This window comes from Vicugna pacos, chromosome 11 (genome assembly GCF_048564905.1).
Source record: "Vicugna pacos chromosome 11, VicPac4, whole genome shotgun sequence".
Taxonomy (NCBI): Eukaryota; Metazoa; Chordata; class Mammalia; order Artiodactyla; family Camelidae; genus Vicugna; species Vicugna pacos.
The window spans coordinates 76,050,776-76,158,035 of NC_132997.1; the positions used below are offsets into that span (position 1 = coordinate 76,050,776).

The 107,260-nt window shown below is 41.4% G+C and overlaps 2 protein-coding genes, 1 long non-coding RNA gene, 2 other non-coding genes and 1 pseudogene across 5 annotated transcripts; 2 read left to right on the top strand and 4 right to left on the bottom strand.

Annotated features, from left to right (window-relative positions):
• Positions 1 to 15,338: 15,338 nt before the first annotated feature.
• Positions 15,339 to 15,469, top strand: LOC116282540 (small nucleolar RNA SNORA18). The gene has a single exon (XR_004192078.1). It is a non-coding gene; the product is annotated as a small nucleolar RNA SNORA18 (small nucleolar RNA).
• Positions 15,470 to 29,395: 13,926 nt separating this feature from the next.
• LOC140699829 (uncharacterized) lies at positions 29,396 to 31,131 on the bottom strand. Its single transcript, XR_012078074.1, has 3 exons — positions 31,043 to 31,131; positions 30,523 to 30,669; positions 29,396 to 29,597 (listed from the first exon to the last, which is right to left on the bottom strand). It is a non-coding gene; the product is annotated as an uncharacterized lncRNA (long non-coding RNA).
• Positions 31,132 to 42,972: 11,841 nt separating this feature from the next.
• SLC25A28 (solute carrier family 25 member 28) lies at positions 42,973 to 53,620 on the bottom strand. The gene is made up of 4 exons (XM_006210534.3): positions 53,226 to 53,620; positions 46,143 to 46,371; positions 44,984 to 45,040; positions 42,973 to 43,821 (listed from the first exon to the last, which is right to left on the bottom strand). Exons 1-4 carry the CDS (start codon positions 53,514 to 53,516, stop codon positions 43,304 to 43,306), a joined length of 1,095 nt encoding a protein of 364 aa, XP_006210596.2. The 5' UTR covers positions 53,517 to 53,620; the 3' UTR covers positions 42,973 to 43,303.
• Positions 53,621 to 55,133: 1,513 nt separating this feature from the next.
• TRNAT-AGU (transfer RNA threonine (anticodon AGU)) lies at positions 55,134 to 55,205 on the bottom strand. The gene has a single exon. It is a non-coding gene; the product is annotated as a tRNA-Thr (tRNA).
• Positions 55,206 to 69,670: 14,465 nt separating this feature from the next.
• On the top strand, positions 69,671 to 104,338 carry ENTPD7 (ectonucleoside triphosphate diphosphohydrolase 7). The gene is made up of 13 exons (XM_006210533.4): positions 69,671 to 69,805; positions 70,093 to 70,195; positions 71,516 to 71,698; positions 82,456 to 82,661; positions 82,919 to 83,069; positions 86,851 to 86,954; positions 88,361 to 88,417; positions 90,768 to 90,901; positions 94,190 to 94,356; positions 96,573 to 96,897; positions 98,765 to 98,850; positions 99,665 to 99,826; positions 101,524 to 104,338. Exons 2-13 carry the CDS (start codon positions 70,188 to 70,190, stop codon positions 101,747 to 101,749), a joined length of 1,809 nt encoding a protein of 602 aa, XP_006210595.1. The 5' UTR covers positions 69,671 to 69,805; positions 70,093 to 70,187; the 3' UTR covers positions 101,750 to 104,338.
• Positions 95,166 to 96,320, bottom strand: LOC102536610 (receptor-binding cancer antigen expressed on SiSo cells-like; annotated as a pseudogene).
• Positions 104,339 to 107,260: the final 2,922 nt, after the last annotated feature.

Below are 107,260 nucleotides of genomic sequence, written 5' to 3' on the forward strand. Positions count from 1 at the left end.
CTGACGTTTTCTACATCCCTTCCCTGGGTAAACAGAGCCCTGGCTGGTGCAGATCTTGAAATTCTGGATCACATTAGATGTCCTCTGCTAAGCTTTCCTTTAGACAGACTCAAACCGATCACTGATGGCTTGTGTGTGGTCAAATAAGCAGAGAGGGTGTTTGTCATATTGTGTTACTTGTGGAATTCACTTTGTGTGACACACGAGTTCTTGGACATTTGTGTGCAACAGAACTTTTTACTTGTGGAAAGGGAGAAAAACTGAGTACATCTTAAGTTCATCCCTGGAATTTGTTGCTTAAAAGTATTCCAAAGTGAATTAATTTGTGAAGTGAAGGATTCTTTTAAAATATGAATAATAACCCAGCATTTGCATTGTAAGTTTGGGTTTTCGAATAATAAACAAGGGTGGAGAGCAATTCAAAATTATATGCAGGATTCCACATATACTTCTTCTTTCACTGAGAAATGTTCTAATGAAAGTTTCACCTGGACCATCTTGACAGTGAGTTCTCTGGGAGGTCTACAGATTTGTTCTCTATCCAGATGGTGAGTTGCTAGAAGCCCAGTGCCCCAGCAGTTACTGGTGTATTCAGGCTTGACTTGGGTATGTTTTGTAGTCCGTGATCACACGGTGAGCCTCTCATGGATGGGGCTCAAGAGTTAAATGGTTTCTTAGATTAAAAGACCCTCCCAGCCTTGAGATTCTTTAAATTAAATTTGTTACATGACTATAGATTCAGAGATTTCAGCTGTGCTGGTGGGAAGGGCCTTAAAAGTCACCGAAGTCTGGCTCTCTTCTGATGCTGAATCATGTGTGAAGAATTGTGGGCAAGAAACTGTCCCATGTCTCCTGGACACCACCCATGGGACAACCACTCACCTTTCCACTCCATAAGTATGAGAAAGTTCTGCTCAATGTTCATGTGGAATCCGCCTCCTACAGTTTCCGTCAGCTGTTCCTCTTCGTTCCCACAGATGTCTACTCCTGCATGTCAGTTCTTCACATAGTTGAGGCCAGCCGTCGAATCTCATGTAGCCCTTCCCTTCTCCAGGTGAAATAGCCTCGGTTTCTTTGGCTGTCCTCGACCCCCTCGTCATTCTTCAGTGGGTGTCCTCTAGCTCATCCTTTTCTTCTGTGCCTGGGCTGCTCTGGTGTATTCCCCATAGGAAGCCCTCTTTCCTGAGCCTTCCTGGACTATTCTGAGAAGTCTGAGGCCCACGGGGAGTCTCTCCCTCATGGGTCCCATTCTCCTCAATTTATGTTTTATTCCTTAGTCTTCAGAGGGATATATATCCATTCTTTCTCAAAGTAACACTTCCCCTTAAAATCTAGAGCTATTTTCTTTCCTACTTCTAGAAACAGTGCTTCTTATTTTGAGTTCTGAGGTTCCCTCACCCTATGATTTAATATTTTCCACCTTCCTTCCTTTCACCCTCACACATGCAGCATTCTCTCCATATTATCGTCTCTGAACACTGTCGTCCCTTCCTCAAATATCTTTCCTCCCCCTCTAGGGTTAGACTTCTGAATATTTGTCTTGACAACTACTTCCCTTTCCCTCAGCCAGAACAACACTGACCTCCCACAGTGGTGACTACTGCTGCCCAGTTGGAAGTTACCTTTGTGGTCAGCTGGCTCGGGTCTTTCCCTGATGCCCAATGCCCTTCAGCAGCACTCCTGACGTGCTCAAGTCCTGCCACTCCTTCTAATTACCTGAGACTCATTCTTGGAGATCAGATGTCTTCTCCTCCAGCTTGTGCTTTATTACCTGTCTTCAGTGTTTGGCATATGACTTTTTTTCTGGAAAGTCTGGAAAGTTTGACACCCTGTAACTATGCTGATCATTTTCTTTCTTAAAGAGTAGTTACTCCTCTTCTTTCTCCAGCCCCACTTAATGGAACCCTTCAAGTCTCAGTGCCTTTTCTACACTCTTGCTGTCCTAAAGCTTGTCATTGTACACAGCGTCAACTGTCACTTTTATATTAAGGGTCCCTGAACCTGTACCTTTAGTTTGGTCTCCCTCGAATATCACATTTTCAAATGCCTCAGGGATCATTCTACTCGTACCTGTACCATTGTCACTTCAAGTTCATCACCACTCCGCCAGCCTACTCACACCTCAACTTCTGCCACCTTTTCTTGTCCTCTTTCCTCTGGCTGGAACCAATCAGTCAACACATGATTTCCCTGAGAGTCTCTCTTCACTTAGAGCAGAAGGACTGGGAGAACTAACAGTGTCTAGTTAGGCACTGTGCTCTGCATACCCTGACCCGATTTACACTGGAACCATCTTGAAAAGTAAGTGCCATTATCTCAATTTTTAAGGGTTAAGAAATCAAATTTTGAGAACATGAGCATCTTACTCAAGGACCCTCAGCTCTTGAGTAATAGAATCCAGGGTTCAAATCAAGGTCTGTCTGATTCTAAAACCTAAGGCCTTTACTATATTGCCCTTCTAGCTTATCACCTTGCCTTGGGCACATCACTATAAGCTCCATCCTCATACCGGCACCAGATTCATTTTCCCCAAATGCCTCTCAAAGTTACCTACATTTTCTCAACCATACTCTGGCTCCTCACTGTATGTAGGATCAACTATGCTCTCAAGACCACTAGTGAGCCCTCAGTACTGTGGCTAATCAACCAGATTTCTCATTATTTTTTAAGTGATTTATACAATCACCTGCCCATTCCTCTCCTTCTACCCCTCTATCTCCCATGATCATTCCTGGAGGAACATTTCAGCTCTTCCCAGTCACACCCCTGCTAACCTGTAAGTCTAGCGCCTTCCATTAGTGAAGTCTTTTCTAGCTACCATAGCTCACGGTGGTCACATATCACATTCTCTTAATATAGATGAAATGGCCTCACCTGCAAAATTTTGACCAAGCAGTAGTTTTATTTACTGTCTCGGTATTTCCATCCTCTGTTTGAAAATAAGCTCCTTCAGGGTAAGGATCATGCTTTATGTTTCTTTTGTATTGCCTACAGAGATGGATACAAATGAAATAATGTAGGAGAAAATGCTTGGAAAAGTATAAAGTACAGTATAACCAAAGTATATTATTCTTGAAATTACTAATGCTATAAACATTGGCAAAATGTGTTTAGGCACAGGTTCAGCGAACAGCAGAAACTTGAAGGATTTGATAAATAAATCAAACCCAGAGTCCCTCCCCCTCCTCCTCCCATTTAATCCTTTTTTTTTTAACATTTTTTTATTGAGTTATAGTCATTTTAGAATGTTGTGTCAAATTCCAGTGTAGAGCACAATTTTTCAGTTATGCACGAACATACATATATTCAGTCACATTTTTTTTTTCCGTTGTGAGCTACCACAAGATCTTCTATCTGTTTCCCTGTGCTATACAGTATAATCTTGTTTATCTCTTGTACATTTTCAAATCCCAGTCTGTCTCTTCCCACCCCCCACCCCCTTGGCAACTACAAGTTTCTATTCTACGTCTATGAGTCTGTTTCTGTTTTGTGTTTGTGTTCCTTTTTTATTTTAGATTCCACATATGAGTGATCTCATATGGTATTTTTCTTTCTCTTTCTGGCTTACTTCACTTAGAATGACATTCTCCAGGAACATCCATGTTGCTGCAAATGGTGTTATGTTGTCATTTTAATGGCTAGATAGTATTCCATTGTATAAATATACCACACCTTCTTTATCCAGTCATCTGTTGATGGACATTTAGGCTGTTTCCATGTCTTGGCTATTGTAAATAGTGCTGCTATGAACATTGGGGTGCAGGTATCGTTTTGAAGTAGGGTTCCTCCTGGATATATGCCTAGGAGCGGGATGAGTGGGTCATATGGTAAGTCTATTCCTAGTCTTTTGAGGAATCTCCATACTGTTTTCCACAGTAGCAGCACCCATTTAATCCTTAACGATACCTTCCTGCCCTGTCAGACTGAACATGTGGAAGAAGAGGCCCCCACCTTGACCACTAGATGATTCACTTTTTAAGGACAAGGAGCATGATTGAACTGATCTGTTTGCCTTCTCCAGGAAACCCTTTGAGAGACACTGACCAACTATTGGCCCCTTCACTTCAATGTCCACTCCTTCCTCAATGACTGCTCTTGGAGCGTTCCCTTATGTAAGAACTGCCCCCATACCTTGGCTCTATCACTGATCCCATCTGTTCAGCATCTCTATAGTGCTCAGAGGCAGTTCCTTGCCTGCACCCTCTAGTGGTCACAAGGGGATGCATGACTCTTTCTGGAGCTCTCTCTGAGGACCTCCATCAGCACCCTCTGGTGTGGGCCAGGGACCCAGAGTCATGTAGACTCAGGCTTCAGAAGTGCCCCCTCCCAGGGTAAAGAGGGGACTGTTCCTTGAGGAAGGACCTCAATTCTCTGGGTCGTCCACTCCTGGTAGTCCTTTAAGGAAGACCCATCCTTGCCTGACAGTGACCAAAATTAGATATGAGAGGGACTTGGCAGCAGCCCCAAATTCCTCTTCAGCAAGTCAGCAAGAGCATCTGACTCAGATCCTATATAACGGATGTCTGTTCTTGGCTCCCACGGTCCTTTGTTCATTGAAACGTCTATGCCTAGTAATGTGCTAAATTCCCAAGTTTACTTCTCTTACATACCTTTCATATGTTTCAGTCTCTCTAAAAAGTGGTGTCCTCATCTGAAAATAGGGAACACCTGCCTTACCTACCTATGGGGCTGTGATGAGGATCAAGCCAGAGAGCAAATGTAACATGGGTGTGAAATTTAGGGTAGGCCACCCTCCTCTCCCACTGCCATCTTGGAGGTACTGGAGCCCATGTGCAGATTAAGCCTTGAGAGCTGCCCACAATCTTGCAGCCTCCTTCAGATAAATAAGCAACCCTGCTCTAATTGAACTCTGGGTCATGTAGGATCACTGATGCCTTTGGGCCAATTAGGAAAAGGCATCACTTCCTCCAAGTAGACATGGCTTTTGCTGGGTGCTTGGCTTAATGAGTGGATATGGGCATCTCTGGAGCCAGACACCCTTGTTCAGTGAACAACCCACACAACCAGACGTGGAGGCTTTGGTACCATATGCATCTATGAATCCCTCTCCTTACTCCATGAATGACATGACACTGAATGGATATGCTGACCACATTTCCAGACACTGAAAGAGTAGAGAACTAACAAGGTGGCTACTGAGTTGCTCAGACCTGTACTTCTGGCTAAAATGATCTTATGACTGACATGCCCCATTCCCTGTGCATTCTTTTCTTAGAATAACTTATCCTTTTACCCTAGAGGTCTTGAAATGAGGTCATGGACTTATCCTCAAGAAAATGGGCAGACCCACCTAAATTCCTCTGTAACAACAGCAAGTTCCTGTCAAGATGGAAGGAATGTAGCCCCTGCTCACACTTTGACTGTTATCACTCTTCTGTACCCATTTTTCTATAAAATCCCAGGGCTCACAATCTTTAAGGCACTAGCCTGATGTAACCTCCTCTGCCTGGCAAAGCAATAAAGCTGTTCTTTTCTAATCCTCCCAAAACTCTGCCTCCAACTTTCAATTTGTCTGTCGGGGTACAGAGGTCGTTTTTTTTGGCAATAACACCAAAACAGTCACTGTTTAGGGGGAAAATTCAGCAACAGACAGGTGGCTTTGCCTCCATTTAGGGGAGGAAAAGCCCAGCCCTCTGACTGGGTTTGCTTGATGTCCGAGGGCACTGGAATAAACATTGCTCTTGTCACTGCCCCTACGGCCCAAAGAAGAATTCCTCCGTTATATGACCAAAGTTCCTACAGTGGATTTAATCCTTAAGTCACTCAAAGTACAGATGAAGGCTTGGGTTGTGGACAGTGATGAGTTAGAGACTTAGACTTTGAAGGCAAGTGAGAACAAATAACCCAAAGATGAAAGACGACAGCCCTGGGGAGGGAGGAGCAGGGCCTATGAAGGGCATTCAGACTCAGTTTTCTTCTGTCTCCCATGCTGCCCTCTGCTGTCTCCACTTCTCTTTCTTCTCCTCTCCCCGTCTTTCCTCCCTCTATTCTCTTCTGCCTCTTTCTCTTTACTCCTCTGCTTGGCATCCATCTTCCTCTCTTCTCCCTTCCTTCTTTCCTATCTCACTTCTCCTTTTCTCTACTAACTGGCTTACAATTTGGAATTAAAGAATATTTGATAGGATGATGTATTCTATTATTTGTATTTAAAAATGAGGCAATCTTCTCAAGAAAATAGCAATTCTATTAAATTGCCTTTTTAATTTGTATATAAACCATAGTACTTCTTCCTGTGCATCAGTCATCTTTGATAGAGAAAAGTTTCCCCCAACACACACACATACGCACAACACACACTGTTTGTACAATGCAAGGGAGGGGAGGGAAGCCACCAAGGAGGCACTCGTCAGATTAGCATCAAGGGGAAGTCCTCAGGATGCCGGCAGCAAGGAAGGTTTAGGATCGTAGAATGTTAAAGGTGGACACTCTACTCCAAGCTCCTTGCTTTGTTTTCAGGCCCCCCACCCCACATCCCTGGAGTTTTCTGGAGAAGTCAAATAGATCATTTCAGTGCCCCTAGACAGAAAATGGAGGTCCAGAGAAGTTACATGATTTCTTCAATGTCACAAAACCAGTTCATGGCAAAACCTTGAGTAGATCCTATTTGTCAAGCACAACAAATGTATAACACTGAGTCTGTTGTATGAAGACATCATAGGAGCTATAAGAATTGGAATAGCTGAATAAGACCCAGTTACCACTTAAGTAGAATTATGACCTCCAGGGAGAATACAGATCATTTAAACAACACTCATCTACCAGGTGGACAAAATTGGATTCAACCCCAAAGTCTATAGATTACATGTCAAATTCACATTCACACACAATAGGTCACTCTAATGGAGGGGTCAGGGATATGGGCCATGTACACAGGAGATGATCTGTTTTCCCTCCAGCCCTCAGTATGCACCCAGTGCCTCCCTGGCTGCCTTGTTAGACGGCAGTTCACCGCAAGCAGCTGCTCCTGTTACTGTCCTTCCCCCTGTGTCCTCTAAGTACCTTCTGCAATCTGCCATGTGATTCCTCTTCCTAGCGGGCTGTGATCTGCAATTAGCAGGCAGTCTTGCTGACTGGCTTTGAGTTTATTAAGTCCTGAATTCCCAAGAACACTTTCCTTCCTTCCTTCCTCCCTCCTTTGCTTTCCTCCATCCCTTCCTTCCTCCCTCCTTTGCTTTCCTCCATCCCTTCCCTCCTTCCCTTTTTTTCTTTACTTTCATCTTTCTCACCAATCACTTTCTGTTCAGCTGAAAAAATATTTGTGGAATATTTTAAACTAAACAGTTTTCTGGGTACTAGGAATACAGACACAATAAACCAGGGTCCCTGCCCTTCATTTGATTATGGTGTCATGGGAGGGGGGGATGACACATTCATGAAGAACACTTTCCCCCCTCTGAGATGGGAAGGGATAAGGGTGCCATGGGCCCAGTGGGGGCAGGGTGAGTGGCTGGTCAGGATAGGCTTCTGGGAGGGGGGAACACGTGAACTAAGTTTTGAGGCATGAAAGGAGTTGGCCAGGCTAAGTGAAGAAGAGTAAAACTAGTTCTGTCAAAGGAAAGGTGACAAGTTGGTGGGAAAGGGGGTTGAGAGAGAAGTTGTGCTCACCTGTGTCATTACGAAGTTTTCCCAAACTGAGACCATCTCTCTGTGTTGAGGGAGAAACAGGTAGAAATGCATAGATTCTCTTTTGACTCTAGGAACAGTTTCCTTTGGTGGTAAAAGTTATGTTGGAATAATGGAATAAAACTTCAAAACATGTGCAGAGGAGAGGGGTATATGGGAACTCTCTGTACAATCTGCTCAGTTTTTCTGTAAATCTAAAAATGTTCCAAAAAATAAAGTTAATTAATTTAAAATTTTATGTTGGATTATCTAATTTTTTGGAACATGGGGTCAGCCAATGTTATCTTTGTTGCCACTGAGAACATAGAACTCCATGGAGGTCAGGATGACGAGCATCGCTTCTTCCCCACCCCTGTTTCTCCCTAGTGCTTCCCCATCTCAGTAAAGGGCCCCACCATCACCCTGTTCAGGCCAGGCTGATTTGATTATCTTCATCCCTCCCTCTCCCTCACCCTACATCTGGACCATCACCTAGTTCCATAGACTGTACCTGAAGCTCTCTCCGGAATCCATCCAGTCTGCTCCACCGCCTTTTCCTCCTCCTGGAATGAGCCACCATCACCTTTTCCCAGCCTGGCTTCCTCAATGGGCTCTTAAGTGGATATCCCACTTCTCTTAGTCTGCTTAAGCTGTCACCACAAAGTACCGCAGACTAGTGGCTTAAACCACAGAAATTAATTTTCTTACATTTCTGGAGGCTGAAAGTCTGAGATCCTGGGGTCAGTAGGGTATTTCTTCTGAGGCCTCTCTTCTTGGCTCGTGGGTAGCTGTCTTCTCCCTGTGTCTTCACATGGTCTTCCTAACGGGTATGTGCACCTGTGTCTTCATATCTTCTTACAGGGATGCCAGTCATACCAGATTAGGGCCCACCCTAATGGTTAAAGAATTAATCGTTGAAGAAAAAATTTTTTAATTAAATAAAAAATTAAAAATTAAAACGTCAGTGTATGAATTGAGTATATAACAACACTTCCCCTCTGTGGCCCTCTGAGCCATGCTTCACGCACTCACCAAAGCAATCTTCTGAAAATGGAAGTCAGATCAAGTTACTTACTTTCTTAAAAGTCTTCGGTGGCTTCCCAGTGTACTTAGAATGAAATCCAGACTCTTCCCCGTTGCTCACAAGGCACGGTCTGACCCCTAGAGCCTCCCCAAGCTCTCCGTGCCTCTTGCCCTGCTGATCACGGTGCAGCCACACGGCCTTCCTTGTCTCTAAAATACATGAAGCTCTTCTATCCTCTGCCCCCTCTTCATTGGCCACCCCAACTCATCCTTCGGTTCTCAGACTCCTTCCCTGAAGGCCTGGTCTCAAGTAGGCACCCACTGTGATTCTCAATCCTAGCCCCCAGTTCCTTTACTTTGTAGCTTTTATCACAATTTGATATCTTTTTTTGTTTGTTTATTTGTCTTGTTTGTCTTTCTGAGGACAAAGACCATTTCAGTTTTGTCCACACCTGAGTCCTTGCCCCTAGCAGAGTGCCTGGTACAGGAAACGTGCTCAGCAAATATTTATTGACTGAGTGACAGAATGAACTGAGAACTTGGACTTTATTCTGAGGGCACAGGAAGCTGCTGAAGGATTTCTAGCAGGGAAATATTAACATGGTCAGATGTGCATTTTAGAGAGATCACTCTGGCTACAGTGGGGAGAGGATGAGTTAAGGGGCCAATCACGGAATCAGGGAAACTCATGGGAAGACTATTGCGATAATCCAAGTGAGAAATGAGGAAATATTGAACTAGGGTCATGGAAATGAGAAAGAAAAGGAGGTAGCATTTGTAGGACGTGACAGTTTATTGGATGTAAGAGGTGAAGGAGGAGGGATGACTCCCAGGTTCTTGGACCTGGTGAGAAGGTGACTGGGAGTATCTTTCATGGAAACTGAAAGAGAAGAGGAGGAACAGGTTGGTTTTGAGTCTTGGAGGATAAATTAGGAGAATACTTATCTCCCCAGTGGAAGGCTCCCCTTAACACAGGGACTGTGTTGAAGTTCCCATTTAAAAAATACCTTGCATATACTAGGCCCTCAGTGATCCCAGTTGGGGGCAGTGCATGTGGGCCCTTAGTCACATGCATGATGTCACTTATAGAGACCCTCACACCTGTCCACAAGCCCATACACCCTGGGGATGTTGGTTCTCCAAATTCCCATGTCGCTCATCCTCCAGCCCAGCCCTGCTCAGCCTGTTTCATTCCTGATGGCCCCCCACCCTTTGCTTGTTTTCAGCCCTGGCAGAAACAAAGCAAGCCCAAAATACACTGTCCAACTGGCAAGTGATGAGTGATTAGCTGCCTGGCTCTAAAAGGCTGGAATGAGACGGCCTTTCAGTGCTAAGTGAAGTAACCCTAGCCCTCGGCTTGCTGTAATTCTAGATGGAGGTGGACTGGGACTGGGCGTGGACAAGGCAGCACGAATGGACCCTAGAGGTCCAGCGGGAAGCAGGAAGAGAGCGCATCTCTCTGCAGTCATTTGAAAATATGAAATTAATGCTCAAATGGAGGTAAATGAGATGCACTGGATTATGTGAGAGATTGAGTGATTCTTCTTACTAAAGGGAGGCTCTCTGCAGGAGGCGGGATGGCAGACTTGGTGGCCACACTTGATCTCTTTCTTGTTTCTCACCTACGTTGAGATACCACATTTATACAAGGAGATTCTCCTTTCTTTCTTTTTTTTTTTTCACTTTATTTTTGCCAAATATCCTACAGCTCTGTGGCGTTGGGCAAGTAACAACTTCTCTGACCTTCAGACTCTTCATCAGTAAAGTGGGAGTCATAGCCCATACCTCAAAGGGTTGTTGTGAGACCCTAAATGAGCTAAAGGATTTAAAGGAACAACTGGGTTATGAGAGGCATTCCAGTATCTAGGTGGTTAGTTCCTACCAAAAGCAAGTCTCTATTTCTGATGTACCAGGGCACTGGAAGAATGCAGTCAGCACTCAGATGCCTGTGATTTACAGTGTGATACAGTTTTCAAGGTCCCTCTGTGTTGTACCATTTATCAGAATTTCCTTCCTTTTTATGGCCAAATGATATTCCATTGTATGGATATACCACATTTTGTTTATCCATTCACCAGTTGATGGACATCTGGATTGTTTCCACTTTGGGGCTGTTATGAATAATGCTGCTGTGGACATCTGTGAACAAGCTTTTGTGTGAACGTGATTTCAGTTCCCCTGAGTGCACCCCTAGGAGTGGGACTGCTGTCTCACAGCTCTTCAGTGTACATTTTGATGCATTTCATGTGAAGCCCTTTTCACTCATGAAAGTTTCAGCCTGGACTTGGGACTTGAGTGAGCAGACAGGAACCTAAGTCACCAACAACAGGTGGTGGGATCCAAGTCAGCAAGAAAGCCCAGCCAGAGTCCCACCAGCAATTCTTTTTCCCTCTCTCCTGTGCCCCAAGGGGCTCAGTGGTTTCTTCAATTCAAAGATGCCATCTATTTGATAAGCATTCGGAGGGCCAGGGTAGGGGAAGTGGTGGTAGGAAAGCTTCTGTTGACTGATTGTAAGATGCCTCCTAATTTAAAAGTGCTAAATTGTTTGGGGAGGGGAAAGGGATTATGGTATTTTTAGACCTGAGGAGATTACAGTTGTACATTGAAAGGTTACCCTCAGAGTCCAATCCAGCATTTTTATAGGGCAGAAAATGGAGGGATCACTCCACAGCTTAGACAACAGCATAGGCCTACCCTTACTGCTGGGGCCGCAGAGAGAGGTGTTAAAGACACAGAAGTGCCAGAAGGCTGGGCTACTGTCCATCCACTGAGCATCTCTGACATGGCCTCTAGGGCCACCCAGTGGAGGCAAAGGTTACTCTGTGCTACATCAGACACTAAGCAGTTGGGATCTGCTCCTTAATTCTTCATACCATGGTGTCCTGGGAAAGGCTCAGGAGCTCCAGGTGGCAGAGCCCAGAGAACTCTGGACTCTGAGCCCAACCTGTTCTTCCATGCCACGTGGCACTTCACCTCCCTGGGCCTTGGTTTCCTGATCTGTGCAGTCAGGAGGGTGATCCTCTCCCTGCCTGACTCACTCTGTCATTATCAGGACCAAGCAAAATGAGGTAGTAGGGAGGTGAGCACTCTATTTATTTTATTACATTGAGAATAGAAAAGGAGCTGATTAGGGCACACCGCCATACACAACAGCAGGCCACGCAGGCAAGAGGTGCCTGTGTGAGCCGTGAGCACTCTTTACAGTGAGGGACACATGTGAGTGGTGACTTATTACAGGCCTGGATTCTTTGAGGCTCATTCGTCTATTCATGCCACAGATTTGATGGGTACCTGCTTACAGTTTAACCTCAGTCTAACTCACTCTAACTTCAAAGGAAGTTCCTTAGGCCTCCCTCCTAGTACTCATGCCTCCTACTCCCTGCCCAGAACTCACACCTTCCTGAAACTGGTCTTTTCAGGGGTCTCCTCAGGACTGTTTCAACTCATTTATATTTTGGCTGAGATCTCAATGTCAGAGCCACATGCAACATGCACCGCAGCCTGCCCCAGACAGTGAGGAAAACAAATCTGGTTTACTTCTAATGCGTTTTCCAGCAGTGCCCAGCAGACACCTCCTAAGACAGAGCAAATTCTTTCAGGCTTTGGGAAATATTTAAGAATTTGAAGTAACTTCTTCAAAGCATTCACTTCTGTTGTCTTTCTATCACCATGCGCTGGGCTCAAAAATGAGACTCCTATCACCCTTTGATGTTCTAATGGCTTTGTAATTATACAAGTGACAAGAAAAGAAACTTGAAAAGTAAAACGCACACCCAGATGTCCACCAGTGGATGAATGGATGAACAAAATGTGGTACAATGGAGTATTACTGAGTAAGGAAGGAAATTCTGACACACGCTGTTCACCAACGAACCGCGAACACATTGTGCTAAGGAAAATAAACCAGACACAAAAAGACAAATACTGTGTAATCTCACTTGTATTAGATACCCAGAAAAGTCAAATTCACAGGGAAAGAAAACAGAATAAAGGTTACTAAGGGCTGAGGGGAGGGGAGAGTGGGGAGTTTTTGTTTGATGGTTGTACAGTTACAGTTCTAGAGATGGATAGTGGCGATTGCACAACAGTGGTCATGTATTTAATGCCACTGAATAGTACATTCAACATGGTTACAGTGGTAACTTTTATGATGGATATTTGGTTGTTTGGCTTCTTTCCAGTGTTTTATTATTATGAATAAGGCCACTAAAAAAAGTTAAAGGAAGCCTTTAGAATGTTGTGATATAGTAAGGGGAAACATAGGTTGTAAAAGACTGTCATGCTCTTTCCACCATCTTTCTGTGCCACCATAATGGTGCACATGGACATCCTGGCCAATGCTTTCAAGACCATCACATTGCTGAAAAGAGAGGCAAACACCAGGTTCTTACCAGGCAGTGCTTCAAAGCCATGGTCCAGTTTCTAACTGATGATGAAGCATCCATTCATGATCACAGAGCTGGGGAAATTGTAAACCTCACAAGCAGCTTAAACAATGGTGGAATGATTAGACTTAGTATGCAATTCAAAGATCTAGAAAAATGACAGACAACCTGATCCCATCCCATCAGTTTGGCTTCAGTGTACTAACGATCTCAGCTGACATCATGGACTAGGCAGAAGCAAGATGAAATCCCACAGGAGGGGAAATCACATACACCAACCACACACGCACACACACCAGTCCATTCCTTACTCTGTCTCCCAAGCATTAATCTTTAATGACTTGAATTCCTAAAGATTAGCCACTAGGGGGCACAATTTCATCACTTGAAAGCCTGGGTCCCATTTGCCTGATTGCTTACCAGTGCATTTTCCTGTCCAAAAATTATGTGAACATGAACCTAAGTGTTAAGGAAGCTTTTTGCCGGAGGAAAATCCAAGGTCACAGGCTCACAGTTCCACCCTTTTGTGGGTCTCCTCCCCCTTGCCTCCTTGCCTCCTTGCCTCCTTGCTTCCTCTCTGTGGTGACCAGCCCATTTCCCCTGGCCTGTGTTGGTAGGACCTTGCTTTGCTTACTCAGTCAGATGTTGCTAGAAATGAACTTTTTTCCCCTTGTGGACTATGAGGCTAAACATTATTTGTTCTCTCAAAGCACTGCTCAAGGCTGCCATGGGACAATATTTGGTTTGAAGGACTTTCTGCTTTGATTCAGCTCAGGATGGCTACCAATGTCAGGAACAGTCTCCCTGTTGCTTTTCAACCTACCGACTTCTTAGCAGGTGGTTTAAGACCATTCATTTTTCTTAAAAGGGATTTTGTTTATCCATTCATCCATTGATGGGCACTTGGGTTGTTTCCACCTTTTGGCTATTGTGAATAATGCTGCTATAAACATAGATGTACAAATATCTGTTGACGCCCCTTCTTTTAATTCCTTTGTGTATATGCCTAGAAGGGGAATAGCTGGATCAAATTGTAATTCTATATCAATTTTTTGAGAAATGACCATACTGTTTTCCCGCTTCACCATTTTACATTCCTACCACCAATGTATAGAGTTCCAATTTCTCCATATTCTCTCCAACACTTATTTTCTTTTTTAAAAAAATAACCATCCTAATGGGTGTGAAGTGGTGGAATCTGCACTTTTAACATGATCCTCCACATATTCATACCAAAGTTAGAGAATTGCTTTCTTTAGAAACCTCAGCAGCAGGAAGAGAAGGGGCGTTGAACCTTCTAAGTCTCAGAAGCAAAGCGGGGATTTAGCTGCAGGTGTCCTCTTGAGATATCTTGAGATATTTTGACCACCCCTAAAATTCAGGTGGTCTTGGAGAAATACTGGGATTCTGTGACAGTGGCTGTGTTCGTGCTTTCAAAAGTCCTGCGTGAGAATCATCTCCCATGGGAGCTTTAAAGTACAGACCGTGTATGACAAGCCACTGGACCTCTCTGTGCCTCAGATGCTTCATCTCTAAAATGGGACTGATAATCTTACCTACTTTATAGGGCATTTGTAAAACTTGAAGAGGTGATATATGCAAAGTGCCTTTAAAAAGTATTGTATTATTATTATTATTACTATTACTATTATTATTATTGTTATTATTATTATTATTATAACAAGTGACCCAAGATTACTAGAAACCATAACAATTAGAGTCATTTACTGGTCTAGTCCCCTGAGACCTAATGCCTTGATGATAGATCTGGTAATCAATCTACAGATTATTCTAAAATCTAATGGCGGGATCTATTTTTAAATAACTGCTTGTGAATATTCTCACAGTCCAGGAAGCACTTGCATTGGGCACCTAATTTAATGAAGCAAGGTTAGGAGTTAGAGGCAGCTCTGCTTTCGTGAAGGGTTTATCGCTGAGGATCTTATCCTGTGGGAAGCAATGCCGCTCCCTAACGTTGAGGAAGGGGTTGTGATGCATCTCATAGGGTTCTAGCAGTTTTATTTTGTTATTCAGATGCATTTTAAAAATCCCCCTGGAAGAATTTATACCATGTTCTGTTAAAAGGACTAGGATTTGTGGCAGAAAGTGAAGGGGAACTTCAGTTTTCGCCGAATTTACTTCTGGGTTGTTTGTTTACTTTACATGGGGAGGCCCTATATTATTTTTGCACTTATGAAAAAAAGAGTTTTTTAGTTAGTGCTGGAGGTACTCAGTGTGGCTGCCCCCTCCCACTTAAAACAGTACTGGCAGTGCACACACAGATACCCACTCAAAATAATATCCTTAGTGGAGGTCTGTCCCGATGGGGCTTTTTCTGTAGACCTGCATCATTGGAAACACCTCTTAGATGAACTTTGTGGTTTCCTTTAGTCACAGAACTAAGTGTTAGATCTGTGGGAAAGAACTACAAGACAGAGCTGCTAAATAAACTATGAAAAACCTAACAGTCTAACTTTTAAAATCTTGGGTATTGTCATAGTCCAGCTATCTGCAGTATTCTAGGGTGTGATACCTTAGGCGTGACTATGGCTTGAACTTAATGCATGTTTAGAGGGTGTCTAAAATTCAGAACCAGGCAGACCCATGTCCTCTGATGCTAAACGTGGTCCTAAAGTAACTTGCTTGAGGAAATTGGATCCCAAAGATTACTGGTGGGGAATTTTTAAAGTGTGCCCATATTCCACTGGAGATCAAAGAAGCCCAACTGAAAGAATTGTGGACTGACTGACATGACAACTACGGGTTGAGCAAAAATTCATTTTGAAAAGGCTGTCTTGAACATTATGGCTCAAACATTGGAGGAACCAAGGTGATTGGCAGTGCAAGAAAACAGAACATGTGAAATTCCTTAAAACTTTATTGACTTAAATAATTTTACTTGTTACGTAATTTAAAAACCCTTTTATATTTTTTGTAGGAAAAAAGTCCTTAATAATATGGATGATACCTTAGTAATTATCAATTTACAAAGCATATTCACATCCATTATCTCATTTATTGCATGGCATGGCTTTGTGAAGTATGTAGTATTTTACCCAGCTTACAGCCAAGAAGCTAAATGCACAATAAGTAGATGTAATTGTTATCTCAGCTGCATCTTTCTCCCTCCATATCCTCTGAGTGTTGTCTTTGGTTCACTTTGCTGTAGTGTTTCTGGCACTCATTCTAGTCCTATAATAAAGTATATTTATAATCCATTCATTTGAAGATAAGCATCCTTAGCTGAAACTGCCCAGATTGAAAGGACTATTCAGACTTGAGATGGGTGATGCCACCTTGGCCAGATGGGAGCTAGAGCAGCTGTGTTTGTTTGCCTCCTGAGGCTATCAAAACAGAATTCCTAAAAGGAAAATATTTCATACATATGTGTTTTAACAGAACCATCATTTTGTTTGGTCTGCATGGCAGGCAAAACCACATGAGATTTGTATCTTCCTATCACAGAAAGCTGAAATGTCAGGCAGTTTTCAAAGAGTTATAAATGGCTTTTCCAGTTTGGGCAGAGTGAACCTCATCATTTGAGGGTAGGTTATTCCTGCTGGCAAATGTGTGGCTTTTAATGATTAGGCAAATATGGATAATTCTGGTTGTTTGCCCTGCAATTGCAAAGATTTATTTGGCTTTTTATTGTTTAATGGTGGTGATTAGCAGCCATACGCAAATGAAAATGTCTTTGAATTACACAAGTATCTCCTTCTAAATCAAGACTTGACCTCAGGTAGCATTAGTAAACCAAGGGTCTCTCTGGGTTGGCTAGATAATTTACACAGTCTAGTACAAGATGAAAGTGAAGTGACCCTCGTTCAGAAATTATTAAGATTTCAAGATGGTGACATCAGAGCATTAAATCAAATGCAGGGCCCTTTGCAAGTGCACATGTTGTATATCCATGAAGCCAGCCCTGGATGTCTCTTACATTATCTATATTTATTTGTGGGTAGGACATTAACATACCACAGATTTTAAAAGGTATAAAATAAGTTTCTAGGGACAGGAAGTCTTCCTTCCCTATGTGGACCACTGTTAACCAGTTTCTTGTGTATCTTTCCAGAGATTTTCATTTACTTACAAACATACACAAACACAGTATATTATCTACCCTTCTTCAGGACCCACACATACAAATAGTAACATATTTTGCACATTGTTCTGCACTTTGTCTTCTTAGTAATTTATCTTGAAGATCATTCCTTATCACTTTAGGCAGTCTCCTCATTCTTTTCCATGGCTGCATGATATTCCACTGTATAGATGTAACATAGTTGTTTAACCAGTTCCCTTTGATGAATATAGAGGTTGCTTCCAATGACCATCAATGCTACAACAAAAACCCTTGCAGATCATTTTCCTACATGTGTGTTTCTGTGGAATTGTGAAATCAAAGATTATCATTTATTTTAGATTGTGATAGACCTTGCCAATTTCCCTCTAAAGAGATCGTACCAATTTACATTCTCACGAGTACAGATTTTTGGATCTCTGCCAATCCAATAGGTGAGACATTGTGCTTCCTTGTAGTCTTGATTTTCATTTCTCTTATCAGCGAAGCTGAATATCTTTTCAAATGGTTAGAAATCAGTGTCTTTTTTGAACTGTCCTCCTATCCTCATTATTTCTTTATTGTGTTGTGTTGTATTGTTATACTGTTCATCAATCTTTTTCTCATGATTTGGACAAATGCTTTACCCATTAAGGAAAGTTAGTCTTGGTTTGTGATACTTTGAAAATATTTCCTCCAGTTGGTTTTATCTTTTTAATTTTGTTTTGCCATGAAAAGTATTTTTTAAAATGTAGTTTATCTTACCAATTTTTCCCTTATGATTTCTGAATTTTGTATCATACTCAGAAAGGTCTTCTCCATTTCCATCCTTCCTTCTAGTATTTCTTTGATTTCATTCCCTCACATAAACCTTCACTCCATCTGGAATTTATTTTAGTATAAAGTATGAAAACAGGGGCCCAACTTAATTTTTTTTTGCAGATGGCTACCTAATTGTCCCAACATCACTTATTAAATAATTCACCTTTCCCCCCACTTATCTGAAGTCCTATCTTTATCAAATAGTAAGTTCCTATATGTATTTGTGTCTATTTCTAAACATTCTATTTCATTTACAAGAATGGTTAAGCATGATGTGTCAAAAAAGAAGAAGGAGGAGGAGAATAAGAATTATTTTCTAAACCTCTTTCTACTTTGAGGGTGGTCATAGAGAAATTGGCTTATTCTGGGCTACTCAATACAATACAGTAATCCTTGAAAGGCTAGTCCCAATGTATGTTTCTTTCATAAATATTTGAAAGAAAAAAGTTATCATGATAGTTAAAAACCATAATGGATAGAATGGATTTGAGAGTCAGACAGATCTCAGTTTCAGTCCCAGCTCTACACTTATTTAGCTGTGTGACATTAGGTGAGTTACTTGCCTTATCTGATCCTTAATTTCCTTATTTATAAAACAGAAATAAATACAGTACCTCTCTCATTGAGTCAGTTGAGAAGTGAATGAATGTAAAGTGCTTAGAATAGTCCTTACATGTAGTAAATTATTATTATTTACCTCTAGAGTGACCAACTCAACCCCATTTGCCCAGGATTTTCCTGGTTTTATTATGGAAATTCCCAAGTCCTGGCAACCTGCTTGGTCCTGAGAAAACTGGGACGTTTGGTCACCCTTAACCCTATTGTCATGTGCAGTGTGTATTTTTTCCCTCTATCAAAAGCATAGTACCCAGTATGTACATTGACTACCTCAACTTTTACAGCAATATCACAAAATGCGATTTTTTTCATAAACATAAAATCCATACTCTTATCTTATTCCAAATGAGTGCCCCTCCTTGGGGCTGGTAGACATTCTTTGGCCATCAGAGCCTAATCTAGGATTTCCTCTGGTTTCCACCTGAACTAAGATCAAAGAGCCCCCCTCCCACTGCCAAGAAGTGGTAGGTGTTGGGAGAGGAGAAGTGGGGGTGAGAGTCAAAATAAGGCTAGACAAAAACACAAGGCAGAATGACGCCAGGACACTGGAGACTGGGAATACTTTGCTTCTAGAATAAAGAAACACAGAGCAGTCTCCCCAGGACTGATTTGCTAGAATGTAAAAGAGCAGTTGTCTTCCTCACTCACTAATCAGTCTGACTTTAGCCCTGTAAGAAACTAGTGGGATATACATCACTGGGGAGGTAGTGCATCATGTATTTCCCAGATCCTACCACCAAAGCTGCACCTACTCTGGGGAGGTGTGTAGCAGGCTCTGAATCCACAAGGACAAAAGAGCCAGGTCGTGGCTGGTTGGAAGGGAGAGGAGAGAGGATTATCTGTGTTGGAGAAATCATGTCTTGGGCTTAATTATTCTGAATTTAATGTTGCAATGGAGAGAGCCCTGTACTGAAAGTCAGAAAACTAAGATCTCATTCCATCTCATTCTGTCTCTTTCACGAACTAACTCTAACCCTAAGCCAGCCCTTCTCCAAGGGCTGCCCCACACAACTCTAGGGGACATGTGTTATTCATAGAAACATGTGAATATACCCTTTTGGAGCTGGTGGTACTGAAACTGAACAGTACCCTGAGAGGCCATTTGAAGTACAGAAGCCCCGCTGTGTCCCCCATTTCTTGTTTGTAGAAAAAAGGCTCTCCTAGGCCTTCCCTGAGTTCTAAAGAGTAGACTCAAACAGCTACTAATTAGGGAAGTGAGGTAATGAGGAAACAAAGGAAAAGCAGTCAAGCAAGGGAAGTAATGATAGCTAAAACAATAGTTCATCAATAAAACAGAGTCCTAGTTCCTCCTAAAGGGATCTACCTAACAACCCAATGCATATCTTTGAGTTGTTCTGCAGGGACTAAGACTCCCCGCTACGCAGATAGAGGATGGTGACTACATGCTAACCACAAGCACACAGACCCCAGACTGGTTAGAACCAGAAGGCTGATGATTAAGATTTCCAAAACATCACCCTGGTACATCACCACCAACCAATTTGAAGAAAGTCCACAAACTACGACCCTCACCTGCAAATGTTGCCTTTAAAAACCCTTCTCTGAAAGCCATCGGAGAGTTTAGATCTTTGGAGCGTGAACTGCCTGTTCTCCTTGCTTGACACCCTGCAATAAATGCTGTACTTTCTTTCACCATAACCTAGTGTCAAGTAGATAGGCTTTGCTGCCCAGAAGAGCAAGTTAACCCAACTTCCATTCATTAACAATATATATAATTCAGTCCTTCTCCCTGGTTCATGATATTCTTCGTGGTTCAGTTCTAATCACCAGGCTGGGAGAGGTTAGATTCTGTCACACAGTGCTCATTTAGTAAGTGTCGATTGAAAAAATTCTCTATTCTGATGCTAGTACCTCCTGGGTTTCTTGGACTCCCCTTCCCTAGAAAGTAAAATGGTAGTAAGAAGCTAACAAGATAATGAAGCAGCAGAACTGTTTACAATAGCCAAGACATGGAAACGGCCTAAATGTCCATTGACAGATGACTAGATACAATGGAATACTATTCAGCCATAAAAATGACAACATAACACCATTTGCAGCAACATGGATGTCTCTGGAGAATGTCATTCTAAGTGAAGTAAGCCAGAAAGAGAAAGAAAAATAGCATATGAGATCACTCATATGTGGAATCTAAAAAAAAAAGAAGAAGAAGAAGAAGAAGAAAACATAAATACAAAACAGAAACAGTGTCATAGACATAGAATACAAACTTGTGGTTCCCAGAGGAGAAAGAGGGTGGGAAGGGACAGACTGGGAGTTCGAAATTTGTAGATACTGACAGGCATATGTAGAATACATAAACAAGATTATACTGTATAGCACAGGGAAATATATACAAGATCTTGTGGTAGCTCACAGTGAAAAAGAATGTGACAATGAATGTATGTATGTCCATGCATACCTGAAAAATTGTGCTCTACACTGGAAATTGAAACAACATTGTAAACTGACTATAACTCAAAAAAAAATGATGATGCAAACATCTGTTGTTTCAGCTGAAGACTGAAGGATTTCCTGGAACTGAGGAGTTTGTGAACTGTAGCATTTTCAGTTTAAAGCGGGCAGTCTCATCCAGATGGCCAACAGGCACATGAAAAGTTGCTCAAAATCACTAATTATTAGAGAGATGCAAATCAAAACTACAACGAGGTATCACCTCACACGAGTCAGAATGGCTATCATTAAAAAGTCTACAAATAATAAATGCTGGAGAGGGTGTGGAGTAAAAGGAACCCTCCTACACTGTTGGGGGGAATGTAAATTGGTGCAAGCAGTATGGAGGACAGTATGGAGCTTCCTTAAAAAACTAAAAATAGAGTTACCATATGATCCTGCAATTCCACTCCTGGGTGTATACCTGGAGGAAAATATAATTCAAAAAGACACATACACCCAGTGTTCACATCAGCACTATTTACAATAGCCAAGACATAGAAAAAACCTAAATGTCCATTGACAGATGACTGGATAAAGAAGATGTGGTATATTTGTGCAATGGAATATTACTCAGCCGTAGAAAGAATGAAATAATGCCATTTGCAACAACATGGATGGACCTAGAGATTATCATATTAAGTGGATTAAGTTAGACAGAGAAAGAGAAATATCACATGATGTCACTGATACGTGGAATCTAAAAGAAAAAAGATACAAATTTTATTTACAAACCAGAAATAGACTCACAGACATAGAAAACAAACAGTGGTTACCTGGGGAGAAGGGGGAAGGGGAGGAGGGATAGATTAAGAGTTTGGGATTAACAGATACATATTACTATGTATAAAATAGATAAACAGCAAGGATCTCCTGCATAGCACAGGGATATTCAATTTCTTGTAATGAGCTATAATGAAAAGAATCTGAGAAAATATATATGTGTGTGTATGTATATGTATAACTAAATCGCTTTGCTGTACACCTGAAACTAACATTGTAAATTGACTACACTTCAATAAAAAATTAAAATTAAAAAAATAAGTAAAATGGGTAGTCTAAGGCCAACTGGGACAGTTTGATCACCTTAGGATATTGTATGATTGAAGTAAATGTATATTGTTTTTAAAAATCAAAAAAAGTATAGTATTTTAAAAACAAAGAGTATTTTAAAAATTCCCATTGTTTTGATTTATTTTTAGCCACAATGTTTTAAGCATTTAAAATTTTCAAATAATATTAAAGGAGATCATGAGATTTTCATGTTTAGTTAAAGGAGACACAAGTTCACTGTGTCTCAGGAATTCTGTGTTTTAATGGAATTAGTAATAATTGAATTTCAGCATCATGGAATGAACATTGGGTTAGGAATCCAGAGTTCTGGGCCCACATCCTGCCTCTGGGATAACAGCATTTCTCATGCGAACGTTACTGCTTAGAAGCAAAAGGTGCCATACAAAAGCAATTTGTTATAATTATTGGTGGAAGGAAAAGAGAGTACAATCATTGCAGATAACTTCTGAAACCCGGGCCAAGAACCAGAGCCTGGTTGGTGCCAGTGATTTCAGAAATGAATCCAGTGCCGATGCTTGTGTGAAGGAAGGAGACTGATCCTCTGGATTTGCAGAGTCCTGGAAAATACCTTCGGTGATGGAAAACATCTATTTGGATTAGGCAGCCTCCAATAAGTAGGCGGATTATCCAGCTTCCTTGGCTTAGAACTGACTGGACTTGTTCGACGACTTCGTGACTGTCAGGAAGGAAGAAGGAGGGATGTACATGTTAAATCTAGTGCAAATATGAAGCGTGCTGAGTTGGAAGACGGCAAGATGAGCTTCTTTCTGTGTATGTGCAGAGGGTGACCAGGGAGTGGAAGTGGTTGGGGGCTGGACAGTTGTCTAGAGATGAAAAATCTCTAGAAAATTAATTCTGAATGGTCTCATAGTCATGAGAGCTGGAGAGGCTGGTGGTTTGGGTAGAAAGGGTGAAAAAAAAAGGGAAAGAGATTTGGAAGTAATTTTTTCCTTTCATCTTTCCTAGTATAGAGTATAGAAATTATAGAAATAAGTATAGAAATAAGTATAGAAATTCTGTGGAGCAGGTGTCTATTGACCTAGAACCCACCTCCCTGGTAGAATTCAGGAGGTCTATAAACTTGGAGGGGAAAAAATGACATCTATTTTTGTTAATATAAAATGAAATGCAGTATTTCCTTCAATTATAAATGTAGGCAACAGACTGCAGCTGAGTTAGTGAACCTGAACACCAACAGAAATCACGGATGTTTTCAAGTCACATTATTGTGTTGTAGATATGAAATGTCTGTGTTCATCACTGCTTTGAAATTATGATAGAAATTAGAATCACTTCTAGACTTTGTTCCTTAATGTACAAAGAATTACATATATTATTACTATAGTATATATTTTAATTTTGATAATTATATTTCAATGTAGTTGGTTTCTTTTGTAATCGTATATATTTTGTTTTATACATTTGAAACTATTATTCTGAGAAGGGGGCCATGGGTTTCACCAGACTGTTAAGGGGTCTGTTCCTGGATCTCTGCTCTGGGCACTGCTCTTTGGAACAGCCCATCACCTCCTACTGCCCCCATGCTCCCCAGGCCTTTATACAAGCCTTTAAGAGAGTGCCAAAGAAACATGGACAGATGTTTCAGATAAGTGGTAAAGGAGTATTTCAAAATGGTAATAACTACGTAAAAATATTTGTTCTAGTTCTTGTATGTGGACAAGAACTGGAAAAATAATTAACAAGAATGAAACTGTTTAAAGTGTTATTGCATCATCTCTTCAATACTAGTTTTTAAAAAATTATGGTCTATTTTTTACAAAATGAATATGTCTTCATTGTTGAAAAGTTACAAAATGCAGATGAGGAAAAAGGAAAAATATCCAGTCTTCCTTAAACAGTTAAAAAGAGCATGCTGCAATCTATGTAGATTTTTTTTAATGATATAGAGTTATATTTTTTGACATGGGAAGATTTCTATCATATGTTAAGTGAAAAAGCAAGAAGAGTACATAAAGTAGAATCACATTTTTGTTTTCTTTATAAAAGGATGTATATATACATAGGAAAATGCATAGGAGATCACACATCAAACAAGCATTGGTGTTTGTGATTATGTGTTAATATTAGTCGATTCCAATTTCGTTAAAGGAAAGGAAATCCTTCAAGGAAAAGCGCAGTGTTGATGCTGGGATTAGCAGCTTCAGGGTGTCCTGGGCATATCCTGTGGCAGCCTATAGAAGTGGCTCCATGTGTCAGATGGCTGGTGCCTGGGAGGGGCCTGCCAGTCATCCCTACGGAGCCCTCCAGGCCTGTCTGGGCCTCAGCTTTGCAGGTTCGAAGGTGCTGTGTGGGTTTCTACATCCAGAAGACCTTAGTCTCTGGAGAAATGATTAAATTCACAAGAGGCAAATGGATAAACCAGAATTCAAATATTTTGAATTAGAATGATAATGCCTGCCTTGTAGGGTGTGTGAAAGTGAAAGGAGACGATGTACTAAAAGCTCTTAGCAGCAGGCAAAGCATGTGGAAAGCCCTCTGTAAAAGGGAGCCCTTGTTATCATGATACTTTCCAAAAAGATTTACCTGTAGGGGAGGGTGAGCTGGTGAGTAGCCAAGAGTAACCATGGAGAGCTTCCCCCAGGCCAAGAACACTGCTGAGGGCTTTGAGTATATCCTCTCATTTCATCTTCACACACTCTGAAAGACAGGTGCTATTATTCCCATTTTACAGATGAGGGATTGGGGCATTAGGTGGTTAAGAAGATAGACTGTGACAGAGTCAAGATTTGCACCTCACTCTGCTGTCTTAGCCAGCATTGCCTTTGAGGATAGATTGGTGAGGATGAGCTTGGAGCATGGGTGTTACCTGGATGCTCTTAATGGCAGTATCATGCAGCTCTGAGTGCCAGATATCTCCACTCCCACTGTCCAGATGTGGCTTTGGGTGGGTCACTTAACAGCTCTGTGCCTCAATTTCCTCATCTGTAGAATGGGGTAATATAAGTGCCTACCTCCTTGAGTTGTTGTAGGACTAAATGCTTTTAAAATGGTGACTGGTGCTTAGTAAGTATTCAGTTAATGTTGGCCGTTAATGTGATTGTGGTTGTGGTTGTTACCTGCCTGCAGAACTGATATTGAAATCATGGGCCTGGGTACCTTATCCCCGACATGGTACTGAAGATATTGACTGACTCTCTGAGCAGTGGTGCCTTATATAAATTATGCCAGTTCTGAGCACATTCTTTCTTTAGCCAGAGCCCCATAAAATATAAACTGTTTAAGCTTTCTCAGTTGCATGCACAATTAAATTGGTTCTCTCTGAAGTCGCCCCCACTCCCAGGTAATCTTGGTTGGATTTTGAGTGTTCACAAATTCTTTTGGGACTTTTTTTTTAAAGAGCAGTTTTAGGTTCATAACAAAATTGGGAGGAAAGTACAGAGATTCTCTATATATTCCCTGCCCTCCCACAGGCATAGCCTACCCTGCAAACAGCATCTCCCACCAGAATGCTACTTTTGTTCCTACTGATAAACCCACGCTGACATAGCATGATCACCCCAAGTCTGTAGTTTACATTATGGTTCACATTTGGTGGTATACATCCCATGGACTTGGGCAAATGTACAATGAAGGATAACCACCATTATAGTTTCATACAGAGTATTTTCTGTGCCCTAAAATTTCTCTGTGCTCTGACTATTCATACCTCCCCCCTTCCTGGGACATTTCAAAGACCGCAACTCTCATTCCTGAAAGCTGGATCTAGTCCTTTCTCATTCTCAAAGTGTGACTGTCAGCCCATTTTAACTGAGCACGTGTCCTTTCCCCATCCCAGGGTCCCAGTTCATCCATTCCCCAGGAGGCTCTGAGTCCCACTGACAAATAAAGGTGAGAGCTGAGTCTGCATGGGGTTGGCCCCGTAGATGCAGTGTGTTCTTTTAGGCAGTAACCACTCTGAGCTTGGTCAACCCAGCCTCCAGCTGAGGGCTGGGATTCTTGAGACTGAGCAAACACTGTCCCTGAACAGCTAGGACCAGGTTCTTTGGCCTCCAGGAGGGCCTGTCCTTGGACACCAGACTCGGATGGGCATGGCTCTCCTGGCATGTCTGCAGCAGAACTGAGGTGCTGGGCTGAGTGTGGTCTTCTGCAGGCTTGTTGCAGCTTGAAAGGGCCGGGCTCACCCCTTCCCTCAGCTGGACCTCACTGCAGGCCCTGGAGGGCTTGAAGCTGTGCTGTTTTCATTCCTGGCCATTATTGCAAGACAATGGGTTTCTTGTCAACGACAGTAATTCTTCAGTATTGAAAGACATGCCGCTGACAAGAGTGTTTCCACGAAAGCCTTCCCTTCCACCTCTGACCTCCCGTACAAAGGGCACTGTCCACCCCCTCCCACTGCACCCCCAGGGTACACCCAGGCTGTCGTCACTATGCTGGCCATATCCAAGTCCTGCTCCTACTACTATTTCCTTAACTTTTTGCTTTAAATGTGCTCCCTTTTTTCTTAAATTAATTTTGCCAGGAACTTTATATCAGAAATATCTGTGAAATTTTAGATTTAATGAGCTGAGTTTTTCCTAATAAACATTAAAATAAATATGTATTAAATATTAAACAATTTTTCCCACCTAAAACCATCTTCCCCATGTGGCCCCCAATAGTGGTATCCCAACCCTGCCACCGGAAACCCCGGTACGGTCTGTGAACAATTTGGGAGACCCTTCAGGATCACCTGTGTTGTCACTGTTGACTTCTCTCCCTAAGACCCCTCGGTCTGTGCCCTTGTGAGCAGGTGTGGCAGGAAGGAGTGGGTCTGTTCCACTTGGAGGCCCCACCCTGGGAGTGGTGAGTTCCATGGCAAGGTGCCCCTTGTCCACTCAAACTTGGATTTCCTTCCTGTCTGGTAGGGAGAGACCCATTCTTTTCTTGATCAATGATGAAAACAGGGTGAGGATTCTAATTGGCTTGTCTCTCTGGGGAATGATGTGGCCAGTCAAGGCCCTGGGAAAGGCGGCATCAAAGGCAGGTGAAAGTCGGTGGCAGCTACGCAGACAGTATGGACTTGCCTGACTTGTTTGAGTGAAGGCATTTGCCTCTTTTCACAAAGAATTTGAGGCAGAGGATGGATGTGGAAACACAGGGCTATGTCGGTCCTGGATCAGTCAATCACCAGCTATATAACCTTGGGCAAATCCGTGCACCCTCTTGCTCCTCAGTTACTCCTAGAAAATTGGGGTTGATGATATTTAGTTACATTTGTCTTGCCTGCTGTCCAAGCTATGATAAGGATTGAATGAGCAAAGGAAAATATTGCTGCTCTGAAAACTTTTAAGGTGAGGTTCTCATCTCTGGAAGCACTTTATAATAACCTGGGGGAACTTTAAAAAAACAAGAGTAAAAACCAATGCTGTAAGACCCAGACCCAGAGATTTTGATTTAATTGATCTGGGGTAGGTCCTGAGGATCTGTATTTTGAAATGTGCTTTTGGTAATTCTAATGTGCAGCCAAGATTGAGAACCACTTCCCTAGAGTTGTGCCGTTGAAATAGCTGTGACATTTAAACTTAAATTAGTTAGCATTAAGTAAAATTTAAGAAAAAAATAAAAATTTTAACTAAGTGAAATTCCTCAGTCACACTAGCCACATTTCAAGTACTCAATAACCATGAGTGGCTGCTGTATTGGACAGAGCAGACATAGAACATTTCCATCACCACAGAGAATTCTATTGCCCTTTAAAGTGTGGTCTGTGGACCTGCAGCATCAGCATCACCGGAAGCTTGCTGGAAATGCACAATCTCAGGCCCATGCCCAACCTACAGAATCAGAATCTGGATTTTAACAAAATTGAACAAAATCTCTAGGGTTTTCATTAAAGTTTGTGAAGCACTGCTCTGAAGCATACATTCTATTCATCCATTCAACCAGTGTTTATTAAATGTCTGGCTTTTGCCAGGTACATTCAGGTGATGGAGAATGATGAGGGAAAAACATAGCAATGTCTATCATTCTAGCTGGGGGAAACAGACTTTAAGCAAGAAAGCAAATAAGCAAACTCATTTCAGAGTGAGGTAATACAGGGGGATATGCTAGAAAGGCACTTCGCAGGGAGAGTAGCTACTTTAAATCGGAGGGGAAGGTCAGAGAGTGTCTCGCTAAAGAGGAGACACTTCAGTGGAGCTTGAATTCCATGAAGCTGACCAAGGGAAGATGTGGGTGGAAGAATATGTTCTGGACAGAGATAAAGACAATAAATGCCTTGATAGTAGGTTGCCAGATTTAGCAAATAAAAGTACTCAGTGCCCACTTAAATTTAAATTTCAACTAAACTATGAATAATCTTTAGTATAAGTAAGTCCCAAATATCCTAAAGAAGGTATTTGTGGTTTAGCTGAAATTCGAATTTTATTTGCATCCTGTATTTGATGGAGACTCTGCCTGAAAGAGGATCAAGAGGGCAGCAGAGCCGGACAGACTCAAGGAGGTGCAGTGTGACTCAGGTAGTCAAGGAGCAGAGCGCCATGGGGAGGGGTAGGATAGATAACAGAGCCCAAATCTTGGGCTACACAAAGGTAAGTTTTAAAAAACAAAATGGTCATTAAAGGACTGTACTGACCACTGCCATTTTTATTCCCTTCAATGAAGTCATTGGTTTTACCTTCCTGCAACCCTTTGGTTCCTGGGAAGGGCTTCTAGGAAGATGAACAATTGTCCAGGCTGTTATGCGTGGGTGGTGCTTGGGGAGACCTCAGACCACTGGTTGACCTGCCTGAGCATAGCGTGCAGTATATATTGTTTGGTCTGAGCTTTTAAGTGCTCTTTCCCTGTTTGTTTGTTTAATTCCTGTGCTTTTGTATGTGATCTCCTATAAATCTCCCTCTCCTTAAGGACTGTGTTTGACAACTTCATTTCCCCCCAACTGGAGACATTTCCCCTGCTATGAGTCAAAAAGACTCATTACGCTAAACTGAGTATTGGAGACACCCTCAGGCTCACACCCGACTCAGAAGTGCATGATCCCGGCCGTATTAATAGACGATTGCGATGAGAGCAGAGCTGAGCACAGAAGCAGTGACGTCCTCCTAGTCCAACTGTATTCCTGTCTGAAAATAAACTCCTGACCCCTTCAGCAGCAATGTGTGGAACCTCATGGTAGAAGAGACCATGAAAGATATTCTGTTCAAACAGGAACCTAGGCCATGGGAAGATCATGACTTGCTGAAGGACCAAAATTGATGACGAAACTCAAGGCAGAGCTCATAGCTCCTAACTCCCAGTCTGGTGCTCTTTTCCACCAAAGTTGGGCTTGGTGTGGGGTGATGGAGGGTGGGGAGTAGGAGAATTGTAGGGGAGATGAGAAGGGTAGCAAAACATCAGGTGAGTCTCATAAAGTACTTTAATACCTGAAAAGTGCTTCCCTACATTATCTCATTTGAGATAGGTATAATTTCCATTTTGCAAGTGAGGAACCCACAGCTCAGAGAGGTTACGTGACTTATCCAAGGTCACACAGCTGTTAAATGGCAGAAGCAGGAGTCAAATCCAGATCTTCAGGCTCCTTGGTCTGTTTCCATTATAATCTGAAAAAAATAGACAAGGAGAGAGCAGCATGCTGGCCACCAGGTTTATCAAGATGAAACTAGACATGAAGGAGGCATAGAGAACATGCGAGGAGAAAGGACCAAGAAGGCTTATGGGTACAATGAATGATCCTGGGGGTGGGGGGTGCTCTCTGTGTCTCTCCCCTCTGCTCTGTATGCAAATATTGTTCCAGAAGCATTAGCCAAATCCCCTCATCTTTTTATGGTCTGTAGATTTGCTTGGAGGCTCAAACTGGGGCTCTACCTGTGTTGCTCGTTGGTTCCGCTGTTAAAACTGCAGTATTCTGGGCCCTGCTCTTCTGGCCACCTCTCACAGGGCCTCCTCCCTTCTGAGCTGCGCCTCCCTCCCCACAAAGACCACCAGCATTAGGCAGGAAGCAGAGCTGGATTGCCTTGTTTTCATGTGGGAACTTGTCCCATCTTCTCTTGCCTCCCTCCACCACCCCCCAGCCTCCTAATTTTGTTTCCAAAATAACTTGAGGTTTTTTCCCCAACTGAGGATCCCTGATCGACTACCAGTGGGGAATTTCCTACCAAGGCTCCCTTGTCTTTTCTAGCCAACAACCTCATTTTTCCTGAGGCAGCATCACTGACAGTGTTATCATTTTCCCCAGTACTTAATTCAGGCCAGACACATAGTAGGTTCACAGTAAGTCTTTCTGCCCTGAATTGACAGCACAAGGGAGAAAGAGGTGGAATTATTCTGAGGGACCTTCATTGCTAATGTTTCCCTTGTTTAGATATTTTTGGTAGCTAATGAATCTCTCAAGCCTGGCGCCTGGGACATTCCTCAGAAGCTTCCCCATTAGACAAGTCACTGGATGACCCTCTTGTCCTCTGGGGGAATGCTGGGAGTCGGCGCATCTGTTCCAGGGGATCAGGGTTCCCACGTGGTCTGGCCCACCAGCCAGCTGCCACAGTGCTTCTTCTCTTTGCCTTCAGCAAGGGTCTGCACTCCCTGAAACACTGATGAAAACTGAAGTCCTGTGGGATATGTGGATGGAGGGTTTATGGGGATTCTTCATACTGTTTTTGCAAAATTTCTGTTTGTCTGAAAATATTTCAAAATAAAATGTTAGTTACATAGGTAAAAAATAAATGTTTTGCAACCAGGTTGAGTAAGTGAGTTAGAACATGGAGCAGATTGAAGCAGGGAGTGGAGTGGTTAAGCAGGAAGATGAGGGCTGTGGGGCCAAGGAGAGTTGGGTTGGTATCTTGGTTTCTCACTTAAGAGCTGCCACTTAACCTTTTCAGGTTTCAGATTTTATATCTGGAAAATGGGGATTGTTAATGTCTGCCTCCCTGGAATATCAGGGTTAAATGAGAAATTGCATGTACAGCATTTAGGATGATGCCTGAGACTTAGAAAGGGGTCAATACATGGTAGGGAGAAGGCAGAAAGAGCAGAAAGAACAAAGTCCTACCCTTATCCAGTCTCAGAAGTTTCTCAGTCACTGCCATTTATGGTCCTAGACTCACACCAGAGACCCGCCATGTTGTTGAAACCAGCACCTCACTTCAACCTGCAGTTGCCTGGGTGACAAAATAGGCCAGGACTGCCTCCCACGGAATGTTTCCTGACATTCCCTCTGATCACCTTAAAGGGCAGCAGGAAAGTGCTTATAGATCCTTCTTAGCTTGTGACCTCAGGGCCACAATCTTTCATCCACTCATTTATTTAACGAAACTTCAATGGGTAAGGGTAGAGAGAACCATGGGCATTAGACACTGTACTTAGCATAGGGATGTAGCAGTGGGACAAAACTGACCTGGTCCTTGCCTTCCAGCTGCTTTCATTCTAGGAATGCTTACATTCCAACTAGCCTTTCCCCATGGTTTTCTCTGGCTCCCCTCCCTTGGCAACGCCTAGCCATAGTCATTCCTTTGGAATGCAAACCCCCCCTTTACAGCAGCATGCAGACAACTCAGGCTCACACAGTCACAGAAGGAAGGGCACAATGGAAAAATGCTGGCACTTACTGGGCCTGACCATTCTTTTGCTGCAATCCTTGGGTATAATTCAGCCTTAGGAGCTTGAGAGGAACCAAAGGGTAGCCAGTGGTGCAAAGCTAAAAGTGCCTTGTCTGCAAGTATTTAAAGTCCAGTTGGCCTCCCCAACCCCATTCCATGTTCACTGTATTTTTGTTTAACATTTTTTATTGATTTGTAATTATTTTATAATGTGGTGTCAAATTCCAGTGTAGCACTGTATTTGTTTAAACTAGTCTCTGCCCTATACTCTCTCTTCCTCTTCTGTTTGCAATCCCATCAGTCTGAAAAATTTTTTCCAAACAGCTTTCCTTCTGTAATGAAATATGGCCTCTGCTCCCTACCATCCTGCCTCACCCTCACCCTGTCTCTCCAACTGGGGGCGTGATACTCATCCAATCCCACCAAGAGTTCGTGCTTCCTAGCATCTTAGATACCGACCAGTCACAAAATTAGCGCTAGGGAACCTACCCACCCTCTCTATGTGGCAATTTTTCCAGTCACTTATTTTACAGGAAAACTGGAGTGATAGTCCAAAACATAACATAAATTGAAGGAGGAAAAACTTAATCTTTCTTGCCCTCTTTCACATTCACAACTATGTCAGTGGACCTCTCAGTTGCGAAAATTGTTTATCTTGAATGTTCTCAAATATAAATTGCTCTTTTTTTCCTTTAGAACATTATTTCAATATTATTTATTGAGAATCGCTTGCATTTTACAACCTATAGAGAAAGTCTTGCATATTCTTCACAAATAAGGCTTATATATACACCCCTCCACACACAACAAAAGTAACTAAACACATACTGAAGCAGGGGCTCCAGTCAGTTCTATATTGTATGGTCAGATGCGATTTCAGAGACTATAAGACTCAGTCTCTGAAAGGTGAAGTAAGTGTTTGTGTGTGTGTGTGTGTGTGTGTGTTTGGTCAAGCAAGAGAAAAAAAAAACAAGATATTTACCAATTATGTTGTGATTTTTGTATCATAAAAACAAATTTCCATGAAGCCTAAAAATTTTTTTTTAAAAAGAGCCCAGGCTCTGGACTCAGACACAGTCCAGGTCTTACTCTCCTTTCTACTATGTACTTTCTTATAGAATTGGTATAAAAATTAAAAGAGATAATAGATATAAATTGATTACCACAGTGCCTCAATAACTAGTAGCACAGACTGCTAGCCATGTGCCCCCAAATCTATTCTCCTCTTTTAGTAACATAACCCTGATTTTTCTCTGGGCATATAGATACCCTTATAGATAGGTGCAGCCATGTGACTAGGCCAACGAGTTCTGAGCAGAAGCCTCTCGTTGGTCTGGGCTCTAGATGCAACAGCTGGTGCCCCAACTGCTATTTTAGAACATGAGGAGGAGGGCCACACCCTAGGGATGGCATTGCAGTGAGCTAAAGAGCTTGGGTCCTTGATGAGCAGGGAGCTGCCATTCCAGCACTGGACTTCCTGAGGATTTCCTTTCATAAAATATGAATTAATTTTTCTCATATTTAAACCATTATTTTTTAAGGTGAAGCTAATCCCATCTATACTATAATTATTATTGTCATCATTATTTTATTAGCCCTAGCCCACAATCTTGCTCTCACAGATCCCCTCTTTCAGCCATTAGAAACAGCCTAAATGTTATCATTAGCACAAAGAATTTTGCCTTGGTTCTGATCTCTGTTGCTAACCCATTCACACCTTTAACGTGGGGCTGCCTGTCCTGCTGACCCCTGATGGCACGTGTGGTATCACCACTGCTTTCCCTCCGTTGATTCCGTCTCTTTCTGCATTCCTGATTCTGAGTCTTTCCTCATTTTCCATGGCTCTTCTTGCAGAATTCTCAACTGACTGGATGGAACTAAGCCACCCTGAAAGCAGAAAAGGATTTGGACTAGGTAGAAAGGACGGGGAAGCATCTCAGGTGAGAAAAAACATAAGCAAGAGGGGAAAGCAAATGAAGCATAAATTGGGGACCAGAAGTGGGGTGGTTGAAGGTTTCTGCATAGGGTGGTAGGAGATCAGATTAAATTGGAAAGGTCAGCGGGACCCATAGGACCCATCCAGGCCCAGTAGAGGAGTTTGGAATTGGTCCCGAAGGAAATAGTCACTACAAGTTGCTGAGAAGGGCAGTGACACAAGGCAAGTGATGTTTCCATAGGAATTAATCTGGCTGCAGTGTGCAAAACAGATCGAAGGCAGGAAGAGCCTGGAGACAGGGAGACCAGTATAAATCTTCCATCCAGTAATCAGATGGTCAAACATTGTCAACAGACTTTGAAAGGGGCCGTATGAAACAGCAAAATTAAAGTATAGTGATTTCAGTTAAGCAGAATAAGAAGCTCTAAACAAAGTCTTTCCCCAGAACTTCTCACACAGAGACAGTAACAAGCTTCCAAATGGCAAAAACTGGTTCAATCCTTTTGGAAAACAGTTAGGCACTATGGATCAAGAGCCTTAAGAATGTTCCCACCCTTTGGCCCACTAATTCTGCTTCTGGGAATGCTAGGGAAGTCATCCAAACTAGAGAAAGGGAAAAAATGCATGGAAATCTTAATTACAACAACTTTGATAATAGCAAATAATTAGAAACTATTGAAATGTTTAGCAGTGAGGCTCTCAATTAAATGTTACTCAGTCGTAAACTCTGAAGGATAAGATCAGGTAGTAGACATGGAAAATGCCCATGATGTAATTAGACAAAAGCAAGATGCAATATATGAGTATATATTGGAGAATATAGCCAATATTTTATAAAAAGTATAAATGGAGTATAACCTTTAAAAATTGTGCATCACTATATTGTATGCCTGAAACTTACACAATAGTGTATATCAACTATACTTCAATAAGAACTTTTTAAATGAGTGTACATCATACAACAAACACCACGAGTATAGAAAGAAAAAAAACAGACTGAAAAGTAGTATTCTAAATCACTGCCAGTTGTTTCATTCAAGTGGAGGGACTATAGATTTTCTTTTCAAAATTTTTCCTCCAACATGCTTTTGTTTTAGCTATACCTTTAATTATAGGAAATGTCAGGAGAAGTCTTCCTTTCTATCCACTCTGAATTGTTTGGGTTTTATAAGAATGTGTTAAATATGTATTACTTGTATTTTTTTAATAAGTGATTTTTCAAAAAAATATGTTAGTAATTGTGGGGAAACCATAAGAAATGCTCACGTCATCACAGGCAGATACTTATATTCACTTTCTCTCTGATGTGGTTTTTAAGAAACAGTGTAGGCTTTAGAGTGTCGGGGGCCTGAGTTTATCCCCTCTTAGGGGGATGACCATGGCTGGGTCGTGTGTGAAGGAGGGAATAATGCTTTCCTTGCAAAATTATTAGGGAAATTGAATGAGAGAATATAGACAAGGCTCTGAGCACAGTGCTCTGCATTTAGGAGACACAGAGTAGTGATGGCTGTTAGTACCGGTAGCTGTACTTTCTCTATAGTTTTCGGCTGCTTGCAGGCAGTAGCTGTGAGTTTACAGGGTGACCATCTGAGGAGGGAGATAGAAACCCTGAGCCATCCCCTCAGCCTCAGCCACCTCCTACCCCTGTGCTGCAGCCACCCTGGCCCTTCCCTACTCTGCACCCACTGGACAGTTTCTACTCCTTTCTCTGCCTTTGCAATGCTTTTCCTCTGCTTGGACCGCACTTTTGCGATGGTGTATAATGAACTGACTGTAGGAGCCAAAGTTTATTTTCAAAAGGAAGTTTTATTCTCCATATACTTAGCCGGCATGTATTTAAGGGTGGTTTTATGTTTTCAACATTTAGGTTGGAACATAAAGCGGGCTTTGTTTGCTTAAATCATTCTGTTATAGCTCCCTTGACCCCAGTTTTTATGCAAGTCCCATTTTACAACCCTGCTCCAAGCTGCACAAGTCCATTTGAAGGGTCATTGGGATTAGGAGAGAGACAGAGGGAAGAAGACAAGAATGGCTTGGAGACCACCTAGGACAAAGCAAATTAATGCCAAAAATGATTTTGGAGGCTGCTAAATGACACCACTAATTTCCCCAACATCCTGCTTAATAAAACTTTCACACTCAGCCAAATTTTCCAAGTTTCTCAAGGACTACTTAAGTGGGAACCCATTCAAAACCTTATTAAAGTCCAGGGAGATGATGTTTATTGGCTCTGCCTGGTCTGCTAAGCCCGCCAGTCTGTGGACGCCTCACGCCGCCTTGCTGGTGTTCCCAGCACCCGGGGCACTGATGCTCTGGGAGGGAGAAAGAGCCTCCTTCCTTCCCCGACCTGGATTCTGTTCTTGAACCCAGGATGTGGTTATTTGGAACTTGAAACGCATGTGTGTGACTCTTGGACCACAGATTCTGATTCTCCAGGAAGAGGGACGCCAAGGGGAGTGGTCATAAGAGAGAACAAAGCTGGGCTGGGACTGTGTTCTTTTTCCCTCGGGGCTGCCTCTGGCCCCCCTGTACCCTGGTGCTTGCTCATAGGTCATCCAGTTTCATTTTTTCAGTCCAAGTAATGCTGTGACGTGAACTGACTTAGAACAAAAGCAGGGGCCCTAACTCAGGTGCTGCTGTAGTCCCAGCACCAGTCATTGGATGGTCAGTGATGGTTTGATGAATAAAGGAAGGTGTGTGTGGACAAATGGTTAAGACTATTTTTCATTCACTCCCATGTCTTAGCCTCCTTGGCAGATGAAAAATTATGGCTACTCTTTGCTATGTGTCAAACCATCTCTCTTCATTGCTGATTTTAAAAAGAATTAGGATTTTAAAAGAAAAAAACCCTAGAATGTTACGTAAACACACACATGAAATCTGAATTCTGTAACCACGTGGAGCAGAGCTGCCCAGTGAACTGGAACCTCTCTGCTAAACTGCATGTGGTGAGAGAAAAGTCTGTGTTCTCAAAATAAAGAGAAAAGAAGGAAGGGAGGGAGGGAAAAGAGAAGGGGAAAGAAGCAGAGAGAGACTGAGAAAGAAATTTGAGGTCTAGTCCTATGGCCCCGACTGGAATACTCACGGCTTTATAACCATGAGCCTCAGTTTTCACACCTGGAAAATGAGAGGTTGGACTGGATCAGTTCTCAGACTTGGTGAGGACATCAGAATCACTTGTGGGTGGAGGTGGGCGCTGTTAAACATGCAGATCCTGAGCCCCACCCCCAAAGGCTTTGACTGGGGCCCTGGGAACCTGCATGTTTAATACACCCAGCTGCGGTTATTTCAAGAGCTCCTTTTGAGAAAATAAGACCCAATAGCCTCTGAGAGGTTGTGGCTCTCCCCGCTCAAGGTGGACTCTGGAACTGGGAGGTGTACCAGTATTCCTCACCCCTTCGGGCAACAGCCAACCACTTTGGGGCATGCTTTAGCTCTGGTTAGATGGGAATGACTCAGGAGTAAGTGCTGGTGGCAAAGGGAATGGTACATTAGCATCTTAGAAGCCAGTGGACTCTCTCAAGGTGGCTTTTGCCTTGGTTGTTGGGACTTGTTGAATGGGATCAGGATTAATGCAGATGTACTGTCTCCCTGACAGGAGCACCTTACATTTCATGATCTGATTACATTTTGTCTCCCCCTGGATGTGGTATCTGTAGGCAGGGCTGCCTTTCACCTCTCAGGGGCCCCATCGGGCATTGGTGAGTCACATAGTCATTGGAATCCTGGTTCGATCATGTACTTGCTGTGTGAGTTCAGGCACGTTTCTCACCTTTCTGAGCCTCAGTTTCCTCGCCTGTGAAATGGGGGCATTTGTATAGCTAACCCACAGGGCTGTTGTGAGAATGAACAGGGCCCAGCATATAGTGGGTGCTAAATTATAAATTGCTCATTGTCAATGCCTGGCATGTGCCAAGTGCTCAATACATTTTGTGGAATGAAAGCTCTGGAGTAAGAAAACGTCACATAAATAATTTCATATTAAGAGCTGTGCGTTGCCCCCAGGAGGGACACAGCCATCATCTTGGAACACCTGTGAGACAGGCAAGCGAGCTAAGTCCTGAATCTAACTCCTTGCTCCTGAACCTGTTTTAATGTCTTGCTCTCAGATGGAAAACATGTCAAGCTATTAACTTGATAAGAATAGGTATAGCACCTGATCTTGGCCTGAAGCTTGGCGCATTTGCTTCCCGTCCTAGGCACTGGCTGTCTTCTAGCTCCTGCAAATGGGGCTCCCCCATCCCTCTAGAGCCATGTATGGGCCCTGTGCTCTCCTCACCCCCACCCCTGGCGCTTTGTTGTAACCATCTCTGCGATTTGTGGAAAGCAGCCTTAGAATCAGGTGAGCCAAGGTAGAAGATAAAACAGAGATCTCAGGATTTAGCCAGATGCAAAACATACCTTAAGTTCACATGCCCCAAAGGTGAGACCAGCAAGAACTGCCTTGGTTCACAATTACCCATGTAATTGTACAGATTGGAAAAGTTGAAACAAGCAGCTCACGGTCCTGGAAGAGAGAGGATTTGAGGAGAAGAGAGTAGAACACCTCAAGTGGAGGACCTTGGTGCTTGCATGGCCGCAATTGGCCGGTGGCTGGAGGCAGGTTGGTAGAGGGAGCGGGTTCCGAGGGGCTGGCAGGAGCATCTGCTGGACAAGGCCTAGGAAAGTGCCGCCCCAGGGATCTCCTTGCTTTCTGTAATTCCAAGCAACCGTCAGCATTTTATTTGCTTTCCTTAGACCTGACTCTGGCATGAAGAAATAATGGTGACCTTGAGACCCTGCCCTCACTCTGTCTGCCTTTATCTTGTGCAGACTGATGTAATGCAGATCGAATGTGTCATCCACCTTCTGGCAACCCAGGCCCTCTCTGAGCCGGGTGTGGGGGAAACAGAGAGTGTTTACTGTCTTCTAAACTATGGGAGGTGATGGGGAGGGCTGGTCCTCTTGTCCTCACCTCTACTTTTGCTCCTTGAGCATCTTGTCCAGGCAGCCCAGATTCAGCTGAGTGACCCTGAACAAGTTAAACTACTAATAAATCAATGCCAGGAAATTGGTGTGTTTAGCTGAAGTGAGCAGCAGACCTAGGCCAAAGTGGTGTTTTACTCCCAAGGGCTCTGTTAACAGTGCCTCCATGAAATCGGAGTGAAAGTTAGGTGTCAGGATCCAATGAGCTGGCTGATGGTCCTTGGCTATGTGGCTGTGAGCAAATGTCTTAACCTTTCTTAGCATTCCTTTTCTCATCTATAAAATGGGGATAATAATTCCTGCCACACCTAATGCACAATATTCTTATGAGACTTACATCTGGGCAAATCTACAACACATGGTATCAAATGGTAGAAAGTACATGGCTTCTCCCATATTTCCCTCAGTGGTTGTGAGGTTTCCCAGAGTGGTTAATGCAATAATGAGCACATAACAGACACTCAATAAATCATTATAAATAATTCTCGTTGTTATTTGAAAGAATGCTGTATGTGCCACTGTGATCTTAGACAACAGAGCCATGTAAATTCTTATTTTCATCTTTTATTGATCTGCTGGCAGGTAGGGTTAACAGGCAGTCACACACGGCCATCTGTCCCAGGCCAGTATCTCCCATTCAGTAATACCCCTGCTGTCCTCCTTGCATTGGGTGACTCCCCAATTCAGACCAACACAGTCTCTTCCTCAAACATCATTTTCATCAAATTGTCCCTCTTGAAGCACAATATCTTTTATGGGCATGTGACTTCAGCATCGCCTGTCTGGTCTTTGAAGCAACCTCCTTCTCTGCCCTAAGTATCAGCTATCTCTTCTCCATACCTCTGCTTATTCCTTGAGCCATCACTGCTGGATGGAACACCTTTGTCTCTTCTTTTTTTCAGACTCAACCCTTCCTCAAAGTCCATATCAGCTCCTTCCTTGAAGGAAACTCCCTCTGACTTCCCCACCCTACAGATCACTCAGCTTGTATGGGCTCAGGTTGTATGGCTCAGCTCTAATTTTGCTTTTGCCTAAACATGACTTTCTAAACATTCTTTGAGCCATGTAGCAAGGGTCAGCTTCTCTGTTTCTTTTGGATTCCTAGCCAGCACTTAGTGGGATGTGCCGTACAGAGGAGGCACTCCGGGGAGGCTGTCCTTGACCATGAGGCCCTCACATCATCATTTACCTCCGTAGGCTCCTCTTTAGCAGCAGAAGCTCCCTGAGGAGTGGTGCTGTCCTTCAGTGAAGCATTCTGTGTCAGGTGCCAGGGTCAGTCCCTACCTCCCACCACACCCAGGGAAAGCTTTCAGCTGGTGCCTGCAAGGAGCAAACCCTGCATGATTCACAGCTTCCCTCACATATAATAACTCTTGTTCTTCAATTTGGCAGAGACCATGCAGCCAAAAAAAAAAAAAACCCATTCAAGGGGTACATCAGAGCCTTGGGTCAGTGTCTCTGCAGGAAACTGAGATTTTCCTCCTAGTTTCTCTCTCTGTGTATACCTGTAGACAAATGCCCCGGCTGTCTCCCCTGCACACCCATCTCCAACTGTGGTTTGGTTCTAGGAGGTTTGGTTCTCCCTGGGAGGTCCGGAATCTAAGACATCTGACCTGATGTTATGTTGTCACTGGTGGGCAGGTGCCCTTAGGAAGAAACAGCAATGCTGAGCTTGCTTCAACATGCAGATCTGCTCCCAAGTCTCTCTTCTCTCCTTTGGGTCTGTTCACTCGGCATTTGCATATGTGCTTGGCACTGGGGACATACAATAGGTAAGATCCTGTCTGCCCTAGAGTCTCACAATCTAGTGGAACTTCCTTCCCCACTGCGAGGAGGCCTGTTAAAGGGCCCTTGGATTTCTGCTCTTCTCTCTTGCTCCCCTAAATGTTTGGGGTTAAAGATCACCTTGGGAATATTTTGAATTCTGTGGATTCTGTCCCCAGAAAAAATGCACACGTGTCCAATAATTTGCATAAAGCCCCAGGGGCTTTACAGACCCCATGAAGCCCATCCACAGACCCCACAGACCCTAGGTAAGGAACACTTCTGCTCTTAAAAAAAATCAACAAGGATGAGGAGAGGAGAAACAACCTAAAAGCAGAAAACAAAACAGAATACAAATAGAAAAGAATGAACCTAACTCTCTTTCAAATAAATAATATTACCACACTGAAAGGAGAGTAAACAAACAAACAAACAAAAACTAACAAATATTGAATTATTTTCTCTGGCCAAATTGTGACTGTGCAGGAACTGACCTCTTAATGGTGGCAGGGTACTGGATCCTCACGGTGCCACATACCCTACCTGGCTTTCCAGAGAGGCCCTGGGCCTGGGGATACTTGCAGAAGCCCACAGTTCTCATGGGTATGGTGAGCGCCATGGAAGTGAGGCTTGGTTCCCCTCCCAGGTATCTAGTCTCTGGCACTCCAGACTGTTGACCCCATCACACTGTTTGGCCTCTGTCTCCTCTAGTGATTGGGCCAAGAGACCTGCAGAATCTAACGCCCTGTCCAGATTCCTAATGAACTGTCCTCCAGTAGCTAGAGCACAGTTGGAGGCTGGAAGGTCACTTTGTATTCTTTTCTCATCATCTGTGAACAGCATTAGAGCCGAGGGGAGTCTTTAGTACCACCATTCTTTCAGAAATTAACCCCATCCTATTCTTGAAAAATGTGCCTCATTGCACAGTGTCTACCATGGTCCGGGTGCTGTGCAGGCAGGAGCTCTGGAAAGCCGCCTGCAGGGCTGGGGTCTGCTGAGGCCTCCCTTTGTTCTCGTGCTCTGTCCACGCTGGGAGGCAGCTCTTCTCCTATATGTTTACAAGCAAACCATCTGCAGTGACCTCTACACTGATTTCATCATGCTCTTTTTACTCTATGGGCGATTCAAACTCCAGTGACCACTGTTTGGCACTATTAACATCTCTCTCTCCCATCACTAAGTCGCAGGGGCAGCAGAGCTTACTTAAGCCTTAGAACAGGAGACCCTGCTGTTTTCTTGACAGTTTGTTTCAAGTGCATTCAGACACGATTCTCCATAGATGCTTGAAGGGCTGTCAGGTGGAAGGAGAACAAGATTTACTCTGTAACTGAATCCTGCTGCTTCTACAACCTAACCTCCCTCCAGTCAGCACTTTTCTCCGTCTCCCTCGCCGCAGTCCTTGCACGGACCTCCTCACCAGTCGGCTGCCTGTCCAGTCTTGCTCCTCTAATCCTTTCTCCGAGAGCCTGTGATCTGTTTCAGTTGTAAATCTCATCACACCACACCTCTGCTGAAAACCCTGTAATGCTTCTGCACTGCCTTCAGGATAAACTCTAAACTCCTTAGCATTGCTTTTAAGACCCAGCCCCCGCTTAGCTCTCCAGCTGTGTGCCTGGCCCAGACAGTGTCAGCCCCACCGAACCCCTTGCATACTGAACCCCAAACACTCCTCATTCTCTTGCCTCCAGATCTTCACTGAGAACATTTCCACTCCCCGCTTCATGTGGTTAGCTCACCTGCCTTCTAGGTGTGACTTCCTCCAAAAACCATCATCCAAGTCCAGGCTGGGCATTCTTCGCCCCTCCAAACGAGTACCTAGGTTTACCCTACACATTTCTTGTCATTATCTTGCAATTGCCTGTTTACATGTACCTTCCTCTCCAGGCAAGCTCCTTGGGGCCTGGGATGGTTTATTTACCATGTCCCCAGCACCAGTACCTGACAGAGGCACTCAGTAGTTAATCCCTGAATGACTGCAAACACAGCCTAAGTGGCTGCCGGGCAGGGAGCTCCCTCAGGAGATGGTGGGTGGAGGGCATGGCCTCCGCTTGTTTCCTGTCTGCAGGAAAGCACAATTAGGTTCACTCCCCGGGACAGAAGATCCGGATTGGAGTCCCACTTCTGCACTTACTGTGAGACTTTGAGCAAGTCACAGCCTCTCTGAGCTTCCCTTACTTTGAAATTGAGGTGATACCTGCACTGCCAACTTAAGATTTTGTGAGGACAAACTGAGATCCCATGTGTTAAAGTACTTTGTAAAAGCCTTAAAATCCAGTGAAAGATATTGTTATTTACCACGTAATATTCAGTACTTGCAGCTTCCCTAATTTTAGCTTTACATCTACATTAGAAAACCAAGTACCACAAGGAAAGTTTTGTTGCGGCAGGCAGAGCTGAGAATTAGAGCAGAGAGAGCTACCTCTTCTGTGCCATGCCACTGCCCTAGAGAAAAGGCAACAGCAGGGATCAGGAGCACCTGTTTAGCTAGGATCTGTCAAAGGCCTATTGTTCCTGCCATCAGAGAGATTCCTTATAGCCTATTACTAAAAAAGAGGGAGTCAAGCCCCAAAGTCTTAAATCCCCACAAAAGCAGCAGAAACAAACACTGCAGACATACAGCAGTAAACCTTCCCCTTAGGCCCCTTGATTTATGCTCAAAGTCAAGGACAGTTGACAGCGTTTCACTTCCCCTTTGGCAAGACAAACCCAATGAAATGATTCAATTTAAAGGCTTTTATTAGGAACCCGGGGGAATGAGCTGCGTGTCCCTCTGTAACAGTCTAGAGCAGGTCATCAGGCCCGAGATGGACAGTGTCAAGAGATGCCGTGGTGCGATTTGCTGCACTTGTTTAGGGCCCGGAAGGGAAGGCGGCGGCGAGGGAGGGCGGCAGGAACTGGTGTTAGCCAGAACACCAGGAGCCTGCGGAGGGCCCTCTGCCTTCCTTCCAACTCCATTCATGGCTGGAGCATGCCAGGAGACAGAGAACGTGGCTGCACTGGGCAGGGCGCAGCAGTGCTGGCTGGACCCCCGGCTTCATGCGGCGCTGCTTCACTTGCCTGCTCTCCACTCTTCTTGCCGTTTAGTGATTAGGTATTTGAAGAACTCATACACAGACCATGCGATGGCTGTGGAGGGGATCTGGTAAATTACTCTAGCCTGCACCCCTCGGAAGTAGGCGGTCACCCCGCCTACTTGATACACCGTCCTGAAGGCACTAGCCATGCCTGTGATATGTCCTGTAACGTTTGAGTTCAAAGCCAGAGATTCCTGGGTATTGAGCAGTGTTTTGCAAACGTCCAGTGGGGTGGTGGCCGCGGCAGCTACAGCTCCGGCACAGGCTCCGGAGAGGACGTGGGAGCTGGGGTTGTACCGTCTCTGGGGGTTAAAGTGCTCCTGCAGGAATTCGTAGGTCATGAAGTGAATGGCTTGGAAGGGAACGTTCATGGTCAGCTGGGTGGTGTAGCTGCGGTAAAAGGCCCCGGCCCCTTCATTTTGCCACACTGCCCGTACACAGTCTGTCACCCGGTGGTACGGCGAGTTGTACATCTGCATCCTCTGCTTGACCACTGTGGTGCCATCAGTGAGAAGGAAGACAATGGTGACAGCAGTCAACGGGTGAGCAGGAGTGTCCAGATTCAGCGTCCCAAGTTAGCGGATCAGCCAATGGAATGAGAGAGAAAAAAGTATGAGTGAGTTGTCTTTTAGCCTGATGAGTACAGGCTTCCCTTTTTTGAGAGGAGGGGACAGGAGAGGGTTGATAAAGGGTTAAAAAACAATGGCCCCACTTCCAGTAGGATTCCTTTAAAACTGGCCAATTAATATACAGGATGTATCTACATTTAGACTCCTGAGGGTCTCCTTGATCTAAGTACCCACCTGTAATTATTACCATCTTGCTCTTTCATAACTCTTAGGAAATGACTCAGTGACAGTGAACATAATAATGAACACACAGCCCTAACAATCCCAATCCTCAGCAGAACACTGAACCCTTACATGAGGCTGTTGTCCTCCATCAGGAAGAGAAGGGCTACCAAAAAGAAAACAGAATTCTTAGCCAAGAGGAGTGTGGCTTTAGCTCTCAAACATCTCCTATGTCCTCAAGTAGATAACATGGTATGAGCTCTGGATCCTTGAGCTTTGGCCCTTCCCATGCCATGGCCTTGCCCAGACCAGTAAAGTAATGGAACTTTAAGGAACGTGGCAACTATGCTATCTTTTCATATTTGGTTGGGTACCTCATTCTCCAACTGAAAAGCCAAGATCCAAGCAGCAGTGCAGGGCCTAAGCTCTACCAATGTCCCCTTTCATTCCTGTCTCAAGCATTCTTCATTCCAACAAGAAAGGCAGTATTTTCAAATGTCAAAATCCATCTTCACCTCTTTGAAGAAAAGTTTAATAATCTGCTAAATTTTTTAGACCAAAGCCACGACAAAGGGGACTTCCAGGAAGGCCCAGGAACAGGCCACACAGAGACATACGTTTTTCAAGGGAAGCCCCAGAGATGAATTAACTCTCAATGAACATGCTTCCTGTCTAAGGGAATCCTCCCAAGCACCGACAACATGGAGGGAGCGCCCTCTAGTGGTGAGACAATATAACATGCCAGGATTTCCCACCCAAACTGACCGGGTGCTCCCTGGCTTACTTCTGCAAACCAGAAATAAAGGAAAAGCCCAGAGATGCAGATGCAGCTGCCCACAGAGGGAAAGGATGAGGAATCACTACCTTCCGCTGGATTCATGGCTGCGTCATGAAGTAATGTTGCCACACACCCGGCCGCTCCTGCAAAGAAGAAAACAACTGCCACATGTAAGGCCAGGAGAGGGCGACTGAGTCACTGAGGCCCAAGCGAGGAGGGAAGTGGCTGTCCCATGGCAGGGGGAGGGAACGTTAAGAGCCAGTTTAAAAGATGAGAGCCTATTGCTCCTAAACTCCTGTTCAGAGAACTGAAGAGATTTGTTCTAACTTAGTAAGGCCATCCGTCTACCTTCCACAAATACGACAGGAAGGCCAGGAAGAGGCCGAGTAAACAGCCCAGGTTTTATCAAGGGAGGTGGCTCTGAGAGTAAGTGCAGCTCGTGCTCCAGATGGGAAGCAGACACCCTGTGGCCAAGGGATGCCAGCACATCAACTGCCTCCAGTGGAGGCAGAGCACGAGGGGCAGGTCAGATCTTCACCAGAATCTCACCTTTTGTCTTGCTGCCCAAAACCTCCAAATCCTAACATCTGTCCTTCCAGACCTTTTCCTCAGGTCCTGAATGACTATATCCCTTACCCTCTCCACGTTCACTTTGGTTTTCAGACAACCTGAATCTCCAGGCTGCTATCCCTTCCCTTAATTCCACACAACCTCCAACCCTCTGGTTTCCTTGTACTGAGGTCCCTTGGCCCCCCACCCCCTTCACTGCTTGAGGCCTTGTTATGTCCTCAATGACAAAAACTGCCTCTGCTCAGTTGGGATCCTGAAAAGGTGAGGTGCAGAGCTGAGGCTCCATTAATGTCTTCCTTAGGCAGCTGGGTCACCTCCAGTCCTGCTGAAGAGCAGGATACCACCCAATTAGCAAGAAATATACAACGGGGGCAGTTCAGTGTGTCCCCACGTTACCAGGGCAGAAGTTGATGCCAAGGAGAAGCTGAGAGGAAAGAGTCAAGCTGGTATGTAAGGGAGGATATTGTAACCTTTTGCTGAGGTGCCCCAAAGAAGGGGTGGGGTTGAAGCAGCCCATTGTCTGAGAACATCAGGTTTGGAAGGCCCTCCCCTATGATCTGGCCTCCCCCGGCCCGAAGCTTCAGCTTCAAACCATGCTGAGACTGGCAAGCATTGACAGCAGCAAAGCCCAAAGAATAGAGAAAGTGGGGGAACCAGCACAGGAAGGCTCAATACCATTGGCAATATGGCTATTGCCCCCAGGGTGGATTACATCACTCAATGTCTTTTTTAACTTTTCATAGCAGGCAAAATAGAGGGCGTGGGCAGGCCCTGCGCCTGTTGCTGTGACGTTCAGCCCCCGCATGGGCCTCCACAGGCCCTCCGTTCTTATGATCCTCCAGAGGGCCTCCAACACATTGCGATAGCGGGCGGCTGGATCAGGCTGCAGGCTCTGCATCCGGGTCTGAAAGCACAGAAAGGAGAAGTGCAACGTCAGTGATGCCCACTTCGCACCCAACCTCAGCATGCAGGCTTTGGGCACCGGGCAGACCATCTGCGTGGAGTCGCGCCGATATGTAGAAGTGATACCTGGCATCCAGTTTTACTTCCTTCCAAAGCTATACCCAATCTTTCCAAGCCTTGGGTCTTTCTTTTTCTTGTCATCTGTGGTCATACAAACGCAACATCATTATTTTCCCTGAGAAAATCACCCCTTGGTAAGTGTTCTTGAACTCCAAAATGATTCATAGCCCCAGCAACAAGTACTAAGCCTGCATTTTAGGAGAAGTTGCTTTTGTGCCTGAATAAACTCAGGCGAAGAGTTCTTTACAAGTGGATTCTAAAGTCAACTATTTACTGTCTACAATGTACTTCATTATTTCTGAAGACTGATCCTGGGTCTGCTTCCTGACTACATACTACACTAATGAGATGATGGCTCATCCTTAGATATGTCCCTGATGATTATCTGACTTTTTCAGACTATTTGGCATTGGCAGCTGAGCCTGTAAGTTTAAGTCTTGGCAAAGGTAGCATTCCTAACAGGTGCTGCTTTAATTTCCTGGGAAAGAAAGTTTACCCTCAAACTACGAAGGTGGAAACCAATCTAGTCTCTAAAACTGAAGGGGCTTCCAGATTTCTGATCTAAACTAACCAAATCCCCAAACTGGCATCAATGAATAAAATCAGTCTCAGTAAAACATAGCCTTTGGAATCTCTAGAGGATTCAATGATTGGAATGAAAGTATATGGTAGACACTCTGTATGATGTTCCTGGACAACGTTTTATTGAAATTTGGGAAATTAATCTTATTTGAAATACCTTCCAAATCACAGACCTTCTCTGAAGGATGTCTCCCTTAGAGCAGCGCTCTTGTCTGTTGATCCATTTCAAGGTTAAGATAGCATGAAGATGACCAGACAATGTTTAGTGCCTGGAACACAGTGGCACCTAAGATTTGTTTGGTGAATGAATGAAATAATGAATGAATCTTTGCTTTGTCTGCACCAGTTCAGAAAGTAACATGTCGGCCATCAGTGAGCCAACAGCGGGTAACTACCGTTTGCCCAAGTACAGTTTAAATTCCTACTTCATTCCAGCCACTGACTCAATCTGGATTTAAAAGCTTGAACCTTCCTGTTGGCCATCTGGAATCCAAGAGTGATGCCTCTTCTCAAGAGCATGGGAGAAAAGAAACTAACCAGATTAACAGGTCCTACTTAGCTGCAAGCAACCCACATTCCTTTACAGCTATTTTCTCCTCCTGCTACCAACAAAGAACTTGTAGCCTAAGAGGTTAATTCCTGGAAGTTCAATCAGAAATACACAGTATCATTTATCACAATGTGACACACTCTCTTCTACTTCTCCAAAAAAAAAAAAAAAACCCTCCAAAACCCACCAAAAACATAAATTTCCAATAAGAAAAGTGTTTATTCCAACAAAGGCCTGATCTCCAGAATATATAAGCAGCTCATATGACTTAATAAGAAAAAAAACAAACAACCCAGTCCAAAAATGGGCAGAAGATCTAAAGAAGCAATTCTCTAATGAAGACATACAAATGGCCAATAGGCACATGAAAAAATGCTCAATATCACCAATTATCAGAGAAATGCAAATCAAAACTACAGTGAGGTATCACCTTACACCAGTCAGAATGGCCATCATTCAAATGACAAATGCTGGAGAGGCTGTGGAGAAAAGGGAACCCTACGCTGCTGGTGGGAATGCAGTTTGGTGCAGCCACTGTGGAAAACGGTATGGTGATTCCTCGAAAGACTAGGAATAGACTTAACATATGACCCAGGAATCCCGCTCCTGGGCATATATCCAGAAGGAATGCTACTTCAAACAGACACCTGCACCACAATGTTCATAGCAGCACTATTTATAATAGCCAAGACATGGAAACAGCCTAAATGTCCATCAACAGATGACTGGATAAAGAAGGTGTGGTATATTTATACAATGGAATACTATTCAGCCATAAAAAACACAACATAATGCTATTTGCAACAACATGGATGTTCCTGGAGAATGTCATTCTAAGTGAAGTAAGCCAGAAAGAGAAAGAAAAATACCATATGAGATTGCTCATATGTGGAATCTAAAAAACAAACAAACAAACAAACATAAATACAAAACAGAAGCAGACTCATAGACATAGAATATAAACTTGTGGTTGCCAAAGGGGATGGGGGTGGGAAGGGATAGACTGGGAGTTCAAAATTTGTAGATACTGACAGGCATATGTAGAATAGATAAACAAAATTATACTGTATAGCACAGGGAAATAGATGCAAGATCTTGTGGTAGCTCACAGTGAAAAAGAATGTGACAATGAATATATGTATGTTCATGTGTAACTGAAAAATTGTGCTCTACACTGGAATTTGACACAGCATTGTAAAATGACTATAACTCGATTAAAAATGTTTAAAAATACATTAAATAAATAAATAAATAAATAGTGTTTATTGATCTTTCACATCACATCAGGGGCTATAATATCTATCGGAGGAGTTATTCAAGACTACAGGTCTTTGCTGGCTATGGCCACTATTAAACTGGGCCTGGTGGTTAACAATTATGTTTTGATAGGTTTGTTCAAACTAATCATGTACTGGGAGAATGTTTAGAAATTGCACTGTTGTGCTGGAGTCAATGACACATTTGGGTAACCAGTCTTGAAAGGTCTGGCCTCAGAGGCCTGAAACTCTTTACCCCTAAGAGAAACCTGGACTGTGGGTAAGTTACTTTGAACATTTTACACACACATCTAAATCTAACTGACAATTCTAACTCAATGAAAATATCCCCTCATGGAGAGGACCCAGGCATAAGCCACACCAAATACAAAAACAAATATAGCTCCCCAAATTTGTGGGTCAGTAAATCTATCTTACAGAGAAAGATGAAATTTCTAAGTAAAAATTAATGAATAGTCTTCAATATAAAAAAACATGCCCAATTTTGAAGAAAAGCCAGACTAATAGGGAGGTAAGTGGTTTAGTAAGAGCAGCCACATTTGAGTCAGAAAGCTAGATGTGTGGTCTGGGGTATGTCACTTAACCTCTCTGAGCTCCAATGTTGTCATCTGTAACATAAGGCTCAGAATGGCTAGCCCACAGGGCTGTTGTGGAGATTCAGAGTTAAGGCATGTAAAAGTCATTGTTAATTTACGAGGTCCTAGAAATATAAGGATTTTTATTGTATTCACATATGATTCTCAGAAATACTAGTTTATATCTTAGAATTTACAGATCACGGCAGCATTGTTTCTCATATGTCATTTTGTAAATACGCGCGGGCAACTAACTGGTCTTTAACCACTTATAAATCAGGTTTGATTTTGTATTTTTTTTGTTTTCATTTTAAAGTTTCTCTGTGGCTACAATGATTTACATGTCCAGCTGTTAATCTAAAGGTCACGTTTAGGAAAGAGCACTATTGTGAAATTCTGTGCCTTGCTTGGTTCTGGAAATCTGCTTGTGGGAGGCTGTATGGAAGGTTTGGGAGTCAGGCTGGGTTCAAACCATGACTCTGTCACTAACTATGTGACCTTGGGCAAGTTACTTAACCTGCCTCCTTTTCTTCATCTATAAAATGATGAAAATAGTGCCTACTTTATGAAGTTGTTTCAAGGATTAAGTGAATAACTGTATGTAAGGCACATCAGATAGTGCTCGACAAACATGAACAATTGCCATTTATTGAATATTTATTATTATTAGATACAAGAAAATCAAATAAGCCAATATTTCCATGTCTTAACCTTGCATTGGTGGATGTGTATAGATAATTTATTACATCTGGAGTTTGGAAAATATTTATTTCCCTTTGTTCTTTCCCTCTTTAATTTATTATATAAATAGATTATTCGCTTCACCATTACAGAGCCCAAAAGCAGCACCTTGGTGACAGGTGGGTACTTAGCCAGATGATTCTGGGAAGAGTCCTTACTGCTTTGGGCTGCAGAACCTGTCCCTTTAGATAAAGTCTGGTGCTTGCCTCTGATGCCCAGAAAAGGAAAACTGGGATTTACTTGGGCTCCTATACTTCCCTATTATGACCATGGAAATAGCTGGCTGAGTAACTATACCCTAGCAAGGCTATGCTGACTTCCCATGGTCCCTCCCAAGGATATTCTAAGTCAACTCGACCCTGATAAGTGGCTGTGAGTACATGGGCTTGCATGCCAAGAGGCAATGTCAGTTTTCATTTGCAAACACTGTGGTTGCCCCTTAGGCTCCAACACAGATACCTGCCTCTAGTCTTGGGGTCTGCTGGGCTGCTCTTCCTCTCCATCACCTATTTATGGTGAAAGAGGAAGGACAGGTGAACTGGGAAGCCCTTTCTGAAGGAAGAGATTTGAATCTTACTTTCATGTCTGCACAACAGTGTTGACTGTAAACAGTGTTACTGACACTAAATCCTGATGGTCTCACCTAGTTTTTCTCTCTAGTTATTTGAATCCCAGAATTAATGGCAAATGAAAATGATTCTTCTAAAATAAGTTTTTGTGTTTTTGAAGACTCCTGAGCATTTCCCCCTCCAAATCAAATAATTATTTCTTTAATGTGTGCTCTGAGGCATGACTGTAATGTTGTCTTACTAATTTTTACAGAACAAAAATCCCAAAGCTTATGTAAATGAATAAGAACTGTTCTTCAAAACAGCTACCTCGGGAAGCTACAAGTGACTTATTCCAGCAATGCTGCAGTTACACAAAACATTTTTGAACTCCTCTTTCTGGGAGTGTTCCCTCAGTGGGTTTATCAGCCTCAGAAGTAAATCAGTCTCCCTGCTTTCTGAACCTACCTTATCTTTGACCCCAATCAGCATTACCTAGTTTGATCTCTCACCTTAACTGCCATATTTGATTCTGAATAGCCTCAGTTACTAAAAAGTCAACTCCCTCTTGTCACAGGGCAAACACTTGCCCCATTTAAGGATATGCATTCAAATATTCTAGAGGCATTTCTAACAGAGGAATTTATAAAATATTTACAGCACCAATAGCATTATGTAAATATACGAAGTAAGGAGAAGGCCTCCAAAGGTAACGGGACAACATTCAAATTGATAAACTGCAGTAATATTTCTAAGTCAGTCACATTTTACATTGCATTTTTCAAGTCATTCATAATTTTCATTATTTTCCTTGATCTAGTTTTCATTTGATACCCAGCCTGAAAGACAGCACCCCAGACCCTGCTCGCTACTCAGTCTAAGCATAGGGAGGCTACTTTGCAGTTAGATCATGTTAACTTTTGGCCAGATAGTATTAACAGCTCACAGTCATTCAACCTAGACTCTATTACATAAATATCTGAATCTTTTTTATTTGTACTTATCCATTTTCATTTCAATACTATCAGTGTTAACCATCCTCTCATGGATTTTACTGTTTATTTCTATTTCTCCCAACTCACAAGGGTATTTAAAATTCTAATATCCATTTTAGCCAAATGCATTTACCACAGATTCAATGGGTATGGCCCTTGGTAGGAGTTACCTTGCAATGTGATAGATTACTCCTACCAACTCAGTGTCATTCACAACGTTTAAAGAGCACTTTCCCCACTTCCTCATCCACATTACTAATGAAAACTTGAAACAGTATTGGACACAGGGAGAAGCAGAAGGGATAGACTCTACATCTCCCAAATTGGTACTCTCCTCCTTCTGAATATGTAACATTTTCCTAATTTGAGAAAACATACATCTAAGTGCTGTGAGAATATTGTTTGACTATTACCTTTAACATGAGAAGGAGGAACTGGTCTCGTCGTTATACTTATTTCAACAGTCCCTTCGAGATAACTTCTCAATTTATTTAGTGGTGGTTCCTTTGCTAATGCACAAGAATACGAACGGTAAAGAACAATGTGTTCCCCTCTTCACCCAGCTTTCTTCAGAAGCACACGAAGCACTTGTACCCACTCATCAGCCAGCTTGCTCATGGATGCAGTTAGTTTTACTTTCACACAAATCATGCCCTCCTGTTGATCCCATTTCATTTTCCTCACATTAACATCTACCTTCTAATATTGTCATGCTTCCCTTCTAGGCAATTTTTCCCTTTTTGTCAAGTGGCTAAAGAAATACACTAAGTCCATCTCTCCTTTGAGGGCTGACGTGCTCCCTGCACACACAGTCTCAATCCCAGCTCAATTTTCACGTTCAGGAAATAGGTGGGGTATCAAGCTTGTTGCACAGAGAAACCGAAACTTTTTCCCAAACATGATCTTTCCCATCCTATTTCTAGTCAGGAACTCTGAATTCTGGCTGCACAATGATTTCCAATCACTCATGGGTTAAGATTTAATAAGTAAATCCTTTATCTAACTGAGAGATTCCAGATTCTGGTTCTTGCCCCATCACTTTTAGGGAAGACACAGCAAGCAACTTGTAAAAGCACTCGCCAGAGAACATCTTAAGCCATTAAAATTCTACTCAGAGTCTTCAGCTGGCTTCACCTTAATCACGTTAGTAGCACTTATCTGTATCCTTCCCATCCCACCCTATTCCTGTTTAGTCCAGCTGAGATCCAGGACTTTGGCTGACAGATTTTCTGTCCAGGGTCCCGATTCAGATCCCACTGACGGTTAGAAATTGGTCCTGATTCCTGACTAGGTTCAATTCCCGGCCGGGACCTTGCTTGCAGGGAGTATCGGTCGAATAATGTGGTGGTGGCAGGAGCCAGAAAGGAACCCGTGTCGGTTCCGCCTCTCGGCTGAGATCCTGACTCCGGGCAGGACCCAGGGGTAGGGTCAGCCCCAGGTCGGGTCCGGAGCAGGTCCAGGTCTCACCTTGACGCAGTCGATGGGGTACATCACGCAATGCTCCAGGATCCCTGCCACGGCGCCCGCCACCATGTGCGTGGTGACAGTGGCTCCAGCCGGCAGCGCCTCGTAGTCTGGGCCGGAGTCCGGATCCTGCCGTACCGGGGGCCTGCAGGCCCCGGCCTCCCCGCCGCTGGCCCCCCGGCCCACGCCCCGCTGCAGCCACCCGTCCAGCAGCGCCGACTCCCCGGGGCTCCGCCCCGGCCCAGCCGCCGGCCCCCCCGCCACACCGCCAGCACCCCGCCCCTCCAACTCCATCCACCCAGGCCAGCTGCGGCGCCCACCCCCGCCACCGCCGCTGCCACCGCCGCCGCCGCCCCCCAGCCCCGTCTCGTCTGCCTCAGGCGCGGCCCAGAGAGCCCGGGGCCTCCGGCTCCCGCTTGGCCCCGAGGACACGCCCCTCAATCAGCCATTGGTGCAGCAGCCAGGATAGCCCCGCCCCCTGGCCTACGTAGGAAAAATGTGTCTGTGGTATTAGTGAAGTTGCTTGTCATTCCTCCGCCCGGCGGCATTACTACCACTTAGATCCCACCCCTTTCCCTTTGATCTTGGAAGCTTCTTGTTTATTGGCCATTTGATTGGCCGACATGTAAGATCAACCCGCCCTCCGACTTTTCTGAAGGGCGGGAGTAACTTAAGGCTAAACTTTGATAGGCTCAACCACTCTTGATACTTTGACCGCGGCCATTGGCCAGCACCACGTCGGAATCCGATTGGCTACAGAAAGAGGGCAAAGCCCCCTAGGGCTACCGTCGTGGAATTTGGGCCCCTGACAGGCGCCGGTGGAACTATGGGCGCTGCAGGCGGGATCGCATAGGGGGTTGGGGGCGGTGCCAGGCCTTCAAGGTCAAACTGCTGACGGATGCCGTTAGGACCCGCTCTTGAGCGCCCGCCCCGAATCCGGAGACTCGTAGGTCGCGAGCAGGCGGCTTGGCCCTGGCCCAAGGGCTCTGTTCCCGCGGGATCTTGTGCTGGCCTGAGGCGAAGGGGGCCTGGACCGGGCATCCCCTGGCGTGGCCTGCCCGGAAAGCCGTTGCGACATGCGGGCTGCGGCCCGTTAGATCGGATCAGGGAGGGAGTGTTGCCCCCGCCCCAGGCTGCGCGCAGGCGGACTCCTGAGGGCCTGGTGCTCATCAGGCCCCAGCGCCTGCCGCTGGGCTGGCACCGGAGCCGCCCAGTAAACCCGCACAGTTGTAGAGTGAATGAGTTCTCCGGGGGCCTGCTGTTGCTGGGCCCTGCGCCAGGCCGAGAGCTGGTGGCGGGGACGGAGATACCGAAATGGGACAGTGTGATTCAGAGATGACTGCAGGTGGGGAGGCCAGGCTGGAGGCTGCTGCCCAAACACAGCAGGAAGTAGGGCAACTATGGGAAGCTCATCGGACGCACAGCTTGTCCCAGAGATGACTCACTGAGGAACCCCCTTGCCTGGTGACGATTCCCTTTTGTGATAAGACCGCTCAGAGAGCTGAGCCTGAGACGCTCACTGGTTCAAGAACAATGCCAGCAATTCCCAGGCCTGAGCACCACCTCCCGGGCCGTGACGTCGCACAGGTGCTACGCTAGCGCTGTAGGCTCGGTTGAGGAACACGGGCCATTTCACCACTCCTTCTGCCCGGCTTATTCAGTCTCTCTTTACTAGAGCATGTTGGCACACGTCTCCCCAGTGTTCCAGATCTGCCTTTACTCCCTGTTTTACTGAGATGATGATGTAATTGTGAACTTTAAAAAAAACTGTGTAACTTTTCCTTAGTTAAGGAAGAAGTTTTTCTTTTTCTCTCTAAAGCTTAGCCTTTTTCTGGGCCTCTGGGTTTTTTCTTTTTTCTTTCTTTTTTGGGGGGGTGGTTTAATTAGGTTATTTATTTACTTAATTTTAAATGAAGGTACTGGGTATTGAACCCAGGACCTTGTGCATACTAAGCACACATTCTACCACTGAGCTATACCCTCCCCATGGGCCTTTGGTTTTTTGGGGTTTAGTTTTCTAACTTTTTTTTTTTTTAACTGGCCTATTCCTATTCAGCAGTGGTTATTTAACCTTTGGGTCTCAACCTTTGGGAAACTAATGAAGCTACAAATCTTCCCCCGCCTCCCGGCCCCATGAAGGCACAAAATGGTGTATGTAATTTCTGAATTTGCAGAATCTCTGAATGTGAGTTCAGGACCCCTTAGGGATCCATTAACTTCAGGTTAAGAACCGCAGGTCTCACCAAAAGAAACCCACTCAATCCTGCTAGGGTGCTAGTTCCTTTTATGACCAAACTACTTCACTAATGAGCTCTACCTGGCACATCCTTTCTCTCCTTAAGCTCTACATTTTTACTCCTTTATTCAGAGATTACAAATGACCTTTCCAAATCCTATAGTCTTTTTCTTATTCCCATTTTTCTTGACTAAGAGATAACACTTGCCACCTATTGACCCATTCCTCACTGAAACTTTTTCCTAGCTTCAGGAACCACTCTTTTCTACTGTTTAGACTTCTGAGTCTTCTGCACTTACCTACCCACTGAAAGGGAGCATTCCTAAAGGTTTAATGCTGCTTGATCATCCTTAATACTTTAGAGAACTTTAACATACCAAATCTGTTTTCCTCGTTGGAGCCCTATCCATATTTCCCTTATTGCATATTTTTAAACTGAAATTTACACATGAACATTCAGATGCCTGGCACTGTACTTGAAGCTGGTGATACAGAATAGACAGAGTCCATGCTTTCATGGAGTTTACTTTTTAATGGAGCGAGAGGGATAGACCAGTAAAAATATTGGTTATCTGTAGATACTATGCTGATAACTAAAGTAGGGAGGTGTTATAATGTGTGATTAGGTGACTGCATTTGTATGATCAGGAAAAGCTTGAGGAGATGACACTATGGCAAGCTCTGAATGACAGGCAGGAGCTCATTATGGCCCAGAGCAGAGCATTCCAGGAGAAACTGTAGGTACAACAACCCTAAGGTGAGAACATGGTTGGTGTATAAAGGAACAGAAAAGTTAGTGATGCTGGAGCATGGTGAGTGGGGTGGGGTTGGGGCAGTGATGAGAGATGGGGTTGGAAAGATGAGCGAAGGGTGAATATCCTCCTTAATTTCTGATTTAGCATGTCCATTCTGGGCTCAGCCTTTCCACTCCCCACCCCAACCAATTTCTCCACAATTTTTCTTTTCTACCCAATCAATCAGACTCTAAAGCTGGGAATCGTCCTTGACTATCCCCTCAGAATTATTCTGAAATAGTTTTTGGTTGTTGTTGTTCATGCTCTCCTTTTCCTTCCTATTGATGTTATACTTTGCTAGTGTCTGATCATCTTATGTCTACAATGTGATAACCTTTGAAAGGCCTCCCTACCCTTGGAGTCTCCTGGCTTCCTCAGTATTTTGATTCCCTGCCTTCTAGGGATATGGTAGAATTGTTCTTCCCATCTCCTTGAAGATAGGCATGGCCATGGGATTTGCTTTGGCCAAGGAAGTGTGAGAGAAGCCTGAGAGCCACACAATAACTTCCCCTGCCACATCACTGGTGATGCTCAGATGGTGGAGGCACCATCAGGCTGGGGCCAAGTGAGAATGATGAAGCAGAGTCACCTACCTGCCGCCCTCTTCCTCCCAGATGGACTTTCAGCATGAGTAAAAAGTTGTCATTTTAAAATACAGATTTTAGGATTTTTCCCTACCATGACATAATCTAGCCCAGTGCTTCTCAGACTTTAATGTGATATTAAGTCACCTAAAGAATCTGTAAAAATGCAGATTAGAATTCAATAGGTCTGGGTGGGGGCTGAGATGCTGCAGTTCTGACAAGCTTCCAGGTGATGCTGATGGTGTGATAACCCTGGACCACACTTCAAATAACAAGGACCTTACCCATCCTCTCCGATACAGCCTCTCAACACATCTACACACACTCCATCCTACATCTCATCAGCACCTTCCTAAAAGACAAACAAATCAGCAAGCAAAGAAACACCTTTCTTGGTGATATTCTTTATAAAACCTCACTAGCTTCTCACACCTGAAATGCACTGTAGAATCTTAATTTATGTTCTTAGGACAGTTGTTTCCCCATTCTCCTATCTCCTGTCATTTTCTTTTCTGCATCTATCTATGAGATCACTAGTTGTCTCAATATCATCTCATTTATTTTCTTTAGTAAGAAATCCCACGTTTTAGCTTGGGCATATGGCTTCCTAGCAGAAGTCCTTATTTTCCCCAGCTTCTTTGCTGCTAGGATTGTCTGTGTGACTGAGTTCTGGTGAACGGAATGTGAGTGTAAGTGACATGAAACATCTGGGTTCTGCCTTTAAAAGGAAAGATTATGTCCTCTTTGAGTATTTCCCTCATTTGCTCCCTTCTTGTTGTCTAGAGTAGAGACCCAAAAGATGTCAATCATTTTTGGCCATGAGGACAAGGCCTATACCTTAGCAGGTGGCAGAGCGAAAGGTAGAGGAAACCTGCTGCCTTGTGGATTAAGCAGTCCCTCTGGACTCTGCGCATCCTGGTACTTGAGAGAACTTGTTTAAGAAATTGCTGTCAGTCTGAGTCTTCATTACAGCAGCTGACTTATATCCTTTCCAACACATGCTGTTTCCTAGAATGGATTTCTCCTTTTGTCCTTATTAAAATCTCATTCTTGAAGGTCCAAAACAGGTTCCACTACTTCTTCCAGCTTACATTATCCTGTTTCCATGAATTCTCATTGTACATGACCGGGCATGAGGTATGAATATAATATAGAATGAGACTGAGTCTGGCAGCCACACATGAAAATAAGACTGATTTCTTTTTACAATCACTTAAAGAGAAATTGATTCCTGAATTATCTAAAATAGACCATAAGAGCTGTAGGAATTCAGAGAGGGGGCAATCAGTAAGGACTGAAGGCGTGAAAAGAGATCATTATATATTTTAGCAATTTCAAGCTGGCAGGTGTGTACAGGAAGACTTTCCAAGGGGGTTGTGGGGAAAAATTTAAGTGAGTCAATTTATTGTTCCTCATCTTCTGCATCTTTTCTAAAACTCATCGTCCTGAGAAAGCAGATGAGACAGCACTCCTTTCCTTCCTCCTGTTTCCCAATCTGTCTTCCCACCTTATGAAGGACAAGTGTGCCTTCACCCGTCCTTCATCTTGTTATAATTTGTATGACAGGTGCGTAGAAACCTCCAAGTAGCCAAACAACCAAAAGGGCATCTTCTTTTGGAACTTTGGTTGCATCATCCTTTAAGCAATAAACTGTTTCCCTTTGAACATTTTTTTTTCAGGTGATGGTAATCACACCACATTTTTTTTTTTGGTTTTTGTTTTTTAATATTTCTTCTAAAGGATCTTATTTCTAAAAGCAAAAAAAGGCAAAACAAGGGAAATCACTACTTTTGATCAGTCTAAGAAACAAGCATAATGTTATCTCTGGCTCACAGGCAAAAATCTGAAAAAATTAGTTTTACCAGTTCTTGTCTAGTAGGAAGTTTCAGTTCATTTCATACTCAAATTGAGTTGAAACAGACACAGAAAAATATTATTTGATTTGGTAAATCCATATTTATTATTATTTGGGCACAAGTTTCCTCACTGCCACTCATTTCCCCTTCATTTATGTGTTACCATTATATCCTTATTGCCTTGACAGAAACTTGTCATAAGCTGCATAAGTGACCCCCCTAAATAATTATTTTTACACCATTTTGTAAACCCGTTACCTACTAGTCATATAATACCTTCTCTTCTTTTTGCTGTTTTTTCCACAAAGTAGATAAAACTACACTCTTAAAAGCATCTACTTATGTACCTGTTAAGATAAAAGTGTTCCCAAAATAGAATCTAAGATATAACACCTGAAACTTTAGGAAACCGTTTCATTTAATTAGAATTTAGTATTTCCATCTTAGATGGTGACATATTCTTTTAATTCTGACAGATGTATGATTTTAAACTTACAGTTTAAATCTTGAAATGAAATTATAAACCTGTATATAATATTTTTATTATACCAATTTCTGCCCATCTGTAATGTCTTCTTATGGCATTTTAACATGACATAAATACTTGAAATTGGTCTTTGGTCACAACAAGAAAAATCATGAAACACACATTTTTAAGGGGGTTTTTAGCTCCAAAACCAAAATACCTCTAAGCTAAAGAGAAATAAGAACAATTAATCATCACTTGATAAGCCTTTTGGGGGTTATTTCCAGAGAATGAGAAAATGATTACTCCAATGAGTAACACATCCTTTTGCAAATGAGATGGTTTCTAATCCTTAAATAAATTTTAAGGGGATGGAAAAATTGTGAGAAAGATTTGGCAAAATTCCATCCACTCATTTATTTGTGTAAAAAGGTTCTTTGGTATCTACCCATAATAACAAAAAACAGGAATAGAATGGGTGGTGAACTCTATCTCACTTTACCAAAAAGTTATCCATGATGTAATTTAAAATGTTTTTAAAGCCCCCATCCATCTATTAAGAGGTACAGTCCAATAAAATTTTACTTTTTATGCAGGCAGATATTCATCATAATTTTATTTATAGTTATTTTGCTTTCATATCCCAATTCAATTATTATTTCCCTGATCCTCCTGACTTGATCAGTTCCCCCATCACATGTCTCAGGTCCTCTATTTGGTAGAGTTTAGATAATTGTAATTTTGCATGTGTTTATAAAATTATTTCATTAATAACTATATCACTGGTAGATGGTAAGCCCCATCAGGAAGAAGTATCTTTTTTACTTTCTTTTTCCCCCGTACAATTACATTTCCAGAGTAACATAGTACCTGGAACAGTGTAAGTATTTGGTAAAGTTTATTTGAATAAATAAATAATAAATGAGACACTCGTGGGTCTTGGGCCTGAGCCGGTAATTCTCCCCTTAGGTGGTGGCAATAACTCATCCAGTAAGTTCCAGTTCCTTCATCCCCTCCCCCCAACCCAAGGCCTAACCCTCTCAGGTGTCCTGCAGTTGTAACCAGGGATGCTACCCAACAGGGTGCTAGCAAAACTCATTCCTATCCTAACCATCGCCTTGATTCTGGGAAGCTGTCTTGGAAGCAACAAGTCCTACAGTGAGTTCAGAAACTAGGACTGGAAAGAGAGCCCCATCACTACTTTGTAAGAGTTTACTAAAAGGTAGTGAGACTACGAATTAGTTTCTTCCTCTCCTTTCCTTTCTTTTCTTCCTTTCTTTCTTACCAGTGGTTCTCAAGGCACCCAGAGGACTGTTAGACATGCAAATTTCTAGACCCTGTCTTAGACCTATCAAATCATACCTCTGGGAGGGAGGCATGGGACTCTGCATTTTCCAAGCCTTATCTCTGATTCATCCTGCTGTTGCCTCAGTCCTGATGGTCAGAAAAGGAGAAGGAGGAGGGTAGCACAGGGTAGCTGAAGTTTCATGACTCATCCAAGCTTCCATTACTTCATTTATGAAATGATAATGGTAATAATGTAACTTCATTGGATAGTTTGAGGATTCAATCAGAAATAGAGTGTTAAGTTCTTACTATACTATCAAGCATAGAGTTAGAACTCAACAAATGTCGGTTACTAGTACTATTATCATAACTATTGTTATCTGTTTTTCTTTATGACTGTCTATCTACCCATTGCAGAAATCAACGGCATCATGTTATCTAACTGCCAGTCAAGAAAGAAGATGCCCATAACTAGTTACTGTCCGTTGCTTATTTGTACAATCAACCTGTTACCAGACCAGAGCATCAAATTTGGGATGTTTCACAAGTAAGCCTTCTTTTCTCTTAACCATAATATCCTTATTTCAGATCCATGCCATGTGTGACCTGACTTATTGTATGAACTTTGTATCATAAAAATAGATTTAAACATTTTAAATTTCTTCATTAAATTTGCTGGAATTGCAAAACTTTCCTTGAATATTATCAAAGAATGTAATAGTCTGTTGTCCTTGACATACAAAGAAGATAAGCCATCTGCAGGGGATGAGACTTGGGTTATTTATCTAAGTTGATGTGATGTATTTTTAATGCTCTGTGGTACTGAATCCTTTATAAATATGAGATGTATTCTCAAAGCAACCAGTCAGTTATGGAGGCAGCAAACATTATCAACAATAAAAACATCATCATTAGCAAAAACAGCAGATGTGGGCCTCAAATCCATGAACCTTGCAGCCCTGAATTATATGTGTGATTTCACTGGCAGTTCTCCAGGTCCATTTTTTACTCTTTTTACTACATTTTTTTCTTACTATTTTTAACTACAGATACATCCCTGACCCTCTTACCTTGTCTTCTGCCTTATTCAATGCTCATTTCTTCATTGCCTCCTTTTAATCAACCAAGTTTTTCCTCTTCACCAGTTGGTCTTTCTTGCCTTTAGAGGCTTACTCATGACAAACTAGCATATAAAAGTCTTGGCATTTACATTAACTGCACCAAAAGAAATAATCAAATATTTTAAGAAGTGGAAAGTTATGCCTGCAGTGACAGAGGTAAATTGTTTTGCTTTTGGATTTAATTCCCTCCCTTTGAGAGTTGCTTAATGGGCTTCTGTCATATGTGTGCCCAGCACTGTGCTAAGGGGCTGTGAGGAATGAGGAGAGGTAGAGAGTGCAGAAAGAGGAATAAGTGGCAGTCCTTGTCAAGAAACTTGCAATCGCTGGTGAAAAGGCATCATGCATTACACAACAACAATAATAACAGCAAACTTTTATGAAGGACTTACTATGTGCCAGCCAAGGTATATATTATTTCTTTTAATCCTATTTGGTTGTGTATTAGTTATCTACTGCTCCATGAACAAATTACTACAAAACATCATGGCTTAGAACAACAGTAAACATTCATTATTGGTTTCTGTGAGTGAGGAATTTGTGGCTTAGATGAGTGGTTATGGCTTAGGGTATTGCATGAAGTTGCAGTCAAGATGTTAAATGTGGCTGCAGTTATCTGAAGGCTTGACCGGGGTCTTAATGACATAGTAGCACATGGTACCACATCCCTAGCAAATTATTGTCTGTCTTTTTGATTATAGTCATATTAGTGGGTATATAGTAACATCTTGTAATTCTAATTTGCATAGCCCTAGTGACTAATGATGTTGAACACCTTGATTGCTTATTTGTCATCTGTATATCTTTTTTTGGTGAAGTGTCTAAATCTTTGGGACATTTATAACTGGGTTTGTTTTCTTATTATTCAGTTTTGAGGATTGTTTTTATATTCTAGATACTAGTCCTTTACTGGGTATGTTATTTGCAAATATTTTCTCTCCCAGTGTGTGGCCCATCTTTTCCTTTTTCTCACAGTGTCTCTCGAAGAATAAATTTTAGTTCTGATGAAGATCAATTAAGTTTTTATTTCATATATTGTTCTTTTGTTGTTGAATCCAAGAAATTTTTTCGAAGCCAAGACCACAAAGATTATTTTCTCCTGTTTTTTCTTTTACAAGTTTTATAGACTTAGCACTTACATTTAGGACTAGGACCTATTTCAAGTTAATTTTCATATGTGATATGAAGTTTTTCTTGTTGGCTGTCAGTTTTTTATTTAACAATATTTCTCTGAGATCTTCTTATATCAGTACATGAAAAGCTTCCTGATTTAGTTTTAGGGTCAAATTTCTGCTCTGATGGAGCTTATATTCTAATTGCAGGAAGATAGACAATAAAACATATTGTATGTAAAATGGTGATATAGCAAGGAAAATGGTGATATAGAAAGTGTGAGTGGGAAGGACAGTTATGATTTTAAATAGGGTGGTTGGGGGAGTCTCACTGAGAAGTTAATATTTTAATAAAGACTGAAGTACGTAAGGATCCAAAGCACTGACTGGTAAGGAGAACAGATGTATAAAAACTCTGGCAGATGTAACACCAATTATAAAAAACTTAAATCAAGAGAGAGCCTGTCATGTTCTAGAAACAGTAAGGAGGGTCCTGTGGCTGGAGTAAAGTCAGTGAAGGGAATGACTGAGAAATGAGGTTAGAGAGGTAAGAGATATGTGAGTTGTAGGTTATGATTATGGCTTTTCCTCCAAGATGAGAAGCCACTAGAGAGTTTGGAGGAGTGCCATGATCTGGCTTATGCTTGAAAGGATCCCACTGATCATGTGTTCAGAATAGACTATTGAGGGCAAGGGTAGAGGGAGAAAGACCAGGTAGGAGGCTACTCCAATAATTCAGTAAGAAATGATAATAGTTTAGACCAGGGTGGTAGCAGTGAGGTTAGTGAGAAATGACTGGCTTCTGGAAACATTTGTAAGGTAATGCTGACGGGCTTTGCTTATGGACTGAATGGGGGTACGGGAGCAAGAAAAGGATTAAGAATAACTCCAAGATTTAGGGCCTGAATATTTGGAAGAATGGAGTGATTTTTTACTCCTTTATTAACATAGTGTGTCATCAAACATTTTAATCTTTGCCAGGCTGGTAATTGAAAACACAATATCTAATGTAGTTTTTCCCCCTAGATTTTAGTTGTGAAAATTGTCAAACATACAAAAAATTGAAATAATGGTACCCATTTCATACTGACTTAAACTTAAACTTTATATTTAAAAATATAAGATATTTATTAGCTCAAATAATTGGCTATCCAGTGATAGAATGGAACTTGAGTTTCATTTGACTCAGTAGCTTACCCATGTCATCAAGAATTTAGGGAGCAGGGGGTAGAGAGAGAGAGAGTGAGAGAGAACATCTCCCTCATACACTGTCTAAGAAAAGCAAATGATTTTTTATTTGCCCCAGAAATTTTGTCTCTTTATCTGGAATTGGGCTGGATGTCCACTCCTGAAAAAATAGCTGTGGCCAAGAGATGGGGTTTGGCCCAATACCTTAGACCTGGCTTGCATGTCACACTTCTAGAGCCAGGGTGGGGTCAGCATCCTCAAATACACATGGGCTACGCATGGGGAAGGCACCCACACCCACATAAAATCAGAATGGATACCAAGAGAAGGGGATCAATACCCTTCTCCCCAGGACTCCATCTCAAGTACTACGGGCATTTTAAAGTTTGCCATACTGCACCCCACCTCCCCAGCTGGCATCTCTGAAGAGTGACCTTTCATTTCTCCAAATGACCTGTGGCATTGGTTTCCTACGTTTGTCAAGTTTTCAATTATTCTACTTGTTAACTCATGTCCTACTTTTGCTGTCATCTTTTTGCACTGCTATGCCTTTCTCAAGGTACTTCAACACACGGCTATAGTGTTACCAGACTTTTACTGAAAGTTTGGGGTAGTGGAGGAGATTATAATGTAGTATAGAACTCAAAATCGAACTGTAGATGTCAATGCTGTTATCTGAAATTTCCCTGACCACTTTGTCTTGGGCACTCGTGATTTTAAAATATGTCTGCAAACTGATGCTTCTCCCTTCAAAAAGTGGAGCCTCAAAAACAAACAAGCAAACAAACAACAAAAACATAAAGAAAAAACACAAAAAACAAACGAAAAGAAAAAAAAAAAGAAAATGGAGCTTCACTGCCCTAACCTTGAATGTGGATTGGGAATTAGTGACTTGCTTTTAACAAATGATATGTGGCAGAAGTGAAGATATGTGACTTCTGAGGCTAGGTCATAACAAAGTAAAGCTTCCACCTGGCACTCACACACTCTCTCTGCCTCTGTCTCTGTCTCTCCCTCCCTCCCTCTCCCATCACTCTGGGAGAAGCCAGCTGCCATGTCATGAAGACACTCAGCATCCCTGGGGAAGTCCCATGTGAGAAGGAACTGAGACATTCCACCGACAGACAGCATCAATTTGCCAGCCATGCAACTATGCCAACTTAGAAGTAGATACTTTAGTGCCAGTTAAGACTTCAGATGACTAGAACCCCAGCTGACATTTTGATTGCAACCTCATGAGAGACCCTGACCCAAGCTGCTCCTAGTTTTCCGACCCATGGAAACTGGGAGAGATAATTTGTGGGGGTTTTGGGGGGTGGAGTGGGGGAAAGTAATTAGGTTTATTTATTTGTTTGTTGATTTATTTATTTTTAATGGCAATACTGAGGATTGAGCCCAGGACCTCGTTCATGCTAAGCATGCACTCTACCACCGAGCTATACCCTCCCCGCTGGGAGAGATAATTTGTTATGCAACTGTAGACAAATAATACAGGGACTCTCTCATGGGCCATTCTCTTCAGTCCCACCTGCCACTACCTGTGTGGGTCCCTCATCTTTCTTTTATCTCTTTTTCTTTTTTCTTTACCAGAACTCCCCAAATCCAGTCTCTAGAGGGAATGCTCAAAATTCCTGTATTTTATTATGCAGAGTAACTGAAGTCTTCTTGGTCTTAACCTCACCCATCTAGACTAAGCCCAGGGGATCCCATTTTCCCTGACCAAGCATACTCATTATGGTCCCCAAACCTAGATATTCTGTCTTCCTACCAGGCCAGCTGGTACCAGGTTCACTCAAACAGCTGCTAGATCTTTTTTTTTTTTCCAACAAATGCCAGCGTTTAAAACAATTAGTCTTGCCCTAATAGATGTAAGCATGAGCAAAGTGCTACAAGAGCAGAGAAGAAGCACCTAAGCACCTGACTAGGGGAGCTCATAGAGAGGTCACATTTGAGCTGAGTTTTGAAGGATAAGTAGGAGTTTATTGGTAGAGAAGTGAAAGAATGTCATTCATGCAGAAGTAATAACGAGCTCAAAGGCTCAGAGGTGGGAAAAGGCATAATTCTGAGAACTGTAAATATGTCAGGGTGGTGTGTGAGAATACCTGTTGAGGAGCCTGAATGGTGTTGGGGCTAGACTGTATCAGCGGTGTGAGTCACATGTATCAGTTAGGAGACTATAGGTAACAGAATCCCCTGATTAAACTGACTTAAAAATAAGAACAATAATGAATTTAGTATCTCAAATAATAAAACCATAAGAACGGCTGTTCCATGTTGATTAATTTCGCAGCTTAATGATGTTATCAAGGACCCAGGTTTTTTCTATATTTCTATTCTGTTATTCCCAGACTTGTCACCCCTCTCCCCGTGGTTGTAAGATGGTTACAGCAGCTCCAGGTATCCTTAAGATTACTTCTGGAGGTAGAAGAGGGGCCTTCTCTTCTCTGTCTCATTATGTAAACTTTTTTTATTGATATGCTCTTTTTAAGATGGAGAAAACCTTTCCCAGAAATGTTTTCCCTCCTCTTCCCATTCCTCCCAGCAGTTGACTTCCCTTTGGTATCACTGGCTTGGACTGCATCATATGTCCAGGCTCAATATTTGGTAAGGGAATAGGCCACCATGATTGACTTAGACCAGTCACTGTTTACTCCCTAGGGCTGAGGCTGGAGCTTAGCACTCTTTAAGCACATGTCCAAGCATAGCAGTGTGTTTACTAGAATAAAACTGGGATTCTGTAAACAAGGTGGAAGAGAAATTGTTGGGTTTTTGGGTAGGCAGCAGCAGAATCTGCCACACCATGCCAAGGAATTTGGACTATATCCCATTGGGTTGTGAAACCACAGAAGGATTTTAAAACAGGAAATAGCATGATTATATTTCACTATGTCAAACAGAGGTGCACTCAGGAGGGGCATGGGTCTGGAGGCAGGGCCACCAGTTGGAAGATTTTGTCAGAAGGTATTAGAGAGGATTTTAGGCACTTGAATTAAGAACACCTAGTGACTAATTGGATGGAATGGGAAAGGAAGTAGAGGGAATAGATTCAAGAATGACTTGCAGATTTCTGCCTGGGTGAATCACAGGATATTTCATCAAAGCTGGGAATATGAATGGAGGACGTTTGAGTGGATATGGTGAAAGTGGAGAAACAGTGAGTTTGGTCTTGGACAATGAGGTACCTACAAGATACAATAAGAGAGATCAGTAAACTTGGAAGAGGGAGTGAAGACCACATTAAGCCCCATTAGAGGCTATGGCAGGATGGAATGTGGAAGGAGAACTGATGGGGAGAAATAAAGCCATGCAGACTACTAACACCTAGAGTGGTACTGGTTTGACCAATTTTGCTCAGGGCTGGGTAGAGTCAAGGACTTCTTGAGAAAATTGCAAATGTGATTGTAAACAAGTTTTAAAAAGCAGTTAAAAACCTGTTTTGAAATATGGATTTCTGTAATTTGTTTCAACATGTTGAATTACAACAAATGAGATGGAGAAATGATCTCAACCCATTTTTTGGCCTCCTGACTGGAAACCTCAGAACTCAGCCCTGTAAGCTGTTAATCAGATAAGCACTACAGGCTTCTGTAAAAAATCATGCTTTACAAAAGCCTGAGGCCTTATGGACTTTTGAAGGAAATATTGCCCAAACCAGAAGGGACAAAGAAAGCATAATGAGAAAGTGTTGGGATTAAAATATTGGTTTCTTTTCTGTTTTATAACAGTAGTTATGTAAATTAGATGTTTCAAAGCACCTTCAAGTTCTAAATTAATATAGTTTGTAAATCATGTGAATTAAGTACTGTTTAAAACATACATAGGAATTTTATTTCCACTGAAAAACACTCATTTAGTAGAACACTGGAGTTTGAAATACATATAGATTAGACTTAGAACTGCACAGTTGGCAGGCAACTTCAAAAAAAAATTCCAAAACATTTCTTGAGTTTTTTCCATGTCTGCCTTGTTCCAGGTACTGAACTGGGCTCTGGAATAATAAAAACACCTGATATTTGTATATTTTTGTGGTTAACCCTAACTTTATGCAACTGTTCTACTCAATGTGGTTTCTGGTGACCTGGATAAAACATAACACTTGAAGCAGAGTAGGGATTGAGGGAAAGAGCAGAGAATTGAGAATTGAAGGAGAAAAGCAAATTGGGAAACTCAGCCAGGCTGGGAGGGTAATGGAGAGAAAAAGCAAGTCATGAGAGACTGAATACAAACTGGCTAAAAATGGCCAGACCACATATGACAATTAGAACTCTACACCACAACCTCTACAGCGATCTTATCCAGAACTCTGATGACTGGTCAATGACTGTCAGCTTCCCTGGTTTTTGCCCCTGCCCTTCCAACTCAAGACCAATAGGAGAAAGCCATATATACTCCCCCAAAACAATCACATAAGATGCCTTGCTTCTAGTTAGCCTGCCTCCAGCTTCCCTATGTCAATACTCTCAAATCAGTGCACATATGAAATCTTCCCTTTTTGTTTTTCCACCTTAAGCTTTCCTACTCCCCTGACAGTCTTTAAGTCTGTGCCAGACGCCAAGTGATAGTGGCTGTCTTGTTTTGGCAGGCACAGAATAAATAACCTCTTTTTCTTCTCATCCGGGTCATTTATTTTCACGGTCATTCATTTACTTTTTTTTTAAGTCATGTATTAGTTGTATTTTATGTGCCAGGCGGTGCCCATCCTTGCCTTCAAGGATACTCTATTGGGACAAACATTTACAAAACTATAATTGTAATTCAGTTTGGTAAGTGAAACAGTAGGCATCCGTAAAGGAGTGTAGGTCACGGAAGGCTTTTAGGGGAGATGACCCTTAAGCCCAGTGATAAGGGATGAAGACTAGCTGGCCTGGCAAAGAGGCAGGGAAGGCTATTCAAGGCAGGTGGAGGGCTGAAGGAGGCAAAATGAGCAAAGCCCAAGAGGGCGCAAACCACAGAGGTCCGTTGCTGGAGCATAAGGGAGGTGAGGAGCAGCAGAAGGTGCTGCGTGGGCAGGTCGTTCGTGGACGGCCGTGTGTGTGTGTGTGTGTGTGTGTGTGTGTGCGCGCGCGCGCCACGTTTGTAAGGACTTAGACTTTATCCTGTCCAAGCGGCTTCCTCTTGGAAATGAGAGAAGCAGCTGGTGTGAGCAAGATAGAAAAACAACATTCAGGAAACATTACCTTTGTATGTATTACTGTAAGGTCGGGGAGGGCAGGGACGCAGCAGCTCATAATGTCCGGCACACAGTAGACAGTCAATGAATGTTGAATGTATGGATATAAACACTTCCGTGTAGTCGTCATTATCCCCAATTTATGTTTTTATTTTATTTTTTTCCTCACATGGGATAAGGCAATGAATCGGGGCATCGCTTTGGGAGGCTGTGGGGAAGGTTTGAGGTGGGAGAACTGCCATTCTGGCGGGCAAGGTTTGTGGGCACAAAACCTCCAATTGGCTGTAGGGAAGGTATTCACTTCTGTCGCGGATACCCCCAGACCCGCCCACTAGAACGGCTCTGTCCTGGAAGCAGCTAGACGAGAACTCACGCCGCCGAGAGGGCAGCGGCTGCAGGGTACCCCAGGGAGGCCGGGAACCGCTCACCTGTGAGCACATCGCCGGCCCCTCTAGGCGGAGCCAGGCCACAACGCCCTTCCGGATTGGACGCTCTCGAAATCCTGGGGCGGGCATTAAGGCCGAGTGCTCTTGGGGATTGGCCACCCTGGCAAATGGACGTGCGGCCGACGGAGCTGGTTCGCCCTCGGCTCCGGCGGGGTGGAGGGCGGGCCCCTTTCTCGGTCCCCTGTCAGTCATTGGCTCCCTGCGGTTTCCTTGGGGACGTGGCGCCGCCGGCGGCTCAGGCCTCCTTCCGGCTGGGTAAGAGGCCGCGGAGAGCACCTCCAGACCCAGCAGAGCGGTGCTGAGGAAGCCGGCGGGCTTCTCGACCCGTGAGTGTGAACGCGGGAGGGCTGCGGGGCAGGGAGGGGCGGGGAGGGAAAGCAGGGACCCCCATCCCCACCACCTCTGACGGCGAGTTTCTCGAGGATGCCACTGGCCCTCTAGAACGTCCGGCTCCCGGGGAGTCCGGGTGGGGTTCACTGGGCCCCAGGAATTAGAACGGATGGATCTGGAGGGGTCCCGGAGTGGGTGGCGCCGTAGGCTTCGCATGATGTGAGGGGTCTAGTCTCGTGGGCACTGCTGGTGGTGAGCCTGAAACTCACCCAACTCTTTACAGGCTGCAGACTTAGGAGATGCCTGGGACAAGGAGACCACCTTCTCAGGGCAAAAGGAAAAGGAGGTGACAGGCACTGAGACCACTGAAGGGAACCCATGGCTAGGTAAGGTTGTACACTTTATCCTCAGCGGGGGGTTAATTGGGAGAGTGGCAGGCAGGTTGAGGGGCCTTGTGAGGTTGTTACAAGTGAGGTTTTTTTCTAGGACTACATCTGGACTTTGCAGCCTGGTCAGTTGGATTCAAAGAAGATCAAAGTTGCATTAAAAGTCAGATGCAGTGGTTTATAGCCCATAGCCACGGGTGATAGATAAGAGTGCTAGCTCAGCTCTGGGAAGTGCTAGATTGTAATGTTCTTTCAAATTACCATTTGGGTGAGGCTAGGTGCCCCTTGAGATTAAACGAAGAAAAAAAATTTTTTCTAATGAACTTTGAATACAGACTGAGATCCTTATGAATCAATATGGAAAGTGAACTGCACAGTTAAATATGCTTATCCATATGTTATAATACTCTCAGACTTTCAGAAAAGATTAATGTGAATCTGTGGATCAACATGTACCAAATGAGACAGTTGTTGTCAAGTAGAGTAAGTGAAAGATGCAGAACAGTAGGTATGGTGTAAAACCAAAAGGATGGAGACACACACACACACAGATATATTACCATATGTGATATTTATTTATGCTGTGTATACATAGAATATCCCTGGAAAAAACACAGAAATTGGGAACCAATGGTTGCCTCTGAGAGGGAAATGATAGGGTTAGGGCACAAGACTCACTTTCCACTATATATCCTTTAGATTGTTTGATTTTTCTTTTTACTGTATGCATATGTTATCTATTAAAATATTTTTTAAAAATCAGTTGAATAAGTTTTCTGACTAGCCAGTTTTTTTTTTTCCAGCATTCTTGGTGGGAATGTTGTAGTTGCTCTGATTCCTCAATGTTATGAGATTGTACAGGGAGACTGGTGACCTTTTCATTAATATGAGATTAGTTCTTTGAATTGTGCCCCAAAGTGCAGACTTTGGGAAAAGAGCAGATAAGACTTTTTTTTTTAAGCCCAGTATTTTATCCTTGTTTTTTGTGGGGAGGGGTGGTAATTAGGTTTATTTATGTATTTATTATTATTTTCTTAATGGACGTACTGTGATTGAACTCAGGACCTGATGCATGCTAAGCACACAATCTACAACTGAGCCATACCCTTCCTACCTCAGATGAGGCTTTTTAAAAATTTATATAGTTGAAACACCATGAATCACATGGGTCCTTTTATAAAATTTGAGACTAAACGAACATTTAGACTTCTGGTTGCAAGGGTTTTTGCCTTTATTAGGAAGGGCTTTAATCCCATTTAAAAACCATTTTTTAGCACTCAGTTGTAGATACTTTTCTTACTAATGTTTGTCTCATTTCAGGATCAGTTTTTCCTACCTCTGCCCAGCCTCCTGGTACTTCACTGTGCCCACAGTGAGCCCATTTCCCCGTCAGCGGGTGGCATTCCTAGGACTCTTTTTGATATCCTGTCTCCTTTTACTTATGTTAATCATGGACTTTCGACATTGGGGTGCTTCATTACCACAAGATAGGCAATATGAAAGGTGAGTCAGCTCTGTATTGGTTTCATCAGTTTTGGCATTGAAGTCATGTTTTGATAAGCTGTTTAACACACTACTACTTTTGACTCTTTTGGGGCAATACTGCACTTTTATTAGTATAACTGCATGCCACTTATTACATAAAGAGGATCAATATTCAGATTTGATTCAGGAATGCTGGTGTTGCATTTTAACCATGAAAGGAATCTTTTTATTTTCTTGTTTTGGTGCACTGACTAAATGTTTAGGATTGTTATGTACTCTTGATGAATTGACTCTTTCATCATTATTGAATCACTCTATCCTTGATTATATTCTTTGCTCTGAAATCTACTAGTCTGATATTAATATAGCAACTTCAACTTTCTTGTGATTAGTGTTAGCATGGTAGATGTTTTTCCACCCTTTTAGTTTTAGCCTATTCGTGTCTTTTTATATTTAAAGTGGGCTTCTTGTAGGCAGAGTTTAGTTGAATCTTGCTTTTTACCCAGTCTGACAATGTCTGCATTTTATTAGGCTGTTCGGACTATTTACGTTTAATATGATTATCAATTATGTTTAAATATCCATCTGTCTTGCTGTTTTTCTGCTTGTCACATCTGTTCTTTGTTTATCTTTCCTCTTTTGGACTGAGTACATTTTTTGTGATTCCATTTTTGCCTCCTTTGTTGACTTATTAGATATAACTTTTTTTTTCCAGTGGTTGCTTTAAGGGTTAGGATTTATAGTATGCATCGTCAACTTATCATAGTCTGCCGTCAAGGAATATCATCCCTCTTCACACGTAGTCTAAGAACCTAACAACAGTACGCTTTCTTTCTTCCCTTTCCCCTTGACCTTGGTGCTATTGTTATAATACTGGTTCTAAATATGTTATAAGCTCCCTCAGATGTTACTGTTTTTCCTTTAAATGTTCAATTATTTTTTTAAAGAGATTTAAAAAAATTTTTAAAAAGCTTGTATGTTTACCATTTCCAGGCCTCTGAATTCCTTTTTGTAGATTCATATTTCTGTCTGGTATCATTTTCCTTTTGCCTAAAGAACTTCCTTTAACATTTCTAGTAATGTGAATCTGTGGTTGGTGAATTCTTTCTACTTTTATAAGACTGGAAAAGTCCTTATTTTACTTTCCCTTTAAAAGAAATATTTACTGAATGTAGAACTCTAGGTTGATCTTTTTTTTTTTCTTTCATTACTTTGAAACTGTTGCTTCACTGTCTTCTGGCTTGAGTTCTTTCTTAGGAGAAATCTGTTGTCATTTGTTTGTTTTCTGTACATAATATGTCTTCCTCTGGCTGCTTTTAAGATTTTCTCTTCATCACTGGTTTTAAACAATTTGATTATGATGTACCTTGGTGTAATTTTCTTAATGATTCTTATGTTTGTGATTTGTTGATTTTAGGATCTGTGGATTTATAGTTTTTAATCAAATTTGAAAAATTTGTAACCATTATTTCTTCAGATATTTTTCTGTCCTCTCGTACTTCTCCTTTGGTGTCTCCAGTGACACGTATTTAACCATGTGACATTTTCTCACAGCTCACTGATGCTGTATTCATTTTTTTGTCAGCCTTTTCTGTCTCTTTTTTTCTGGGTATTTTATATTGCTGTGCCTTCCAGTTCATTAGAATTTTCTTCTGTAGAGTCTAATTTTCTTCTGTAGAGTTAGTTCAGTGAGAGCTAAGTACTTTTTTTTATGGAAAATACATTTGAATTATTTAATATAGCCTTACCAGTTACATAGAAAGTCTATAGTCCTTTGTAACAGTGATTCATTTTGCTTTTTTTTTTTTTTTAGATTAGTTTCTGATTTGGCTACAAAATAAAATGATGACATATTGTATTCATCATCTTCAACATGATTTTCTCTTCGTTGCTTCCCAGAAAGTGTCAGTTAGGAGGCTTTGGGCAGCAAATAATAGTCAGACTGACTTAAGTAATAAGAAAGTTTATTGGCTCACATAATGAGAAGTCCAGGGGTAGGAGGACCACAAGTTCAACACTGGCTGTCAGATTGGGAGCCTGTTTCAGTTGCCCACATTGTCAGCTCACTAGATGTTTGCATAGTAGCAGCCAGTAGCAGCCAGGGCCACATGCATCCTCACTCATGTTCTGTGGGACAGAAACGGGTCTTCCGTGGTCTCTTAGAAAGATGAAGACCCTGGAAACCTCTAGCAACCTTTTCTTTGAATCTTTTTTGGTCAGAGTTGGGATGCATGCCTCCTCTCTTTATTATTTCTGGGTTTTTCTGTCCCCAGAATTTCTCATTTCCTATTCATTTTGCTCATCATTCATTCATTCATTCATTTGACAAAATTTACTGAGCAGGCACTGTGTGCTGAGAGATAATAGGAATCAGGATGTGGAAACTTTGGTGCCTTTTCTTAAGAAGTTTGTGTTTTTAAGCTTTCCTTCTCTAGCAGCAGTATACCTTTGTATTTTTCTCTCTTCCTTTCTGAAGAGGAAACACTTAATTTAGATGACTGTAGTTGTCAACAATTGGTCTTAAGTAGCCTGTTAACCAAAAAAAGAGAGGGAGAGAGAGAGAAAAGCCCATTAGCTTTGGAAAACTAAATCCATAATCTGAATTTTTTAAATGCTTATTGAGATTTTCTGGACACACCTGAGCACAGTTTCCCACTGGAACATAACATGGTCTAATTATAGAATTAGACCATGTAGGTTAATATAGCTAGAGTAAATACAGGCAGCGAGTGGTGAGATATACAGCAGGAGAGGTGGATCAGGCCGGGCCTGTTAAGCCATTTGGGAGGGTTTAGACATTATCTTAAGGGCAGAGGGAAGGCTTTGAAAGGCTTTAAAAAGTGTCATGGTCAGAATTGCTTTTTAAAGAAACCTCACTTTGGTGACATTGTGGAGAATGAATTGGAATACTCTAGTTGAGAGATAATGGTGGCCCAAAGTTGGATGACAGCAATGATGATGGAGAGAAGTAAATGCATTTGAGGGATGGGTGGGAGGTAGAGTGATCTGATAGCTCTTGCCTACTACTGTGCTCAAGTGGCCTGAGCCAATAAATACTTCCATTGAATTAACTGAAACAAGTTAGCCACAGAGCTAAGAAACAGACAGGCTGTACCTCTGTAGTGACCTTAATGAAGTCCTCACACTCTGTTGTGCTCCTGCTGAGCGGCCAGCAGCCATACAGCCTAGAGCTCCTTGTTCTTTAAAGAAAGATTATGTGCACATGGCCACAAAGCACCATGTGTCATTAAACTTCGCTGATGGCAGCTTCTATGAGTCATTTACAAAGCCAACATTTGTTGAAAGCTTGCCGTGTGCATGACACTGTGCTAGGCACTAGGGTACAAAGATGAATAAAATGTGGCCCCCTTCTCAAGGTGATTTTAATATACAGCCTAAGTTGAGAATTGTTGCTTTACGGTTCAATTATATTTATTTGGGGAGGAGGTATTGTGGTAGAAAGGAAAGAGGATTGATTTTAGATCTAATTAGCCTGTCATTTACTAGTTGAGTGATCTTGGACAGGTGCTGTATTCTGGAATCTCATTTTCTTTATATATAAAGTGGAGGTAAAAATGCTCGCCTTGTAGTCTTCTCGTTTGGATTAAAAGAGAAAAGCATTTAGGACTGCCTGATGCATCACTGATGATAGCCTTATTAGTATTATTTGAAATAATCTTGATTTTTCTGTTCTCTAAATCTGTTTTCTGCCCTGAAAATATACAATAAAGATAATGGGCAACATTATCTCCCTTTAAAACTTTCCTTCCAGAATTTCTCTTTTTGGGGCAGCTGTTACTGCTTAGGCACTGGTAAACACTAGCTGATGATAAAATGATTAAGCAGATAATTAGGAATTGATGGAAACACATAAGTTCAACAGTTTATAAGAAATTAGGACAGGTGCTTGTGGCTATGATTTTTACATTACATACATTTAAATATAGTCGTATATTTTTCCAACTTAAATTGTTCTTAATTCACATGATAAAATTATATCAGTATTTTATATTGAAAAAAATATTGTAATTTGAATATTTTTCAGTCATTGGTGGAACCTAGCATAAAACTTCTGAGGTGATGTGACCCAGGATTTTAGAGGCCTGCATGGGGATTTTCCCTCACTAGTTCCAAAACTAAAGAGTTGTATTGCAAACATGTACCAACATTGCTTCTGGAAGGAGAAAGCAGGAGGTTTGCAACAGAACTAGAATTTAGGAAAAGGTAAATTTAGAGATTGATAGTTGTCAGTAAAGATAGAGTACAGAACTGTTTTTTGATTTATATTTCTAAAACAGACTTTATGTTTTTAAATTTTTTTTAATTTTATTTTTTAAGGGGAGAGGTAATAAGGTTTTTATTTACTCATGTATTTATTTTTTAAATGGAGGTACTGGGAATTGAACCCAGGACCCCGTGCATGCTAAGCACACACTCTACCACTGAGCTATACCCTCCCCTAGACTTTATTTTTTAGAGCAGTTGTAGTTTCACAGCTAAATTGAGCAGAAAGTACAGAGAGGTTTCCCATGTAACCCTTGGCTTCCCCTTACATGCACAGCAAAGCTGTTTTTAAGAATAATTTTTGTTAGGTGTGTTTTGGCCAACTATTTATCTAGCATGTGCCATATAAGATGTGCTACAACAACTTCATCAGACTTAAAATGTAATTCACATCTTTATTCATTCACCTATTCACTTATTCAGCAAATGTTATTGTCTATACTGTGGTATCCAGTAGGGTAGCCACTACCCACAGTGACTACTTTAATTTAATAAAAATAAAATGAAATAAAAAATTCGGTTCCTTGTTTGCACTTGTCACATTTCAAGTGTTCGCTGGCCACATGTGGCTAGTAGCTATCGTATTGGACAGTGCAGATGGGGAATACATCCATCATATCAGAAAATTCTGCTGGAAAGTACTAGCCCTGCATGCTGGGCAAATTGTTAAAATTTATTAATAATTTTTATTATAAGGGGTACTTTTATCATGTATACATATATTATGCACGACGAACAGTAAACTGTTTTTAAATGTTCTGTACATTCAGTACATTTCTTTTTCACCTTAATGCTTAATACTGTTCACTTTTTGGTAGCCTCACTACTGTCTTCATTAGTGGGGAAATTTTTGTCTAGTTGATTTACTGTTCTGAAGAATGTCCTTGGTAGCTATTGAGAGGTGGTGCCTTCATGTTCCTTTGCCATCTGGGAATAACTGAATGAGAACTTCTGTGTTAGCAGCCAGCTCAGTACTGGCCTTTCCTAGGAGTTTTAATTTCTGTTTAAAGCAAGTAAAAAAGAGGCATTACTTATGGTTAGAAAAAAAATGATAAGCTAGGGTATGCTGATGAAGTTAAAGGTTCTTATGTACAATAGAACAATTCAGGGGTTTTGCTGGTGAAATTGAAGGCATTTATTTGCATTTATTCATTTATTTGCTTACTTATCCTTAATGGTATTTATAGTGTTTATAAGTAGAGCTTTAAATTATAAATATTCCTGACTGCTCTGGTTAATCTTGTTAGGAGATAAGCAATAACCTTACAAGATGCTTTTCTGGGGATATATTGCTATCATCAGTCATGCACAGCTACTTTGGCTATAATGTCATTATATTTGGTTTCGAGCCTTGAACGGAGTTAGAATATGATGACATTTAGCAGAGAGCTGGTAGCTCCATGTTGATGGGTGTCACTTTAATGGAGTTTTGACATATTACTGAGTTCTACTTAAACTCTAGAAGTGTTATTATTAGTGCTGATTATGTAAGCTAGGTAGTAGTTTGGTCAGTTATTGCTCTAATGCTGTTAATGTTTTGGGATAATGGCAGTGAAAAGCTACTGTCTTCCATTTCTACCTTGGGTGATGTATATGTGGGCAGCTTTCTTTTTATTGACTCAGCAGTGACAAGAGGGAAATCATGTTACTCAGAGAGAGAGGGTATGTGGGGTGTTGGTTGGGGAGCAAGTGCATGTGATGATGAATCAGATTTCTCCTGGGAAGGTGGATGTGAGGGATTCCAAAGCTTTTGGAACTTTTCTCTTGGGTCTTAGGTCCTCTTAGTGCAGCATCAGCAAAGCATGAGGTCCAGCAATGCAAATAATTGACCATGATGGCTAAGGCCAGGACTGCAAATCACAAATGAAAACATCCAAGACAGGACCAGTGATCCATCCATATTAGGAGCTGAGACAGAGGAAGACAGAACTTCAGGTGACCTCATTAGGTTGTAAGAGGTCAGAATTCCAGAAAGAAGTGATACTATTTCTTCCCAAAGGGAAAAGTTGTTCTTCAGTTACTCATCTATATGCAAGACAAGAAATATGGAGACTTTCTGCTGTCTACAGCAACTGTTCAAAGATTCAAATGGGAAGTGTAACGTAAATGCCATCTGATCCTATCTCTCTCCCTTGTGTTCTGATGTCAGCTGACTTTTTTCTGCCAATGCACACATGGAGACTGCTAAGAGAAGAGAAAGCAAAGTTGAGTTGCACCCAGATAAGAACTGTAAAGTTTCTTATCTTGACAGGAACCAAAGAGGATAACGGGATGCTTTGGAAAGCCATTGAAGTTTTCTAAGGAAACTGATGAGCAGTTGATTTTCAGTATAGTTGTACCAAGCCATAGAGGAGTTTATTAACAAACCAACAGCTTCATATTGGGAGCTCTGGGACCAAGGCAATCAGTATTGATTGATACATATTGGAGAAATGTGAGGAACATTTTGACAATATCTAGGTACTGCAGATAAAGTACTTTTGAGAAACTGATAGTCTCAATGGAGAGGAGGAGCAAAAAAATATGAAAGAAATCTTAGGGGTTGATACTGAAATATAAGCAAACTGCTTAGGCGAAATGATGACTCTACATTTTAGAACAGAAGGAGGAGGTCTTTTCAGATCATTGTAGGTATTACAAGAGTCAGCATTGTTGAGTGGAGACTTCTCAAGAACTGGGAAGCCATGTCAAAGAAGGGAGAAGGGAAGGATTAGGTAGAGAAGCAGACAGATGTTAGAAAGAAAGAAGGTCACTTTAGAGCAATGGTTCTCAAAGTGTTTACTGACCCTGGGGAGTCTCTTCCCTTTCAGGGGTCTCTGAGGCCAAAACTATTTTGATAATGATACTAAGATGTTGTTTGCCCTTTTAAAAAATTGTGTTAAAAAAACACGTAACACAATTTACCATCTTAACTATTTTTAAATGTATAGTTCAGGAATGTTAAGTATATTCACGTTATGTGACCAATCTTTTTCATCTTGCAAATCTGAAACTCTGCACCTGTTAGACAACAACCTCTAATTTTTCCCCTCCCCCCAGCCTCTGGTAACTACTGTTCTGCTTTCTGTTCCTGTGAATTTTCTTATTTTATATGCCTCATATAAGTGAAATCATGTAGTATTTTTCTTTTTGTTTGTTCTTATTTTTCTGGCTTTTTACACTTAGCATAATATTCTCAAGGTTCATCCATGTTGTGGCATATGATAGGATTTCCTTCTTTTTTTAATGTTGAATAACATTCCATTATATGTATATACCACATTTTGTTTATCCATTCATCTATCATAGACATTTTGAGTAGCTTCTGTCTTTTGACTGTGGTGATATCATTTGCCTTTTTCATTGAGTTGACGTTTACACCAAATGTCACTAAAAACAAATTGTACTTGTAGTTATGGTAGTCTTCATTGTCACACAATTGCAATGGAAAGAAGTTTATTTCCACTTAAGAGTATCTTTTAATATTCTATGTGACAAAACATGCATTAAGCATTTCTGTTGCATGCTGAAGTTGTCTCAAGGAAAAGCACTTAGGCAGTTGTTTGAGTTATGAGCTGAACCCAGCTGCTTTTCTCATGGAATACTGTTTTTACTTGAAAGAATGACGACCAGAAAAACTGGATTTCCGAGTTGGATATTTCATAGATATATTCTTGAAAATGAGTGAAACGAAAACCTGTCACTTTAAGGAAAACAACTGCCAGTATTTATTGCCAATGATAAAATTTGAACTTCTGAGTGAAAATCAGAAGTTTGGAAAATTTATATCTGCCACTATGAGTCTGATAGCTTCCCAATACTTAAAAAGACTTTTTTGGTAAGGTTGGTAATCATATTAGTGAAAGTGTGTGGTTTTTGGTAGAATGAAATGTGTCAACATCAAGAATATTTGCATAGCTCAGTGAACCTGTATTTTCCAGTATATGATATGACAGCATCACGCATGGGTTAAAGCAATTCAAAGTGAAAGACCAGTGGATTTGGGGTGGGAGTAGTTAGGTTTATTTATTTATTTGTTTTAATGGAGGTACTGGGGATTGAACCCAGGACCTCATGCGTGCCAAGGACTGTACTCTGCCAGTGAACTATACCCTCCCCCTTTGATGTTACAGAGTATGAAACGTTCTTAGATAGGGTTTAGATTCCACATTGCAACTAACCTTTAAGAAACTCCACTTGAGTTTTAGTGTAGTATCAAAAAAAAAAAGGATATCTAATGTACTGGGAAAAGTTATTCATTAAGCAGGAGAGGATGGGATCCAGAATCTTGTCAAAGAGAGGCAGAAAGAGTGGTTTTCAGAGAAGGAAGGTAGATAAATGTCTATAAAGTAGAAAGGTTGCTGATGGGAAGTGAAGTCACTTCGGGCTGGAGATGGATTATCTTGCCTATTCCTTTTCTGTGTGGCATCCAGAAGTCTGCCCAGCTTTCATATGATAGAAGTGAGCTGTTATAAGTTGATTGGTGGATTGTGAGCCCATTTCAGCCCAGTAATTTGATTAGAATGGGAAAGTTAGTGTATAACAGGTTTTTACCACATGCTTTATTTCCCGCAACTCACTCTCATATCAGATTCAGAAAAAAGTTCTACCTGGCCCTATCCTGTGCAATAATCTATAGCATTATATTGAAGCTCAAATGCACGTTCTCTTTTTAAAAAGATGCATTTTGCATTGTAGAATAAGAAAGGGACTTGGCTCTACTTTTTAATTTCAAAACTGTTTCTACATGTTCTTTTCAACAAGTTTGCTTTTCTGTCCAAAGTAAGGAACTTTGTGGTCTGTGTAGCAGTGTGAAATCACCAGTAAACACAGGCTAGATTGTTCTGAGGGGTATGTATGACACTTAGCTCACTGTGCTGATCAGAGGTGGATTTACTGTGAAGCTAATGCTACCTACAGTTCAAGGCCCCTCACTTGCATGGACCCCTTTCGTATTTATAATGTTGAATCTTTTGTTTAAAAGAACCTCTATCCCCGTTATATTAATTTCAGGTTTCACAAAACGTAGTTGTGAAGGGTTCAATGTAAGAGTGCTATCCCTGGTCTTGGGGATCTGGAAGTTAGCTCTAAAGACAGTGTTCGATGAATAGGCAAATATCTTATAAGGAGAAGGGAGTTTAGCTATAATACTTGAAAAAATTCACAGCATTGCTTGCTGAGCATTTATTCAATTATTGGCTCAACCTATAGTGATATTTATTCAAATTCAAAAGAATTTAGAAAACAAAAATTTAATCTATCACACAATATATATTAACACCAAGAAAGAGCTCTCCTTTTCTGTATAAAAAGCCAAAAGCCATTCTCACTGGGCTCCTCTTCAAATGAAGCCTTTGAAGAGGCATCCTCAGTGATGTTTGTGCTTTTCAGACCCTCAGGCTCTGAGTAAATATCAAACTTTAATATTTGTTAAAAGCTCAGCACTCAGAAGCATTTTACCACCTCTTAGCCTTCTTTTCTTTCTGAATGTTTCAGCCCTTTTCTCCAGAGAATCTTCTACATATTGGTTCTCCCTGTGGTTATTGACGTAACAGTAAGAGCAGCGGCAGCAGCATGGCACTGTGCTAACTGCTCCGCGCATGCTGCCTCTCCGAGGGGCGCTGCCTCTCTAAGGGTACGACTCCTGCCCATCCTTATTTCACAGATGAGGAGACAGCCCAAGAGGAGTTAAGTAATTTGCTGAAGGTTACACAGCGTAGAAGGTGCTAGAGCTGAGACTCACACCTTGGGGTTGACGGTAACATCTTTACTTGTCCGATCTTCCTGCCGTCAGCCAGGTATCTTGGAATGAGAATCTGAGAAAATCCCAACACAAAGCACTAATGTTCTAGAGCCCAGAAGCTTTTTTAAACAGTGTAATGTCTTATTTTTTATATTTGGTGTTAAGTAGACAGGCATTGTTTTATTGTTGTTTATACTTATTTTCTAAATATTCTTTTTATAACTGCAAAAAAGGAGTAATTGTTGTATTTATGGAATAGATTTTTTATTAAAACAATTCTAGTGACATAAAATGTGAAGCAAAAAGCCCATAAATACCACCACCCAGAAATGCACGGTAAGTGATAATCATTCCACAGTATTCCTTATGTGTAATATGCAGAAAGGATAGATAAATAGGAAAGAAATTATTAGGATTGTTTTAGTTATCTAGTGTGCATAGCATACCACCCCCAATGTAGTGGCTCAGTATTTACCCAGACCTACAAGTCCTTTAATGCTTGGCAAAAGATTTGCTATCTCAGCCAGTTTCAGAACTGCCTCCAAACTTGGAGGAGTCTTTTAGTTACCTAATTTCAGTGTAAGCTAGCTGTTGGCTCATACATCAGTAAATATGGTCAATACTGTTTCATTCCTTTGTTAGGATGTGTAGTCCCATGTGCCTGGCACATGTAGGCATTTACTGAAGACTCATGAACAAGTGAATTAAGTCGTGGTGCCATTCGTGGGCCTGGCTGCTTAGCACCAGTTTCTCTTTTTGCCCGGCTTAGATATTTGGCTCGAGTAGGGGACCTTGAAGCTACTGACACTGAAGACCAAAATCTGAACTATGGACTTGTTGTGGACTGCGGCAGCAGCGGCTCCCGGATTTTTGTTTATTTCTGGCCAAGACATAATGGGAACCCCCATGACTTGCTGGACATCAAACAGATGAGAGACCGAAATAGCCAACCAGTGGTTAAAAAAATCAAGCCAGGTACTAACTGGAATATATTTTATCATCAATATCTATTTGTATCTACTACAGGAATGAGAGAGGAGAGAAGAGGAGAGGGAGAAAGAAAGCTACCCTTTTCTTGAGATTCTGGGTAATGGGAGGGATAGCTCATTTGTTGCTGCCCCACTCCTATCAAATAAATACATGTTTAGAGTCTTAAAAAGAACCTTACGGGGTATCAGTCCTCTGAATCTATGTGATCTCCTTTTTAAAGAATATATTTTATCTTACTTAAGGAATCTCTGCAATGGCAGACACTCCAGAACATGCCAGCGATTACCTTCGTCCTCTGCTGAGCTTTGCGGCTGCTCATGTGCCTGTGAGGAAGCACAAGGAGACCCCCCTTTACATCCTTTGCACAGCAGGCATGAGGCTTCTCCCTGAGAGGTGAGATGCAGGAGTGTGGGTGGCACAAGAGCTGAAAGTCCAGTTCATACATTATTGTCTGTGGCGCCCTGGTCTGAAGGTGGGATGTGGGTACACCGCACAGAGTTGGCAGGTGGCACTCAAAGACTCCTTGCTCGAAATAGAGCAGAGCCACTCCTACACCCTGTTATTTCAGTCAGTTGTTCACACCTGCATGCCATTTGCTTCTTTGGGGTCACTGTCTATCTGACATGGCTTTGATTCTTAGTTTTGATTGAGGGTTGGGAGCAGTGGTGATGGAGACACATTTGGATCATGAGGCACCTAGAGGGGGAGCATAGTTTCAGAAGGGTAGTAGGAGGGTACCCGAGGGACTTAGTACCTAGGGGCTAGTAGGAGAGCTCTGGTAGCAATGGGGCTTTCTCTGTAACTTTGCCTGGCTCCCTGGTGATAGTTGGTTCTTCTTGCAAAGTTCAGTCTCCATTGCTTTAGACCAGTTTTTTCAACCCCCGCCAGTCAAGTCTTTTCCACTTGACCTTGGCAGTTTAGCCTGGCTGCTTGCCACCTGATCCTCCTTCCTTCACTGAAAGAGGAAGAGGAAGAGCAAGAGGCAGCAGCTGTGCTTAGGTCAGACCCCTCCTCCTTTGTGGTTCCTCCCCTTTGTCAAGTCCCTGACCCCTCCACACTTATTATGGCCATGGGGTGGTAATGAGTTCCCATAAATTTAGCATCCATCCTTCTGGAATGTTCACACTCTCATAGTCATCAGGTTTTTGTGTTTTTTTTTTTTCACTAGCTTAAATATTTTTCCTTGATAAGTAGCAATTCCCTTTTCCACAAAGTTTCATTTTGTATACTTAGCCAACAGCAAGGAAAACCTCCACCATGTGGGTAGGGCTCTGCTCTGCTTGTCCAGACATGCCAGACAATGTAACATATGTTAACACTTCTTTCCCTGGGCTTCTTTCCTTCTGTTCAGACACAGAGTTACTGGTTTACTCTTGAGAAGCGGATTATTTTATGTAGCTGTTTGTCAATCTGAGAGGCCTGGGATTATTTTCCCATACATCTTGGTCTTTAAATTTTTTTTTGTTTTATTTGTTTTTATTTATTTTTAAAACTAAAGTTTAGAATGTTATTGCTGGAGCCTTACATCATTAAAGGAAACCTTGAAACAAACAAACAAGTTATAATTCTACTACCCTATCAAAACTGTTTCATTTTGTCCTATTCCCTTCTCTCTGTGCATCTGTGTGTAATTTCTACAAAATTGTAGTCATACTACATATTCAATTTAGAATTTTTGTTTTTGACTTAAGTAATACATTGTTCAAAATTTTAGAAACCCTAGGCAGAGTATAGATGACACAGGTCATCACAGGGCTGTGAATGGACTGAGGTCTCACAAACAAGGAAGGAGGGTAGAGGGCCAGAGAAAAAGCTGACTCAGAGGTCAAAAAAAGCAGAACCAACTAGCAGGGTGATGATTTGGCCGATTTTGTGTGTCTGGAGCAAAGGAGACGATTGCCTCATCTCCTGGCACTGCCCAGCCTTGCCTATTTGTCAAAGAAGTTTCTATTTAAACAAAACCAACTATGTAGTTCCACCCCATTTCTCTGAGATGTTTGCTGTCAGTGTGGAAGCTCTGAATATTAATATTAGATAATCTCAAGAATTTTTAAAGAACTTGTCTTTTCTTTTAACTTGTTTTCTGATCACTTCTTTTAATAATGCCTAGATCTATCCTGTGCTTATGAAGTCATTGCTATCTCTGAGGCAGCGACAGTTGTTGTAATAAGTGTAACTATCACTGCAAGAACCTGTTTTGTATAATTAATGCTTTGTTAATTTATTAGCATTTGTGAGCAATATTCAAAATGGGTTTTGAATCACCTCGCCTGTATTTTGAATTTATTAGCACTAGGTTTTATTTCTTTGCCAAAGGCCTAGGCTAATAGAATTTATTCCACCTCCTTTTTATTTTGTAATGGAAATACCTTTAAAGAATTACAAAATAATATTAAAGAAAAAAACTTTATTACAGGAAATTTCAAATGTATATATAAGTAGATAGAGCAATATAAAGAATCCCCAATTACTTACCACCCAGCTTCAACAGTTGTCAATGTTTTGCCATAAAAAAGTTTTTTTTTTTTTTAAATGGAGATACTGGGGATTGAACCCAGGACCTCGTGCATGCTAAGCATGCAGTTCTACCACTGAGCTATACCCACCCCCTCAAAAAAGTTTTTTTTAAATAAAGAAAAAATATTGAACTTTAGGAAGTGAAAATTCGGCCCTGTCTTGTGCAATACCTGAAGAGTGTTTTGTTTTTTAACATAAATTTGGATCATATTATATGTACTGTTTTGTAACCTATTAAAACTCAGATTATGTTGGACATCTTTTCATGTCAATACATGTAGATGTAAATTGACCTCATTTCTTTTAATATCTGTATAGTATTACATTGTATGAATATACCATACATTATTTAACCAGTCCCTACTGGTGTACATTTAGGTTATTTCCAGTTTTTCATTGTTATAAATAATGCTGCAATATTCTTCCTCTTTGTATTCTTATCTGATGATTTCCTTTCAATAGATGTCTAAAAATGTAATAGCTAGGTCAGAGGTTAAGCACATTAAAATTTTTGATACATAGTCCAAGATTGTCCTTTAGAAAAGTTGTACCAATAATTTACATTCCAAGCAGCAATGTGTGTTGGTGCCCATTCTTCCATATTATCACTATAACCAGCAAGCCTTCTTCAATGGATAGTTTAGAAGCATATCCAATGAGGAGGGCAAAATAGCACCTCTGTTTCCCCATATGAAATTCTTATTGTAAAAATTTATTATGTATAACAATGAGCTTTTTTAGAAACTATGTTTGATGTTATATTGGAAGATTATTACTTTAAGCGTAATTTTTACTTTTAAGTGCTAACAATGTTCCAAGTCATGCCGACAACCAGTAAAGCCAGTGGAATATTTTTGTAATGAATAATTTTTTTAAAATCCAAGATACTTGCTCTTGTTTTTAACCAACATTTCTTTTTAGATTCATATTATTACTTCTAGCTTTGTTTCTTTGGTTTCTTGATCTGATAATACCAATAATGTAAAACATTAGAGGACAAAAAAGCTCTATAGATAGTAAGCTTCAAACATTATCCCCAGATTATGACCTTTGGATTTTGATTCTGATCTGGGTTTGCAAATGATAAGATTTTTGTTTGAAAAAAATCAACCCTTGAAATATGGAAAAGAAGATTTAAAAGTTAATTGTTAATTTATGTAAAGGATCATGTAAAAACTTGTAGGCCTAGCAGTGCTTATTATGTGGTAATATGAGACATTGTTTCTGTATTGCATAAAATCTGAGGGTGAGATTGTGTTCCTCAGTCCAACAGCCTCCTTTCATAGTACTTAGGAATAGTGTAATTACACCTATTTTATAGATTATGAAACTGTTCTTCAGTTTCCTGAAGCTTATCCATAGTTAGTCTATGAGAGGCACAGAACTATAATCTCATCTTTTAATATTATTTGAATTGTAATACTATATTAAGGAAAAGTATTACTATTATTACCATATTGCCTTTTAAGAAGGAGGCTATACTTTTGAGACATTTTAAACCTTTGAAATCTAAGTGGGTACCAAACAGAACCAGGATCAGGTGGCTTGGGGAGGTGAATGGTGAGGTCTAACAAGGCTAAGCGGAAGATCAAGTTGAGGCTGTTTGTGAGAAGAGAGTTTAACCATTAACTTTTAGGTTTTTTGTTCTTTCTTACAGAAAGCAATTGGCTATCTTGGCTGATCTAGTGAAAGATTTACCTCTGGAGTTTGACTTCCTCTTTTCGCAGTCTCAGGCAGAAGTGATCTCTGGGAAGCAGGAAGGTACTGGGCCTTGAGGGGTAAATTCTGCATTTTTGGGTTTGTAGTTTTGGGGTGGAGTTGAATGCATATTCTCACGTGGCCCCAGTGTGGCCTGTATGATGAATTATGTTTCCATTTCTTGATAAAGAAAATCTTTTATGTCTTCCAGTTGCAGTTGACATAAAGGAAAAGATTTACAATCTCAGTGTTGCATTTTTCAGTCCTAAAATTTCCATTTGGTTTTATTATATTTATTTGCTGAGACTTTCTTTCTTTCCATTCATTGTAAGAGTGCTTTTGTTTCCTGGTTGTATAGCTGCTTTAATATCTTTATTTGGGAATTCCAACTCCTATGTCATCTCGGGGTTGGCATCTTTTCCCTTATGAGTTGAGATTTTCGTAATTCTTTTATGCCAAGTCATTTTATATTGTATCCTGGACATTTTGAATTGTTACATTGTGAGACTGTGGGTCTTGTCTCAGTCTATAAAGAGAATGTTGTTGTTTTTTGTTTTAGCAGGCTGGTTAGGTTCAGGCCTTAAGTTCTGACCTGTCTTATGTGGGCTGTGATTCTGCTGATTCACTTTTCAAAAAGCCTTGGCCTTGCTGTTTGGATTTGTTTCATGTGTGTGCCAATCTGAAACCTGGGCATAGCCCATACAAATGGGTTATCTAGCCAGTAGTTGAGTTCTCAAAACCTTTGATATATTATTTAGAGTTGGATCATGCATGTGAGCCCAGAAGTTCATAAACCACTTTATTCCCTACTCTCCGCAATCTCCCTGATACCTTCTGGTTCACCGAGGCTCACTGTCCTCTGGTCAGAAAGCCAGGGGTTTGATTTGCTCACTCTGCTATGCATTTCCTGTGACTGCCTCTGTATCCAGAGCTAAGTGGTAGAGGACAGAGGGAGAAAAACAAACAACAGGGATTTGCCCCAACTCTTGAGGCTATAGCTCCAGACCAGATGGTTTCTTAGGGGAAAAAATGGGAAACTCACCACTGGTTTGGTGGTACTTTAAATTCTGTTCTCTGTCACGGTGTACCCACTATCACTTACTTCCAGAGTTCTCAGAAAGCTGCTCATACATTCTATCGAGAGCTCATGCTTGTATTCAGCGGACAGACGGGGTGGAGTGTGCTTAATTCCATCTTGCCCAGAACCAGATCTCCAAGATTTACATCTTTTAACATTTGTTTTTACACATTAATTTCTATTCATTGTATGAAATTTAGAAAATGCAAATAATTTTAAAAGGGAAAAACATCACAAGGTAAGAGATTTTAAATTCATACACTGAGGTTATGGAGTAAAATACTATCATCACTTTTTTCCAAGAAAAGGAGGAAAAGAGCAGCCCTAGGAAAGATGTGTACGTGCTATAGCAGTAGAGAATTAAGCAAGGGCTTTTATATTTCTTACTTAGGAGTTTATGCATGGATTGGAATCAACTTTGTTTTGGGAAGATTCGACCATGAGGATGGTGAGTAATGTTGTCTTCTTATGACAGTTCTAAGGACTGAAGTGTTTATATCATAACCTATCAGTAACACATAAGTGCTAATTTTGATTTATCTTTTTTTTTTCTTTCTTTCTTTCTTCAAAACTTAAGATGCTTCATTCTCTAGTCATTTTTTGATTTCCAACTCATTCCATACAGTACGGGGTTTTTTTCCCTATTGGATTTTTAAAAACAAACCTTAGACATATCATTTCATCTTCATATACTTCAATAATACTCTAACAGATAAGGAGTTTCAAAACAAACAAAAGTATCCACAGTTTCATTTTTAAACTTAACAAAGTTAACAATTCCTAATATCATGTAATATCCATCTAATACCCAGGTAGCAAGTTCCCTGATCATGTCAAGAATATTTATTTGTAGTTGTCTTGTTCAAATCAGAATCTGAACATAGATCACAAATTATATTTGATTGGTCTCTCTCTCTCTCTTTTTTTTTTTTTTTTGGTGAGGGGAGATGATTAGGTTTGTTTGTTTGTTTGTTTGCTTATTTATTTCAAATGGAGGTATACTGGGGATAGAACCCAGGATCTTGTGCATGCTAGACACACACTCTACCACTGAGTTATACCCTCCCACCTAATAGGTCTCTTTTAATCTGTAACAGTTAAGCTTCTCCCCTCAACTCTTTTTTTCAAATCATTCATTTAACCAAAAGAAACCTGATCAAAACTGGGTCACTTGGTAGAATGAGTTAGCCACATTCTGGATTTGGTTGACTGCATCTTTGTAGGGTATTTAACTTGTTTCTCATCCCGTCTTATGTCCTATAAACTGGAGATTAGACACAGAAGCTTGATTAGACTTAGATTAGGTTCTTTTGGTAAGAGTAAGTTATAGATGATGCTAAGTGTTTCCTGCTGCATCACATAAGGACTTTTATAATATCTGGTTGTCTTTCTTCCAGTCATATTAAGGCTGAGCAGGTATTCGGGGTTCAGGTATTATCAGCCTGATCAGATCTGTTATAAAAATTCTCCATCTACTTTTCACCAAATGGTTAGAGCATCCAATTGTGATTGTGGCTTAGACTTATTTTTTCATTAGAGGTTGCAAAATGGTGATTCTTCTACTTCTGTCATTCCTTCTTCATTTAACAATTAAGATTTTTATGTAATGAAACTTTCTTCACTGACCATTTGGTGACCCTGAATGTAGTTCTTATGAGAAAGACAGAATAAACCCTTGATTCTTTCCTTTTATTTAGCAAGTTTTTGAATAATGACTTTGTGTTCAAGCAACTCCCAGAGGTAACCACTGAAGCTTGGGGCTTTTTTTTTTTTCCCCAGTGTCATTATGAACTTGTGGATTTTAAGTATTTGATGCATTATAGTCCATCACATCATTATTCCTTTTGCTGCTCAAATTATACCATCTTTGCCCAGTAGAAGCACCTTTAAGTTGGCTCTTGTACCCTTTTAAGATGATCCCAATAATCTTCTGTTTCGCTGGCTTTTTGGCACACTAAGGTATTCTATACTCGTCTTGTATTTTTTCTACCCTAGACCTGGCGTCAGTCATTTTTTAAGGAGCCCTTTTTTTTTTAGCGGAAAATGATATTTACAGACCATGGTCTAGACGCCAGGGGTGCTCATTGCTCCTGGATTATCTTTGTTTCTAGGCCTTTTCAGTGGACAGATCTAGGAAATATGTATTTTTTTAGAAAGATAAAAATATAAACAACAGGGTCCTACTGTATAGCACAGAGAACTATATTCAATATCTTGTAATAACATAATGAAAAAGAATATGAAAGACTATATATGTGTATAACTGAATCATTATGCTGTACACCAGAAACTAACACAGCATTATAAATCAACTGTACTTAAGTTAAAATTATTCAATCAATCATGATCTCATAGTGATAGTTCTAATTCATATTTAAGGTTATGAAGTTATTGTTCAATTTCTTTGATTTTATATTAAAATCAAATACTTTCTCTCTTATGCTGAATATTTGTTTTTAGAGCTATTAACATAAATGTTTATTTGCTGTATTCATAACATATATTTAATGTTTTAAAAATAATAATACCAATAATATTACCAGTAAAATTACTGGAATGCACTTTTAAGATATTTATTTGTTTCTTTTGCCATTAAGCTATATTTTACAAGAGATATACAGTCAAAATACCAAGTTTTAAGTCACTTGAGTAATGATTTTCTGTGTAATATACAGTTAAGTTAGGTTAATTTGTTTCACTTTATTTTCAATTTTTAAGGGATTTCATGTTTTTTATTTTTTTTGGTCTTTTTTAACTTAATTTTGGCTTTTAATTACTAGACCCCTTATTTATTTCAGAATCAGAATCTGAGGCTCCCCAGGAATTGGCAACAGGGCGCAGAAGGACGGTAGGGATACTGGATATGGGAGGAGCCTCTCTCCAGATTGCTTATGAAGTTCCTACCTCAACTTCTGTTCTTCCTCCACAACAGGTATTTTATTATTAGGGGGAATTCAGTTGCTAAGAATGCCAGTATTTGAAGAAGTAAGGGCACTGTCTGGTCTGAGTCCAAATATTTGTTCAGATCCACACTAGCTTGTGTTATCTTGGGTAGGTTACCTCTCTGAACCTCAGTTTCCTCATGTATAAAAAGAGAATAATAGTATCTGCTTCATAATGTTGTGAGGATGGAATAACACTGTGGTGTAAAGCACTTAGCAAGCTGCCCAGCAGGTATTAAGTGTTTAGTACATTTTAGCAATTATAGTTATGCTACCTATCTCCAGGAATTGCCTGAGGATTAAACATGATTGTATAAGTCATGGACCACAGCATTTGATACATGCTTGTTCATTAAATTGTTATTCCCTTTTCCTTCACTGATGGTTCCATTCTTGTGCTTCTATTATTCCTTACCTGATTTGAATGTAAAGAATGTATTTTGAGGGAGAAGTTTCATCACATGGAGGAAAAAGAAATTAAACATTTTTTGAGTCCCTATTATGTGCAAGAAATAAAGCATGTTACACTGCCCCCGCCAAAGCCTGTGACTTCTCAGTGGAGACAGCCTATGATAACAGGCAGGCCATGATGGTGCTATCATTTGAGCAGGGTTTCTCACCATTGACACTGCTGACATTTTAGGCCACATAAGTCTGTTGTGGATGACTGTCCTGTGCATCACATGATGCTTAGCAGCATTCCTGGCCTTTATCTGACACAGTAATGTCCCCCTCTTCTCCAGTCTCCGAATTTTGACAGTCAAAAATGTCCTCAGACATTGCCAAATGCCCCTGGAGGTGCAGAATCACCCTGGTTGAGAAACTTAGATCTAAAAAGAACTGTGGTGATTTGGGAACTTGGCAGGGTCAACTCCATTTGCAAAGGCTTGAATAGGAGCCATGCTGGCTTCATAGAAAGTAAGGTATTAAAATATTTACCTGGTCCTTGGATGATAGTAGGCTTTTGCATAGTGGAGGCTGAGGAAAGGCCATCTTCATGGAGGGAGCAGTCTGCACAAAGATACAGAAAAAGCAGCAGAGAGCCCTGGATGTCCAGGGAATGATGAATAGCCTGTTACAGTATGGGGTTTTCAAGTGTGGTAATAGAGAAGGCTGGGAAGATGAGATGAAGTTAGATCATGAGGAGTCTTGCTTGCCGTGCTAGGGGATTTGGTTTTTATATCTGTAGATAGTGGGGAACTAGCAAAGATTTTTGAGTAGAGCAGTCCAATGGGCCTCAGTTTCATCGTCTATGAAATAATTAAACTCTGACAGTCCTTCCCAGCTCTGAATTGTGTGACTGTGTTAATTTTGTGACTGGGTTCCAATCTGTTTTTTAAGAAAGTAATTTTGGTGTCAGTAGGAGAGAAAACTATAGGTCAGGGAACCTTGGGTTGGAAATGATAAAGTGCTAAACTAGACAAGGTAAGTGGAAATAGAAGGGAACGGACAGTTTTCAAGGTATATTTTGAAGTTAAAAAAAACAACAACAGTGTAATGTGGTGATGTGGGAAGGGCAGGGAGGGATGCCAGTGATGCTGAGGGTCCAGCCTACATAACCGGAAGGGTGACAAACGCAGTGACTAAGTGAGAGACCGGAGCGGAAAGGGCAGGGTTGATGCTAAGCACATCAGTATGGTTTGAGGGAGAGAGTCCTGGTCTCTTGCTCTGAAGTCCTATAACCGTAAGTTCAATTTTGTATATGTTGAATTTGAGATATCTGAGGAATATATATGTCTAGATATCTAGCAGGACTATTGGAAATACGGGTTTTGCAATCAGCAGAGAAGTCTGTGGTGGGGCTGGAGATTTTGGGAACTAAGTTGTGAGACTCTTAGTCATATTTGTTAGTATATATTCAACAGGTAAAATGAAAGCATGGTTCTGATGCTAAGGAATGGGTGATAGGTGGCACTGAGCTTTAAAGTCATAAATGGCTTAAAGTTGTAAACAGACACATAGCAATATAATGGATCTGTGTGCTTAGTTAAAATAAGGAAAGAAACAATGAGACATAAAACAATGCACTTTAAATTTTTAAAATAATCCTAAGTTCTTACTTTTTTGTATAATTCATAAAGTTGTGCACATTCACAAAATTACACAATCACCACTGTCAAATTCCAGAACATTTCATCACTCTAAACAGAAACTCCATGTTCACTAGCAGTCACTCACTATTCCCCTTTCCCCAGCCCTGACAACCACTAATCTACTTTGTCTCTTATGGATTTGCCTATTCTGGGTGTTTCATATACATGGAATCATACAATATGTGGCCTTCTATGCTGGTCTTTCATTTAGCAAAATGTTTTCAAGATTCATTCATGCTGTGGCAGGTCGGTACTTTATTTCCTTCATGGCTGCATAGCATTCCATTGTATGACCAGGGCACATTTTGTTTATCTACTCATCAGCTGAGGGACATTTAGGTTGTTTCCAGTTTTGGGCTGTTACGGATAATGCTCCTGTGAATATTCACATACACATTTTTGTGTAGATGTAAGTTTTCAGCTCTTTTGAGTATATACCTAGGATTGGAATTGCTGGGCACAATAGCGTTTCTGTAAATTAAAAATAAATACATTCAAAACAATCCCCTTTAGCAAAAATACATACAAACAAATATTACACATTAAAGCACATTTGAATGGTTGCCTTTGGCCGGGAGCTGGTGTGGGGGTAGGCATGAGGATAAAAGGGAGTAAACAAATAAAACAAAAGTGGGGCTTTGCCATGATAATGTGCCCTGAACTGAGGAATATGCTTAATTCATCTCTATACCTGAAGTCAACAACAGCAGCAACAACAACACAGAGGTAAAATTGAACTTCTCCAATCCCCAGATCTGTCAGAGGGATCTTATTGATTAGTTTTAGAAAGGCCATAAAATAGATCTCCTGATCATCTGTAGCTCATCTGTCAAATTCCTTAAAGTTGTTTTTGTCAAAGGGATTATTTTTCTGATTATAAAAATGGTACATTCCCACTTCGGGGAACTGGAAAATCAGAAAAGTACATGCAAGAAAATGACATTAGCTATCATGATTCTACCTTCTGTATAGCTACACAAAGTATTTTAGTCTCTAATTTGGTATTTAGTCTCTGATTTGTTCCTTTTTGTGTAGTCATGTCATTTTATGTCTTTGTTTAAAATAATGCTGTGAGGATGAAAGAGTGCTATAAGACATTTTAAAGACAAGTCATAGCAAATGAAGCAATGTCATACCTTCATATAAATCAACCAAAATTCACATTCCCTGTACATTGTAATACAGGAAGAAGCTGCGAAGATCTTGCTGGCTGAATTCAACCTGGGCTGTGATGTTCAACACACTGAACATGTGTACAGGGTTTATGTCACAACCTTTCTGGGTTTTGGAGGCAACTTTGCGCGGCAGCGCTATGAAGACCTTGTGTTGAATGAAACTCTTAACAAAAACAGGTATGTGTGACATGGGATCTGTGATTTTTGAAATATAGTGTTGTCAGGCTGCAGACATTAGGCAGAAATAGTTACACTCTACTTAGACAGATACGTCCTTGCTCCCTCCTTCCTGACCACCCCTGCCAATAGGGTAGCGTCTCTTAGAGAACCTCTGTTAGTTGTCCCACTTGATCCGCGTGAGAGTGCCTTCTGATCCTTGTTATTAGGACGCAAAAAAGTAAAGCAGCTTATTGTGGTGACTTCGTGCTATGCCCATGTTCGGACATGGCATCATAGGGTAAGTGAGATTAATTAAGTCACTAATTTAAATTGTGCAGAATGATGTAGCTCCTAGAGTGCATTCTACCTGGAAGTGCTCAGGATGTGTATGGTGAATTGCAGTAAAGTTGCATCTTATGTGGGACTTAGGGTCCATAGTGTGCATGAAAGATTAAAAGCGTGTGTGGTCAAAATTAACCTTTAAAATGTTCTCTTTAAGTCCAGAATGGCCATTTTTCCCTCCAATATTGGAGAGATCAGTGATTCTTCATTTGTGTACCGAATGAAGTATTTAGATCATAATGTACAAATAGCTGTTGGGATTTTTAGTATTTAAAATTATTTTATTATTATGCACATTAAAGGAAAGCATAATAGAGAGTAGAGTTCTTTTCCCCCATAAAATTATTTATCTCCATTTGTTTAGCTAGAAATGCTAGCCTGAAGAGATACTGGTATATCCCATTTGTAATAATTTCTCTATAGCAATCAACTGTCTTATATTGGGAGCATGTTAAAGAAAATATTGTCCCATAAGTCCTTTTTGTTTTTCTAAGTCTCAGCTCCCAAGAGTTCAAGGTGCTTTGGGATAACCTGCTTTCCTGGATGATTGATGAATGCATTAAAATCAGGGAGGGTGTTTGTATTCTGAAAATATTCTTAAATCCATACAGATGTTGCTTGGTTGTAGAGCTCAGATCACTCCTGCTGGCACTATGGCATTTGAAGAACAATTACTATGAAAGTTTCACACCAGTTTTGTTTTGTTCCTTCTTCATTAGCCTCTGTGTCTCCTTTTCCATTTTCTGGCTTTGTTGTTCTGCTGCTCTTTTTTTCTCTGTCTGCTGTTTTCTGCTGCCTTGGAACAGGCTGCATCATCTTCTTCCTACACATTGGTATTTTCTTACCATGTATCTGAGTTACCTAGTTCAGAAGACTGATTATTCATCTTGTGTAGCTGCTAATCTATGCTTTAATGATTCTCTCTTTTTAATAACAATTTTCTGAGTTTTCCTTACAGGTGGTGTCACATCCTTGAAATAGGATCCACTTGTTCCAAAGCATTTCATTGTGCTACCACATTCCCATTCCCTCCTTCAGTCTTCACACTTGTGGGGGCATCTTCATCCCAGGAAGTCCACTCATCAACATCTGTCTTAGGAACTGATGAATAATTAACTGGTGTTGACAGAGTTATTTCGTCTCCACTTAATTTCTGTCCTTGGCCTGCATTTTTTCTTATTGAAGTATAGTCAGTTTACAATGTTGTGTCAGTTTCTGGTGTACACTGGCCTGCGTATTAATCTCTTTAGGAGGGAGACTACTGTTGCTAGACAAGTACAGACTTTAAACAACCAGAGCTGTGTGATGGCCATGGTGGGAATCAAAACCTGCCCCTCCCTCCCCTCTCAGAGCCAGGCCTGTGGTCGGTCACTATTGCCAGCCATTTCCACTGCACCCCTGACACGGTCCCTCCTCAGGAAAATCCCCCTGCCTTTCCCACTTCACCTCCTCCCAGTTGTTTTTCTAAACATTAGAACTGTCCTCAACATGGTGAGATCTTTTCACTTTTAAGAGGCAAGTGGGAATGAAGACTAGATGGAGACCAACAGATTCACATCTCCAATTTCACATATGCTGGGAAATACACATGTTGACTAAAAGGTTGAACAAAATTAATCACTGCCATATTTCTTTCTTTCTTTCCTTCCCTCCATTTTCCCTTCCCTCCTTCCTTCCTTCCCTTCCACCCTTCCCTCCCTTCCTTCCATTTTCTTTCTTTCTTTTCTTTCTCTAAATTGAATTTGCATCATTTAGGTGTTAACGTGATACGACTGCGTGGTAGAGCACTGCCCTTATTTTTAGGGGTGTCAGGTAAAGGAATAGTAAGACATCTGTGAAGCATCTTAGAGTCGGCTGAGTACAGTAGTGATGTGATTTTGTCTTTGTGACAGGTTGCTGGGCCAGAAGACAGGTCTGAGTCCCGACAATCCATTCTTGGATCCCTGCCTGCCTGTAGGACTCACAGATGTGGTGGAGAGGAACAGCCAGGCTCTGCATGTCCGAGGAAGAGGGGACTGGGCAGCTTGTGGGGCCATGCTGAGCCCCCTGCTGGCTCGCTCCAACACCAGCCAGGCCTCGCTGAACGGCATCTACCAGTCGCCAATTGACTTCAACAACAGCGAGTTCTACGGTTTCTCTGAGTTCTTTTACTGTACAGAGGATGTGTTGCGCATTGGTGGCCGCTACCACGGGCCAACATTTGCCAAGGCTGCTCAGGTAAATTATTAATAATTAAGATGACTCATGTTGGCGGCAGCCATTTATTGGATGCCTAACTTTGTGCCAGATGCTGTGCAAAGGGCTTTGCATGCCTGATCTCACTAGATTCCATGCAGGAGCCCTGTAAGGCCTTATCTGACAGATGAGGAAGTGGACTTAGAGATGTTAAGGAACCTGCTATGTTATACTGCCTTCTAAATTTAATTAAGCTTAGGTTTCATGGGTGTCCTGTCACCCAAATTATCACCCAGGACTTACATTATTGGGGTGGCTAATGGTTTTTCCTCCAACTTCCCAACAGTCCTCTTTAATGTTTGTGGCCAAAAGTGTCATCTCCAGATATTTTTCCCTTGCTGGGTGTTCCCACGTATAATGTACTTTTGGGGATGATGTCACACAGGTGGGCAAGTCCACTTTCATTTTCTTAACTTGAGCTATTAAGAAGCCAGAATGGTATAGGATCATTTGGAATATTGGAAAGATGTTGCAGAAAGCAGTGATAGTGAAAGTATTGTTTAAATTTAAAATGCAGAAGTAAACATTCACTTAGACCACATTTAGGATGTAAGCATCTTATAGGCTTAAAGCATTAGTTACTTGGACAGGTAAAAGTATAGCTAGGTTTCTATAGTTCCTGCTTTAATTTGGATTCATCTCTTTAATTTTTGCATATGTCTCTTCTATCAGAAAAACTTATGGGAAGCATCTGTCCTCTCTTTTTTTACTCATTCCTTTCTGCTTTCTCAGATTCTCTAGGGTTCTGTTGGTATAATGCTTCCAACAGAAACGTCTGCAGTGCATGTACTGTTCCCTAAAAGTGGTCCCTAGGAAATATTGAAAACCTGGTTTGTATTTGCTCTTTCCTCTCCAGCCTTCAAGAATACCCTCATATTCCCTTTCCTTTCCAGCATTCCCTCACTGTCCATGGCCTGACTCTTTCATTTTAAAATGTCTTCAAATTCCATTCCCTTGAATGGGGCTCAAGTTCTTACTTGCCCAAACTGCTAGTGGCTTAATATTTTCTCTTTCCCAGGTAAAAGATGATTTTGTTCTTACTTTTTTTTACTTTCACTCAACTGTTTTCTTCCCAGTGACACCTGCCTTGTCCACCCTGTACAAAATTACATCCCTCCCCAGTGTGTCCTGTTTCCCTTTCCTGCTTTATTTTTCCCATGGGCATTTATGCCATGTAACACACTCTGTATATGTATGTGTGTGTGTGTATGTATGGGCGTGTATGTATATGTATGTCTATTTGGTTATTATCTGTCCCACACCACTAGAGTGTAAGCTTCATGAGGACATAAATTATTATCTGCTCATTGCTGGATCCCCTTGGCACCTAGAATAGCACCTGGCACATAGCAGCATTCAGGAAACGTTAGTTTACTGAACATACCAGAAGGAATGATACCCTTGGTGAGAATTTCAACATAGAGGCAGGGCAGTGATAGATTTTTGACCATTTTGTTCCCTCTGCTTGACCTGCTTATGTCTGTCCTGCTTAAGGTAGAATGAAGCTTTGTTTGGCTTTTGATATTGCTACTCCTGGTCCTAACCTTACCCTCTCTGCAGCCTAACATGCTCAGGAGCCATGTCCGGCTGGCTTTGTACTGGACGTGGAGGCAATAGGAATAAAAAAGGAATATTCCCAGGCCCCTTAAGTCACCCAGTGGCCTGAATTCAGGGACTGGCCTTGCCCAGAACCTGGGACAGTGTTTGGTGAATGAATATACCATTTCTGTTTTCCTTTGTCAACCAGGTAGCCCATAGGTAACTTTAGAAATGGCACAGCTGTGACTGTGGGGAGTTACAGAGTTTGCCTCCCATTTCATGTTGCGCCATTTCTCTGTGCTTGTTCCAGGATTACTGTGGCATGGCTTGGTCAGTACTCAATCAGAGATTCAAGAATGGCCTCTTTTCTTCACATGCAGATGAGCATCGACTCAAGTAAGTAATTCCTTTTCACCCTTCTTTGTGGCCTTAAAATGTATGAACAGTGAATGAGAGAGAGTGAGCAATAGTACAGATTGGATTGTATGTTGAAGAAGAATTTGGTTATTTCAGATTTTGATTTTCTGAGGGATAGGGGCCAAAATAGTGAGCTTATTGTAGCAAAGGCAAGGGAACCTCATGGTTACCAAAAGAGTTCTCAAGTGGTGTGAGATCAAAAGTGGTGTGGTCTTTTTATTTTTAAATTTTTATTAAAATATCAAACATGTAGAAGAATAGAAAGAACAGTAAGATAAACCCACATGTAACTGTCACTCAACTTCAAAATACCAATATTTTGCCAGTTTGGTTCATCAGTCCTCCCATTTTGTAAACATTTTAGTTAAAAAAGAATTTAAATATAAATAAAGATAGAATAGTATAATGAACTCCTGAGTACCTGACACCCAGCTTCTCTGCTAATAGCTATCTTCTCATGACCATCTTGTTTCATCTGTTTTCCCACCTCATAATTTGGTTATTTTAAAGCAAATCCCAAACATCATATAATTACATTTGTAAGTATTTCAGCATGCTCTCTAAAGATATGGGCTATTCAAAAAAAAAGAAAAACATAATCACAGTATCATTGTTGCATTGTGTAAAAGTGATCGTCACTTTTGTGGTAACCGTTTAATAAGAGGATGTAGAATCAGATTTGGCTCCACCTAGAGGTGAGGAAGTTGAATTGGGGAGAGACAGGTCTTCCTGACACCCAGTGGTCTGGTCTTGTTCTTTTTTCCTGTAAAAAATTTATTTTTTTGTCACACAGATATCAGTGTTTTAAATCAGCTTGGATGTACCAAGTTCTCCATGAAGGATTCCACTTTCCCTATGACTACGCAAACCTGCAGACAGCCCAGCTGGTCTATGACCGAGAGGTTCAGTGGACGCTGGGAGCCATTCTGTATAAAACACGCTTCTTACCACTCAGGTAAAGTGGACTGACCAAGCCGGCCTCTGGAACTCAGAGGATGTTAGTTGGTGCCTCAGAACAGGTTTCTTAAGTGACCTCCTCCTCAAAAAAACCAGAAACAAAGACACCCAAACTCCCTTTATTACTGCCACGTGAAGTACTATCACTAACCAGGCATGTTGAAACAGAAAGAAGGTTGAGAATTATTGGTCTGGAGTCTGTTCTTCAGCTTTCCAATGTCGGGGATTCAGTTTTGTTTATCTACAACAAATCAGTCTTTAGAACTGGCTCTTACTAACCACTTCTAAGATACTGACTGATGAGCTAAAGTTACTCTGGAGCTCTGTCTGACTAGAGAACTGGGGTAGGTTGTGTCTATACAGCAATCTTTTCTAATGGGTTGAGTCACTCAGGAGATTGTGTCATTGACTTGGAAGGCTTTTTGGTGGGCCAGAATTAGAACAAAGGACGTGAGATGCTTTTAGGGGGGATATTTTCATCAAACTGTGGTAGCCTGATGTCTTGCTCTTATGCACCATAAGAAATTTGGAATAGTTTTTAGATACTCTCTCCCCTGGACCATTTCAGATAAACTAAGATGAATTCTTAATCTTTGGTGCCTGTTTCTCTAAACTCAGTACTGTCAGAAGCCAGGCAGGTGAGAGAAGTGGGCAGCTGCAGAGTATGTGCACCAAATGAAAGGCTGATTATTGTGAAGAAGTGCTGTCCAGCATCTGCCAGCTCTCATTTGTCAAGAGAAGCCTAAAAAAAAAAGTGGGGGTACTGGGAATTGAACCCAGGACCTCATGTATGCTAGGCACACACTCTACCACTGAGCACACCTGTGCCCCCCCTCCCAACCTCCTGAAATCCACATTTTATGTGCAGTCTTTCCATTTGGAAATTCACATTTTAAGAAGACACTGCAGGTCAAACAAAATGCACATGGATCTGGTATCTGGACCACGAGAGAAGGGCTTCTGTTCTAGACAGGCAAACCACTGCACTGTCTCTGTTTTTTTCTTTTCTTTTTTCTTCTTCAGATTACAATACAATTGATTAGGTAACAGCTTTTTCTAGATATGTCCTAAGTCCTCAGGAAGCACAACAACTTTTTTTAAATGTAAGATTTAGATATACTTTGATTTCTTTTTTTAATTTTAATTTTTTTTTACTTTTTGGTAGAGGGGAGGTAATTAGGTTTTTTCATTCATTCATTCATTATTTATTTTTAAATAGAGGTACTGGGGATTGAACCCAGCACCTTGTGCATGCTAGGCACATACTTTACCACCGAGCTAAACCCTCCCCACCACTGTAGTTTCTTGATTGGACTCAGGGGCCACCCTACCGTCATTAGTACCATATTTACAATCTGTAGGCCAGGGTGGTATGAGGTCACCGTTAAGACATGTTACAGATGACCTGCCTTGTCTTACTATTCATTTTTATGGCTTCTAATTTTGTCCCCAGATTCTGAAGGGTATAGGCCTGTGAGGCTCCCTCTGTAGGCCATGGAAAGAAGGTTCATGAGGAATCACACGTACCAGCTCTGGGCCTGTGGACGTGCTTCAGCTTTCCTTTCTTTGTGGAGCTGGTTTATAGCATGTTTACATGGATGGAGTAAATGGGATAAAACCACTGGGCCTTTTAAATCAGCATAAATATTTCCCTCTCAGACTAACATTTCTTTCTACCTTCAACCTCTTCCTTAGGGATCGACGGCAGGAAGGTGTCCGACAGGCCCATGGTAGCTGGTTCCGTCTCTCCTTTGTCTACAACCACTATCTCTTCTTCGCCTGTATCCTAGTGGTACTACTGGCCATCATCCTATACCTTCTGCGACTACGCCGAATTCATCACCGACAAACCCGAGCCTCAGCCCCACTGCTGTGGATTGAGGAGGTGGTGCCCATGATTGGGGTACAGGTGGGGCCGTGAGGCTGGACAAGTTCTCAAGAAGCTCAGCTACCCCAGAGTTGCTGCCCATCAAACTCCACCACTTCCTGATACTGGCCTCAGATGCTGTTTTGCCTGATGTGGATATTTGGCCTTGGAATTTCTACTTTAGTATCTACTTTAATTCCATCTCAATATCCAGGTCCTCTTCTCTGAGAGAAGCTGTAATTTAGTCTGTGAAGAACTAAATGAAAGATTGGTGCTAACAAAGGGGACCAATTTTAGTCCAATTGAAGCATGCTTCTCCTTTAGCTGGGAGGTCTGGTGTGTTCCTGGGATCTAGACTTTTTATCCCTTGCTAAAGCATGAAGTTTGGCATTGGGCACACTAGCAACCTGGTTGAAACCAAATCTGGAGCATCTGATACAAAGCTGAAGACATTCTAGCAAGGGCAGCAGCCCCTTCTTTCTCTGTAACAGAGATATTTTTATGTGGAGATCCACAGTCTTTAATAGGGATCCAAGATCTTTCTTTGCAGTTCAGTGGAACAGATATGAATTTGCAGGCAACCAAAATACAACCTCCTCACTTACTTGACAAAGAAGCCATTATGGGTGTGGTCCAAGATCCCTGACATACAGTTGATGTTAAGTTTGTGATTTTAAAAGTTAGAACCCTTTCTAAATGAATGGTCCATTGAAGATTTTAATAGTATGTTATCAGATGCCTGGTATGACCAGGATAGAAACATTTTCCATGTCTATGTGCCTCATAGGCTGTTTGGGCATTAATTTTTCTTTCTGAGCCTTAAATATGCTTGTAGGAATGGAGAAATTGTGATGGGGACTGGAAGCCTAGATTTGTCTGGTTTCAGGTCACTGTCCTCTGGGCCTATTTTTTTGTCTTATGTAGGAAGATTCAAAAAGAGTTCCTTTATTTCACTGCAAAGGCCAGTATGTAGTTGGAGAAGGGATGCATTTGGGCTGTTTTTAAAGAAAGAAAGAACAGTATCAGGATGGTGGGCAAAGGCAATACATTCCAAGTTCTTATTAATGTTTTTCTGAGAAATAGAAGTTTTCTTCATTCAACTCTTGGAATATCTGAAAAGAAGCAAATCTCAAACTTTGGGATGAATAGATAAATCTGTTAATAAGCCACGTAGCAACTTTCAGAAATTATTTAAGAGATTTCTCAATCACAAACAGCATTTCTATTAATGAGAGAGAAAATGCTGTAGTAATTACATTCTCATCTGTGACCCTTCAGGAGCTTTGCTTCTTGTCTACATTGAGTCTTTAAATTGCATGAGGATTTCTTTTTCATCAACTCCCACCTTCCCTCATGGAACCCTCTTTATGCTTTGTCCTTTTAATGTCTGCATAGCTTTGAATGTCCTGCCCAAGAATATTCTCCCAGAGTTGAAGTAGTTTCCTTTTTTGTCAGCTCTGAGTTCTAGGATTACATGAGTAGGGGAAAGGTCCTTGACTTTAAAGGGAAAAAAAGTGGAATTCTTTTTTTTTTTTTTTGCGGGGGGTGGTGGTGGTGATTAGGTTTATTTATTTACTTATTCATTTATTTTTGGTGGTGGTACTGGGGATTGAACCTAGCACCTCATGCATGCTAAACATGCATACCACTTGAGCTATACCCTACCCCTAAAAAAGTGGAATTCTTAAAAAATAAATTCCATACTGGGAGCAGAAAGGAATTAAATGCTTCATAAAACAGAGAAAAATAAGTCAAGATCCTCCTAGAAGTAAACTGAGATGAAGATAAGTATACTGAGTCTTGGTAGGTGAAAAGATGATGAGTCTTGAATAGTTTTCAAATTAGATAAAAATGGATCTAACAGAGTCTAACAATTCCTTTGGAAATACTTTTTAGTTAGGGCCTATATCACAGCAATTTCCTTTAAGTTTTAAGATTTCTAAATTGCCTTGATTTTCTTTGACTTCTCATCTTTGTGTCTGTACTGTGAGCGAGCCCTCGCCTTATGAGTGATGCTTATAAAGCGTGTTTGCTAGCCACTGCCTACTCAGGTAACTCTTTTTCTCGTCACCTTGGTTTCCAAATACTATTTTTGGTTTTCTACCTAATTGGCTAACAGTAATTACATTTGTGTGCTCAGAATGAAGTTGAAGCATGGAGAAGGTGGTGATTAGTCCCATTTGAAAGCTCTTATTAGTAAAGTTAAAGTTATTCTTTATCCTAGTCATAATCATTTTAGCTACCATTTGCAAAGCACTTACTGTGTACCAGACACTCCATTAAGAATTTTATGTATATTATTTAATCATCATGACCACCTTTCAGATTGATATTACTGTGTTCTTTTTATAGTTGAGAAACTCAGGATACCTGATTATCATTTTTTTCCATATAAATGTATTTCTTATTCTTAATTTATTTCAATTAGTCTTTGACTTTGTTTTTAGTTTGTTATATCCTGTTTATTATTTTTATGGTATAGGATCTGGGCTTGTCTTTATTACTGTAAGTAAGATGTCTCAGAGTTCAATGGTATGAAAAAAAGGACAAATTCTGGTCATGCCCCTCAGAAAAACTGAGTATTTGCCTTGATATTGGATCCTGTGCTTCTTTCATTGCTCCCAATTAAAATTTTTAAATGAACCATTTATCCCTTGCTGAGGGCCAATTACTTATATAGACTGCTTTCTCATAATGAACTAGTCTTGCTTATAGACTTAATATATCTTACTTTTAACCCCCTTTTAGCCCTAAGTTTTTTACAGTTTTTAAAGAATTTTAAAGACTTCTTTTCTTTTTGCATTTCTGAATTTTGAGTAGTTCCCCTGTGAAAATAATTATGGTTTCGTAAAATTCACATTCCATTTGTTTCTTTGAATCTTACCAAGCAGTCTTCCTTATAACAGCAACAATGAACCTCAATGGTTTTAGTGCTTTTATAACTGAGACAGGTCACAAATGTCAAAATCAAGTCAGTGGCTTGTAGGAGTGATGTTTTATTATTCTTGATGATGGCACAACCCATCACTTTTCTCTGAATTCTTGTCATGAGACATAGTGAAAATATGTCTAATACTCAATTATATGGTATTACATTCACTTAAGTTGCAGGTACCTTTAAGCCAAATTATACCATCTTTCTCTCTGTATCTTAGCACCTTCATTTTCCTTGGTCTAGGAAATTTTAATCACTTTCCACCAACCTTGTATTTATTCTTCTAATGTTATCCGAAGTATTCTGCCTCTGTCCTCCTCAGCTTAAGAGCTTCCTTTAACTTCAAAGGCCTTAGGCAACAATTATTAAAATGTAATTGACTCTACTGTAAACTTGCTAAGCTAGTCATTTTAGGCATTAACATTTATTATCACCTCCATATTTACATTTACATAAGCTCTCATTGCTATTATTGAAAGATGCCCCTCCCCCCTGCTCCCAAGTCCTATTCTCCTAGTTTTGTGTTTTGCTTTTCGTCAGGAGAGAAAGACAAATGAGTGGTGTGATTTAGGGCAAAAAACACTGGGCTTCTGAACAGTAGATCTGAATTCTAGCCGTGGCTCTGTCATTAACTAGCTATGGTACCCCCAAGCAAGTCACCTGCCCTCTTTTGTTCACTTCTGATCTATAAAACAAGGTGGCTAGACAAGATGATCTGAGGCCAGTTCCCAAGGGAGAACCACTGGCATAAGGAAGTAAAGGCAAAGAAAGCAGACAAGGGATAAATTTCAGGAAGAGGATTGTGGCCTTTGGTTTAGAAGGCCAGCCTGCCCAGAAGAACCAGTGGTCCTCTCCTACTTTCTCCATAGCCCCTGACATTAAGGTTGAAGAGAATGGAGTTTCCAACAGCAATCATTATACATCAATTTTAGAAAACGAGATTTTTAAAGCTAAGATTTTAGACGTTTTCTGATTAACCCCCTTGATTTTATGGATGATTAAACAGATGCCCAGAGTAGCAGTAATACATGCAAATGAAATGCTCATTGACAGAATCTTCCTGTAAGACTATATATTTCAACAGAATATATATAATAGAGCTGAATGCAACTAACCATGCTCAATCTTTATAACTATTATCTGATACTTGTTCACATTTAGGAATAAAATATGAAAGAAATACTTTCTTAGAAATAGTATCAGGTTTTCACTACATCTATTCCAGCTCCTGTATTTCTTTTAATACTTTAAAATTTTAGATGTCTCTTTTTTAAATAATTTGCTTAATTTTGTACTATTTTCTTAACTACAGCATCTAAGCAATTCATGTGATGGTTACAATCTAAATTATTTAAGGTATAAATGTTCATTAAACCTACCTCATTAAGGAACTTGGTTGTAATTCTTGGGCAATTCCTAGAATCCTTTACAGAAACAGTGCTGTTTCTTTTTGCTGTTTTTAAACTTTTCAAACCAATTCAGAACTGGTATCTAATTTCCCTTTCTGCTGTGGTATGTGGTAAAACTTCAGCTGGAATTAAGAATTAAGGCAAGTAGGAGCAGATGCTTCAAATGCTCCCAAATTAGTCTCAGGTTATGCTAATTTCAGAGTCCTGCCACTAGGGCCATATGCTCTCTCAAACTTGTGAGGATTTGTTGGTGTTACAAAAAATATTTGTTTAAAAACGAGTACTTAAAAAAAAATCCTATAGACTTCCCTTGTATTATTATACAAGTGTTTTTTCCCCGAGTATTTCATTATTTCTCAGTTTGTCAATAGCATTATTAGAGGGACAAAGGAGGAATACATCCATTGACCATTTTAGAAGTCTGAGCAGTAAGGTCCTTTTATATGTAAAATTGAATCATTACTCATACTAGTAAGGGCTTTCTACTTTTAAAATGCATTCAATCATTGCTTGTCATTTTTATAAAAACCAAAGTTGAAAAAATTTCTGAATCACAGGATCTTTATAGCCATGCATGCATGACTTCAGACAAGCTGAGCCTCTCCTTGTGAAGTAGTCACCCTATACCCTCTGGCAGCCTACTCCTCTTTCACCTCTCCAGTGTAAGGTAGCCCTGCTACTTTAACAACCTTAATCCAGGGATCAGGAGCTGATGGTATGGGAACCTGTCCCAGTGACTGCAGTTCCTTTTCCTTAGATAATTCTATCTAGAAGAGGTGATATCCCATTAGCATAACAGGATCAACATAGCAGATTAAATGAGACCGAGGGGAGTGGAGTTTGGAGGGAATGAGAATATCTGGTCAAAACTTTCTAAGGTAACTAGGCCTGTGGTTCTCAAACTCGTCTCCCATTGGAATCACCTGGGGAACTTAAAACCTTACAGCTTTCAGAGATTGTGATTTAATTGGTCTTGGGTGAGGCTGGGGCTAGGATTTTCAAAGATTCTAACGTGAGAGAAGTTGAGAACCACTTCTAGCAGGGTCCCGGATTTTTTTTAAAATCAAAGACAAACTTTCTACTTCTATTTTGCTAAGAACCTCTTGAGACTGGTACATTTTATTTCACACTGAAACTCAGAGAATACTGGAGTTGAAAGGGAACTGAGATCATTAGTCCAGAGACTGTACATGGGCAAATGTTAGGTCATTTATGGCTCCC

Coding starts and splice junctions, on each gene's coding strand:
- ENTPD7 (XM_006210533.4), top strand. Junction 82,662..82,918: donor GGTTAAAAAAATCAAGCCAG/GTACTAACTGGA, acceptor ATCTTACTTAAG/GAATCTCTGCAATGGCAGAC. Junction 94,357..96,572: donor GAAACTCTTAACAAAAACAG/GTATGTGTGACA, acceptor TCTTTGTGACAG/GTTGCTGGGCCAGAAGACAG.
- SLC25A28 (XM_006210534.3), bottom strand. CDS start 53,516: ATGGAGTTGGAGGGGCGGGGTGCTGGCGGTGTGGCGGGGGGGCCGGCG. Junction 46,372..53,225: donor ACCCCATCGACTGCGTCAAG/GTGAGACCTGGA, acceptor CTGTGCTTTCAG/ACCCGGATGCAGAGCCTGCA. Junction 45,041..46,142: donor CAATAGCCATATTGCCAATG/GTATTGAGCCTT, acceptor TCTTCTTTGCAG/GAGCGGCCGGGTGTGTGGCA.